Below are 107316 nucleotides of genomic sequence, written 5' to 3'. Positions count from 1 at the left end.
AAAATTCTGGCGATACTTATCAGATGAACGAGACTCAATCTCACAAATTAAAAATTCGGAACAAATCATTAAAGATCCCGAACACATTGCTAATGAGATGAACAAGTTTTTTCAGTCAGTTTTCACGAAACATACCAGTAATGCGCTACTACCTCCTTATACTGTGAAAATACCCATGGAAGAATTAATCGTAAATGAGGAGGGCATACTTTCTCTATTACAAAAGCTTGATCAAAAGAAATCTACGGGCCCCGATCAAATCACTAACTCATTTTTAAGCCGATACGTAATTGGACATCTAAGTATCTCTTTAAAATATACACGTTATCTCTTCAAACTTCACAGATACCAGACGACTGGTGCAATGCTGTAGTAGTTCCTATACATAAATCAGGCCCCAAACTAGAAATAAGCAACTACCGCCCAGTGTCACTTACGAGTTCGTGCTGCAAAATAATGGAACATGTAATTTTCAAGGCCATAATAACCCACCTAGAAACAAACGAACTTCTCTACAAACAACAGCATGGTTTCAGATCAGGCCTCTCAACTATAACCCAATTAGCTGAATTAACTCATGACATAGCCAACGCAATCAACGATAACGTCCAATTAGATGCTATATTTTTAGACTTTTCTAAGGCGTTCGACGTTGTCCCACATCTGGATTTAGTCAAAAAACTAACGGCTTTTGGTATTGATATCAAAATAATATCCTGGATCAACAACTTCTTAACTAAACGGAAACAAAGCGTTAAAATTGACAATCAGCTATCAGAACCACTTGATGTTTATTCTGGTGTACCTCAGGGATCGGTTCTTGCACCTCTGCTATTTTTAATGTTTATTAACGACATCCACTTTTCCGTTGAGAACCCTATTCAGATGCGTCTGTTTGCCGACGACTGTGTCGTGTACACAGTCGTGCGCAATTCAGACGACCAAACTAAACTTAACAATTCACTTCAGGCAATTTATTCCTGGTGCAATACTTGGGGCATGAAATTAAACACATCAAAAACGCATTGCATTTCTTTTACAAATAAGAAATCCCCCCTTAACTATACATATAGGATTGGAAACTCAATTATCGAAAAATGCAATCAAGTAAAATACCTAGGCATTACACTCACGCCGAATCTTAACTGGGAACCACACATCTTGGCCATGTGTCAGAAAGCGGAAAAGAAATTATCTTTCTTAAGAAGAAAACTGCGCAATGCACCACCACATATTAAAATAAATGCCTACAAAACACTAATTAGACCATGTTTAGAGTACGCCGATCTCATCTGGAGTCCACATCAAAAGTACCTGATTAGTAAAATAGAACGAATACAAAAATTGGCAGTAAGGTTCGTATATTCAGAATTCGCGAGGCAGTCCAGTACCGCAGATTTACTCGCAAGGGCAAACTTAAAACAACTTTTTCAACGCAGAATAATGTCACGATTAAAATTCCTTTACCAATTATATCATGGTCATTTCCACATATCACGCTCTCATTATCTGCAAGATCCACTTAAACAATCATTCCGACTAAATCATTCTAAAACAATACGCCAACCTTTAAGTCGTGTAAACGCTCACAAACATTCACTTTTTCCGTCAGCTATCTCCCTCTGGAACAGCCTACCCAACGACATTGTTTGTTGTAGTACGATTGACTCTTTCATCAACCGCATACAGTGTATTGAATTTGCACCATGATTTTTTTTTTCATTTTTTTTTCTTTTTTTTTTTCTCTGGCAATGTATGTATTTCGATGTATCTGTGTACCCACTCCTGCTTGGGCCGTGAAGGGCCTGCAGTATACTCAAATAAAAATAAAAAAACTTCCTGGACGCATAAAGCCGACATGAACGATTGTACTCATCAGTGAAATTCAAAGTGCGAAGTTTGGATACCCAACATTTCAATACAACTTAAAATTTGCCGAGATGATGCATAGTTTCGGGAATACTAGAGCGTAAAACCGGACGCTCACAATAAAGTCCTGTGTCCCTCGTTTCTGTGAATGCCCGCTATCGTGCTTATGTTCCGAAATTGATGTCAAGCATTCGGTAGTACTCGCCCCTCGTGGGACCGCTCTACAGTCCCATGTGAAAGAAAAAAAAAAAGATTATTTCAATGGCAATTGTTCCTTCCTGACTCCTGCGCTACCCTCCCATTTGTGTTGGTGGCGATCTTCTGCCTTGGCGGGTCCGTGAAGCCGCCAGTAGGAGAAGACAGGTAGGCCAGGTGAATGTGAGCCAGGTTTGGCCTGGGCACGTTGCTGAGAGGGCAGGATAGGCGGCCTGAACGCTCAGATACGGTGACGAAAGACGCCACTCGAAAAAAAAAAAAAAAACGCCCCGGAGAAGGCTGTGATCTACAAAATAAAATTATTCGCTTATACATCTTCAGCAACTCTGTGGATGCGTGGATTTCCTTAAATTGCTTTCAACGATTCTTTCGTGCTCCACGGCGAAGCGTTCCCTCTTGCATTGGTCTTAGTAGTGGTTGGTTTATTCTAGTTCACTATAGTGGTGACCCTCAAGCTCAATTATGCAGGCCGACAGTCGGCACTGCGTTCGTTCTACTATCTTTCCTGTGGTTTCGAGCGTGAGCGGCGACCAATAGGAACTCGCGTGCTTGCTACAACCAATGCCTCGTTTCCACAACGCAGTTGGTCGCTCGTGAGTTCGAAACGAGCGGCGTGTTTCTTGGCTGGCGGAGACGCTCGTGGTGTCTCGGTGCTCTTCGAAAGCGGCACGAAAGACAGCGACAAGAACCGTGAGTGTATTTCAGCCAGATGCTTCGACGAAGGCAGTCTCTATCACGATTATACACGATTATACGGTCGAGTAGCAGCTGGGAGCCATATTGCGTTGCTGGATGTCGTTCTGCACCAGTAACGCAGTTTCACGTTGTGCTGCGCATCAGATCTGCTAGAAAGGGAAATCCGCCGATTTCACCGGTGTAGCGGAAGCCTGTCTCATGCCAAGCCGTGGCTCAGCGGTCTACCATATGCGTGGCCGCTGCGAAACGACGGTAGTCGTGGCCGATCAGGCGCCTAGTCTTGCAACTACGTTTTTGGCAGCCGCTCTCGATTGAAGTGTTATCACGAAAGCAGCTGTGTGTTTGGGCACATTTTGCCTGGCTTATTTAGGACACTGTACAGCTTCGTCAAAAATCCCCCACACTGTTTAGAAATTGTTTGATGTACAGCCGGTCATTTTTAAAACTTGAATGCGCGTGCGTCAATCGGCCATATAAGCGCCCTAAGAAGGCTGTTTCACATGCCGCGATTGCAGAGAAAAACAATTTTTCCGTTCGCTCTTTTCGCGGCCGCCGCCAATGGAAGTTTCGTTTCACATGAACTGCCAATGCTCCGCGATTTTCACTCTGCGACTGTCGCGACGAGCAACATTTCTGCCGCAGGTCTTTGATGAATGACACTGCAGAATTTTTCCTATGTAGCGATCTGTGTGAAGAGCACACATGTTTCGTCATTTAATAACACTTTCCGCAGTCTAAATTCATTTTGAAATGCGGTGAAATCGGGCATTATCCAAACAAACAAGGAATATCGATGGCTTGGCCGGCGCGGCATTAGCTATTTCGCGGGTCCCGATCAAAAAATTGCTCCGCTGCTGCGATGAGAGCGAAAGTTTTCCAACATGTTTGTAGCTAGGCCGCTGACCGCTGCGGTAGGAGCGAACTGCCCCCCCCCCCCCCCTTTTTTTTTTTTTTGCTGCGAGCCAATTCAGAGTCTCGAAATCGCTACTTCGTGTGTCCTGTGAAACGGCCGTAACGAAGCACAGCGGCTAAATGAACCAGAATGTTCCTGATGAATAGGCCTGTGTGGCTGCCTCCTGCCAGGCTGTTGCGGCATGCGGTGCGTGTTCACTCAGCGATCGATGCTCGCGCGTTCGAAAATGCTTGAGGCCCGCCCGTGGGCTCAGATTTGGGTGCACGTTAGAAGAACCCCTGGTGGTCGAAATTTCCGGAGCTTTCCAGTTCGGCGTCTCTCCTGATCTTATGGAGGTTTTGGAACGTTAATCCCCAACTATTATTATTATAGATGCTCGTGTGTTCTGATTAAAAATATGGGCGGTTGTTCAACAAATGATTCATCTGTGAACATTGCTCCAACTGTACGCAGGAGAAACGATTGTGCTTTTGCTGTGTAAATAATGCAATGTTATTCCCGAAATCGGCAGATGTATTCCATTTGTCATAACACATGTCTATACCAATGCCTAATCATTGTTTTCTTTTGGGGCAAATAGCAATGAATGTTTAGTGCAAAAACAACTGCAGGACACAGAAAGAAAAGAGGGACGCGTCAGTACTGCTTTTTCAGTGCAAAAACAACTGCAAGACAGAGAAAAAAAAAGAGGGATGCAACATTACTGCTTTTTCAATCTTGTTTCATCCTTGTGCTGGTTCTGTGCTGAAAATTCATGCATTACTTGAAATGTTGGCTTGTGAGGTAAATAACCGTTCATTTGGTCCTCGCCCCGCCTTGTGCGGTTGCTTAGAGTGTTTTCACTGTCAAAGTTCTTGAAGAGGCTGCTGTGTCGTGTTGATGCTTGAAATACGTTAATGTGCACTGCATAATTATGACAGAGTTCACAAAATCTACTTGTGCCAGTGCACCTCTCCATCAGCATAACTGATCTCAGTTTTGCATGTGTGCAGGCACCCAAGAACATACATAGGTTTAACTAGCCTAAAAAAAATATCTCGCCCTGCACTCGCCAGAAAAGACATCCCACATCACTCTGCTGTTCTCCATGCATACGCATGCCTCCCACTGATTGTATTTTCTCGATGCACACAGCTATGATTCAGGGCCTTTGGTGCACCTCCAACTTCTTTGGGCATTGTCAGTGGCATAGACTGCTCACACTTATGTCAAACAAAAAAAATTTCATAGTCTGGGGCGACCAAGTTTCTTTTCTGTGTTCATATAATAAAGAGACCTTGGCTGTGCATGGTCATGAAGAAGCAGGAGAGTCCGTCTTGTGGTCCTTCATACTGTGGTATACAGCTAGACTTGTTGGATACTGACTGTCGCTCAGGGTTTTCTTTGCTTGATTGATGCCTCATGTTTAGCTGGAAATGATCAGGCTATGTTTAGTATTCACTTTATTGGTGTTTCCTGTGTGTGTGTGTGTGTGCATAGCGGAGGTAGTCTTTCTCAGCATGTATGTCGCCCACGAACTCGCTTACGAGTCGACTCACTCGAACTTGCTCAGACTCAGATCCAGCAGTTAGTCTGGCTGACAGAAATATTTGTATGTGTGTGGCTGGGAACTTTTTGATGAGTTCAAGTGAGTTCTACTTTATTTTGCCGATCTACTATATCTACCCATATTCAGCATTACTACTATCAGCCTTACTTTCATTTTATTCACGTTCAATCATGGACATTCAAAAGCGTTAACGTTTAATCACCATATTGATATTTATTGACCAGAGGTGTCAATTACGTGGGTACATAGAATAGCACAACAACTCTCTGAAAAAAATTCTTGTTAAAGATCTCTTGAAAAAAATGTTCTTATTGGATTGCAGCCACTCATAACCTGTAATAGAAAGCACCATATCGAAAGCGGCCAAGAATAGCACCGCGATTACGCGAGATCAAAAACATTGACACCATAATCGGAAAAATTAATTCTAGGCTAACACCGGACTTTCAAGTCGACTCATTGGGACCGAGCCGCGAGTTCCAGTGTAAGAAAATTTTCGGGAGTGCAAGTGAGTCTGTCTCCAGAAAGCTTCGGAGTCCAAAGGGCGAGGTATATTTCTACCACATTCTCGTTCATTTTCTTATGATGCTTAGTGGCTGGCTCCTTCCACGAGGTGTTTGTATAGAATGACTTCGTCACTCGCACATTTTCCTTGACAGTTGCATTGCATTAAAACACGATATGTGTGCCACCTTCAGTGTGTCAGCTAGCACTAGCTGTCGTCTATCTCCCATCAAGCTTCTTGTATTCTGTAAAGTTGCTACTGAATGAAAACAAGGGCCTGGAGTGAGAAAATTGTTACATTCGGCGCTTTCCTAACGAGAGTGGCAGCTGTGATGCATATTTAAAAACAAAATTTCTGGTCCCCTGACACAGCGTTTGATAACTCGAGATGCTTGTGTTGTATCATAGTCCTGCATGCATGGGCACTGCTGACCAATTATGACTAATGAATGTTGCCATTAACCCATTGGGGACCACAAAGGAAGTACTGAGTGAATTTTATTAAGATTTAGCACATTTAAATAAATGCAATAGACAACAATACGTGCAAACTTTCATAGACGTTTATGAGTTTTTACAGAAGGGATAACACTTGCTTTAGAAAGTACGCTGGTCCGTCGAGATAGCGATAGAAAGCTGGTGAGATGCAAGAATGTAGGGTACGCTAAGTCCTTGCCAAACGAATACCGAAGTCATCGTGGCACATACAGCTTAATGTAGTACCGACCCTTTATGGAAAGCGTAACGTCATGCTTCCTGCAACACTATTCCAGTGTATTGTGGAATACCTGCGTTGTTTTGCAGGATTTGTGAAAATGTCTGTATATATGGATTAAGTGTAATAGCAAGCTCAGCGGACGCTGTAGATCTCTTGAAACTTCCGTTAGGTACAACAACGCCAAGTGATGTGTATTATGCAAGTGAAGGGCAATTGTCATCTTGTAAGCTAGGGATCTGCTTAAAATAGAGTGTAGTTGCAGACCCCATATGTGTTGTCTACAGCCATTTTTATCATGTGGGTAAATGTAGACCTGTACCACTGTGTCTCAGCCATGAAATGTTTGTAGTTATTCGCAGCATGATCGTAGAGCTCAGCCCCTTTCATGACATTGTTACAGATGCTGAGGAGAGTTGCTAGGGGACGACGTTTTTTTTTTTTTTTTTTTTCACTGTTTGGCCACCCAGTTACAGAACATATAAGCTACTGTGTGGTCGTTCGGCAGCATAGAAACTATCCCTTTGTCTTTGATCGTTACGAAACAGAATTGTTTTCAGGATCAAAAGAGAATCTATACTCTCTATGTTTCTTTGGTTCCATATTTTTTATTGTCGACACACATCACCCTTTGTACCGTCGTCATTCTCCTCCTCCTAAGTGTCTATACAAGGGTCAGATGCGACAATGAAACCTGAATGGGCTCATTCATATTCATAGCGGTATCTGTCCCAGCCTCGTGGGTATCAGATAACATAAAATAAACAGCATTACTTCAAGGAAATTGGCTAGTGCAATTTTAAAGGCACTGCACAAGATTAAATATGTGTTTGTTCTTAAGAAGTCCCATTGTACTATAAAAAGTACACCCAGATTTGATCACACCTCTGAGCAAAGCTATGCAGTCTGAGCAAAGCTATGCACTTCTCGGGTTGTGCAGGAATTACTTTGTTCTTGTTGATGCACAAGCAGTCCGTTTTTTCAACACATAAATTGTAAAATCTGAAAGAAATTCAGAAAGGCTTGTGTTTTTTTAAAGTTGAATGACTCATAGAGCACAAAAAATAGGACAAATTCGATATGCTTACTTTACATTATCTCGCTACAACCCTTTGCATCTAACATTTCAATGAGCAAAATCAGAATATAGTGTTACATACTTTTATTCCAGAATAAGAAAGGGTACTTCGTAAAGTACACTCGTCCCTAATGGGTTTAGATACATTATTTGGTTTCAAAGAAACCGTGAGTGCTCGTCTTGATTTTCAGTCGCCGGTGACATTGCCACAAGTGTGGAGTATACTCCTACTGATATTCCACAGAAGCGAGTATTATCGACATTGCAGAATCCTCATGGGGTGCATACAAAACCACGACTGTTCCTCGCCCCTATTGCTTTGTTGTCTGGCTGGGTTTCTAGCTGCTTACACCAGGAATGCTTTTCTTATCGCTCCAGGTGACCCGCATTGTTTCATTTTTGGCAGGAAGTGGGTTCCCAGACTGCTGGTTCAGCCTCACACTTAGCCTCAAACATTCGCCTGCGGTGGGGCGCTGATTTCCTATGGGGCACTTTGAAGTCGTACTAAAATTGGGACGTAGCTATGATGCTAGCATTGATTAAATGACAGATCAGAGCTCTTGCAACTCAATTTCAGCATTACGATATGCAAGGCTACAGATTATAGTAAAAAAAAGTCTCAATAGTGTTGCTTTCAGGGGTCTTTCAAGCAGCCCATTGTAAATCTTGCATTGGGGGATTTTTTCGATAGAACAATTGGTTGCTTGTACTAATATTTTTGTGTGGCTGTTATACATTAATCAGCATAAACGAGGTACCAACATCTTTCTTGCAGCCATTGACGCTTTACTAGCCAGTGTTCTAAAATTAGGACACATGATATGTGATTTTTTATTTCCATTCCGAGGATACCACACTTCTTAAATTCTTTTTTTTTTTTGTTTCATGTACTTATCATGCAGTGAATAATTTCCCCTTGAACTCGGGTGCACCCCACATATTTTGCACACAATGCTTCTTTTATAAGAATAGCGTGCATATTAAAGTAAGTGGATGTGCTGGATGTGAACAATGCTTGTGTAAGTACAGTGAATTGCACCCCTTTTTCTGGCATCACTATTTCTTATTATCAACAGCCTCTGCGCAGGCTGGCATTCCAAAATATGCATCCAAGGATCTTTTTTTTGCATCTTCCCCTGTGCAATGAAGTAAAGAAAAAAAAAATGAAAAACGAGAATCTGTGCTAAGTGCTGCTTCTGATGTGAGTGGCCTTGTTGGCATGAAGAGAAGCTGGTGGCAGCACAAGAACTAGTAAATATGGGGAAAAAGAAGGATGTCCAAGTGAGAAGATGGCCATTTCTTCTATTACGTGATGCCCTGTAATAATTCAAGTACGACAAGCCCTATTGTGTCGGCAGCGTGCCCGAGGAAGATTGTGTAAAAAAGTTTACAGCTTTGCGTACACTGCTGAGGAGGTCAAAGCCAACCACTGAGTTGCAGATGTTCATGCAAGCTGAGGGACTGTCGCCTGTGCCCTCACTCAATTTAGGGGTGCGGTCGCTAAACAGTTTGAAAAGGTGTGCGTATCGTTTCCACCATTCAAGTGAAACTGGATGCAGTCCTCTAAATGAGAATTGATTGAGTGAAGTGATAGCAGAACTGTTAAAACTGGCTAAAAAGGCCAGCTCAATGGTGTTATACATGCGGTGTGCCTTGAGTTCTGGCCATACAAACCTTCCTAGACTTCAAACAGCAGCTCTCCAGTGAATAGCTGGCATAAGTTCTGAGCACTTACACCAATCAACAATATCTGATTACGAAGCTGACGTCATCATTTGTATTTGGCTTGGGTTTATTGTTGAAATAGAATGAACGCCAGGCATTTCTCTCAAGTGCATCAGCCGTGCCTACTTTCTTAACAACACACGCTTATTGGTTCGTATGAGTCTCTAAACAATCGCCAAGTTTCTACGGCAGCAAAATTCAAACTTAATCTGAAAGCCTCGACTAACTAATAGGAGGTGCTGACACAAGGAGCAAATCAATAATTCGAAGCGTGAATCACCAATGATCAATTTGATTAGGCAAGTTAACAAAAAAGTGAATCGACATTGATGTTTTTTGTTGATTAATCAATTGAGATATTTGGCAGCTGCTTTCAAAGAAATGCATGGGCCATTTGTCTGTCATACTCCTTTATTTAAGGGCACAAGGTATGTTCCATGCATTTAAGACTGAAAGGGGACCCACATACGGTATTTATTCTAATCTAGACTGATAGTTGTGGAATTCAGACAATAGTGTTGGAGCAGAAACTGTAAGCTCAGCTTGAAATTACTGAGGACTGGACCTTACTAGAAGAGAACTGGCAAACATTTCATAAATGCTTTGTTTTTGAGTTTGCATATGAAAAAAAAAAAAAGGAGCGAGGAGGGGGAAGGAAGGTACCAATCTCAAGTTGTACCGCAGTAAATCTCTAGGGAAGTATTGACCACCCGGTTATCGTCAGTCAAAATGCAATCACCATGGCTGAGAACGAACACTCTTCATAAAACCGTGCCACCGTGGTACGTGGCTGTGATCAATGTGTGTTTATTGCTTCCAGAAATGTGCAGTGCTTTTTTTTTTGTGCCTATACTGTGTTTGCATATGTTTCACAGGATTCATGGTGGTAAGCGGCTAGCATATCGTTTGAAAGAGTGACAAACCCAGCCTTGAAGGATGCCGATACACAACCCCGAGCGAAAATGTGCAACAGGGAATCCTACTGGCTTCAGCTGGTAGTAACTCGTGTCGACTGATCTCAGTTGGGAACTAATTGGTCCCAGTTGATACCAGCTGCAACTGGTTCTACTTAGCAGCTAATTGGTACCAATTATAACTCGACTGATCACCAACGGTAACCACGACCAGTTCAGCTAGAAGCAGTTGGCCCGGTTGAAAACCATAATTAGTTAAATTGGAAGCAAGGGGTGCCAGTTGTGCCCTAACTGGAAATGCTACCAGTAGTTCTGATTGTAAAGAAAATTGACAACTACAACATGTGTAATGCAGCAGTGCTGTACTTGAGCGAAGAGGCTTTATCCAAGAGCTTTTTGTGCATTGCTCACGAGAGTCTACTAGATTTCTGGCCTAGTAAGGGGTCTATTGAAACAGTGGACAATGAGAAATTAAGAAAATGATGCCTCTTAGATTTCAAATGAAATATCTTTTTTCGTTTAGACATCAACCTCTTGGCACTTATTTATAATCTTACCTGAACTGTATTTATTATCGTGGATTATTCCGTTGCACAAGTTCATAACACAATGTATTACAGGATTCCTGAACTAGCAATGAAGCAACAGGGTTGGAAAGGAATATCACACAGACGTGATGCAACTGGTACAGATGAAAACACTGTGCATAAGACCATCCGATTAATTACTAACACGCTGAAGCTCTGCAAGTACCATAAAGATAACGCAGAGCATGATACATTTCTCTAAACAGGTGATCAGCCTCTTTTCGTGATAACTCTGTGGACGGTATACAATCAGAACCATGTTTTTTTTTCTTTGCATTTTATATGCTTCGATCACTTCGCTCTCATAGTTATTTCATGGCTGAGTATCATTAAAGACGGGTGAGCCCTCCTTGTGCACGCTCTACCACAAGGAACGGCTAACCTCTCTGTCTTCCCTTTTATCTTTCTTTTACAACAAAAAACGAAATGTGATACGTGTGACATATAACAAAACAATGAGCCCTTAAATTTACACTTGTTTTTTGATTTTTCAAATAATTTGGTTAATCTGTTATATGGCCAGTAGTGCAACTGCTTCTTGATTTGTGGTTTTCGATCTCAGAAAATAGCGAAAGCGTTGCATGGCACCGAAAATTTGGCAACTTTTTTTCACGCTGTGAGAAATTATGTACTTCCCCTCGTCTACTCTATACCCACTTACACGGGCACCTAGACAGACTATTTATCAGTCAGACCTACAAGGTAACATTGCTGCGATTTACCCACATACTGACTCTGTGTAAAATACTGGCAGTGAATTAGCGACTCCCAGGATTGTTTTTTTTTTTTTTCAACAAAAACAGCGATACGAGGGAGAAAACATAAAATAAGTTATTGTAGTTGAATGAAATGCTGAAAGATCTCGCTTTGTGGCAGCTGTCAACAGCATTGAGTTTCCTGTAAATCCACTAGACGGAAATGTGGTGCTAGTGTCCATGGAAGCTTTTTTCTGTTTCACTTGAGCAAATGAGTTTCATTGCCATTATTGATGAATCAGTAGCCGCTGAATAAAATTGGAGGTTAACAAAATTTTTGTGACTTAAGTTTCTTTTATTATTTTGGTTAGTGGAACAAAGTCGGGAAAGCACAAGTGCTCCTCAGTTCGATAAGTTATAATATTCATTTTGTTTAATTCTAAATTCAGTGGTGGGAATGCTGCTACAATTGCTCAAAAAAACATTTCATTGAATCTGTGGCATCTCTGCTACAAAATAGAAAGACTGCTCCGAAAGGTTGGCTTTCGAGATTGCTGGAATGGCAAAATCATCCAACACTGCCATATAGACTATAACCAAGAGAAGTTACGGTCAACTTGAAGTAGCAGTTGGGACTACCTAATATGAAGTCTCTCTCCTGAGACATCCTATATGCACCCATTCACAATTATGTCTGTATTCCTTGGCCACAGATGTGCATGCTTGGGCAGCTTCACCATTTGATTGGGCCTTGCATTTGGGAGAGTTACATATATGGCTCCATTTGCAGAAACTGTGTGCAGAAACACTGACACTAGGATTGCCTTTGTAGAAGCAGAGCTTGCACCTTAGCAACTTTCTCATGCCCATCCCAGTTTCTGTTTTGCAACAAGGCATGTTTATTAAGTGAATCGAGCAACTTATTCAGTGATAGTACTGACCATCATTGTTTAGGTAAACGGAGATCTTGTGAATAGGTTTTTTTCAAAGAGCATCCACATGGCTTCTTTTACAGAAGCGCGCTTACCGAAGCTTTCATTTGTAGTAAAGCGTGTCATGTTTGACTAGTGCAATTGAATGTGGACAGAGAAAAATGTGCATGCACACACACACAGCCCTTTAATGTGTCGGCATGCCGTCCTTGTCTAAGAAGCTAATGAAATTTCTCGATCCCTAGTTTGGTTGCAACAGGTTGTGGTGGCAGCAAAATGCGTGCATCTTTTTTGCTTCTCTTTGCACCTTTTATCATTTATTTGCATGTACTGCCATTTTGCATAGTATGATATGGCAGGAGTTACACTAAAAATGCAGTATGAGAACGAGGCTGTGCGTCGCAGAAAAAGAAAGACATCTGGAAAGTGTATGCAGCTCATCGTTGAGTCAAGTTCGGAAATCGTTCCTGGAAATCATCATCAGACGACTTCCGCATGTAGCCCTTGGCCATTCCAAATGTAAAAAGCAATCAATGGATGATTTAAAAGGAAGTACAATAAAGCGGCAACTTCTGCTTGTTTATCTACATACATTAAAGGTTTGTTAACTCGAAGTCTCTGGGGCCATGAAAAATCTTTGAATTACGTGGGTTTTTGAATTAACAAATGATGCAAAAAGGGGGGGGGGGGGGGGTGCAAGGAAGTTAAAGTTCTTCGAAGTAATCAGGGCTGGTTGTTTGCTGGGCCGGCTCATTTGCGGTTCCAAGGGTTGTGCTTTCCAGCAATACCTGGTTGCAATTTCGCAGCAAACATAGGGAAAGAGCGGGTCTCACTGCTGCCACCGAAAAAAAAAAAAAAAAAAAATTGTGATCAATTGAAACGCTCGCCTGTTTTATAAGACATGTTCTCTGCAACACAGTAGTGTTATTTGGGCACCATGTTGCCGGCTCAAGGAGGTACCCTCGTTATACTTCCATCGTGCAGGGATGAAAGTGCTGCTTTAATTGCTCCAAACTACCCCAAAACAGAAATGCTGCAAAGCTGTCCTGAAATGGCGCTGAAAAAACGAGAGTGACAAACTTTTACTCTTTAATCAACTCATAATTCTTTAGGAAGAATCAGTGCTCTTTAATTTCAGTGTGCTACTAATGTGCAGCATTATCGGCTCTGTTCCCACTTGTACCACAGAACTGTCATATTGACCATATAGGCCATTTGGCTGCTTTTTTTTCTCAGCTGGATAGGTAGGCTAGTGTGGTAAAATGTGAAAATGAGCCGTATTTGCTTTTATCTCATACCTATTATCTATCATTCAGCAACACTTATATGGGATCCTGGTTACTTTTAAAATGTGGCACTTATCTTTTCTGGTTTAATTTGATATCTGCCCCAAATACTAGTATTTCAAATTGTAGCTCATATTGCAGCACATTTCTGACAACTTTCCATTGTCCGCGTCATCAAATTTATTTCAATTGTTGTCTGGTAAATACATTTCATAACAAAGAATATTTACTAGTTGCTTCAACACTGCTCTGAACTCTTAATAATGCATGGCAAATTTATTATCTGCTCCTAAGACACTAGTAGCTGTTGTAAGCTAGCATTTTTTCCTGCTCCGAAAGTTCTTATTGCTGCTCCAAAGTAGTACTTTCCCTGCTCCAAAGTATGCTCTAATAAGTAAAAAGTCGCTTCTGTCATTGAGTACGTCATGCTGAGACCATTTGCCTGTTGTTCCTGGTAAAATAAAGATTTAATAATGGCCAGCCCAAAAATAATTATTTGCTGGCTTTTATTAAGACTTTATAGATAACCCGCCAAGCTTCCCAGCTTTCACTCACAATTCTAGCCGTCTCTCTACCATGCAAGCCACAGTACTTTGTTGTAGTTCGAGTAGACTTGTGTTATTACGTTATGGAAATAAAACTTTGAAGGAAAGCGATGTGAAAGTAATAAATTACATTTCTGTAATTGCTGAGTTGATTTTCTGTAGTTGTACTCGACAGCTGTAATCAATTACTTAATACACAAAGCAGTAACAACCGTTACTTATTTTCTGTAACATGACGATTCTCATTGTGGCGCAAGTGTTCTGGCAGCAAAACATTTTGTGGTGTGAAAAAGCGTGCGACCTAGTGAAGTAGCGGTTACGGGGCTCGGATGCGGGTCGAGGGTTAGATTCTGGCTGCAGTGATCACATTTTCTATTGAGATGAAATGGTGGATGGTCAGTGATGGTCAATATTTCCAGAGCTCTCTCTCATAATTATCGTCATTTTTTTATGTGAACTCTCGGATAACACTCAGTAGAGATACCTACAGTGTTTTGCGATGATGTACGTTCCCTGCTGCTGACTGTAACTTCCAAGTCATATCAGACTGGAAATATCTCGGATCGGTTCGTTCCATATTTTTTCACTCCTTTCTTTTGATGCCTTAGTGCTTTTCAAGATATTCTGATGCATTGCTGGTGTAATTTTTGTGCAGCTGTAATTACAATTCAGCACTGACTCAGTCTATTTGTTGTTTCTTGTCTTTGCAACAACACTCTGGGCAGCTGCTACAAAATTTAACTTATTATGTGACAAAGATTGATTTAAAAACCATTTCCATAGCTTTTACTGAAGCTGGGGCTAATGGCTACATCAAGGATAAGCAACATATGGTATTAAATGTAACAGCACAGAATACCAGGGTCATTTTACAGATTGTATTGATTCGAAAACAAGGAGTAGTGTTCCTGGAATGTAAGGTAATCTTCCACACTAAGGTGATCCTTCTAGAATGTTGATTATGAATGCAAACAAACAAGTCATGGTGGCAGAAAATATGAGTACTTTATCATTTTTGCATCACTTTTGCGTCGCCCCGCCGCGGTGGTCTAGTGGCTAAGGTACTCGGCTGCTGACCCGCAGGGCGCGGGTTCAAATCCCGGCTGCGGCGGCTGCATTCCCGATGGAGGCGGAAATGCTGTAGGCCCGTGTGCTCAGATTTGGGTGCACGTTAAAGAACCCCAGGTGGTCTAAATTTCGGGAGCCCTCCACTACGGCGTCTCTCATAATCATATAGTGGTTTTGGGACGTTAAACACCAGATATCAATCAATCAATCACTTTTGCGTCTTCTATAGTCCTTTGATAAGCCCCATGAAACAGAGTACCGGCTAGCCCAGCGGTCCTTTTAGTGGTTAAGTGAAGCTAAAGGAAAACTGATTTTGTGAGAAATCGATGCAGTGAAACTTTTGTATGGTAAAGTGAGACAGGCAATGTTTGGTATTCGAACAACAGGCTTTCTTCGACAAATGTCGAGTGGCTGAGACCATATGGTATGAAACTGTGATTGTATTGTTCGGGTGACAGTCAATACATGCAGCTCTTGCAACCACCCTTTTCCATCCCTTTTCATCAGTATGCCAAGGGATGCAAGCAACTTGAATGGCCAATGATCGACTGCTCTGCTTGGTAAAAACAATAAACGGGGCTCGTTTTAAGTTGCCATTGTAATGCATAGACCGAACCCAAGCTATGTGCCAGGAAGGAAAACGGACAATCTTGTCACATTGACGATGCACGTTCGAAAAGCACCAACTGAGTGCATTGGACCTGTCTATTCTGTATACATACTTTTGTGGTATTGATGCGCAGTGTGCGGCGCATGCCTCCTGTACTGTGTACTCGCCCCAAGATCAGAGTACAAGCGGCAGCACCAGCATCACACTAGTGTGGATAGGTGGTGTGCATTTTGTGAGCGGTGCAAGCTGACTGTTGGAGAACAAAATGCGTTGACTGCAGCCTACTTGTAATATGTATGTTGCCCATTACCGAATGAATGCACAAAGCTTGCCAAGTGTTAGGAGCACAATATGTCATTGAAAGGGATATTCGCACGTGACCACTGTAATGCGACTGAATTCGTCATTTGTTTCATTCTTGGTCAATGAGGTAAAGTAACCACGAATATGACAATACAAAAAGGTAACAACATACAGCTTTGTTCAATCGATTATCTACACACAGTGATACAACAATGTTTGGTTATTTGATAAGACAAAGGTTTTTTTTCAAGGGAGTCAACCTATAACAATGCCACAAAAGCGCTCAAAATAATGTAAAAAAAGACTGTGTTTTGCGGGACATTATATGATATAACCTAGGCATGCCATCTGGATCAATTTTTTTTACCATCTTGATTCTTTAAAGTGAACTCAAATCTAAGCAGACGAGTGGTCTCGCACAATGTTCAAAATGCGCCTAGTGACTCATGTTGAGCAATGGCCATGTACTTCTATTCTTTTTAAAGGAGAATGTAAGTACTGAAGTGGCAGAATTTACTTGACGCAAATATTTCATTGTAATGGGACCGTGCAATGCAAAAAGTATCTGTAGTAAAATCAAAGCTTATGGCATCATCAAATTGCACAACAGCGCTGCACTTACAATAAGCAAGATTTGGTCAACCTGCCTTCTTCGTCCTTGTTAATACTGACTCACTTATATGTTATCTAATATTCCTTATGTTTAAGATGACGCCAAGGGCACTTCAGTACAAAGTGCTTCAATGACAGAGTGGTATGTAAATCATCATAATATAACATGAATAAAGAAAACTTACACACAGAATAGACATCGCATGTGTGGTTCTGCAGCTCCATTTTGTCTTTTCGCGTAAATACTATGATTGTTAGGAAGCACCAACTCCCTCAAGACATTCGACAAAGCGAGACCTTTACCGACATGACCCTGGCAAATGGAAGGTACGACAACTCCCAGTACTCGGCGAGGGCACATACTGATCTTACTGCAGTGCATATACAGGCGAGCAAGTCGAAATGCTGGCGTATATAGTGCTAGGCAAACGTGCAAGCAGTTGAGCTTGTGCTAACATAGCGGGATGAGCCGCCCTTTGAGGATGAACATATTGTGCACACATATGCTAGCCTTACATGGCTAGCAGACAATGCAAAGACCAATCCACACAAGGCACGCTTTAACCAGTGGCCACCTGATGTTGACACATTTCGATCTTGGGGCAAATACATCTAGGAAAACTGTTGCACAATGAAGAATTGCCAGTTAGCACTTGTCCTGTCAGTGTGTTTGTCTGTTTCATACCAAATTACATATGCTGAAGTTTATCGCTGTGTAAAGATTAACTGGTACAGCCAGTACAGTTGGGAAGCATGTGTGCTTGATCATTGTGGCTAATGTTGATGTGAAATTCATAATGCTATTTGGGTACTTTTTCTGCTTGTGAAGTGTGTATTACAGGCAGTTTCTGTGTCTTGCACTCAGTCCTTGGAACACCACAAGTTCCCTGACGATGCCATCATACCGCAAGCCACCTACGAACAACGATTCTAGCATTGGAGGTGAAGAGCAGAAAGCGGAGGCTAGCGAGGGGCCCCAGAGATCTGGAATTTCTGGGCTCTTGCACCCAGTGCCCGGATGTCACAGCTTTGGTGAATGCCACCCCTTGCAACAGCCAAAACAAGACGTGCCACTGAACCCTCCCTTGCGACGGCCAAGGGAAGACCGGTCACTGAACCCTTTACTTGTGCTCGGGACCACTGCACCCTTGATGTTGTTCCAAGATGCATTTGCAGTCCTGAATGACTTCTGGTAAGCTTCTTTTTTACCGTCAGGAATATGTCCTGCATGACATGTGGTCCGCCGTCTTTTCAGCAACTAGGCCTGTATCGCTGGTGTTGTATGTGTCTCAGTTTTGTTATAGTTGCATCCACAACAAAGCTAACAGGGTGTGCAAAAAAAGTTTGTTGTAGTGAAATTTCATGTATAGACCACAAGTTTTGGGAATGACTTGTTCTCTGGGTCTAGAAAGCGACTGCATTATTTTTTACATCACTCTCACTGACTTATGCTTATTTGGTTGCACGTAAGGTGCCGTATTTTATCGCCTATAAGTTTGAACAAAGTATACAGACAATGGGTAGCCAAAGTTGGTTTGCAGCTTATGCGCTGATTTCAGTGCATAAGTTGGCTTCACTGCACAGGTTCACGGTAGTGTAAAGCCTTCATGTCGATTTGCAGGCATCATTTTTCTATCATTTTTGTTCTATGGTTTGTAGGGGAAGGTAATACGAAAAAAAGATACAGCAATGAGACGACTCCCAAGTGAATGCCTGCTTTAAAGCTTCGAGGGTGGCAGGAAGCTACAAAAGCTACGAGCTGAAGTATGAAGCACCATAGTTTGAAGTGAAGGACAGGAAAGCACTTTGTGCCTTTTTACAACTTTCGATACCTTAAGAGCTGTGTGGTAGGTATAGATGATCATGATAGTAGCAATGATGGAAGTGCTGCTCCAACTGCTCTAAACTGCTCTAAAAGAGAAATGCTGCTTCATGCAGGGTCAAAGTGCAATAATTGCTAGTAACTGCTCCAAACCTGCTTTGAAAGGATGTTGGCAAACTAAAAAGAATGATAAAGTTTAACCATGGGACCATCCCGTGAGCCTAAGCGAAACCATAGGCAAGCTGTATACACTATCATCCTAGTATGTTACTCGGTGGCGTAAACCCAGAAAAACCTCAAGGGGTGACACATATCAGGCCATGGTGTCCATTTCATATTTTTAATATGCGTTGTATTTATATATATATATAGGAATTAAATCCTGCTTTCAAATAAAATTAAAAGAAAACTGAGCATGGGGTTCGAGCTCGAGCAATTGCATTTTTCAATGCAGTCTCTTTTTTTTTTCACCTTTTTTTCGATTTCCATAGTTCACACAGTTAAGGGGCACTTAACACAGGCACGCACTAAAAGATAAAAAGCCATTTAAAAAGCCTATTGTGCTATACTTAACTGTTAACTCGGTTATATCACGTGCTAAAGCTAAATCTCAAGTGGAACACTTGCTAGGCGTGTCCTCCTTAGCCTGAACATCAAAAAAGTCCGGACTCTCTTGACCCCATTTTCTCCGCCTATGGTTTACGCCAACTATACTGCTTGTATACTAGCTGCATACCAGCATACTGCATGTTTATTTATACAGTTAAACCGCTTTATAAGAGACATGCTCTGGGCAGCAATTCTTGTCTCTTATATGAGATGTGTCTTATAAGCAGGGCACCTGGTATTCGTTTTCTTCTCAGAATCAGAAATGATTTTATTAAGTCATCAGGAGCATTACAAATTGTTAGTATAACAATCTGTATTTTATTGTAGGCACACTTGTGTCGCTCATGCTTGTTTGTTTCTTGTATCAGTGTCTCTTTTAAAGGGGTCCAGCTGTAAATATGAATATTTATTAGATGCTTAAGGGATGTTTTAGACTTGAGGAGTTGTCAGGAACATGCATCTGCTCCAAAAACACCAATAGAAACCCTAATCTGTAGCATTTTTTTTGCTCAAGACACTTGAGGCTGCTCCAAAGCACCATTTTTTCTGCTCCAGAATCTTCTCCAAAAAAGAAAATGTCGCTTTCATCACTGTAGTAAGGAACCATGGTTTTGTTCGCAGTCGTCAGTTAGTTCAATCTTGGTGCGCTGGCCACACATGTGCCATCAGAACAGCTTCTATGACTGTGTCTACTGCAGTTTTGTTGGCAGAGGTCATGGCAGAATATAGTTTTGTTTGGTTCTCATGCCTCTTTCAAAGGCCTTGGTTGTTATGCCCAGTGGCAGAAACGTAGTCGAAGTGTGCCAGATGGATGTTGCAATGCGCTGCTTGAGAAGTTTTTGTGAGGATATACAGCAATCACAGGCCTTTTATTCACAAGATAGCACTTGCAAAATTTTCCAAGGTGGTAGGTAGCAACGTTACTGAAAGTTTTTTTTTTCCAACTTGGCTTTAGATCTTCCATTTTCACTGCTTCACAAGCCTGTTCGAAGGCCCGCAGTTGGTCACTGACATTAGTTTGAAAAATCAATGATATTCCTTGAGTGAGCCTCACTTAGCAGGGTGTCTACTACCAACCTGGAAAAGCCACGGAATTTCTGAAAAACTTGGTCAGGTCATGGAAACTGATTGCAGTCTGTGGGTTTGTTACAAAAATAAGCATTACAATTGATCAAAGCTTAAAAAGTCGCTCCTTCTAGAAGAGGTGGGAAATAAAGGCAGTGTATAACTGTCACCTCTTAGTGCAAACTCAAAAGGATACACCACTAAAAAAAAAGTTTACTGACATTTCGGCACCTCATGTGAGAGGCTTGTTCACAATAAAAGCCATAAGAAAGGCACAGCGTATTTAAAAAGATATTAAAGAGCAAAACTGTTTTTTGCATGTTAGGATAGTACAATTTCACAATCTCTAAAACACCATTCTTACCGTGGCAGAACGTTTGGTAAGCGAGAATGTGCACCACAAAAAATGCGGGGGAAGATGCCACCTTAAGATTCCTATCCCAAGCACGCTGTGATGTCATAGATTTTGAAGACGTACTGGGTCCTACATAACTGCTACTCAATAAAAATTAAGCACATTATCATCTGTAGGTGCCATATATCTAGCATACGAAGTTGCAGAAAATTTCCTCAGGCCAATGTCATGAAAAGACAAACAGTGCATTCTGAAATAGGTCTTCATGTGCAGATATTTATGAACAAAATTTAAGAATGAAACTTCAACTTTTATTTTCTTTTTATGATAGTGAAAAAAAAAGGCATCAAAGTTCCCAGAATGTAGTTTGTTAATCTAAACCACGTCATTGTTTCTAGCTTTTTAGTGTCCCTTTAAGTACGCCTAAGTACATGACATAAGCCTTGAGAGTACATTGTCAAAAGTGTCCCATCACTCCTGTTCAGCATGTGGGAAGTTGTCTGTATGTGCAGGGATTCCACGGGCAGGCATGTTGCTGGCTTAACTTTTTTTTTTACTACAGCATGTGCGCGTGACCAGTCAGTTTGATGGCTTGTAGATTCTACATGTTCAGCAAGGGCGTTTGAGCCCCTGTGTCATTTGGTGACATCATGTTCATGTTGTTTAACTCTTCTTGAACTTGCCAATTTCACCGTTACACAAGTTTTCATAATCGTGGGAGCCTATGGTGTGAAGAAGAACGAGGACATTTTTTTCCTTCACATTGACTACAGCATATTTTAGCTTCCATGTTGGTACATGAACTATTTGAATGTCGGCTGCATACACAGCATATCTGAATTTGGAACCTGTACATTACTCATGTAGGTAAATTTGTGCATGCTTCGTTTAGTCGCGATTTCGGCCTGGCTTGAAGGTCTGGTTAGGCTAGAACTGCCATCAGCAGAAGCTTGCCGGGGTATGTCGTGCCTCTTATTATTGTTATTATATAAGGATTGTTATTATTGGCGATGCAATGGCAAACGTTCTCACCTATGCACTCATTGCTGGTATCTGTGTATTTTCGACTAAATTTCTCATTTAAGTTTTTTGAGATTGTGTCCTTAAATCTGTGATCATTCTTTAGCGTCACGTTCATATAAGAGTACATAAACGAAAGTTCTTTTACCTTCCTCTTACCTTCCAAAGTTGCAGCGCTCCGGGGTGTTCTATTTTTTTACCTGGATATCTTTGACGTCGACAACCGTCCCCTGGGCCGCACAAGTGCTGTAACCTACCGCATCGGCACTTGCGATGCCAGTCCACTCCACAAACGCCCTTGTCGCCTGTCACATGCTGAGCACCAAGTTATACAGACGAAGGTCGCGAAAATGCTGAGTGAAGACGTCATTGAGCATTCATCGAGTCCTTGGGCATCCCCTGTGGTCTTAGTTAAAAAGAAGGACAACACTTGGCGGTTTTGCGTCGACTATCGCTACCTGAATCGAATCACGAAGAAGGACGTTTATCCTTTACCCCGAATCGATGATGCGCTCCACTGCCTCCACGGCACCAACTATTTCTCGTCCCTTGACCTTTGATCCGGATAATGGCAAATTTGGGTCGACGACCGCGACCGCGAGAAGACAGCATTCATCACACCCCACGGCCTTTACCAATTCAAGGTCATGCCTTTTGTATTGTGCAATGCCCCGGCTGCTTTTGAACGTATGGTGGACTCTCTTCTTCGCGGTTCCAAATAGTCGACCTGCCTTTGCTATCTGGATGATGTAATCATTTTCTCGCCCTCCTTCGAAAGCCATCTGTCTCGTCTCTCGGCAATTCTTGACGTTTTTCGTTCCGTTGGTCTCCAACTGAATTGGTCGAAATGCTCATTTGGATGCCGGTAGATTAAACTACTCGGCCACCCTGTTGACGCCACTGGTGTTCAACCCGACCCCGACAAAGTCCGTGCAGTCTGAGAATTCCTGGTTCCGTGTTCTACTCAAGAAATTTGCAGTTTTATTGGGCTCTGCTCATACTTCCGCCGCTTTGTCTTCAACTTTGCAGATATTGCTAGGCCCCTCACGGATCTCCTCAAAAAGAATGTGGCCTTTTCTTGGGGAAGGGACCAAGAACATTTTTTTGCGTCGCTAATTACCACCCTCATATCACCACCTGCTCTGGCTCATTTTGATCCAGCGGCTCGAACAGAGCTTCGCACCGATGCAAGCGGCCATGGCATTGGTGCTATACTCACTCAGATACAGAATGGCACCAACCGTGTGATAGCCTACGCTAGCCGCCTTTTGTCGCAAGCGGAACAAAATTATTCCATCACTGAGTGGGAATGCTTAGCCCTCGTTTGGGCTGTTGCGAAATTCCGTCCGTACTTATACGAACGTCCGTTCGCAGTCATCACGGAGCATCATGCGCTTTGCTGGCTGTCGACGCTTAAGGACCCCACAGGAAGACTCGGCCGATGGGCACTTCGATTACAGGAGTACACGTTCTCGGTTGTTTACAGATCTGGAAAGCTGCACAGCGATGCTGACTGCTTATGCTGGCACCCGGTTGATCCACCCAGCTCCACTGATTTGGAATCCCATGCCTGCGCTTTAGCCATCACTGATTTTCTGAACGTGGCCGATGAACAGTGCCGAGATCCATCGCTGCTCACCATCATTGACCGCCTTCAATCGCATTATGCTGACCCTTCTCTTAGCGGATACCTGCTTCAAGACAACGTTTTGTACCGCCGCAACTTACACCCTGACGGCGCGGAACTTTTACTCGTCGTACCGCATCACCTGCGAAAGAATGTTCTGCAACAATTCCACGATGCTCCAACATCTGGACATCTAGGAGTCTCCAGAACTTACGACCGCATTCGACGGCTATTCTGGAAGTGTCTCTACTGCTCTGTTCGATGTTACGTCGCATCTTGCGACTTCTGCCAACGCCGAAAGAAGCGTACGACTCCCCCTGCCGGTCTTCTTCAACTTAGTGAAGTTCCAACAGAGCCATTTTATCGAGTGGGGTTGGACTTGCAAGATCCCTTTCCTACTTCTACAACTGGAAATAAATGGATTGCAGTGGCCACAGACTATGCCACTCGGTATGCAACCACTCGAGCGCTTCCAACCAGCTGCGCAACCGACGTTGCCGACTTCCTGCTGTACGACATTATTTTCCAGCATGGCGCTCCGTCTCACCTGCTTATAGACCGTGGTCGCTACTTTCTATCTTGTGTGGTTGATGATCTACTCCGATCTTGTGCTACCCGTCACAACTTCACCACATCTTACCACCCGCCTTATGGAGCGCCTAAACTGCACATTGACAGACATGCTTTCCATGTACATATCTACCAACCACACTGATTGGGACATAGCTCTTTCGTTTGTAACCTTCGCCTATAACTCGTCGCGTCATGAAACAGCGGGCTGCTCCCTTTTTTATCTACTCTTCGGACATCTCTTACTGCCCTTTGACACACTGCTTTTATCAGACCACCCATCGTCCTACGAGGGCGCGCGGTAATTGTTGTCGCAGACAGCACAGAAGTCCCTTTATGACCGTCGACATAGAGATGCCGTTTTTTCTGTGGGATCTCTTGTTCTCCTGTGGCTCCCATCTCAACGTGTTGGCCTCAGCGAGAAACTACTATTGCGATACGCTGGGCCCTACCGAGTCATTCGTCAGGTCACACCTGTGATCTACGAAATTGCCGCTACCACAAACTCATCAGCTGCTGCACCCAGACCGGAAATAGTCCACGTTTCTCGTCTCGAGCCCTACAACGGCGACTCACTCATTTAACAGGCACCGACACGGTGCCTCATGGGCCGGAGTGATGATACGTGTATGGAACTGTCGCCCCGACACAGCTGAATTGGCACCCAAATGAAGAAGACGACAACGTGGTTGTTGTGGGTTGGACTCTCGAGCTTCTCCCGTTGGCCTGCATGACTGTGCGCTCTTTAAGCCGTTGGCAAGACCAGCTCTTGGTGAATAAAGCTTCTTCGTAACAATATTTTTCAAATGTCAGTTCTTTAAACGTTACTCCCAGTTTTTTCTTGCAGGCATTTGAGAACTTCCATCGGGATCCAAGCGCCAAAGTCCAAAGAATTAAAACACCAACATGCATGTGCTCGTTGGGGGAAAAAAAAGATAGATTTTGCAGTACCCCGAGACATGCTTGTAAACTTTCTGTGCTACTATAACCTCTGCTTCGCGTTTAGATAACTGACAGTGTAAAAACCGCTTCAGCGATTGGAGTGGTGTTTGTCTCTTTAGCCAGCGTTCATCTGAGTTATACGACGTAGTGTCCAAAAGATACCATTTGTTAGTTTCACTAGGCTCTTTGCAAGGAATGCTATACCCAACAGTCTGTTCGCATTGAGAGTACCCGATAGAAGGATATAACAGATGTCTTTAATGCCTGCCGAATTAGCACGAGTGCCAGTAATCACACCCAAAGTTCTTAATTAACAAAGCCCCCCTCTCCTTGTGTTCCTAGTTCCTTCTTGCTTTTTGAAGATGGTTTGCGCGTTCCTCTCTGCTTTAGTAACAATCGATGGCACGCCTGGCACACGGGGTGATGCTATCACATCTGCACTCCGTGCAAAGGTGGAAGGTCGGCTCTTTTATTCAATTGTATGGGCAGTCTTCGCTTGTGTTTTGCCGTCACCGCTGCTGTAAGTCTCTGTATATATATACAGATCTACCGCCGGCGCTCGGCGCCCAGCTTGTCACGATGCGCCAACGAGCGCTTATCTCCTACTAGATGCTTCTGTGAGTGTGCTTATCCTTCGGTAGGAAAAATTGTGTGCCTTCGGCTTTCACCGGAACAATTGGGTTAGTTGCTGGGCCCAACACAAAGGTCACTTCGCTGGCTGCACATGCCCCGTTTGTGAAAAGAGCATGCTTTTCATACACAGTGAAGTATAACAAGTGGGACATTTGTTAGTTTGCACTCGTCTGTACTTGTGACTACATTTCGAGCACTGTTTTTGTTTCAAACAGCGTTTTAAGTGTCGTGAGGTAAACGGTTTGCTATCATTCTGTGTATGTTGTTTTCGTGCTTTGTTTGTGCATGAGGAGCACGCTGCACGTTCTGATCTGCTTGCCGTTTTCAGCGTAACATTCCAAGTTGTTGCTATCGCATTGATTGCTTTGTCCTTGTGAAGAAGAACATAAACTTTATTTGTCGAATTCAGGTGATTCGAGTCCGGCGTTTTTTAGTGGGCCTGGGCAACCACCGCGGATGCGGTTCCGAGACCTTGTCTCGAAGCGGCTTCCTCGGCACGCTGGACGGCCCAGAGTTGTGCTGTCAGGTTCGAGCTGAGCAGTGCGGCCTTCCAACGCGAGCGGAGGCTGGCGGTGGAATAGTGAGATGAATCGGCACTGTTGGAATTGTTTATTAGGCCCTGACACTCCCACAGCATGTGACTAAGGGTGGCAACCTTGCCACATGACGTGCATCTGTTTGTAGTGTATATGTCTGGATACATGGCGTGCATGAGTCTAGGGTTTCTGTATGAATCTGTTTGTAATTGTCTGAAGTGTACCGCTTGCGTTCTGTTTAGCCTTTCGTGAGGAGATGGGTATTTGCGTCTTTGTCACTGGTAATGTGTGGTGATGTCGTGAAACCTGGTCATACGATCCTCCCATGCCCAGATGTCTGCAGTTCTCCGCGGGGGAACAGTTTCGTCCTTGTGACGAAACTGACTTTTTTATCTTTGCTTTATCTGCGTTCATTACCCCTGCTCCCTCACTTATCGGATGTAATCGATTGGGATATTACACAAAACATGAGAGCAACGGGGCCAGTGGCATAGCCAGGCGGGGCGTGGGGAGCTAACCGGTGATGTGCCCCCCCCCCCCCCCTTGAAATATTTTTTTGGCATGGCATATATATAGCCCAATATTACCATTTACATGCCCACCCTTCAGATCAAGGTGCACTCCACCCTTCCCCTCCCAAAAATTTACCTAGGCCCCTGGCGATGGCAAATACCGGTGGAAAATGTTCTTGTAATTGCTATCGCAATAAAAACTAAGAGACTCTCGCCTTCTAGTCGTCTTACGCGTATGCATATGGTACACTGTGAGGTTCTTTTTTTTATGCACTGCTTTCTAGAACACTGCAGGGGGATTTCGGAGTATTGACGGAATGCCTCAGACACGAAAACGTTGTTTCAAAAGGAAAACAAAGTTTTTTGAATCGTGTAATTACAGCACAGAGAGATGGAGGCCGGAGGAGGTTGGCTTTGTGAGACTAGACAAATGATGCAATGTTAAGCCCATCCGTATAATTGGTTCTGAAAAATAATAAATATATATCCTTGGAGTCGTCTAAGGGAAATGCAGTTGCGACTATGTATGTCTAGTGTTGTACCTCATAGCGCTTGTCTACCATATATACTGATAACCACATAGGTGCATAGAATGTTATTTGATGAAGTACAGTTTCATTCAACCAGTACTTTGTTTATTTTCTTCGATAATAATCACTGAACTAGTTTTTTCAGAGTGGCCAACATAATTATGCCATTATTTTAGCATGATCAACTGAAATAGGGAGTGCTCCTAAAATGACTGGCTTCATGAGATTTGAAGTGAAGGGAAATATTTCAAGCTCTTCATAGGAAACAACTGCACCAAAATAATTATTCATGCCCTCGAATGTAAACTCAACTTGCTTCTTCTCCTGGACGTGAAGTTAGCTGCTCCAAATTGCTCCAAATTGCTCCAAAATGAAAATTTTACTGTTCCAATGTGCTCCAAAATAGAAACTTTTGCTTCTCCCAAGTGCTCCAACATGAAAATTTCGCTGCTCCATAAAGTGATCCAAATCAAAAGACCTAGGTGGCATTACAGAACTACGCCTACAGTTTTCCAGCTCCCAAGTTCAACAAAATATTGGTTTCATCGTGATTGAGAGGTCATTATTGTGGAAGTATTTTGGTGCCTCAATGCTGTCATGATGCACTCATCATTTCGTGCTGCTGCGGCGTCAGCTTCTCTGATGATGCTTCCGTCGTCAGCTACTGCTCAGAATATGCAACTTGCAAAAACATGATGGGTATGATGGGTTGTACCATTGTCTTTCGTCTCGCACCTTTTTTGAAAGAGTGCCTTCAGTTAAAAATGAGTCAAGCGTGCTACCTCAATGATATTTCTTTAGGGATTCTCAGTCTGAGCGTGAAGAAAAGTTGCTATGCATTCAAACGAAAAACAAACGACATTATGAGCGCTCACACTCTCATCTGTTTTTTCCCCTTCTTGACTGAATAGCATCTTTTCTTCATGCTCAGACTGAGCTGTGCTAAAGCGGTATCGTTTTGTGGTTTAAAGTAAAAAACTCTGAGGTACTGTGCTGATCACAGTAAAAGTTTAAAAAACAAAAAAAAAACACTGACAAAAGACGTTTCATTTTTTATCATGCAATAACTCGCCCAGTCAGCAGTATGTGCTATCTTGTTCGTCATAGCATTTGATAAATCATTGAATAAGGTTGCACAAAAGGAACGACTGGACGTGTTAGTTCGCATTTAGGCAGATGCATAGGAATGCGTGAAAACGCGCTACATGACATGATTTTTTAGGCGCACTCTTGCTGAAGAATTGGTGTCTGCATTTAAAAGCTCCACAGAAGGACTCTCACGATCGAAAATCATAGATATCAATGGAAAGGCCAAATGTCGACATGAAGTTTCTACGCGAGATCAAGCAAGAGGTTCGTAAAGCGAAAAACTGCTGCTGAATCCTCGACATTTGTAGCTGTGGCCTTCACGTTGTAAACGGCGCATGCAAAATAGGACACATGGCAACAGGGTGGCAAGTCGTGGAATTTCTGCGGGCCATTTACAATATGTTCAATTGTGTACTTGCCCGACGCACTGAATATGCACACATCACTGGGAGCAACATTTCTTCTTTACTCGCTGAAGTTTTGCGTGTCCGGTATCTTTTTCGACCCTGCATTTGAAGTTTCGCGCCATAATCATGGATGCTTACTAGGAGGTTCTATTACCTCCTAGGAACCACAAGAGGTGTTCCGAGTTGTGCTATATTCTTGCGAAAATAAGCAGAACTGCGGAAGTAATACAGTTTATTGATTGCTGATTGGCTTACCACAGTGATAACCAGTTCTCATTGCTGCTGCCCTGCCCACGCTTTGCTAAACATATTTTTATGCACTTCTGTTATAAACTTATTCGTATCTGATGACATTGAGTTGAATCCCGGTCCGTCTGGTAAAGATCTTCTGGTGCAGCTATTAGTTGGCCAAAATAAAATTAGTGCTACCGTAGAAAAAATATCCAAGCCAACCAAAAGAAATTTGAAAGTAAGCTTAATTACTACCTTAGCTGAAAAGATTAACTGGATAGGTCAGCAGCTTTCCAGTCTCAGGAAATAATAACTGAAGTAAATGACATGGAGAAGGTTATTTCACAACAGCATGCTCAGTCAAGAAGTAGAGGACGTAGAGAACAGATTTCGCAGAAATAACTTCTAGTGGGGAGCTATAAAAGCAAGTTGTAGAAGGTATCTTCTTGGAAAGACTGGAAATACCAACTCCAGCTATAGAAAGAATTCATAGGCTCGGCCTCAAAGGTGAAAAAACTCTCCCTGTAATCCTGAGATTTTTGAATTATTGTGAACAGTAAACCACTCTGAGAAAATGCTATAAACTAAAACGCAGATCACTCTCTCTTTCTCAGGATTTCTCCAAGCGAGTGTGAGAGACACGAGAAAATTTTCGGCACAGTGCAACATAAGATAGAGCAAGGGGTGCTAAACTCATTCATGACAAACTTGTGTCGATGGTACTTTTTACACGTGGAATGACTAGAAAATTAACACTGTCATGAAAATAAAGCACCTCGTAGGTGACTAGTAATGCGCCCTTGGCCCCCCATTTCAATTTTAAACATGAACTGCCGCAGTATATTAAATGTATTGAGCTGGAAGGTATTATATTTGCTCACAACCCCTGTGCGATCCCTGTACTTTTTAAAAAAACTTCGGCGGCTTCGAGGGTGTCCGTCCGTCCGTCTAGCCGCTTGTTTTGATGCTCTCGTTGTCACCCACTTAACTTGGCGTGAACCAAAATTTGCATGGGAGGGTAAAATGGTTTGACGAATATTGAATATTGTCACAATCCTGGTAAGGCATCAGACAGTGGCACATACCCATGGGCGGGTATGTGTTGCTGGTATGTGGGTATGTGCCACAGATGATTGACACCCAGGAATGACTAGGACACACATGGGCTATTTTAACGTTGCAGAGTTATGAAATACCAGACATTGGTGGCGTCGACCCAACAAATGGAAAGAATAAATGTCAGGGTCCCAGCTGGAATCGAACCCAAGCATTGTGCATGGCAATGAAGCATTTTACCATAAAGCTACGCTAGGTCTCCGAACTACTTTTCAAATAGACGCTAATTTTCATTAAACTTTTATAGTGGTCACAGAACTGCCTATTCAATTTTATAAACATTACATATGAACTTCTTGGACACAGCCATCACGTCGGGTTAACATCAATTGTGGTTAGTTGCCATGCGCTGAAGTTCATTAATGTAGCGGTGTCGCGGGCCAGCATCCCCGGGAGCATCAGCGCTTCATAGCAGCATCTGGTGTCGCTAATATGCATGCTACAGTTGGCATCGTTGCGCAAGGGCAAACAATTAATTAGATAAACATCGGCAACTCTTCAACTTACGTTTGTACGTGCAATATTTGTACATATATTTAGCCTCATTTCATGGCGCGTCGCCCAATAAAAAAAAATTTGCCACATGGTAGCCTTCCCTCCGCATGCTTTGCATAACGTCGATTCCCAGGTACGCGGGATCTGTCAAATTTTCTTCTATTCACTGAAGCTTGGCTAAATGATTCGATCTTCGACAGCAAATTTGTCCCAGCTGATTACAATGTGTTCAGGAAAGATCGCAGAGCAAGAAAAAGGAGAAGGTGGCTCTTCGAAAATTCCTTGAACATTATGATACACCTAACGTTAAAGCTCTTTTCTGTTAAACTTATATCACGGAAATGTTAAGTACGTTATTGGCATTATTTACAGGCCACTCTCCTCTGAATGCAACAATTTAATTGAATTACAGTTTCATGACCATTCACATAAAACAAGAAGATAGAGGTATTTTGGCTGCCGAGTTTAAAGCACCAAACATTGATTGGAACTTGCTGACTACCAGGAAGCAAAACAACAAAATAGGTGAAGCAATTATAGAGTTCATATTTGCATTTGAGTTATTGCAAATTGTTGATGATTTCACTAGGATACAAGGTCAAACTAGATCCATGCATCACTTGTTTTTCATTCGTGGCTGTCCTGCATCTTGTGTTGCATCTGAAATTCATCCTGGCATTTCTTATCACGAATTGGTATTACTAACTCTCTCCGGTGTATCAATGAACAAACATTGATCAATTCGTAACTTTCCAAATTTTTTCAGAGCAAATGATGTTTCAATAATGTATCCATTGTCTTTTCGCTTCAACACCTCTGCAAGCAGTGATGCTAGCGTAAACAACCTCTGGCACCGCAGAAAAGGTATTATTATAGAATGCATGGACCGTTTTGCACCACGTATTGTCAAGAAACCAAAAAATAGAAACCCCGGGATTACTCGGCTTACTCTAGAGCTCAAAAGAAAGCTTTAAAGATTGAAGAAGGGCTCTTCAACAGATAGTCAAAATCAAGAAATGTCTCTTGTAATTTTTTAACTTCAAAGTAAGGTTTCAATACATAAACAAAACTACCATAATGTACTACTGCCATGCTTTATCTCCACATCCTCAGACAAATTCTGCCGATCGATTTACCCTTCGTCTCGTTCTTCCACGTCTCTTGAAGTTAATAGTTTCATTACTCATGGGATCTTGAAGACAGCGAACGCATTCAATGATCAATTTCAATTTGTTTTCATCTATGATAACAATTTATTGCCCAATTTAATCTGCCAGTACCAGAAATTGTCATTAGCCAAAAGGGAATACTCAACTTGCTCTTATATATATATATATATATATATATATATATATATATATATATATATATATATATGTGTAGATATATATGTAGATATAAAAAAATCGTGCGGTCCCGATGACATTCCCAACGAATTTTTAAGGCTATTTTCAGAATGGATGACTAAGTACCTTCATGTATTCTTTTCAAAATTTTTGCAGGAGGGCGAGGTCACTCTGGATTGGAAAATAGCTAAGATTATACTGCTACACAAAAACAGGATCAAATCTCCTGTTGAAAATTACTGTCCCATATGACTAACTTCAACAGCTTGCAAACTGATGGAACATATAATGCATAACACATTTCAGTATTTCTCAAAGAACAAAACTTCTTCGACGAGGTTCAACAGAGTTCTTTGAGAGGCTTCTACACAAACTCAACTAGTAGAAAATATACACGATGTGCAACATCTATTTGGTCATCAAACTGACGCTATTGTTCTAGACTTTTGCAAAGCATTTCATATGATTTCTCATAAAAAGCTGCTTTATTAATTAAACTTAGTACTTCAAAACCTTGGGCTAACATCTTGGATTTCACGATACATAACTGGTCGTCTACAACTGGCTTCATTTAATCGACGCTGCTTGGCTAGAGATTCAGCATCGTCTGGTGTCCCGCAGTGTTTGATACTTGGACCACTTTTCTTCCATATTTTCATAAATGATCATCATCATCATATATTAACCCTTAAGGGCCCTTGATGGGGCATTACATAAGGGGGAGGGAAGTTGCGAAATATATGTAAAAGGTCACATTTACCAAGAAAAAAGGGCATGTCGGCTCTGTACACTGCTACGAAACCGGAAGGTAAAAAAAAAAAAAGACACATTTAAAGTGTTTCTGCAAGTGTTCATAAAGTATTTTCGTTGTGGTTTCAGAAGCATGAAACAAAAAAAAATATAATAAACATCATAGTACTAAGTGTTAACATTCTTATGGAGGCCCCGACCATGAAATCGTAATACTTTGGCGGTACTATATTAAAAGAAAAAGAATGAAAATTAAGAGGTACAGGGCAAAATAGTTATACACTAGGAAAAGGAGCAGCTCATAGAGAGCTTCCAGTTTCATGTCCGAGTTGAAACCTGAAATAATGCATTTGAATATTCTTTTTTCCCCAGAACGGTGAATGATTAGAATTTATTAACAAATGAGCAAGTGTCGTAGTCTTCACTGGCAAATTTTGCTTCTTGTGTCAGTGTTCATGAACCTGGTCCTTATTTATATTTAGTTTATATTTACTCATGTGTAGTTAGTACATGTGCACATTTATTCTTGACACGTCTGTTATTTTATTTACCTGCACTCGGTACTTTGTTCCTATGTGCCAATAACTCCGTGTGCTGAGATTTGGGTTCACGTTAAGGTACCCCAGGTGGTCGAAATTTTTGGCGCCCTCCACTACGGCTGCGGTGTGTCTCATAATCATATGGTGGTTTTCGGACGTTAAACCCCACATATCAATCAATCAATCATGTGTGCATAACTGCATTGAGGATTGCTATATATGTATTTGCATACATGTGCACGTGTAAGTTCGAATGTGTAACTGCGTTTTATTTGTTAAGTCACTTTCTGTTTTAGGTCATGCGAATTATGGGACATGTTATGAAGTCACTTTCAGTTTTAGGTCATGCGAATTATGGGACATGGTTATGCCTACCACTTGTTTCACACATTTTGTTGTACCAGAACATGCACTCTTCATCTTTCTGCCCTACCAAGGTCCCAACTAGGGATTGTTGTATAAATAAATAAATAAATAAGTAAATAAGTAAATAAATAAATAAAAACTGATTCCTAGCATCACCATGTCGCGCGGTCGGCCGATGGCCCTGTCATGGTTTTGGTTTCCCCGCGTGATCGCAACGGATAAGTGCGCGACACTTGGTTTTTATCTTTATCGTACGCTTTTGCAGGGGTGGTGGAAGCCGATTTTCATCTTTATTGGGGCAGCTTTTAGCGCATTTATCATCGGCGCTCACGAGGTATTCTCTTTCTCCTTGATTATTGAGGTTACTCTGCCTAAGGCAGCCACACGCAGAGGTGCCCATGTGTGCCAATGCAACTCGTTGCTCCAAAAGAACAAACACATTTTATTTGTGTGGACTGTGAGGAGGCGCTCTGCGTTGACCCATGTTTCAAGCAATATCAAGTTCTGAAACACTATAGGTTCACATGAGATCATCCGCAGGGGGTGCTGGTGCGGCAGCCGCTGTAGTGTAGTCGCACACGCTGGTCATTGTATGACGACCGAGGTGCTTGGCTGCGTGGCGCCACCCCTGGCGCTAGTTGTTGTGATACCTTTTCTCATCTCTTCATATGAAATCAGAACATCATGCAATCAATCGCTGAAGAACCACAGCAGTGTTGGTCGAAGATAGGTACCCAGTCAAAAAAGTTCAAGTGGTTCAATTGGAAAAATACCAATTGACATCAATTGGTTTTCAACCCATTGGAATTTGGCCACCAGTTGGAAACATGCCAATTATATATTATTGGTGAACCAATTCATATTCAATTAGTTATAATCATTTAGACAGAACTGGTGGATAATTGGTTGACCAATTGATGTAGGGGGGGATTAATTGGTGATCCAATTAAAGCTAACTGGGATCCAAATGGCTAACCAGTTAAAGTGAACTGGTGTGCAACTGGTAATCCAGTTAATCCTAAATGGTCCTCCAGTTGAAACTAGGTGGTGTTCAATTGGTTGATCAATTCAAATAGATGTAGTCATCCAATTGAAACTAGCTGGCTTCTAAAGGGTTTGTGGGTTGAAGAGAATTTGTGTCCAACTAGAAGGTCAGTCGAAGGTATGTGGTACTCAATTGGTTAAGCGATTGAATAGATGTGGTCATTCAATTAAAGGTAACAGCTGCTCAACTGGTCACCCTGTTAAAATAGACTGGTTTCCAACTGGTTAACCAGCTATGTGCAAATGGTCATCAAATTAAAGCAAACTGGTGCTCAACACGAAGAGGCTTTATTAGACGACAATAGTTCGGCAAAAATGTCTTGTACAGAGCGAGATTTATAGTACAACTCCCAATTCCTGCTAGCAAGGGTATATGTAGTTGAACTGCTGCTCGTTCTGCTGCAGTTTTTGGAAAGGGGGTCGTTGATATATTGTTGTTGCTCAGAGTTATTTCTTTGTTCCGCATTGCATCAGCAATCATGCAGCCAGGCTACATGAAAGAAAAATATGATGAGACATAGATAAAATAGACTACATGGCTGCAGTAAAGAGGTTAACACACCAGTCTAAAACTCTGTAACTGCACGCTCTGGCACTTTCCAGATTGGGTAGTTTGAGATAGTCCACAGGTGAGCATTTGCTTAAGCAGCCATGCATTCCAACATCGATGTTGCGATTCAGAGTGCGTCATTAGAGTGTTCCAGACCAGTGTGGTTACCTCTGCACAAAGTATGGAAATGTTACCGATGTAACTAGACTTACCGTGTACAGTAGCTCCCACACTTCATGCTAGCTACGCCCGTGCACCGTGTCCGCTGCAGTCGCGAGCCAACACTAGTTAGTGTAACGAACAAAATGTTCAAAAGATAACAATACAGGTGTTAAGGTGGTTCAAAAGTAAAATACTTGCCTTGATTGTAAATAAAAAGGGCTGAATCAATGGATCATGCCAGCATAATTACTGCAAAGAGGCTGGGTATAAAACACGTCGGTGAACATTGCGACTTGTGCCCGCTGCGGCGGTCCATTAGTGATGACGATCCTGATGGCACGTGCTGCAGCGCTTTCACTGTGAGTGCATGCTCTTTTATGAAAATCTAAACTACACAAAGATTGCTTTCGTCGAAAAGCAATACAAAATTTTGTAATGAGAAATTAATTTATAAAGTTCATTTTGGCCTCACTTTATCGCTTCAAATGCAGTGGTTGTGGAAGGGTTGTTAGTACTAAACCAATGCTTGCTCAACCGCTTTCTTAATGTGTTCTTGTATGATTGAACTGGGGTGGCTACTCGTGTCATGAAGATGTGAAGTGGAAAGAAACATTTGTAGCAGATATAGTACTATAGTAAGGTGTTTTATGATTTTGGGAAAAAAATATTGCAAAATTTTACCACCTCACTCATTGCCAACTCCACAGAACTTGCACAAGGCACTCCATAGGGTTGACCAGTCAAAGAGAACTGGTCTTCAGTTGGTCAGCCAGTTGTAATTAAATGGTTTCTACCAGGTCAACCAGTTGAACACTTACAACACTCTTTACAACTAGAATATTTCCAATAAAGGGTCTCCTCCGATTGGAAAGTATTTTCCCATGCGGGTGTGCGCATTCAATTGAACTAACAAGCATTCCAATTGGGAGGCCAATGGGAATTCACTGTTCCAATGGTTTACCAATTGGACTGACAAGCATTTCAATTGGGAGACCAATCGGAAAGTGGTGTACCTATATGAATGATCAATCGCAACTGCGTGGTCCAATTGGTCATCCGCATTGAAGCACCACGTCCCAGTTGCTTTTCAATTCATTCCATTTAGGACCAATTGCTATGAACTGGTATGACCAATTGAACCAATTCACTTTTTTTTGACTGGGTAAAGATGTAAACCTATGGTGCAGTTTGCAGTCATAAATGATGCCGACACCAAAATACTGTTGCTGATGTTTTTAATAAAATTTTTCTATTGTACACATTTGGCACATTCAAAATCTGCATTGAAGTAATTTGAAATTTTGGAAAGCTTAGAAAAATGTTGCACGAAATGTTACACATGCTTACTAGACAGTGACAGCATTGGGTGGCATGGTACCTTCTTGTATTGACGTGGCAGAAAGTTGTGTGCCACTCAGGGAATTTTGCAAAAATACTCTGGGAAAACCCGGAAATCTCGGGGAATTTCAAAATGCTGACTTGGTAGACACCCTGTCATAGTGTGTGATATTACGACTGGTTTGGGTGTGTGTGCGGCTACAGTTGTCTGAGGGCCAACAGCTGTGCCTTTTTCATCCATCATCTTCCTAGGCCTAGGGAAGGGTAGGTAGGTCCGTTAGCGGGCCTTGGTGAATTCGTTGCAGCTTGGCAAGTGTTCTTTGAGCTTTAGTGCTGTCCCATGGGCGATAGTCACCAGCGTGAGCTAGCGCACCTTGGTATGCGCCATATGATTTAGGTTGTCTCTGATACTGCTCTCATGAGAGCGGCAAACAAACAGATTTTGGTTTGAAATCTTTCTCCCATTGGACCTGGCTGTTGTGCAGGACTTGGACCGAATCAGGAAAATTATTGGTTTTAATGAGATGTTTTCTGTAAGCCATGGCACAAATCTCGTAGCAGTGTTCGACTTGTTCGCAGTCAGCTCAACAATTATTCATCTGTGCTTGTCTTCTTTGCAGTGTCGTGATTATCTTGCAAGGATTAAAATATATTTCAAACGTACTTGTGATAGAAAATGTTGGGCCATCCTCTTTCGTTTTGCAGTGGAAATCTTTGCACCAAGATACCGTCCGGCCACCGTCATATGTACCCCTACTACAAGAGAGCTGTATGCAACTCTGAGGACTTGCTTGCGACGTTCGAAACCGTCGTTCGTCTGGCGGATTACATGGCTGTGTAAGTGCTTTTACATGACACCTTAAGCTTCCTTCCCGATTTCGGAAAAAGCTTTTAGGGTAACGGGATCTTGCAAAGGATTGCTTATGGTTGAGGAGATGTATATTGGCTGGCCTTGTATATTGGCTGGCCTCCAGAAGACGTAGACAACTTGCGCATTTTCTGCGACAGATAGTGTGATACGTTTTAGGCCATGCAGTTGGGTGTTGCTGGCTTGCTTTGGACTTATGAGGAAAGGGTAATTCAAGTATATTACAAGTGATAAAATGGACTCTAGAGCTTTTTTTTTTAAGGCACAGGTGATCGACTTGACTGCTCATGCTGTGAAAAACGAAGTGAATGTGGGTTTGTATATACAAGAGCACTGCACAGGCTACGATTCTCGGCCTGGGTTCAGAAATTGTTTAAGTTTACCAACCCAAACCTGGCCTAGTGACCGAAATGTGAAACATGTCGAGAAAGAATTTAGCCTGCTGGGTCCAGCCCGGCTTGACCCAACTGCTGTTGAGGCCCGGCAGGAACCCTAGCCTATAATCTAGGTGTTGTTGTTTGAACAGGGAATTGACAGTAAGTTGTTTTAAATGCCAAATATCTATGCTGTGTTGGTGTGTGCTTTGCATATGAGGATGCTTTAACCTTATTGTAAATAGTGGCTCACGGTGGGAAAAGTTGAGCAGACACACTGGGCACGATGAACGTTTGTGCAGGGCACTGCATCTATTTTTGTCTGCAAATAGAAGGAGGGTCATCAATGATATTTTGCAGCAGATATTGTAGCTCTGAAAGTAGTTTGCATCATGAGTTCTGTTTCATTAGGCAACAGAAAGAGAGGAGCCAAAGAACATAATTCTGTCTTTATTTTGATTGAACTAATGCTCTAATGATCAAGTCAGTCATATACCCTTTAGATATGTAGCACCAGTCTTCAGCAGTGCCTTGCCAACACAAGATAAACAGAAGAAAATAAGCCAAATTTGTGACTTTTGTTAATGAACTAACCTGACGGAATGCACTATGTGCAGTTTTTAGGAATACATATAAGCAGGAATAAGAAAGAAAAAACTGTTTTACTGTAGTTTTACTGTATTTTTAAAGTTAATAAACCAGCCTTATCTGCAATAAGTGTGTATAGACAGTTCGGTGAGGAGACGACATGGGGCAGATGATTACATGTGGAGGGGCTAATCGACCTTTCTATTGGCTGAGGGGCCCTGTAGCCTCCACAGTGCTGAAGGATAATTTTGAAACAGAGTGTAGAGTGGCCTGTACCTAAGCAGACTTCTGGCACCACAAGTAAGGCTGCTCAGTTTCCAGGCATTTGCACACTGCCATAATGACTGTGAGAAAAAAAAAAATTGAAAAGGCAGCTTGAAGCCAGAATTGCTGTCAGCTTTCGAAGAGCAACCAAAAAGTGCTGTCATGTGCGAGAAGCCATCAATGCAACAAGCAGTGATTGATATAACATTTCGTTGCATAAATTTTAAGTACAGTAGGCTCATTGAACAGAACATGAAAGGACCAGGTAAACGTGTTTCGCTTAACAAGAGTCTCATTTACTGAGAGATGAACAGGAGTGTAGAATGCTTGTGTGAAACCAATCACACCGAGAGCAATTGTTCGTTTAACAGGTGTTCATTTACTGAGAGCCTGCTTCATGTCAGAAAAGTCTTCTGTTTTTTCGGTAACTGGCAACAAGTCGGTCAATGATTTCGACGCGTGCAATTGCCGTGATGCCTTCGCAGGTATTAAAAAAAAAGCTAAGGCAAGGTTGGCGGCCAGTGCTGAATGCACCATTATGCCTCATTGTCGACAGCCTTGTCATGATCATCACCAGCTGTGTGCCTTGAACGCAACACAAGAGCACAATGCTGCCGTTTGCTGGTGTTAGGTTGCTTTCCAGGGTGCTCCACTTTGTGGACAAAAGCTGGCTGGCGCCCAACTGAGTAGCATGGGCACTGAGAAACTTCAATCCAGCGACCATACTGCATGCTTTATAGGTGACAATCGAAGTGAGTCACACCTTATTGTGTAAAGCTCGTCTTGCTGCTTGCTGATTCCCGAAGTGTGGATGCAACGTGCAATGACTTTATCAAAGGATAGTTTAATATAACTATGGATACATGGAATACAGTTCATCAGCCCTAAGCACTTGTGGAATCCTAAAATTTTCTTCTTCGGTGGAACCTTCGTTTTAGAACACTTGCTGGCCTCTTGTGCCATGACCAGCATCGAACTGACATATTGTGTATGTTTTGCAGCCATAATGAAAATCTATTGCAGTTAAGCCTGCCAATAGGGTTGCAATGCATGATGTTCATTTTTTGTGCATTTGCACTTGCTACTTGTGTTTCGCAATCATTATACTATTATTTGTACAGCTCTTCATGTTTATTAATGGGTCATTGGTCACACAAGATTGGCTGGTGACTGTGTACTGTGCAATTGCCTTTGCAAACTGGGGGTTCTCGTTTGCAACCATTTTTAATGGCTATATTGCGGGCTTTCTGAATACTTGGCCATTGTTGACATCTTCAACCTCACGAGGTGCAACAGAGATGTCGGTCTCAATGGATGATGTCAACATTTTGGAATGACCAAAACTCACTTCTGTAAGCAGGCTGTTGTGCGGGCACAACAACCATTGCCAGAGTGAAGCAGGGGAAGCTGCCACCCAGCATGTGTCAATAGCAGCATCCTGTGTAGGTGTTCGAGCTGATGATGCCTCGCTCATGAAGTGCATTCATTCATGCTCAAGTTGCTGTGCCCAGGGAGAACTTCTCCTTTTGCTCCAACATATTCCTCTGAAAGCTTTCCTGCTGTCATCCAAGCCATTGCATTACTTCCATATGGAGTCGGGCACCTTTCTTTAAAGCACCCTGGGTTCGCATACCGGCAAGCAGTGGAAGTTCTTGGCTTCCTCTTGCATTAATGCTTCAGAGGCAACCTAAAAGTTTCCTTTGCATGCTTCCCACAAGCATTGTCTTTGCCTTTCGAAACAAGCGCTCTGTTAAACAGTACTTTGCAAAAGAGTGTCGACTTGTGTACGTTTGTAGTTTAGAGCTTTCTGGTAGGATTTTCCTTTCTAATTGTGAGCACGAGCACGCGCGCAATGCGGATGAGAGGGCACATTCGTGCTGTTTACCTTTTTTTTTTTGCTCAAAAGACATTAGTTCAGTTAAGGGGGGCTTTGCTGATTCGATAGACTTGGCGGCTTGAACATGACTGGTCATTCAACAGGTTATCATTCATAACTCCTTCCAAATGTCTCATGTGACAATTACCCCTGGCAGCCAGTATTGTGGATTGGGCGCCTTCGTTCTGTTCCAATCACATTCCGGGGAATTGAAACTTGTAATTCTATTCTCTCAATAGAGTGAAAAAAACCCTAGTTCATTCTGACCCTGGGAATGACCGGGCAGATCAACTCCATTCCTACATTTTCTCAACGTAGGAAAGGCATGCTTTGATTTTGATAGCTCTGTCGAGCTAAGAATGATTGTAACAACATAAAGCTGCTGTTATCAAATTCATTAGGAATTGCAGAAGTATACAAAACACTGGTGGAGGGACAGTAGCTCGGTGACTTATCTCGGGTAGTACAACCACACTACTACTTCTGATGGGGCAGTTCTCTCGCTACCTATAGTATTTGCATGGTCAGCACAATCTTGGAAAGAAAAGTAAGTAAACAGTTGGCAACGCATCTATTGACTTTTTTCGAGCGTATTTTACTACCTTCGTGGCATTTCTTTACTCTAGCCAGCAGCTAGTAAAGCTTCAAACTTTTGTCGTTACTAACCAGGGATGCTTTCTCAGTCTCAACGAAGTAACTACCAAGCCACATATGTTGCTCGATCCTTGCAGTAATTGTGGCACTCTTTTATTTTGTCGATTACTTTGAAATAAAAATTTTGTGCTAAGTGATGACATACATATGTGCAAATAGAAGCCAGATGATCATGTGTACAAATTGTCTGTTATTTTTCTAAATTCTATGAATGTTAACCAGTACACAGTGTGCTATTCCAAACTATATAGTAGCGTAAATATTCTCAAACGGCTTCTACAGTACGTACCGGCTAATCTTGACATTCTATATGCGCGTTTTCTTGTATTTCCTAGTCTGTGATTCATTCATGCCCAATGTATGTTGCTGTGATGCATACTTGTCATGGTAATTGCATGAAGTAATTATTGGTCACTAATTAATCTATGTGAACAATTTCACTTCATTTATTCTCTTACATATTCTTCTGTAATATAAGTATCTTAATGTGGTATTCTAAATGCATGTATCATCAACATCATCAGCCTGACTACGTCCACTGCAGGACAAAGGCCTCTCCCATGTTCCGCCAGTTAACCCGGTCCTGTGCTTGCTGCTGCTAATTTATACCCGCAAGCTTCTTAATCTCATCTGCCCACCTGACCTTCTGTCTCCCCCTAACCCGCTTGCCTTCTCTGGGAATCCAGTTAGTTACCCTTAACGACCAGCGGTTATCCTGTCTACGTGCTACATGCCCCGCCCATGTCCATTTCTTCTTCTTGATTTCAGCTATGATATCCTTAACCCCCGTTTGTTCTCTAATCCACTCAGCTCTCTTCTTGTCTCTTAAGTTTACACCTACCATTTTTCTTTCCGTTGCTCGCTGCGTCGTCCTCAATTTAAGCTGAACCCTCTTTGTAAGTCTCCAGGTTTCTGCTCCGTAGCTAAGTACCGGCAATATACAGCTGTTATATACCTTTCTCTTGAGGGATAGTGGCAATTTACCTGTCATAATTTGCGAGTGCTTGCCAAATGTGCTCCACCCCATTCTTATTCTTCTAGTTACTTCAATCTCGTGGTTCGGCTCCGCGGTTATGACCTACCCTAAGTAGACATAGTCTTTTACAGCTTGAAGTGCACCATTACCTATCTCGATTTTCACAGGTTGTTGTACGTTACTTTCGTTTTCTGCAGATTCATTTTAAGACCCACCTTTCTGCTCTCCTTGTCTAACTCCGTAATCATGAGTTGCAATTCGTCCCCTGAGTTACTCAGCAATGCAATGTCATCGGCGAAGCGCAGGTTACTAAGGTACTCTCCATTAACTCTTATCCCTAGCTGTTCCCATCCTAGGCTTCTGAAAACCTCCTGTTAGCACACGGTAAATAGCATTGGGGAGATTGTGTCCCCCTGCCTTACACCCTTCTTGATTGGTATTCTGTTGCTTTCTTTATGAAGCACTATGGTAGCAGTTGATCCCCTGTAGATTTCTTACAGGATGTTTATATATACTTCATCGACGCCCTGATTCCGCAGTGTCTGTATGACTGCTGATATTTCTACTGAATCAAACGCCTTCTCGTAATCTATGAAGGATAGGTATAGTGGTTGGTTATATTCTGAGCATTTCTCTATTACCTGATTGATAGTATGAATGTGGTCGATTGTTGAGTAGCCTGTTCGAAATCCTGCTTGTTCCTTTGGTTGATTGAATTCTAATGTTTTCTTTACTCTGTTAGCAATTACTTTTGTAAATAGCTTGTATACTACAGAGAGCAAGCTAATGGGCCTGTAATTCTTCAAGTCCTTGTCATCTCCTTTCTTATGTATTAAGATGATGTTAGCGTTCTTCCAAGACTCTGGTACTCTTCCCGTCAGGAGACACCTCGTAAACAGGGTGGCTAGTTTTTCTAACACAATCTGTCCTCCATCTTTCAGCAGATCTGATGTTACCTGATTCTCACCAGCAGCTTTGCCTCTTTGCATGCTCTCCAAAGCTTTTCTGACTTCTTCTATCATTACTGGTGGGGTATCTGGATTACTGATAGTTCTTATAGTGTTAAAGTCGTGGTTGTCCCTGCTATTGTACAGATCTCTGTAAAACTCCTCCGCTACTTCAACTATCCTATCCATATTGGTAGTTATTTGGCCCTCCTTGTCCCTTAGTGCATACATCTGATTTTTGCCTATCCCAAGTTTCCTCTTCACTGCTTTGACGCTTCCTCCGTTTTTCAGAGCGTGTTCAATTCTCTCCATGTTATACCTTCTTACATCGGATACCTTACGCCTATTAATCAACTTCGAAAGCTCTGCCAGTTCTATTTTGCCTGTTGTACTTGAGACTTTCATGATTTGGCACTTCTTAATGAGATTCTTCGTTTCCTGGGAAAGCTTGCCAGTGTCTTGTCTAACTACCCTGCCTCCAACTTCCACTGCGCACTCCGTAATGATACTCCTCAGATTATTATTCATTGTATCTATGCTAAGGTTGGTTTCCTCACTAAGATCCAAGTACCTGTTCTGAAGCGAGACTCTGAATTCTTGTACTTTCCCTCTCAGTACTAGCTCATTTATTGGCTTCTTGCGTATTAGTTTCTGTCGTTCCTTTCTCAAGTCTAGGGGAATTCGAGACCGTACCATTCTATGGTCACTGCATCGTACCTTGCCAACCACTTCCACATCCTGCACGATGCCTGGGTGTGCACTCATTATAAAGTCTATTTCGTTCTTATTTTCGCCATTAGGGCTCCTTCATGTCCACTTGCGGTTTCCGGGTTTTCGGTAGAAGGTATTTAAAATCCGTGAATTATTGCGTTCTGCGAATTCTACTAGTAGCTCTCCTCTGGCGTTTCTAGTACCGATACGATAATCTCCTACTGCCTGGTCTCCAGCCTGCTTCTTCCCTACCTTTGCATTAAAGTCTCCCATCAGTATTGTATATTGTGTTTTTACCTTACTGATTGCCAATTCCACATCTTCATAGAAGCTTTCAACTGGAGCGTCATCATGGCTGGATGTAGGCACGTAGGCCTGTACCACCTTCATCTTGTATCTCTTATTCAGTTTAATTACGATACCTACCACCCTTTCATTAATGCTATAGTATTCCTCTATGTTTCCAGCTATGTTTCTGTGAATTAGGAACCCCACTCCCAGTTCTCTTCTGTTAGCCAAGCCCCGATAGCAAAAGACATGCCCATTCTGTAGCACCATATAGGCCTCATTTGCCCTCCTAACCTCACTGAGCCCTATTATATCCCATTTAACACCCTCTAGCTCCTCGAATAGTACAGCTAGACTTCCCTCACTAGATAAGGTTCTAGCGTTAAACGTTGCCAAGTTCAGGTTCCAATGGCGGCCTGTCCGGATCCAGAGATTCTTAACACCCTTTGCTGCGTTGCAGATCTGACCGCCGCCGTGGTCAGTTGCTTCGCAGCTGCTGGGGACTGAGGGCCGTGAGTTATTTGACGTATGCATGTGGGAGGTAGCGGCCAGATACTGCACCAGGGTGGCCAATCCTTCTCTGGTGAGGGAGTGCGTTCCCGGCGGTGGTTACCGGTGAGGCCGCACCCCAGGCCTCGTTATGCAGTTCCATCACCATGCGGATTTTTTATCCGGTTGGGAACTGCGCGGCACCGGGATTTGAACCACGGACCTTTTGCATGCGAGGCGGATGCTCTAATCACTACGCCATCGCTGCTAAATGCATGTATAGGCAAGGGTAATTAAAAATTTAGTAGCGTTAATAATTGTTCCAGTCAGCATTATTCAGGAACTACTTAGCCGACTAGCAAGTTTCACTAATCTGCATTTTACTATTTACACTTACTAGGAGATTAGTGTTTTTTGTGATAAGTTAATGGTTAGTATTTAGTTAGTGAACATGCAAACCTTTTTTTTCAAGAGTGCATGTTTGAACAAATGGTGATGTCTCGATATTGTTTAAGCTTGAATGTGTTAATGCTAAAACGACGACATGTTGTAGTCTTTTGTAAGGATTTGGGGAGGTGCCGCCTTGGTTACGTGTGATTGCCTGTTTTGGCTACTCGCACCACTGCTTTCAAAAGTCTATTCTGTACTGTATCTCTCTGTATGGTTAATCTTGTTGTAGCAGTTCGTGTACGAATGTGTGCTGTGCTAACCTGCAGACCTTTGCGATAGAATTCCTGGCAAAGGCGCTCATGTGTGTAGTTAGGGGGGAAAATATTGCAAAAAAAAAAGAGAGCGGTGGATAATATGGGATGAGACGGTGCGCAAGCTGGTATAGGAAAGCTTCCAGTAAACACAAGCATCGCACCAGTGTCAATACACATTATAACTTAGAGAAGCGGAAGGGTTTTTTGAAGGGCCAATCGGTACATGATTCTGAGGGGAACAGTGCAAAAGCGGGACGGAGAAAGATTGAACACACGACACAAGCGCTGATGGACAACTGTGTCTAAATTTATTACACCTGGAAATATGTAGCTGGAAACAAGAACAAAAATCATCACGTGCACGTATGAGTGAAAGGCAAAAAAGAGATAATGTTTTTGAGTAGTTAACTTGTTCTTTTCGACTCGTGGCAGATTCTTTTTTGCCTTTGGTTTTTCTTTTTTGTGTGACATTTTTTGTTCTTGTTTTCAGCTGTATGTTTCCAGGTATAATAAATTTACCCACAGTTATTCGTCAGCGCTTGTGTCAGGTGTTCAATCTTTCTTCGTCCCGTTTTTTGCGCTGTTCCCTTCAGTGTTAGATAAGCGCTTTTTCCAATCTGTATCCAAGTCACCGATGGTGGCTGAAGCAAAAACAAAGTGAAGGATGGGGAGACAGCAGGCAGCTGTTGGCCACCGAGGGGGAAAGAATCTCATAGTGTAATGTGAGTATGCTGCCGCCGTTGTTCCGCATGACGAATACCATGGCATAGAGCCATGGTTATGCGAGGTATAATGGGAAACATCAGAGCAACACAGTCTCTATAAGGACAGAATTACAGTAGGTGTGTTGCTTTACTATGCTTGTAATAGGCCAAGATATTTCAAATTACTATTTTGTTGTTCAATTGAAGGGTCTTGCTTACTAATGTTTGAAGTTTGAAAATCAGCTCGTCGTCAAAAATGGGCTATTTTTTGAAAAACATAATTTCATTCCCATTCTATTCCGAGCAAAATGTGCTTAGTTCCATTCTCATTTCATTCCTCGAAGCTTTATCGCCATTCCATTCTCATGCCACTTTGGGGTCGCAAAAATGTGGAACAATTCTGGATTAATTCCGATTGAGGAGTGGCAACTTCGCAAGACTGCTGGCAGCACGCTGTTTACTCGACCTACCCTGGCATATAGAGTTGCGTAGGTTTGGCACTGGCACTTATAATAGCCAGTGTATGATGCCTTATCTGCCCATCTATTGTAAATAATAAATGACAGCAGAATGGAACAAACAGACAGCAGATACTTTAGAAGAGGAGGAGCTGGGCAGCAGTCGACAGCCGGCTCAGCTGGAGCTGTCGCCTGGGTTCAAAAAGAGGGAAGTGCAACTGGGCCAGATAGACAATTTAGTTGGGTGATGATGAACTGGAATGTGCTTGTGTAGGGTTGGGTGCAGCGGAGATCATCGGAGAGGCCTTCTTCACTGCATAAAGAAAAAATACCTAGAAGGGGTGACGACTAGCGTACAAGCGTGTACATGGAGTTTGTGCTTTGGACTCGTGTCTGAAAGTTCTTAAGTGCATTCTAAACTGGTTCGAGGGGGCATGTGACTATAAATGTCTGATTGTGCATTTGAGAGTTTATAATCATGTTCTCTCTGCAGTGTGGAGAAGATGTTTGATTGCAGCCGGGACGACATGGTGGACCTTGCTGAAGCATTGATTGTGGCACTGATGAAGATCCTAGAGAAACTGCGCCATGAGGTATGGCTGATATCTGCCACTTGAACATTGTCTCATTGTACAGGGCTGAGCTCATGCACAGTAAATACTGTATCTATTCGCATAATAAACACACCCCCTATATTCATCCGCTACAGTCCTTCTAACCGACATCTGGCATCTCCTTGATCGTTGGATCTCTTCCGTTTTTTATTATTATGCCAACCCCTCTCGGCAACCGCGGCTTGCTCCCTTTGCCCGCTGCCGCCGCCATATTGTTCCTTCTGCGCGTCGCACGTCCAGTCTTTTTTTTTTTTATTATTCATGCGCCACAGCGGCGTTCACGAATTGGGCGAGTGTAGAGACATAGCAGCTGATAAGCCCACAGCAAGCGAAGGTCACGAAACTTAACGCGCAAACTGACGGCCGCTTTCTGCAAGTACGAAACTTTAAGGCCTACCTACATACCCGTGATTTCTAAGCGATAATGACAAAGTTTGCTGTCGCCATGGCTAGCCATGACTTAGGTGAAGGGCCATTCGTCGCCATCGCGTAGCAGGTTTCTGGTCAAGCAGGAAAAATTCCAGAAAAGATCGCGATGATTTTCGCAAGCTAATAGAACTCCCAATTTCCGCTTCAATTGTAATACCGTATTTACTCGATTCTACCGCGCCCTCGATTGTAACGCGCACCCGATTTCCACCGCGAAAAAAAAACCCAAAAAAACGTAAGACATCGATTGCAACGCGCACCCATTTTTCTCGCTGGCCCGCACGATCACACCACTCGAAAAAACGACTCCTTTCGGGAGCGTCTTCCATTTAAATATGAGGTACGGGCGAAGCTTGTGCCCATCTGACGTGTAACAGAGCATTGCAGTCACTGTAGTTTTACCGTGGACCGATGTCAGCACGCGAACTTGCTTCGCCCCCTTCTCGACGGTTGTGGTGCCAGGCATGTCGAAGTAAAGAGGCGTCTGATCGGCATTCCCGATTTGCCCAAACAGGTAGCCGTTGTTGCGCCGCAAGTTTAGGACGAACCTCTGAAAACTGTGAAGCTTTTCATCGTACTCCTCTGCAAAACTTTTCGCATATGCATGTTCCCTTTCGGAGGGAAAAGCCTTTCCTCTTCATAAAGTTAGTTAGCCAGCACCTGCTCGCTTTAAACTGGCTCCGCATTAGACCTTTTTCTAAGACTAATTGCATAGCCTGCACTTGGAGCAGTTCTGTCGTCACGGGCCGCTGTGCCGCTCGCTGCTCAAGCACATACTCGCCGAGCAGCTCTTTAATTTGCGGAAACCGACCCTGCTGTGGTTCACTGAAACCTTTGCATGAAGCTTTGCTGTCGACAATCTTCTGCTTTTGTTTCCGCCGGTCCCGCACGCACATTTCGGGAACTCCGAACGACCGCGCTGCGGCCCGATTTCCGTCCGCTTCTGCACACGCGATGACTTTTCTTTTAAAAGCGGCATCGTGGTGCACTCGAGTTTTTGGAGTCTGCCCTTCCACGCCGTTGATGCTAATGCACTACTAGATGACGAACTCCTCAGCACACGTACGAAGTGCCGTACGTGGGAAACACGTAGGCAGAAATGGCCGACGCGCCATGCCGACGCACGTAGGGGGCGGCCATTTTGGATTTGCCAATGGCAATAGATTGACCTAATGTTTTTGTTCGTACTCAATTCTAACGCGCATGCGATTTATGAACTCGCTTAACCGGAAAAAAGGTGCGCGTTAGATTCGAGTAATTACGGTAGGTGGATGGCTAAATTGTGGCTCACGCAGAGGATTGTGGGCTACGGGGCTCGTCTGTATCGACTTCCGGTTCGAGATGCCGTTCCGCCGTATGGTACATCTTGCCAGGACTGTCGCTTTCTGTGGGTTCCACCAAGCAGCTGCGGTGCCTTTTTCTCACAAATTGTTTCATAATACCTTGTAGAGCTATGCAGATTAATTGAATCATGAGTATAATGAAAAAGACTATAATGAAAAAAAAAGTAATACGTTCTTTTACTCACAAAATCCTCGCACTCTCATAATTCTCGCACCACTCCACATTGCCCAACAAAACTAAGATTTTTTTTCCTCGAGTAATTATTGCACCCCCGAAAATTGCCGCAATAATGTAGTCTGCTATTTCAGCCTTGATGATGATAGCGTGTGCTATCTGGGGCCCTCTCTTGAGCAGCAAGCGTACTAATATTGCATAGAGATTCAATCAAATTCAAGCCAAACCAAAGGGGTAAGTGCGCGTTGCAGTGTGTTTTGTATGTTGTGTCGGTAATCTTGTCACGTAACAGGGCGATACTGAAGCTACACAGCTGCTTTCAAGTTGGAAGTGATTGATCATGCACTAATCAAGGACAACAGGGCCGCCGGTAGGTCTTTCGGAGTCGACGAGTTTTGTGTTCGCTACTGGTGACGGCAGCTGAAAGCCACCAAGACGCGTTGGGCCTGCGTTGTGCCTAAGACTGGGATTGATGGTAAACTTTATTTCTTCAGAAGGAAACTGCGGACCATTCTGTTAAATTGGCATCAGCCTTATACTTGCATCCCACACTTACCTTTTGAGGGCTCCTTTGAGCAACAAATGCTACCGCTACGCCCGCAACGTCCACAAGCTTTGCGTATGGTATTCTAAGTCATGACTATTTGCTTTCACTTTTCGTGTCTCAAATAATTATTGCCTTGTGTTGAGCCTCTGCTTTTAGGTTGAGGTAAATTTTTATTAGTACTTCTCAAAGCTTGCTGTTAGTTGCTGGTGTGGGAACCTCAATTTGCGGCCGTTTTGTTTTCTTTTTCGCCCTGTATGCTTTCATGAAAAGTTTTCCCCGCGTAATTCTCGCACCCTCCATCTTTGCATCGGTTTTCTGCTGAAAAAAATGGGAGAATTGTGCAAGTAAATACGGTGCTGCCTTAGATGAATTGATAACTCCTTACAATTACCTATCAGGAAAATGCAGTAGTTGCTATGCTTTTCGTAGCAAATCGGACCAACAAAGAAATTTCATGACACTTTTTCACGCATCCCCTGAATTTTGTTGTGGGATTCATCATACGACTCAAAAAGGCTCCCTTTTGCAGTTGCAGGCAGTAAGATCATGCACTCATACCACTTTGTAGAAGCTTTGTTGGACCTAAAGGTCTGCCGTCTACCAGGCTGTTATGCAGGACAAGAGACGGCCCGTGTGAAAGAATGAAATAATGAAAACAAACAGATGGCTTTGTGCCACTCTAGCAAGCAGCAGCTTGAGAGGAGCACTGGCAATAATGATGAACGGCGTCTGCTTCGTTGGTGAACAACAGAAGCGAAGCAACAACACCAACTTTCTTCATGACATTTAATTTTGCTGTTGGCAACAAAAATTGTGTGTGGTAGTCATCAGTGTGGATTGATTAAACAGAAGTCTTGCAAGTGAGTTTTATTCGGCCCATCTACATGACCTTATGAAGTGATGCCTCAGGGGAATCAGTAGGCTGCTCAAATGCAATATTTTGTGGCATGAACAAGCAGTGCATCTGCGGTCATTTTCTTGAGCAAGTCATGGATAGCTTCTTTCTATTGTGTGATATCCCAAAACAAGTGACAATGCCCTATTTCTTCCTTAGGGTGATCACTTGCAAAAAGCTAGGCTTGTTGATGAGGTGGCATTTATTTTTTCTCAAGGCTGCTTTCGAGATAACCATGAAGGCCTTCTATTTCAGACTACCACACTTGTCCTCCCCTGTCACGCAATTTTAAAGGTGTGCGTACACAAACGAAAACAAAACTGCATACGCAGTAGTTTGACATCTAATGCTTATAGTAGATTAACTTCTTTTCATTAAGAAGTAAACTGAAGTGTTTGTGATTAGTTTAGAGCATGGATAAGTGTGTTTGCTTATAGTGAGACGATTTTATATGCTAATTTATGTGCACAAAAGTATTTTTTATGTGCACAAAATTATTATAAGTTCTGTATTTCCTTATGTACTGAGGTCTAACTGTAACTGTACTGTATTTTGGTATATATTGAGGTCTAACTGTGCTTTTTCTGGAAGCAATACTCTTTGTGCTATGAACAGGCATTCAATTCGGTAGATATATTTAGGGGTAATAGTGACGCGAGGTAGTTTAATTACTATATTGGCCAGCCTATATTTAATCACCTCTCTTTCATTTGGGGACACATGATGTAGATGTTGGCAGCGGGGCTGTGCCGACTCCTTGGTAAGAATGCAGAGTTTCATAACGGCATAGTTCTGACCTTTCTATGCTATGGAGAAGCCCGAAGTTTCTGTGGCTTGGCAGCCACAGGATTTGTGGGTCTTTTGTGGTTCTTGCAAGTCATGATTAACGTGAATGCGGTTGCCCAAGTCAGCACAAGTTTTTGTATCCAGTGAAGTCATCTGCAATCTGCTGATGTCAAAAAAGTCTGCGATCTCGCTGAGAAAATCGACAGTGGTTCCTCTAGGGATGTGCTGAAACTTATTGCTGAAGTTGGTCAGCAGAACTTGGGAGCATTTATTCTGTAACAGAACAAAGCCTTCAGCTATGCAGATCTTTCTTTTGAATAAAAGCGGGCAGGCTATTTGCCTCTGCAATGCCCTCATAGTCATCGAATTCATCAAAATGTTGCAGGTTACTAATGTGAACACACCACTCTTCCGTAGTAACAGTCGGCTGGATGTGGCGTGTGCAGTGAAAAATGTCACCTGCAACTCTCGCAAGTTTATCACTACTCAGTAATCCTGGAGAAAGTCCCGTTCGAGAATTAGGTCTTTTGATGAACTTTGGAGTATTATGAAATCTTCGGGATATATAAACACTTGAATGCTAACTCGTGTCGTGCATTGTTCCACCGGAGTTAAAAATTACCTCCTGCTGTGCGGGTCTTGGACCTAGTCCACTGGGTAGAAACCTTAATCGGTTTTTCTAGAAAGATCCGCTCACACCGGTCATTCGAAGCACTCGCTTTTAAACAAGGGACAGATTTGCAAACCCATGCAGAGGATTTCGCAGACGTGTACACATCTGGCAGATTAGCAGGAGCGGCGATTCCTCTGTCACCCCAGTTTTTCACACGATGGATACGCCATTCACTTTTCGAGAGCTGGATATGGCACTTAGCAAATTAAGAAGACGCTGTGCCGTGGGTCCGGATTTGATCAGCAATCAAATGCTGACAAATCTGCCATATGAGCAAAAAAGGGCCCTTTTGGACATATTTATTCATGTCTGGAGCACGGGAGAGATCCCACTTGTTTGGAAAACAGCATGGGTGGTGCCAGTCCTAAAGTCCGGAAAGGACCCTGCGCGCTTTGCATCATATTGACCGGTATCTCTTACATCATGCGTATCTAAGTTGATGGAAAGATTAATGTGTACAAGATTAACTTGGTACGTTGAACAAGGAAGGCGATGGCCATCGTGTATGATGGGATTTCGCCCATGACCGAGTGCCCAGGATAGTGTTTTGGACCTATTAAGCCACATCGACCACTACTACATCAGTGGACTATCGACACTCACCGTCTTCATGGACATTGCCAAGGCGTATGATTGTGTGCTTAAGGCAGGCATCGTGAATGAGCTCCAAGCCATGGGTGTGTCGGGAAATGCTCTTCGGTTCCTACATGAATTTCTCAGAGATTGCTGTGTCCGGGTTAAGCTTGGAAATGTAACGAGCGAAGAGGGACGCGTTTCTCTTGGTGTCCCACAAGGAAGTGTTCTATCTCTCTTGCTTTTTAACGCTGCCATGGCCAGCCTTCCTGACACTCTGCACTTAGCTCTGAAAGAAGTTAATATATCCATCTACGCCGATGACATCTGCATTTCGATCTCAGGGTACCAGCACAAACGTTTGGCCTGGATAGCACAGAGCGCTATTTCAATCATTGAGCGACACTTGTTGACACTTGGCCTGTCTTTATCAGCGGAAAAATTGGCCTTCATGCTCTTCCTGGGAGTGAGACGGAAGTCAACACGTCTGTCGCTGAATATTTGAGGCCACTTTATTCGTTGTGCAACAAGTTTCCGTTTCTTGGGCATTACCATCGACAACAAGGTATTATGGCGACATGCGGTTGATGGTATAGTCACTGCATCAGTGCAAAGGATCAACGCTCTTCGTAGCATGGCAGGGGTACGTCGGGGAACAATCCTATGTCCATGCTTAAATTGAATGCTGCGCTTATAACAAGCCGCTTTCTTTATCTGCTGCCACTGATATCTCCATCACCGAGCCAGTTCAAATGCCTAGAGGCAGTGCACAGAAAGGGTCTTCGCTTGGCGATGAGAGTTCCTCAGGCGGCTTCAAACATGAAGGTCACCAGTGAAGCCGAGTCTCTTCCACTTCGCATTTTGGTGTCTCAGGCCTTATTGACGCAGCTGTCAAGACTGGGCCAGTTCTTCGCAGGCATGGCGCTTCTCCGGCGGCTAAGAGCAAGGACTGGCTCACATTTCAATGGGGCACTGAACACATTTCGATATTTAGGCTTGAAACTGCCGAAACGGCGCCCTATGGACCCGCCATGGTCTTTTGTGGATGTTGCGTGTAACTTCGGCGTACCCAAGCTACCAGCGAAGCACACCATTCCAGCCGCAGAAGCAAAATTTCTTATGCTGAACCACTTGAGTACGATGTACCGCAGCCACCTACAAGTGTACACCGACGGATCAGTGTGCACGGATAGCTGTGCAGCGGCTTTCTGCATACCCTGCCTTGGCGTGTCATGGTCGGACCGCCTGGATCGCGTGGTTTCATCCACAATAGTAGAAAGCACTGCAATCACGGCGGCTTAGGGAAAATTGTGATCCTTTTCTGCACGAGATGTTGTAGTGCTGGCGGACTCCCAATCGGCGTTACAAAGACTGCATGGTGGCCTACCTCAAGGAAAGTTCACCAAGCAATGTCTGGCACAAATTAAACACCTAATTGGCAAGAGGTTTAATATAAAGTTTCAGTGGATCCTATCCACGTTGGCATTGAAGACAATGAAAAGGTTGATGCTCTTGCATGCGAAGCATGGACATCTGTTACAAAAGTAATAACTCCCAAGACTTACCAGAACAACAAAGATGTGATACGCAAATATTTCAAGGCGATCTACAAGTTTCCACACCAAGCATGTGTAATTCATGAACTTTCTCGTGAACAAGCGACGCTGTTGTACCACATAAGAACCGACTCCGCATACACCCCGGACGGGTCATTCAAGACTGGGAGATAGGCTTCCTCATTCTGTGCCTTTTGCGGTGACATCAGGGATATTGAACATTTCATTTGGCTTTGCCCACAGTTTGATGTGCAAAGAACAGCAATGATCCGCACCTTGCAAAAAGGCTGTCATAGGCACTGGACAGTTGATGACGTCATTTTTACTGAAGGACCCGCGGCAACTAGGAGCAACATGCAACGAATTTTGTTGGTATTCCTGCGAGACACTGGGCTGTCTGACACGTGGTCACAATTTCGAAATTCAGAATATGCTCAGGTGAAACAATTGCTGGCCATGCAGGCCAGGATAATCCTGCCTGCTGCAACACCACCATCACCACCACCTTCGTCAGCTTGCAGGCGAGGCCCGTGCTCATAATGGAGGTGTCTGCTTTATTGTCAATTAGTGCCAATACTCTGTCATGCAAAACGTTTGACGTCACCACCCTTCGTATCAATTTTGACTGCGTCTGTATATTTCCCTGCTGTCCTCACTGTTGCAGGGATGGAAGTGCTGCTCCAATTGGTCCAAAGTGCTCCAAAGGAAAAATGCCGCTCCATGCTGCTCCAAAGTGCAATATTTCCTAGTCACTGCTTCAAACCTTCTCCGAAAGGGTGTTGGCAAACTAAAAAGAATAAAGTTCAACCATGGGACCATCCTGTGAGCCTCAGCGAAACCAAAAGCAATCTGTATACACTATCATCCTAGTATGCTACACAGCGGTGGGAATCCAGAAAAATCTCAAGGAGGGACGCATATCAGGCCGTGGTGTCTAACTCGTATTTCTAATTTGGGTTGTATTTTTTATATATCGGGAATAAATCATGCTTTCAAATAAAATTAAAAAAAAACGAGCATGGGGTTCGAGCTCGAGAAGTTGCATAGTTCTATACCGTCTCTTTTTTTAACCTTTTTTCGATTTTCATAGTTCACACAGCTGAGGGGCATTTAGCACGGGTAATAAAAAGCCTTTGATTGCACTATACTTCACTCTTTCATTACCAAGCCTACGATCGACGCTTTTGAATCGTCGATATTGGCATGTTAGTTTTGTTTTCCGTGCACCCAGCATTTTCTAGTAGTGCTTAGTCCAGCCACTCAACCTTCAGAATCAATTTGAATTCGCCCGTTTTGTCAACATAGTAATTTTTGACGGACCTTTGAGCAAACCAATGTGCGTGTATTGTTGGAAAAGTGCAGTTAGCTGGCGAACTTGACAGAAGTGCGTGCCCCTCGTGATTATGCTACAGTAACATCAAATTTATGTAATCAAAAGAACTTTTGCAAGCCAAATATTCAATAAAGTGTCAGCTTCGCAATTTCACAACATTAAGCATTTGTTATTGCCAGAAGTTTATGTCAGCTATTCAATAGAGATCTGTTCGTAGGAGTCCAGGAAGATTTGTTCTACAAAAAATATTTATGAAGGTCTGCAGCATGTTTGAAGTGTCAAGGTGCCCTTCTCTGGCAGTTTCCAGCAACTTTGGTTTTGCTTGCATATTTATATCAGGCACAGGGTCTCATCTAGTGTCACTAGTTGGCCCTACTATGTCTTTGTCCCGCGCCTGGGTACGCACCAGTGCTGCAAAACACATGCGCTGCTCAAAACTGTCTGGCAACCCCACCTGGATTAAGTGAGGGCGAGCTTAGAGTTCGAAGATGACCGCACCTCAGCTTCAAGTTTTATGGCTACGATGTTTCACGTCAGCCTGAGACATCTGCAGCCGTTCATAGGTTTGTTTTGTTTACATCCTCAAGTTGTCTCCTCCATGGCAAGTGCGTATAGCTTCTGACCTTTGTGCGCAATCTTAAAGCTACTCCGGTTACGTGCGAGGACTACACTTCGCTGGGGCGTGGTGCGCTGGCGCCAGCTGTAGGCCTTCTCCTAACGAGAAGAAGGTTCCCAAAGCACATTTTGGCCCTGACTACAAAGTAGTGTGGAATGTTTTAGAACTGCGCGCAAGGTTGTCTTTTCTTTTTAATACGATATGCTCAAAAATGCAAAGAAATATGCTTGGATGCATATATTAGAAAGCCAACCTATGCGAATTGAGGTGGCTCATGGAAAGAGGTGACGCTAGATGAGATAACAAAGTTCATTGGACATTGTATTTAATGAGGGATCATTCACTTCACGGGCATCCATCTATATTAGAACACCTGGAGACTTTTACCGCAACACAAAAAATATTTTCTGAGAAAAGTGTACGGGTTCACTTGTGCCTCACGAAAAACCATGCCATGCTTTACCGCATGGCACGAGCAATGAAGCAGCACCTTGGTTTAGATTTTCTTATTTCATTATTTCTTATTCATTATTTTTATACTGTTCCTGGGTCAATCATATACAAAATGTATATTCTGAATTTTTCTTGTTTTCAATTTCGTTGCAAGTATAGTGTTTCTTTATTGTACTGTTTACCAGCTAAAAACCAAAAACTACATACTTCTCACATTTTTACTCATTTTAAAATATTTTGTTAATCTACAGCATATAATTTGTCGAAAGAGCATTTCATTGTGCAAAGTTTGGTATTCTGCAGTGCTCGCTGGAGTAATTTACAAACGAGCAAATCCGATCATTTAGAGACATGAAAAACAACCATTTTTGCGTGGTAACGAAAGAGTTAACTGTTAACTCAATTATATCATGTGCTAAAGCTAAATCTCAGGTGCGATACTTGCAAGAGGTGTGCTCCCCAGCCTGAACGCCAGAAAAGTTTAGGCTCTCTTGACCCCGCTCCCCCACGATTTACCCCGACTATACTGCTTGTATACTAGCTGCATACTAGCGTACGGCATGTTTAATAACAAATATATATATTAGATTCTTAAGTGATGCTTTAAACCTCAGGAGCCGATACGAATATACATCTGTTCCGAAAACACCAATAGCAACCCTAAGCTATAGCATTTTTTCTGTTCCGAAGACACTCAAGGCTGCTCCAAAGCACCATTTTTTCTGCTCAGGAATGTGCTCCAAAAAGCAAAATGTCTCTTCCATCACCTTTGCGTAATGGAGGATCTTCTGTACAATCTGGGCCAGCGGCCTCGCCTCTGAAGGTCGCTGAACTCAGTTTTTCTAATCGGCAAGACTGGGCGAGCGTCGTCCTGTAGCGTCGTATGAGGAGGCTGTGCTTGGTGACCTGTAGCAAACAGGCGATGACAAACTGGGTTCGTGCAACCAATGTTCAATGTTGCGATGATTGGAGATGAAGCTGTCTGTTGCTCGCCAGGTCGGGCACAAGGGGCGTTTTGCAAGAATCCATGGAGACCCACAGTGAATTATGTTCGGTAGACGTTTTCAGCTTCCCCACAGTGCAAACAAAGGGCCTGTGGTCGGGTGTTCGCCAGATGTCTCGTTTTGGTGACCAACGGGGGCCTGTGAAGACTGTTGCCTATGGTACTTCCAATTGATGAGCACAACGCTCAATTGGGTGCACCATGCTGCAAGTACTGCATGGTGGAAAATGTCCACTGCTCCTGTGTAGCTCATTTTGGCGCTGTTGTGGCGCTTCGTACTGTTAGGGAACATGGATAGCCTGGTGTAGCTCTGCATACACCATTTCCATAACAGAGCTGCCCCTTAGGTGGAACATTAACCTGCATCTTTTGTAGCTAGATGACAGCTCTGATGAGCTCTCGCAAGGCCCTTATGTCATTGCCGAGAGTGACAGAAGTTACCTCACTTGAGCGTATGACATTGCAATTACAATGCCTGGCACGCTGTTGAGGGGCCTTCTCCATGGCATTGCTTCTTCATGGAACTGCACAAGTTTTGCAGGTGGGTTTCGAAGTATGCTAGCTAAAATCTTCTTTGACGCCTCAAATGAGGTGGCAAACTGTTTTGGCTTTAGTCATAGAGGGGTCCGCATGCCTGGAAAGCCGATCCATGTCTTCTATGTAGGTTGTCACCCTTGCCTCTATCACCTACTGTGCCCTCTCCTTCTTGTCCATTCTGGCAAAGGCCTTGAGGAACTGCTGTTGAAACTCATCCCACACGGAAATGTTGCCTCGTAGTACTACGTTTTTTCAGAATGTTCGAGAGCACAGTAGACGTAGTGTAGCTTATGCTAGTGTGTCCAATCATTCATGATGGTGACCCGCTCAGAAGGCTCGAACCAGTTCTCAGCATCTTCAAGAGCAGCTCTGTGAAATGTCTGCGGTGTCTTGGGTTGCTTGATGACCAGCTCCGTTGGTGCTGGTGTGGTGATGATAGGGGGTGTTTGGTTCGGAGCCCTCTGTCATTCAGGCAGCAAACCGTGCTGTGGCTGGAGGCCCTGAAGATGACGACCGGAACGCACGTGCACAGGAATAAGGCCAGTTGAGCTACTCGATAGGCTTGCTTCTGGGGTACTCTATGGAGACTGCATCAATTACCGTACCCCACAGCTCCACTAGAAAATGTCACCAAGCTGGCAGATGGGTGCTAGAATACACCGGGACGCAAATACAAAGCAGGATTTTCACTCGAGGCAAAATAGTAAAAACCAGAGCATGCGCACAATAAACAACTTGGTTGTCCTCCTTTGAGAGGCTGGCCACTATAGTTGCCAGCCTACCTCGCATCAATATAACTTCTCTTCTGCTGACTGAAAGCTACATGTCTAATCTTCTCAACTGGGCAGCTTTTCGAAGCAGTTATTGTGTCGATTGTGGCAATGTTTAACGTGTTACTGCTCACTACTCTTAGAGAAGCATACTGGTACTTTGTCGTTACAGCTGTAATGCAGCTTTATTTCGATACCAGTATTTATTTATTCTAGTGAATTTTTTGTTTTGGCAACATGTCATGGAACTGAGGGAAGCAGCTACAAAGTCCTATGCTAGAAAGTGTGCTTAAAAATGCTCTCAGCCATACCATTCACTGCATACGTGATTTTACAGTCTGTTTTGCTTGTTTACAGGCCATTCCTAAAGAGAAAACTTGGCGGGTTGACTTGAGTGACATGGTGGACTTTTTGGTGGACCCGAACAGCAGGTAAGTTCAGTAACATCAATGACCTTGTTGTGTGTCATGATATCTAAGTTGGTTACAAAGAAAACAAAAGCCAGTAACTCTGAGAATCCGTGTTTAGAGAGCTCCGCACACAACTGTGCTTTTCGCTTGTACATTCACCTCTTATCCTCTTCGTATAAAAATACAGTTAAACCTGGATATAAGAAAATTGATAAATTTCTTTAAAAATTTGTTTTAATGACAATTTTGTTATATGCATGTTCGATACGACAATTCAAAAAATAAATGCACGAATTGAATAAAAAGGGGACTAGAGGTAAATCTAACCACAAACACCTATTTTACAGTAAAGAACTGCTTTATTATTGCGATAGCAATTATGGACACTTTCGGTGGGTTTTCCGTTTCCGCCAATTTTCGTAACAAGTCGATATTGATAATATGCCCCCGCGCATCCTAACTGTCACAAGCAGGTAAAAGCACGCGAGTGCTGCTGAAGCAGAAATCAAATGAGTTGTCCCATCCCTATCGTCGCCTGGAAAGTGCATAAGATAGCATTTCGCGTGTGTTAGGACTGCTGTCGATTGCTAAAACAGAAAGTAAACCACATGTCTTAAACGAGCAGGAAACAACGCGGGAAGGGGGCGGGAAGTTGCTCGAGTGGCAATAGTGAACTTGGACTAAAAGGACGGCCGCGATCCCTGGCACGCTTGCTATCTCGGCGAATATTAGTGCAGTTCCAACGTGAAGGGACTGTGTGAAAAAAAGCACTTCTTCCTGAGTGACCGTATTTGCTCACACCAACGTTTTGTAGGAGTTTTGCGATATTGGATGCAAAAACGTTGGCTGCTAGCCTTAGTTCTTATGGCATTACAATTTTTTGCTATCGCATTCATTGCATTGCATACAAAGTGCCGTCGCCTTTCCAAAACTAATCGGCTAATCGCAAAAGCTACCAGCCTGCCAACTCGTCGCGGCGCAAGATGGAAGCGTGTGACGAGTCAAGCTTCGCAGAAGATCTGTTGTCGCCGTGGTCTCGGAGAGTTTCCATCAGTGCCTAATCTAACATCCCCTCGGTGGTAACGACACGGTCGTCTGAAAATAACAAACGTCAGTTTCGCCGCAAGGGCAAAACAATGAATGCAATGTGACAAGCCTACCGTTGGCCAAGCAAAGGAAGGTCGTGTTTGGAAAATCATTGGAAACACCCCTTTCCATGGTTGTCACTGCGTTGGAATACCATGCAATAGCCAAGCATGTTCTTGGCATGGAAGCCAAGCATTTTGGCCAATGCAATTTCTGGCTCACTTATTTTAATTTTTTGTCTTGACTACACTTTCATTCCCTGGCTACTTTTTTCTCGATTTTTCATGCCCTATTCCCCCCCACCCACGAGAAGTAACAAGAGAAATATTTTTAGTGCTTAAGGTTTGTTTTACACGTATTATGTAGAAGGCAATATGCCATTTTTCCATTTCGCAAACTCTTGTGATTCTGAAGGCTTCTCTTGAAGTCATCTATCGTAGCCGCATGCCTTCTCGCATAGGTGCACCTTCTTGACCTGAAGCAAACACGAGCCATCCTTTTGTTACGTCTGAAACAGCTGCGTCAGTTTTGATGAACAGGGTATGTCTCATCTGGAAAGGGGGAAGAAAAATACATGAGATCCTCTCCTTTAATAAGCCATCTCTTAGGCGACGGCTTTCATCAATTTTCAACAAAACACACAGTAGGAAAATTTCTTGGGAAACTGATTGGTTATGCATGATTATGAGGATGACAGCACTTGCATAGACGAGAAGAAAGTACTGGTTGGATTGCATGATGCATTTTTATTACTAAAGTAGTGTGCAGCCATGAGAGATCCCCATCAATGTGAAAAAATGAAGACAAACAATTAAAAAAAATCTCTTTATCCTCGTACATTTCAGAACATATATTCTCTCAATTGAAGAAAAGGCAGTTTTTTTCACTGATAGCATTCTGGAAGCAGCATTGGTGCAGAAGCGCTGTTTAGTGTCCTTGTTTTTTTCTTGTATATACGTATCTTTATATTTATAAACATTACTGAGGTAGTCAATGCACCTTTATTTACAAAGGTTATTTTTGTTGAGTAGCTTCTGTTGTCAATGCTTTATTTTATTTCAATACTCATTATTGAGCAGTCCTGCCGCTTAGTCATGAAGCTGACTGTTTAAATGAGTAAATTGGTTATGTGCTCTGGCTCCCACAATTCAGCAAGCTGATAGAACAGGAAATAAGATTATACAACATTCAAGTGGTGAATATGGTGGCAGTGAAACTGTTTCAATTCTCAATCTTGCTCCACTTGGCAGAAGTTTGCTTTTTTCAGGAGGGCAGCATATATAAATTAGATAAATTGTATTAATAGGTCAAGTTTTCAAACAAACATCAGTGAAACATTTTCTAAAGAACAGCAACCAAAATAACACAGCATTGAGAAGTCTACATAACAAAAAGTCATTAGGATGTTTCGAATAAAAGGTGAAGCAAAACCAATTTATTTGTTTTCTGTTGATGCTCGCCAAGCAGAAGCACATTTGCAGGCTTTTAAATGAAAAATTATTCTCAGCAGCCCAGCAGTACTTCTTTGTAACTACATTAGTACAATATGATGGAGCTTTGTGTGCACAGCGTATTCAGCACTGCTGACATTTTTTAGTAACAAATAGCTGACCTGTAAAAAAACCAATACATAAATTACAAAGTTGATAAATGTAGCACATGTTTAGAAGCTTTGAAGAAGTCTCTACTATATCCAGTGGTTGTGGTGCCAGTAGAAGGATAATCTTGCCATAACAAAACAGCATCAATGCAACAAAATGTTCATTGCATATTCGACGAAGTACTTGTAGGACTTGGAAAAGTATGCTTTCGTTGTAGAAAATTGGGATTAAAATTGGCCAAACCCTATAAGTATTTACGCCTGATTATTTCCTGTAAACAGCATTTTTTGGTGTAAATTTCATAAAGTTGCTGTTGCACAACTGAAAGAATCATGTGATTTTGTGTAATTAATAGTCTGACAAGTGGCTTTTACTTCATGCAAGAAAATAGAACAGATATACGTAATTAAAGATACATTAAGCTGATGATAGATCATTTGCGACAGATTATACAATGGAAATTCTCAAGAAATGCATTACAATCAGAATAACATCACTTGCCAACATTGCGTACTTATTGACTAACCATAACTCTTAAACTGTGCCAACATCTGAAATGACAATTTTCTCAATATCGATCATTGAATTCCCGAAGTTGCTGAAGCTAAAATTGCATCACATGTTTTTTTTTTTTCAAAAGTAGAAAGTAGAATTACACTAATGTAGACCCAACAATACCGAGGAACCTCAGTGCATCAAAGCATTACGTAAAAGAAAAAATACAGGCGCAGCCGAATTTGGATGGTAGATGCAAATGACTTTCTCGCATTCGGCACCAGCTTGCATATCTATTTTACCTTTCAAGTATGACCCCACGCACAAATTTGCAATTTCGAATTAATAAAGCACTGGCACCAACCCTAAATCGCTTGGTGCATTAGCGAGATGCACTCATCGTCAGCGACAGGCAGTCCCGCCAGAAGGGAACAAGAAATGGCCGCGCACCACGCATCAATTAACATACACAACCGGCGGCTGGGCGCCCGTCCTTTGTACCGGGTCGTTTTAGTTAATTTCAAGTTTTCTCTGAAAACAGTGCATCACTAATTTAAAAAATACGCTGAATTGAATCGGTGCTCGAACACTGTACCGAATAACATTTCGAGTATGTCCGGTTTTTACTTGTAACAAGTGACTGTAACTACACCATGTGCAATCTCTGCGAGATGAGCTAGGACTACAGCTAAGACTACGCAGTGCCCACTTCTTAATAAATGCGCTTTTTCGCCCCGTAAACCTGACCGCCAATTCACATATGGCACTGGGAGAACAAAGGCAAATTCAAGTACTGCTGATATTTACTCACCTCCTATTTCAACTTGAATAAACAGCTCGTCGCTGCACAGCTGTGACACCCGTGACATCCATCCAATGTGCGAACGAGGTGAAGATGGCGCGCAGTCATACACGTAACACGCAGTGGAATGTGGAAGCGAGCATAAACGGTGCATGCGTGTGTACTTGCTTAAAAGCTAAATTATTTGCAATATTTTTGATGACTTTTGTACTGTTACGTAAGTGCTTTACAGCCGTTCCTGTTTGTGGGCTTCTGAAAATTGCCTGTCTGGTTTTTTTGGTAAACTAGTTTTCTTAAGCGCTGTCTGCATGGGCCAAACGATGCGCACACGATAAAAAGTGTGCAGTTTAAACGCCACACTGTGAACTTGCTGGTACACTTCAGTCCTTTGGATGAAAAAAAAAAAAAAAAAAGAGGTATTCCGTAGAGAACCCAGTGCGAACTGAATTAATGACCGGAACAAATGAGAGTCCGTGGCTATGGTAGCTGTTTGTCCGACTTCACGACAAAGTGACCAAAGAAACGGACACATCTGTTTTTACCGCTTTACTTTTTTGCCTCTTGTACGTGCTCGCATGCCACAAATTTCTATCAAATAGTATATAGTAATACACAAAAGTAAGTAAGCTTGATGAACAGGCTAATTCTGTGAACATTGGCCAGCAACCACGGAATGTGTTAGGAAAGCCCTTGGCCTCCATGTTAAATATCACAGGTATTTTCCCAAACTTTTGTGTCGTTCTAATTATTGAGAAGGGCAAGCAACTAAAAAAAACGCACACTTAAAAAAAACGATTTGAGGCTTTCGGTACCATCTCGCCCATATTTTGCTTGTAGGTTATGCCCTTTTCTGTCCCGCTGTCCGGGCATTGACCAATGATAAAGGAAGCCGATGGGAATCCAAGCTGTTTGCCATCATCTGTCATCAGCCACTGCTGGTAGGGTGAACGCTGAACCTTGAGCAATATGGCTCGACGCTGCGGATAGGGTCGGCCGCTTGGAGTATCGTGTGGTCACATTAGTGTCATTAAGGGTACTGTTAATGATGTACGAACAGACAAATGTACAGGCAGACAGACATACAGACAGATGGACAGACAGACAGACAGACCAAAATTATTGCGTTGAAGGTCCCCAAGAAAGACTATCGTCTTTAAAAATTGTAATGCTATAAGAAGTAAGGCTGGCAGCCAACTCTTTTGCATCCGTTATCGCGGAACTTCTACAAAACGCTGGTGTGAGCAAATACGGCCGCTCCAGGAAGAAATGCTCTTTTCATACAGTCCCTTCGCATTGAAACGTTGAAACCGCACTGATACTCGAATACTCGCCAAGATAGCAAGTGCGCCAGAGGTCGCGACCGCTCTTAAACCCAAGCATTATTTCTACTTCAGCGATTCTCCCCCCCCCCCCACCCCTCTCTACATAGTTTCATGCTCGTTTAAGGCGGGTGGTTTACTTTCTGTTTGAGCATTCGATGGCAGCTCTATCAGGCGGGAGATGTTACCTTGTGCACTTTCCAAGTGGTAAAAATGGCAGACTCTTTTCATTTCTGCTTCCGCAGCGGTCGCACATTCTTAGCTGCTCATGAAAGTTGCGATGCGCGGGGGCATGTTATCAATTTGGACTTGTTGCAGAACATGGTGGCGACGGCAAAAACCCGCCGAGGCTGGCCATTTAATCCCCACCACAATAACAACGCAGTTTTCTACTGTAAAATGAGTGTATTGGGTTATATCTGCCTTCAGTTCCCCTTTTGGTAAATTTGTGCTTTATTTTTTAACAGTTCTACGAAACCTGCATATAAACGAAATCCTTTTTATAACGAATTTTTTTCAGGAATTTGTCAATTTCATTATATCCAGGTTTAACTGTATATCAGCTACATTTGTCACCCGCCCGTAGCTCGAAGCTTGGAAGAAGGAAATAAATGACTTGCTGTTAGTTTGACATGAAAACAACGTCCGTGCCGTTTTTACTTTGATTCCGCGATGTTCTCCATGACATCCCAATGCAGGTACAGTCGAACCCCACTACAATGAAACTGATGGAAAACAGAAAAAATTTTGTTGTTGCGAAAATTTCGTTGTAGTGAAATTAGAAAAAAATATACCTATATATAGCTTATATGAGCTAGCAAAACAAAGGAACGTTTGTTCTCAAAATTCAAAAAAATGTCCGCTGGTCCTATTCTTTCCCAGCAATGTCGCGTCATGATTGTTGCCCATGCATAGTGACGCTGTGGTGAAAAATATGCTGAAACAATGCCTAAAACTACCTTCGTGAACAAACCAAACAGTTGCATTAACATGTTAACACCAGCAGCCGTCCGCCGTCAAAAGTATCCGACCAGGCCGAGATGGAGGCAGGGTATCGTGGAGCGGCGACTTTTGCATTATTCTATGCCATCCTTATCATCCATCACTCGCGGTTAGCTGATGTTGTTGATAATGCGGACGAACAGCCGCTCTGATTAGTAGCCACACTGGCCAAGCGCGAACATAATGATAAGCATTGGAATCGAAAAAGTCATCGTTTTGCAGTTGCACCCTGCAGCTGCGTGACGAAAACCATGAACTGAGCGACTGAGCTTCAGCTTTGGATCATCTGCGGCTCAAAGCAAGCCAGTGGCAAAAGCAGGGCAGTCGCATTGCCATCGCTATTGAGCAATGGCGGCGCCCATGCTTGTTGGAAAGCGGCGGTTTCTGGTGGTGCCAACGAGTGTTTTAAACTTGATTGACCCATTTTCAGGCTCTGAAAATGCATCGAAATGTTAGATTGGGTTTGGTGCATAAAAATAAGCGTCTGAGCCTGGAATTGCATCGTAGAATTTCGTTGAAGCGGGACAATCGAAGAAAAAGCGTTCGTTGTGGCGGCAGTATTTATGCATTGACTCCTATGGACTGCTAACTGGGAATCGTGAATTTTTCATTGTAGCAGAAATTTCGTTGAAAGCAGCGTTAGTCGTAGCGAAGTTCGACTGTAGAGGTATCAGCATAGAAAACTCAGCTATAGCAAGTGAATAAGCTAACCAAAAAAACAGTAGATATACAATGCCACAGTAGGCATACATATACAAAGACATTCAGATTTTCTTTGCAAACATAGGTGCAGCCACAAACAAGTTCATGAAAAAATTGATTTCTGCATACCGTATTTACTTTATTCTACCACGCCCTCGATTGTAACGCGCACCCCGTTTCCACGACGAAAAAAGAAAGTAAGACATCGATTGCAACGCACACCCATTTTTCTCGTTGGCCCGCACGATCACACCACTCGGGAAAACGACTCCTTTCGAGAGCGTCTTCCGTTGAAATATGAGTTAAGGGAAAAGCTTGTGCCTATCTGACGTGCAACGGAGCATTGCCATCACTATAGTTTTACCGTGGCCCGATGTCGGCACGCGAACTTGCTTCGCCCCCTTCTTCTCGACGGTTGTGGTGCCAGGCATGTCGAAGTTAAGAGGCGTCTAATCGGCATTCCCGATTTTCCCAAGCATGTAGCCATTGTTGTGCCGCAAGTTTAGGACGAACCTCTGAAAACTGTGAAGCTTTTCATCGAACTCCTTCGGAAACTTTTCGCATATGCCTGTTCGCCTTCGGAGGGAAAAGCCTTTCCTCTTCATGAAGTTAGTTAGCCTGCACCTGCTCGTTTTCAACTGGCTGCACATTAGCCCTTTTTCTAAGCCTAACTGCATAGCCTGCACTTGGAGCAGTTATGTCGTCACGGGCCGCTGTGCCGCTCACTGCTTAATCACATACTCGCCGAGCAGCTCTTCAGTTTGCAGGAACCGACCCTGCTGTGGTCCAATGAAGCCTTTGCGTGAATCTTTGCTGTTGACAATCTTCTGCTTTTGTTTCCGCCAGTCCCGCACGCACGTTTCGGGAATTCTGAAGGACCGCGATGCGGCCCAATTTCCGTCCGTTTCGGCACACGCGCTGACTTTTCTTTGAAAAGCGGCATCGTGGTGCATTCGTCGAGTTTTTAGGGTCGGCCTTTCCATACCGTCGATGCTGACGCACTACAAGATGACAAACTCCTCAGCACACATACGAAGTGCTGCACATGGGAAACACATAGGCAGAAATGGCCGATGCGCCATGCCGACGCACGTAGGGGGCGGCCATTTTAGAAATGCCGATGGCAATAGAATGACCGTATTAATTTTTTTCGTACTCGATTGTAACGCGCATGCGATTTATGAACTCGCTTAACCGGAAAAAATGTGCGCGTTAGATTCGAGTAACTGGGGTATGTGAAACACAGCCAGACAGTGACATCAAATTTGTTAATGGGAGATTTGTAACAATGTGAACAAGATAATACTGATTGATTGATTGATATGTGGGGTTTAACGTCCCAAAACCACTATATGATTATGAGAGACGCCGTAGTGGAGGGCTCCAGAAATTTTGACCACCTGGGGTTCTTTAACGTGCACCCAAATCTGAGTACACGGGCCTACAACATTTCCGCCTCCATCGGAAATGCAGCCGCCGCAACAAGATAATACTAAAAGCACGAAATACAACACAGTGTGAGTAATGCACAGTTGCATAAAATAACACCTTGTTTGCTGAGCGTGTTAACGATATGACAGTCAAGTGGTGTACGTCTCAACTTCAAGAACTTTGTCTTTTTAATTTTGTTTTTGGTTGGACACATTTGCTTCAGCAACAAGAAGATACATTCTGGTCAGTCTAAAAACGCTGATGATCCGACTTGTCACTTCCAGTTTGTGTTGTTCACAGCCGACAATATTTAACCTATTCACAGACAGGCAAGAGATAAGGTCCGTTATGCTATTCCCTTTCATTTTCTTGAAGCTAAAACATGCAAGTGCATCTTCCATAGCTTTAATCAGGTCTGTTAAAAACTTGGACGGGTATAGGAGCTCCCTCTGTCTATCTAAGTGTACAGACACACTGGCGGGAAGCATGCCGCGGCACGGTTACAGTGAATTAGAAGGGGGTAGTGGGCTCACTCTCCGGCGGAGGGTATGCAGAGGGGTGGCTCCAGAAATGTCGCACGTTTGTGGTTCTCTGGTCGCAGGACCAGCGGCGCTGGCATCGCCATCAATGGAAGAATTTTGGGAGGGACGTTGTAGCTGAGCCGGTTGTGGGCCGGTCAAGTCCTGCAGAGCAACAGAGTTTGAGTTTGAGCCACGTTGTGTGGCTGTGGACATTGTTGCGCCGAGTTTTTGCCGTCAGCTTTGAGCGTTACGCACCATACAAGATGACAGTATGCTTTACAGTGCATAGTGTAACCATGCTGCGACAACGGCAAAACCACTGTTAGGCGCTCGAGTGTCTTAACAGGCAACGTGTTCGTGAAGAGTAAGCAGGACCTGTCATTGTTTGACATCCTGAAGGATAAAAACGGGCCGAAAGAATGCGAGAGGAACCAGCACAGAGCGGACAAGCTTCTGGAAGACACCAACGCAGCTTGCGAACTCCACTTGCAACCGCGTCTGTGAATATTATCGATGAAAAAAAAGTGCACATACCTCACCCATTATCCACGCCGGGGCTGTTTTCAACTTGTTCGGCTGACCAACTTTTGTGACTGAGGAGGCCTCCTTCATCCCTCAAGTCAGCTGTACAGCTTCGTGAAAAAGCTCGAGGATATTTTCACAGAATGTTTTTGCCAGAGTAAGGTACACTTTGACAGCATCATGGACATACTGGCAATTGTTCAGCGCAGACTCTCGATTGAAGTTGGTTGCAGTGTGCACGCAGCTGCCCTTAAAGCAAAAGTAATTACTTTTTACGTTGTCACACGTCTTCATTCAATTTGAAAGGACTGAACACTGACAATTAGGCAGGGAAGCAGCAGAGGGCCAAGCAGCTGAAGATGAGCTGTCACACATGAAGTGAATAAGGTGTGTAAATCAGTGGCTAGATGGTGTACTTCAGTTCTTGCAAATAAGAGCTTCATGTCAGGAGCAGAAGCTTCGTGTGTATCTTTATTTAGTTTTTCACTATGTCGCTCTACATATGTCTAACATATGTGTATCTACATAATTATGATTATTAATAACTCCCAGAAAACTGTTGTGTAATGATCTACAACTGAAGCAGAACAAAAATTATTTAAGCACTACAGTTTCACTTTATAAAAAGGCGCAAACGCAGACAGCACAGTTGCATGTCAAAGCTTTTCTGGGAAGTGAACGTGCACTGTTTTCTAATTATGTCGTGAAAGGGCGGGCACAATCTTGTTGCGAATTCTATTTAGGTTCGGTCTACACAGCATGAACCGTACATTTGGTCACTGTATCAAACCATATAATTTGTGGGATACATCATCCTTTTCGACGAGGTGTTATATTCGAGGAAACACGATGTGGTTTGAACAAATATAGTGCTTATCAGGAATACTCTACTAACTCGAGCACACACCCTCCGAAACCCACACACACACACAAAAAACGTTAGCTGCGTCGCACTAGAAAGGAGAATGCACAGACTGCGCCGGCTGCCATCGGACTAATTTTTAGGAAGCTGTATTGCAAAAGAAAAGGAAAACACTGTAAAGCAAGAGCACCAGAAGCCCTTAATATAATCAGAGGGCAGTCAAAGCATGCAAGTTTATTACAAATATGGAATAAATGCATGTTCCAACTTTTACGAGCAGCCATCGGCGAGCAGCTTCTGCAGGTGAAGCTTCCATTGAAGATGCCTGTGGCGCCATCTCTCTTATGTGATGCCAAAAGCGTCAGAGTAGCTGTGGAGTAAGCCCACTGCCCTCTTCTAATACACTGTAGCACGATCCCGCCCGTCGGTGCCTTCGCTCGGCAGCCAGCCGCATGCTCTCTGCATTGGCGGAGCCGCAAGAAAAGTGAGACAGGAATGGACTTGTCGAAACGCGCGCCCGCCTGCTCGGTGCCCGCTCGCGGCTTGTCTTGACAGACGGAGAGAGGAAAAGGGATGAGTGAGGAGGCGCCGCCAATGTGAGGAGGAAGAGAGGAAAAACAGGTGCTCATTGGTGGTTTGCTTGTGCAGGAGCCGGCGGCAGCAGGAAAAATAGCCCAGCGAGCGATTCGGTCGGCGGCCGAAATTTCACGACGCTCGGCGGGAGAAAGAGAGAAAAGCGGCCTCTCGCAAGTGGTGAGCGGCGTGCGGAGTGTGTTTGTAACTTAAAAAGTGAGGCATCATTCTGCCTGAAGCAAGCTGGAATCCTCCGAGTAAAGCAACAGCCTGCTACATTCGTTGCACTTCGTCTTTTTCAACATCTTCTGGGCCACATAACCACTGACGTAATTAGTGTTGTGCGAGTTGCCTTTGCGTCAGAGATCAGTGTGCTCAGGGAGGGCTTCACAAGCAACAGTCATCTCTTGAACCTCATTGAGACGACCCACATCTAGGAGCTCATCCAGCTTATTCTGCAGTTTCATTGAATTATTGTGGGCACCCGCACATAGAAGGCTGCTCAGAACTCCAGATGGTATGTTTACACTGGAGGGTGACCGTGACAAGGTGTAAAAACTGAGACAAAAAATTATGTCAACGTAGGGTGGTCATTGGAGCCAGACATTTGCCTCAAGATACCGAAAAGATTTTCAAGTGCATCTTGGCGGAGGCGAGATGTCATCAAGTACTCGTAGCCCAAGGTTTTTGTGACATAGTGCAGGATAGAAAATGTGCTGGTAAGAGAAGCACGGAGTTCTTCGGCAGTAAATTCGCACAGGAACTCACCCTGCTCAGCTACAGCTTTTTCACAAGTTGCTAAGAACTTTAAAAAGCATTTGATGCTTGCTACTTCTTTACTTTCTGGTCTTAAACCTCACTTTGAGTATCCTAATGTTGCGGCATCGATGAGGTCTATTATTATAGCGACAAATGCAGAACTAGCCTTGGTAAAGCCAGTGCCATAGTAGTGTTCCACATGGCTATTGTAGCTATGGACGATGAATATTTTGTCGAAATGAGCCTCGCAAACAACGCAGTTCTTTTGCAGTGGCTTGTCAGCGCGAGGAATCGCACGCTTCCAGGTCTTGCGCTGTTCATCAACGACGAGAGCAGCGAAGAGAGACGCTTTCTTCCCTTGTTTGCAGGCTGAAACATACCCCACGTTGCATTCATGTGCAAAGCAGTGTCTTTGCAGTTTACACATCACTGTGGCATGGTCACATTGGTGCGTATTGTCCCGAACAAGTTCAAATAGGCACACCGCAGACGTTGGGAGAACACGAGCAAATGACTAAGAAGCACCCATCAGCTAGTGCGGCTGGTGGGTGCTCTGGACTGACCAAAGTGCAAAACCAAAGTGCGCACCGCCCTGCGGCGGAATGAAATACAAGCATGCCTCCTTTCAAGGCACGACCGAGACGATGCATGCTGACACCTCCCCTTCTAGCCACCATAACGAAACGTCCATTGCTGCTCGGCATGCGCGGACATGTGCAATCACTGGATTCGCTTGGCTAGCTTTGACATTTGTTTCATATTTGCTAGACTGCCTTGGCCACTTTTGCCGTTCATAGATTTTGCCTATTGTATTTTCAGTTAATTGATGTAAGCAAAAAAATATTCAGATTACCCAAAACTTTTTTGTCATTAATTATCTATGAAACCAACCAAACTTGCTAAGATAGTTTTGTTTATGCGGCTTTTTGCATTTACTGCACAAGCTCAGAACATGCTGAGTGCGTCTGGTAAATATTTTACTATTTTTAATAGAGTGAGTGATTTTATTTTTACCACTAGAGGGTTTGTTTCCAGTGCACAGAGTTTTTCAAGCAGATGTGGCAGTCACGGATTTCGCTTTTAGTCATCATGGAAAACCTGGAAAAGTCAGGGAATTTAGAAATATCAAATTGGTAGACACCCTGATTTAGTCGCTGGCAATTTACACTGCAGTTGGTGTGAAATTGGTTGAGAACTACCGAAGTCAGACAGCTACTGCGAGTTGTAGTAGCAATGATATAATCTTTATTGTTTGCTCACTGAGAGCTTCAGGTACAACGCGCGGAACCCTACTACTCGCCCTACATGCTGCTCAAGCCCGATCCTGGCGGTAGCGTCTCTACCCAGTCTAAGCAAGTCGATGATCAGTACGGCGAGCAGCAGTGCTGCTACGAGCTTCACTCAACCAAGTACATGGACCCCATGGCCACCTACAACGCTGCCAAATACCACAAAGAGATAGCGCCTTATTTATTTATTTATTTATTTATTTTACCCTCAGGGCCAAATGGCATTACAGAGGGGGGTGGGTTATTTACAATAAAATATTGAATTTAACAAAAAAAGCAGTGAATACGGTTAAATCGTACAAATAAATTTGGAAGAGCACAATGTTTGTTAATATGCTGTATAATAATACATGTTAGGTAATACAACAACAAGCCTAAATATACAATGTTAGCTGTTGCAACAAAACACAAAAAAAAGAACTTATTACACAATGTTAGCTAAAGCATCACGGAACAAATTGTTATCAGTAATAGCAACAATGTCACCGGGAAGTCTGTTCCACTCCTTTGATGTGCGAGGCAAAAAAGAATTGAAAAAAGTTTTTGTGTTGCATGAAGGGATGCCTACTTTGTGATGGTGGTCAATGCGGTGGGAAATGTGCTGTGGGCGAAGTAGTAGTTGGGCATGCAAGATGGGATGATGGTAGATCTTGTGAAATAGAGTTAGACGGGAGACTTTTCTGCGAGATGCTAAGGAAGGAAGTGCAAGTGAAGTTTTCATGGTTGAAATGCTAGCGGTTCTGTTATAATTGGACAATATAAAACGAACGGAGTTATTCTGAACAAGTTCAAGGGAAGTTACCAGGTTATTATAGGTAGGGTCCCACACGGTTGTAGCATATTCTAGTTTAGAGCGTATTAGTGTTTTATAAAGTAGCAGTTTTAAACCATGTGGAGCGTTAAAAAAGTTACGTCGTAAATAGCCAAGCATGCGGTTAGCATTGATAATGATGTATTCAATATGAGTTGTCCAGTTGAGGTTAGTTGTTATGTGAACTCCAAGATACTTATAAGAGTTAACAGAATCCAAAGGAATGTTATTAAGATAGTAAATAGGTGAAGTAGTGCAACTTCTTGATACACGCATGATTTTACACTTTTTAATGTTTAGGTCCATTAGCCATTTATCACACCAGTTAGATATAGCGTTAAGGTCAGACTGCAATATATTAATGTCATTATCGGTAGTAATTTCTCGAAAAATAACACAGTCGTCAGCAAATAGATGAATTTTTGATGATACAACTGATGACAGGTCATTAATATAAATGAGAAACAACAAGGGACCTAAGACGGACCCTTGCGGAACGCCAGAATGAACTTCGCGAAATGGAGAATTATGACAGTTGGCAGTAACGAATTGTGATCTGTTAGTGAGAAAGCATTCAATCCACATTAGTAGGTTACCGTCAAGGTTTAGTTGGTGTAGTTTGTAAAGTAGAAGTCTATGGCAAACCTTGTCAAAAGCTTTTGAAAAATCTAAAAAAATACAGTCAGCATGGGATGATTTATCAAGGATCTGATGTAAGTGATGAGTAAATGATATTAGCTGTGTTTCACATGAATATGTTTTACGGAAGCCATGTTGTGCTGACGTGAAAAATGAATTTGATTCTAAAAAATTGACTATGTTTGTAAATATTATATGCTCGAGCATTTTACAACAAATACTGGTTAAAGAAATGGGACGATAATTATTCGAAGAGTGTTTATTACCAGATTTATGGAGTGGAACGACTTTTCCGATTTTCCATTGACTAGGAATAGTAGAAGTATCTAGTGACTGTTGAAAAATTTTAGTAACTATAATGGAACTATAAGCGCTAGTATTTTTTAAAAATTTTGTGTTAATACCATCATAACCAGGAGATGAATCGTTCTTAAGTGATTCAATGAGACGTACAACTCCAAGAGTTTCGATAATCACGGATGACATGGGTGAATAATTGTGCAAGGTTGCGCTAGGTAAATCATTATGGCTATCTACGGAGAAGTTTTGGATAAAAGAATCGTTGAGAACAGAAGCGCAAAGGGCTTCACTAATTTCGTTACCGGATGAATCGATCAAGGAAATATGATTGTCAGATAGGGGGTTAATAACTCGCCAGAATTTTTTTGCATTTGTTTGTAACATAGACGGCAGGACTTGAGTGAGGAAGTTGTCTTTAGCGGATTTTAGTGCAGATATGTAGATGGATGATGCAGATTTGTAGGCAGCCCAGCGTGGGTGGTTAGTGGGTAAACATCTTGCTGCACGATAAAAACGTTTCTTTCGGTTAGATAAGCGTTTGATGTACGCGTTGTACCATGGCGCACGTGCGTTAGTTGTGATAGTACGGCAAGGGATATACTTATTGGTTAGTTGTTCAACTTCATCTGCAAACATATCCCAGTTACACTGCACTGAACGGGTATCAAAACTGCTTAGAAATATGTCTAGAAAAGTTGCTAGTTCACTGTTTATCTTGTCAAAGTTGGCTTTTTTATAGTCCCGTATCTTTTTCTTTTTTTTATCTCTATTAGGACAGGGTGCATTAAATGAAAATGAAAGTAAAGAATGGTCACTGATACCTGGTGCGTAGGTTATAGCGGTAACAAAGTCTGGTCGGTTTGTTAGTATCAGATCAAGAATGCTAGCACTGTTAGTAGTTGCCCTAGTCGGTAAGGCCACTACTTGCGTCAGGGAAAACGTTGAACATAGGTTAATGAATTCATTTGGTTGCGGCGAAGACGGTAAAGAGTAGGGTGCGTATGCGTTCCACATTATACTAGGAAAGTTAAAATCTCCGAGGAGAAACAGGGGATGTGATGGAAATCGTGTGCAAACTATATTAATTGCGTCGTGAAGTTCATCGACAAATGTTGAAGGTGAAGAGGGAGAACGATAGCATACACCTAATATTATCTTATGGTGTCCAATGGTTACTATAGCCCAGACTAGCTCTAGTTCAGTGTTAATATGAATACAGGAAGAAGGAGTGTCTTTTGAGACTGCCAGAAGAACGCCGCCTCCCCTGCGCACTGTCCGATCACAACGGTACATGTGAAAATTGGTTGCGTCATCAAAGATTTCTTGATCGCGGACATGCGCATGGAGCCAAGTTTCAGTCAATGCAACTATTTTTGCGCTACATGTATCAATAGCTGATGATAAAGAATTATATTTATTTAGTACACTTCTAACGTTAGAAAAAATGACAGATACCTGAAGATTTGATTTGTGGTCACCTCCCCTCGCGCAACCCTATGTAGTCGTGTTCACAGAAGAAGAAGCTCTCGCATTATTGACATAATTGGTACGTTTTTTCACCTCTAGAACTTTGTCGCACTCGGGAAAATACATGTAACATTTGTTATTTAGTAGTAACTTGTTGTAACGCAGCTTAAGTGGTGAAGAACCGGCCTGAGCTTTCCCAAAGTCAATAAGTTTTTTTCGTGCCTGCCTCGTTGCCACAGAGAAATCTTCGCTTACTGAAATATTCTTATCTTTTAGTTGATTGCGCAGTGACAGCACTTTCTCTTTCGTTTTGAAGTCAGTGAACTTGGCGACGATGGGGCGGCACTTAGTGGGTGAAGGGTTACCCAAACGGTGCACCCTTTGAAATGACTCGCTGGAAAAACTGTCAAGAATAGCAGAAATAGAATTCGTCAATTTCGCCTCGGTTTCTTGCCACGTTTCTCTAGAGTCTGGAACACCATGAAAGATTAAATTGTCCCTTCTGGACCTGTCCTCTAGCTCGGTTAGTCTAGATTGCACGTGGTTATTCTCGTCGGTTAGTTCTTCTACGGCTTTTTGCACACTTGCTAATTCTTCAGTCATAGTATCCAGTTTGATCGATTTTTCTTCCAATTCGTCAAGCCGCTTCCGGATACCAGTAATTTCAACGTGAATGTTTTTTTGTCCGGCTTTAATTGCTTTTACATCAATAGCAAGCTCAGACTGACACTGTGAGCTCTGTAACGAACGCGAGTGCACGTCTTTCAACATATGGAATAAGACATTCATTTGTTCGGCAGGGTTTTCGGGTAACTCATGAAATTCTTGTTGTGTTGTGGCACGGGTATTGGGTCCAGGGTTAGTCTCAATGTCGCCGGAACAAAGCAAGGTGTGAGCCATTGAAAAACATTCACACAGAGTCTCGCACAACACCCGTGGGCACGGGAACAGCAGTAGACAGCGGTTGTCAGATTTTTTAGCGTGTAGTAAAGGAGTACACACCTGCATGGTGAAGAAATAGCGGCTTAGAGCTGTGCAGAGACCACTGCTCTCGTGCCCACTGAAGGCGGTGTCCAGGTGTTGCTTCTTAAAACTGTCGGTGGCGATTGCTGCTGTCGTCGATGGGGCTGGTGGATACTCAAAGAGCACCCAAGGGGCGTCAGAGCTCGGCATGTGTTGATCGGCTACGCTGACGAGGTTCGTTGTCGGTAGCGGCGCACCTACATGCGCCAAGCCAGCAGAGCAAATTGATAACCACGGCAGGATGTTCGCAAAGAAGGCCTGCATGGTGAAGAAATAGCGGCTTAGAGCTGTGCAGAGACCACTGCTCTCGTGCCCACTGAAGGCGGTGTCCAGGTGTTGCTTCTTAAAACTGTCGGTGGCGATTGCTGCTGTCGTCGATGGGGCTGGTGGATACTCAAAGAGCACCCAAGGGGCGTCAGAGCTCGGCATGTGTTGATCGGCTACGCTGACGAGGTTCGTTGTCGGTAGCGGCGCACCTACATGCGCCAAGCCAGCAGAGCAAATTGATAACCACGGCAGGATGTTCGCAAAGAAGGCCTGCATGGTGAAGAAATAGCGGCTTAGAGCTGTGCAGAGACCACTGCTCTCGTGCCCACTGAAGGCGGTGTCCAGGTGTTGCTTCTTAAAACTGTCGGTGGCGATTGCTGCTGTCGTCGATGGGGCTGGTGGATACTCAAAGAGCACCCAAGGGGCGTCAGAGCTCGGCATGTGTTGATCGGCTACGCTGACGAGGTTCGTTGTCGGTAGCGGCGCACCTACATGCGCCAAGCCAGCAGAGCAAATTGATAACCACGGCAGGATGTTCGCAAAGAAGGCCTGCATGGTGAAGAAATAGCGGCTTAGAGCTGTGCAGAGACCACTGCTCTCGTGCCCACTGAAACATGCCAGAGACCTGTGTTTGCCAGAGACCTGTGTTTAATGTATGAGTGCCGCACGCCACATATCCAGAACTACGCCATGCGCATCATGCAGGGATTCGGCACAAACAAGGACTCTGGCGAAGCGGGACACACTGTGATGGACAAGTTGTGGGAAGATTCATGAAATGATGCCACCGAATATGCCACCATGCCTGAGAATCTCGCACTCATAAGCGTAAGCTCATTGCACACCGTGGTCTGAGATGCCATAATGGACACCAACACCGTACCACAAGCAACAGCACACGTGGGCGAACCTCTGCTATCCTCGAAAGTTGCAGAAATTGCCATTCTTGGCGAGGTCGCCGCCCAAAGGAAGGAAGATCCATCAGCGCCATCATCGTCCTCGTCAAGTGAGGAAGAAGAATCGGTGCGGATTTTGAAGTCTTCATTCAGCTCGGAAGCACCTGCGAGCCAGGCACACTATCAAGACCAGCTGACACTCGAAGTGATCAAGCGGATCATATTAGTGCAGCGCCTGCAGAAGCTTGACATGAAATGCCAACAACAGCTCAAGGATAACGAAGGTTATCAGGAAACTTTCCAAATGTACAAGATCAGACGAAAGTCATACTATGAGAAGCGACGTAAGAAGCGCAAAAGCCATCAGTGTGAGTTGCGGCATCGTGTCGGTGCGACCTGCAGCGCTAAGAAGAGAAGCAAGCGCACCGGGTCTCGAGACGAAACATTAAAGATATCAAACAACGTCATTGCGAAGTCATCTAAACACAATAGCTTGAATGCATGGCTCCCTTCATAAAACGAGCCACCGCAAAGCACTGCACCGTCTCCGTGTAGCACCCCCCCCCCCCCCTTCACTTGTTCGCATCTTGTTCGCACATGTCCACCTGAACTTCTGTTTCTGTAAACCAGAACATTGCCGCGAGTTTGGCAGCCGCGGGAGTGTGTTGCAAATAAACGAGAAAGGAGGGATGGCGGGCACAAGCTCAGTTGTTCCGTTCATCTTGGATGAAGCCAGATAATCGGGTCCTGGTCTCCTCTTCGTTTCTCACAGTTCTGTTTGCACCCAGCAAACTCGCCGGTCTTCGCAAGAGGTTTGTGCACCTTGGTACAATAAGCAGTGTGTGCGACATAAAACATGTGAGCAAATACTGCGCCTGTTACACGTGTGTGGTGTATGGCACTCTGTTAAGTTATGACAGGTTTTACGTTGGACAATCTGGTTCATGTGTTAATGTTCGGCTGAAGGAGCATGAAAATCTTTTACCCTCAGGCACTGGTGGTAACTTGCCGTTGCACTGCAAGTCGTGTACGCCTTTCTTTGATAAGGTGACAATTTTGGGTAAGGCTAAAATGCAGCGTGAACAAAAAAATATTGAGGCATTCCATATCTGGAAACTGGGTCCAGACAAATGTGTTAGTGCAGCTTCAGTTTATCTCACCGGGAAAGAATGTTTGTTTCTAGTATAGAAGTGATTTGCTTAGATTAGCTTGCTTGGTCTATTGGTTTGTTAGCTGTGCATGCGTTGTACGGACTTTAGAGAAAGGTTTTTTTTTTCGAAATAAAGGTCAGTGTTTAGTGCCACATCTCTGCTCTCTGCCTCTGTTTCTGCTGCTCAGCTTTTTTGTTATTTCGACGTTTTGTGGCTTTTGCTGTTAACTAAGCCTATCGGCCAATTTTTTGTTGTTGCCCTTTACCTGTAAAACTATATATGACGGAAATAAATGTTTAATTTGAAAATAATAAATCTATGGTGATGTAATCAGCTTCCAAGTATGCTTGAAATTTTGTCACGTGCCTTATTGATCACGCTTCAGCACGTAAATACAATCAAGTGGCTTTTGTTTAGAGGTGCATGAAAGCAGCATTTTTGTTGTGCAAAGCGATAATAGGGTTTGAACAGTCATGTCACGTCTCACCGTTAGCTGGTTGATGGTTGCGCTCTTAAGAGCACCACTGCTGCTTTTGTAGCCGTCTATTGAAGCTAAAATACATGGACACGAAGCAGGAGCGTCAGCTTGCTTTATACCTGGGCCACTTTTGCTTTCGTACGTGTGAGATTCCTTGGATGCACCAAGCCTCCAAAGAGCGCAGCCATTCGCATGGCCTAGCTAAGAGTGAGCGACTGTGTTCATGTACTCCTTGCCACATGCACAAGCGGCAAGCACTTCATTCGTGCGCAGCGTTCGGGTCTACTGAGCAACAGGTGTTTCTGTACTACCCGCGGGTAAAGAAAAAAGTACCTACAATTTTATCAGTGCCGGTCACGCACGCAAAGTCGGTGAGAATATGCCATGAAGATAGATACACCCTCCCCCCTTACAAAAGTAAATGATTCTGTGCGGTACGTGAACTCGCCTTTCTTTGTTTCGTTTTTCCTGAATCCTAACCATGGCTCGTGCATGTATTTGCACGCTCGGCAAGTCGGCAGGCACAATATTTGGATAGTGTTCACAAAGCTGTACGTGCATTCCTTCACACCTCAGCAAACGATGTGCCAGTCATTTCGAACTTATTTTCTTTCAATAATACTCCGCACCCATGTTTCTCACCACACAGTGCGAAATATAATACTTGCCAGAGTCAATGACTTTCTAAGTGAAGCCTTGACAACACAGTGGCTGCAACTGAAAATACTACGCAGTTCTAAGTGACGGGCACACCAATGGCAGCCACCGACGCCATGATCCTCGTAAAGATAGTAGAGGGTAGTTTCGAACCCCTGGTGCATTTCAAAATGCACTTCATATGCACAGAATATGTCAAAACACATGCCGTCAGCCCTTCAGTGCGCAACATCTTGTCGGCCCTGACGAGATGTTGCGCACTGAACTGTGATAGCCCCAGTGATGGTGTCCCAAGCGAACTCTTTTACACACCACCTACTCCAGAGGTGTGTGCATCGGAAGTATCCGTATGGTTACATGGGACAAAACCAGACAGCCATTTTCTTGTCCACATCCTATAAATATCGTGAAGTCAACTGTAGAAGACCAGCTGCACTTTGTTGCTATACAGTCGCTCAGTATTCCCATTCTTTGAAGCAGGTGTTGCCATAAAATTGTTGTAGTGTCTTCAATAAGCAATAAACATGATTATTGTATTGTAAAATATGCATTATTATTTGTATGCACAGTAACGTTATAAGTAAAATAGCTGCAAAATACATGTTGTCTTATCGGCGGGTTGTGTCTGCTGCTCTACAAACATTGTCGGGAAATGTGACCAGGGAATTTTACTAGAATCGTTCGAATAAATAAAGCGGTTCAGCTGGCACACTTGCATCATCACCGCTCGCAAGCCCAGCAACGTATGCTATAATGTTACAAGAATGCCAGCAAACAAACAACAAAGAAGAATTGAAGTGCGCCTGCAATACCTTGATTTAGTTACCTGAATTGAACTTATGTTTATCTTAATCACGAGCAATGTTGGACGCGGCAGAGTACTTCAATCGTGCAATCACATCTTTAAGATTTTTGAGCAATGATCGCGTGATATATGTATGCCATGGCTCGCATACTGGCGTTCACACTTTCTGCTTTTGGGGCCTACTGGCACCTTACAATATCAACCCATTGCATCGAGGTAGTTTTATTTCACCGATTGAACGCTTGTGAAACTATCTTAATGCATAACCAGTTCACAGATGATCGAATGTAACTCATTTGCTAGAACAGCATTATTTTGTTCAGTAGCATATGCAAAGTGCCGCACACAAGCATCTGTTACATATGCATGTGGATATAGTTTTTTTTTTTTTCCGAATGGGGAGCAGTTTCTAGGAGAGTGTGCTCTTCTTGGGTTGTAAACGTAAGTACAGTAAGGGATAACACAGGCTGTTTGAGCCATTATAGCACATAAATGCTTCGGAAATATGAATATTGAAGCAATCTCTGCAGAGTATCTGACCAAAGGCTACCTACTCCGTAATCGGAAAAAAGCTACAAACCCGCTCCATCAATCTGTTGCTAAGATTCGATAACGCGCATGAGCTACCACAAACATATCTGATTTTTATGTATTAAGCATAGCAATGTAATAAAACATAGTAATAGTATGAGAAGCGCAGACATGCGCCAACAGCAACGATGCAGCTTTGAAGCAATCCGCCGTGGTGGTGTAGTAATAACGATGCTTGGCTGCTGGCCCAAGAGTCACGAATTCGATCACAGCCGCAGCGGTCGTATTTCAATGGAAGTGAAATGATAGAGGCCCGTGTGCTCTGTGAAGTCGGTGCATGTTAAAGAACACCAGATCGTCGAAATTTTCGGAGCCTTCAACTACGGCGTCTCTCATAATCATATTGTGGTTTTGGGGCGTTAAACCCCAGATATTATTATTGCAGCTTTGAAGCTTGATCATACAGAAAACTGGTTCATCTGTGCCTGCAATCAGATGGTGCAAGGACTGTCTCATTTTGGCGCGACACTAAAGAGTGTTTTCTTATGGGTGCCGATGCTGTCACATACCACGTTTATTACAAATGTTGAACCTAAACACAGCATCAGTCTTAAAGGGACTTCTTTAAAGGCAACTCCTAAGTTGACGATGGTTGTTAAAATATAGTGCTCCTGAAACCTTGTATTGTTAGATATGTATGTGTCAAGGAAGAAATTATTTTGAAATAAAATTGCGGTTTAGTGGTCCGCATCAGGTTAGCACTCTTCAAATTACCTGCCTCAATGGCACATCTCAAGTCACTGTTGCCATGCACGACGTTGCCCAGCCTTAATTCGCGGTCGCCAACACTATAGTAGCAGCAGAGGGAAAGTAGCGGGAGCCACGGCAGCAACAATGGCCATTGAACAATTTTTACCTATCACCTACGAAATTGACGCATGCTTGGTTCAGCTGGGTCCTGCTAGATGGCACGACTAGTCTAGTTTAACCAGGTGAAAATCGAATTTTTGAACCTCTTGTGCCATTTTCTATAGTAATGTTTGGCGGTTCTTTTTTCCACGAATGAAACGAAAATGAACGAGCAGCATTTAAATACAGCTTTTTATGCACACAAGGCTCTTTATTTAGGGCAGCTAGATATATTACTAGTGATTTATTTATTTTATTTATTATTTATTTATTACATACTGCTGACCTGTTTACCAGGTCTTAAGCAGGAATGGGCATACAGAACTGTTTACTACAAAAAATAACATAATTGACATCACACAGCATACTGACAGTGGTTACAATTCAACACTTTTGTATTAATTTACAAAAAAACTAAAGAAAAACATTACAACAATGGCATATCTTTGCTGACTGAAATGTACTAAAAAAATGGAAGCATTGCGTAACTCTGGGCTGCATGACTGTACAAAAAAAAACTGTTAGTGGTTATTGAGAGCATGTAGAAATAAGTCAACTGTTGGACACTGTACAGCATCGGGTGATAGGCAATTCCACGCACGGGCAGTTATTGGAAAAAATTAATACCTGAATGTGCCTGTGTGGTTTACGTAATCTGACTTTCTTTGAATGATGTGAGTGCATAGCATATTCACTTATTTGTCTAATGTGCACTGTTTTGTTGATACCAATTTTGTTGTGGAAAATGAGGTAAAAACGCTTCAGCTTCTCCATTGTTCTTCTCTCCTGTAGTGTTTCAAGATCCGCTTTAATTAGTAGAAGTGAAGGGGAAGAACGCCAACTATAACAAATAAAAACAAATCGGACAGAAAATAAAAACAAATCTTTGGACCATTTCTAATTTTTTAATATTGGACTCAGTGAGGGGATCCCACACTGCAGCTGCATATTCTAATACTGGTCTAATGAAAGTTTTGTATGCGAGAAGTTTGATGTGTGGTGTGGCATTCACAAGCCTCCTTTGCAAATAGGCAAGCTTTTTCATTGCCTTTCTTTGAATATATTCTATATGTTCATTCCATTTTTGGTCTTATGTGAGTATGACTCCTAAATATTTGTGTTTAGTGACTTCGGATAACGCATGGCCATTAACGTGATAGGTGAACAGAAGCGGCTGTTTCTTAAGCGTAGCTCGCATTGCTACTGTTTTTTTATAATTAATTGTCATCTGCCAATTTTAACACAACGTTTGTAGCATTGCTAGTGCATTATTTAATGATTCTTGATCACTGTAACTATAAATTCCCTGATATAGTATACAATCATCCACAAAAGAGCTTTATTTTTACGGGCAAGTTTAGAACAATATCATCAATAAATAACAGAAAAAACAACGGCCCCAAAATTGACCCTTGAGGCACACCCGATGTTACGGGGGCAGAACTTGAGGTGACACCATCAATGGCAACAAATTGGCTCCTCATTGAAAGATAGGCAGTTATCCATGCAATTTCTCATTCTTAAGAATTGGGTTGAGCTTAATAATAATTTCTTGTGACTCACACGATTGAAAGCTTTCTCAAAATCCAATAATATAACATCTACTTCACCATTCATATCGATCGCTGCTGCTAGGTCATGAAACGTCTCAATAAGCTGGGTTGCCCTAGAATACCCTTTGCGAAAGCCGTGCTGAAGGGGGTGTGATTAGGTTATTTCTTTCGACAAACATAGACAAATGTTTGAATACTATATGCTCTAGAATTTCGACCCTAGATAATAGCAAGGAGATGGGCCTAAACGAGGACACAAGCGAATGGTCATCAGTTTTTGGTACTGGAGTGATCTTAGCGTGCTTTCAATCACTCGGAAGTTCAGTGCGCAGGAGAGATAATTTAAAGATCAGGCATAGGTATTTGGAATTCCATTCAGCATACCTTATCAGAAAGGTGTTAGGTACAGAGTCAATGCCTGGTGACTTGTTTAGATCAAGATTAAGCAGAAGCGATAAGACACCCCCTGTAGTGATACACATGTCATCACTGATGAAATCAGGGGTAACATCATTATCACGCGTGTACACCCAACAGAAGTAATCATTCATCGCGTCTGCTATTTCCCTCTTGTCGGTTATAACATCACCCTTAATAGATAAGCTTGATACTGGACTTTTTTTCGGTCAAAGATATTGCCAAAACCTATTTGGTGTCGTCAAGAGAAAGTTTGTCAAAGCCTCGCTTTAATATTTTTCCTTTGCACTTTTCAATTTGGCTTTCAGTGTGTGACGCATCTCTGATATATTATCTAGTCTAGACAATGATGCTCGTTCTATTTGTCGCTTTCTTGCCTTCTTTAGCTTGTGCCCTAGGCGTACAATTTCTTTCGTAATCCAGGGGCTAGACCGGTTTAATACCTTGTGTTTGTGAGGAACAAAGTTTTGGATACATTTAATTACTAGTTCTTTGAAAAAGCACAACAATCAGTCAACAGATCATTCACTTTCTTAGGAAAGCGTTACGAAATCTAAATAAGAATGATCAAGAGCGACCTTTAAGTCCACATCACTAGCACGTGAGAATACGGGTACAAAAACGGTCTTTTTATCGAGCATTTTAGCATAGTACAGTTAAAAGCTTAATGACACAATTTTATGGTCCGAAATGCCGCCGTAAATTTCTATTACCGGACTGCGGTTATATATACCTCTACTAACAAGAAAGAGGTCTAAAATTGTGCTAGATTCGTTTTGAATGCGAGTGGGCGTTTTCACAAGCTGCGTCAAGTCATGAAACAGCAAAGCATCAAGAAAAGATACAGATACAGCAGAGATGGCATGTGGAAATTCATCCGACCAATTTATCATGAGAAAATTAGTCACCATCGATTAAGACGTTGCAACTATTCGTTTTATACTGACACAAAAACTCATTTTATTGTTCCACAAACTCATCACCACAATTGGGCGGACAATGAAATCCCCCAACGACAATATGTAGTTCATCAAATAACATTTTAACGACAACACATTCAATTCCCTTAATATTGGGTAATCGTGTCACATATAGCGATTCTCGAAACATGATTACAACACTGCCACCAAGGGAATCTCTGTCATTACGGTACATTTTGTAGCCTGGTGACGTTATTTCATCATCACCTATGTCTCGGTGTAGCCACGATTCTGTAATTATTAACATATGCGGTTTGTGGGCTATTATTACACTTTCTAATTCAACGACCTTATTAATCAAACTACAGGCATTTATGTTAAGACAACAAAACTGCTTAGTTTCCTTGCTTTTATGTCGCTTCTTATCTCACAGCCTGCTACTGCGTCGACTAATAGGAACCCTCTTCATGTGAATACTGTCCCATTCATACGTTTCATTATCAATTCGAATTTTATCATATGACAGTTTCACCTTTACTTACGCTTTCCTGCTATCAGAGGCACTATTCCATAGGTTCTTTCGGATTTGCCTTGTGGCTGCCGAGAAGTCCTCAGACACAGAAATGCCCATTCCTTTCAGTTTAGAACAGTTCTTCCGCACGTGCCTTTTTTCCCTCTCATCTAAGAAGTATAAGATCACAGGTGTAGGTTTTTCGGGTTGCTTTTAGATTTTACCTCTACACCAAGCTTAGTTTTGAACAAGTCTTCAGCTATTGCTTATTCCAGCGATTCTGGTGTTCCACCCGGTTTTTTCAGGAATGCTAAGAACCAGGAGATTGCTTCTTCTGCTTCTGTCTTCTAAATTCGCCAGGCTTTTTTCTAGTCCTTGCACTGTTTTTTCGAGATTGGCAACTTTGGTACTCAGTTCCGTCACTGATGCTTCTACCTTTTTAAATTTCAACTCTATAGTATGAAGTCTTTTGGCCTTCAAGTTCTTTCGACATTTGTTCGGTAGTCGGACCTGGGTTCGATTCGATATCACCACAAAGTTTCAATAGAGACAGTACTACAGGTAACACATGCATAAGGTGGTGGGGCACTTCAGCTGGATAAAGCAAGGATCACTAGTTTTGACACAGGAATACTTGCTACTAACCTGCGTAAAGAAAACCAAAGGGTTGGTCATGGCTGTTACAGGCGGCCAGCCGACGTGCCCACTGAAGGAAAGCCGTGATGTTGGGCTGCCTATATAGGTGTCAGTCGATGACGGTGGTGGCATCCAAGAGTTGAGAACAAGCGATGCCTCTTCTGCGCAGTCGCCGAGATAGATCGGCGCAGCGCCGATGGAATCCACTATCGTGTTTGATGCATCGGCCGTGAATGTTGCCCGTGCCAGAAGCAACTGCATACAGAAAACCAAAGGGTTGGTCATGGCTGTTACAGGCGGCCAGCCGACGTGCCAGCCGACGTGATGAATTGTAGGCGGTTTGTCTGACATCACGAGTATAATTTTTCAAAATGCGTACTGTGGCGCATTTGTTATCGTGCGTTTGCCTAATTTCTCGGTAAGTAGGGCACTGCTGTTAATAATGTCATTTTAGATGTCGTTATGCATTAAGATTTCACTCTGATGTGAATTATTACTTGACTTTAGTGTCTCTTTAAGCAGTAGCTGGATCATCGGAATGATTAGGTGACTGTGTATCAGGGTCTTTTTCAAATGCAAGTAGCATTTTAGAAACAATTGTGCGCAGCTCTTTTTGTGGCGACTTTTTTCTTACAGGGACCACCTGACTGTGGCTCAGCAGCAAATCAGAGATATGCGCGACACCATTGCTGTCACCTTGACTTCTGCCAATTCACCAAGTATGACTCAGCGGCAGTGATTTCAAAAACATCAAGCCTGGTCGAGTCTGCAGCAGCCTTGCACCTACCAAAGTGCCCCCTTTTTTTTTCTTAAGGGTTTGCAGTGAAACACCTGTTGAATTCTCCGGCGTATTTCTTAAAAGGAATGCAAGTTTTGTACATTTTTTCTTTTGTGTGCCAAATAAAACAACAATCTTGGGGGAAGAGTGGTGTCAAGTGTCTTTAGCCTGTGTTGGCAGCATTTTTTTCTGGCACGATAGCTAGGTGCTTCTTTTTTTAATAGAGTTGCCAATGAATATCTCCACCATTGCAAGGTGCATTAAATACCTGAAAAGCACATTTGTGCAAGTTCTGGTTGATATTGCGTATCTCATGTGTGGCGTGACCTCGTGCTTGAGCGCCACAAAGCATCTCGCTTCTCGTGTGCTTTTCGTGGCATATGCTGGCGCTCGTGCTTGCGAGGGCACAGGTTTTTGTTGTGTTGGTGACCTATTTACAGTGAGGCAGTCTAGCGCTAAAATGGCATTGTACTTATGTTTAATATAATAATATAATGCCAACAATCTGTGGCTGGAACATAGCGTTTTATTGAGACAGCATTGATATGGACAACGGCCAATTTCTCCCGTTGGCGTCTCCGTTTATCGGCGCTGTTTGTCCATGCCGTCAGGCCCCGTCTGTGTATGTAAATATCTGCGTTGCCAAATGCCGGGGAGCAAAATGGCTAGATGGCAGCGTAAAAGCAGCTTAAAATAGCTAAAACGTCCAGCAAGGACTTAAAAAGTAGTTAAATAATTTCTTCAAGCATTCTTAGGCATATTCAAGAAGTGCAACAAATTTACTGGCAGCTGTTCCATCTTGCTGTTAAAACCAATTTTGTTTAAACAACTATCAAACGGCGTTTTTTTTTTTTTGCGCGCAACTATGTTGAACATGTATATAAAGAAAAAGAAAAGCGTTTGCAGTTTCGTTCAATAATTTGGAGCAGGTGGGGTGGTTAGAAAAGCGTCCAGGCTTCCGCACTCATCATAGATGAGCTGCGTGTGCACATAGCTTTGTAAACATTGGGGTGTGCGGATGTTCGAAATTTTTTGAATAAGAAATAGAATAGGGCATAACCGAACAACCGTATATTTCAATATTTTTCAATAACGACTACGGAGGAGAAAATTACAAAGGGGGAACGTGTTAGGGAATTAATTAGTTAAATGTGAAGCATTTGCATTTCCCTATGTACTGCAAGCACAATTGCCGTTTATTTGGGGGTCTATCTTTTCAGCCGCCTACGTGTGGTGCTGTCGTGATCACCCCCTTAACTTGGTGTTGTAGCACCGTGGCAGACGTGACAGAAGCAGAGAGGCGCGTGGCTCGTGATGAGCATGGAGATGTGAGCTCTTGGCCCCGCGGGATACGTCAGCTGCAACCGCATGCTTTTTCTTTTTGCCAGCGTCCCCATAAAGAGCTGCGACCACGGCATGGCCTTGTAGCGTGCGAGGTGGGAGACTCAAGACGACGTCGAAGGTGGCCGCCGGGGCCGTGCCAATCTCGCCACTTCAGTCCTGCGCTGAGACGGAGTGGCGGCGACTGCCAGCATTGCCGGCTCGTGAAGAAGAACATAAACTTTATTTGTCGATTCGAGTCCGGCGTTTTTTAGTGGGCCTGGGCACCCACCGCGGATGCGGTTCCGAGACCTTGTCTCGAAGCGGCTTCCTCGGCACGCTAGACGGCCCAGAGTTGTGCTGTCAGGTTCGAGCTGAGCAGTGCGGCCTTCCAACGCGAGTGGAGGCTGGCGGTGGAAGAGTGAGATGAATCGGCACTGTTGGAATTGTTTATTAGGCCCTGACACTCCCACAGCATGTGACTAAGGGTGGCAACTTCGCCACATGACGTGCATCTGTTTGTAGTGTATATGTCTGGATACATGGCGTGCATGAGTCTAGGGTTTCTGTATGAATCTGTTTGTAATTGTCTGAAGTGTACCGCTTGCGTTCTGTTTAGCCTTTCGTGAGGAGATGGGTATATGCGTCTTTGTAACTGGTAATGTGTGGTGATGTCGTGAAACCTGGTCATACGATCCTCCCATGCCCACATGTCTGCAGTTCCCCGCGGGGGCTCGTCGTCCTCCGGCGATGCTCGGTGAGTGAGGCCTCGAGCAACAGGGTGAGCCGCTTCATTGGGGGTGCTCCGTCCGGTATGTGCCGGGATCCATGACAGGTGCCTTCGGTTACCGAAGTCGACCTCTCCTGGATGTATGGGATGTCGTTGGAGTATGTGAAACGCCTCTTGCGAGATGCGTCCGTTGGCTAAATTGCAAATTGCTGTTTGCGAATCACTAATCACGTATGTGGCATTAATCTGTGTTAGGGCCAGTGCTATAGCCGCTTCCTCTGCCGCTTCAGCGTGTGCCGTGTTCACAGTGAGGCATGTGATGTACTTGCCACGATGGCCGGTAACTACCGCCACGAAGGTCTTTTTATTGGTATAACGCGCAGCATCAGTGAAAACTGCTTCAGTGTCGTTGGAGTAGCTTTGAGTAAAGCGTTCTGCCCTGGCTTTACGCCGTTCCGTATTGTGTTGGGTGTGCATGTTGCGAGGCAATGGGGGTACGTATACCTGCTCGCGCACCGATCTTGGAATTTCGACTTTGATGCCGTGCTGCATATGGTACGTGATGCCAAGTTTTTCGATTAGGTGTCGGCCTTGGCGGGTCTTGGATAATAGGCGCTCGAGCTGGGAAACTTGTTGCGCCTCCACGAGTTCCTCGAGGGTGTTATGCAACCCTAGCTCTAGGAGTTTGCTGGTGCTAACTCCGGGTGCCAGTCCCAATGCGAACTTGTACGTCTTGCATATCAGGGCGTTAAGCTTGTCTTTTTCCGCAACTGTTCATTTGTGAAACGGTGCCGTGTACATTAGTTGTGAAATAACAAAGGCTTGTATGAGTCGTATCATGCTGCCTTCGCGCATGCCCGCATGTTTGTTCGTGATACGTCGGATAAGTTGCATCGTGCTGGAGGCCTTCGCCATTATCTTGCGCAGTGCTTCACCATTGCCGCCGTTCTGCTCAATCATCATCCCCAGTACCCGGATCTTCTTTACCATTGGGATTGGTGAGTCGTTTGATGATGTTAGTTTGATTTCTTGATTTTCTGAAGGTACGTAGTTTTTGGGCTGGCGTCCCTTTTTCACCGGTCTATATAGCAGTAATTCGGATTTTTCGGCCGAGCAGGTGAGTCCCGTGCCTACGAGGTAATGTTCCACGCATTCTATGGCCGCCTGTAAGCGATCCTCGATCTCTCCGTCACTGCCAGTTGTCGTCCAGATCGTAATATCATCCGCGTATAGCGTGTGCTGCAGTCCATCAATTTGATGTAATCGCTCGGGTAACCCCAGCAGGACGAGGTTGAAGAGCATCGGCGAGATCACCGAGCCCTGCAGTGTACCCGAGCTTCCAATGTTTATTTGATTTGATTTTAGCTGTCCCACACGCATGCGTGCGGTTTTTCCCGTGAGGAAGTCTCGGACGTAGTTGTACACTCGCATTCCGAGGTTCAATCTGTCTATTTGTCGCAATATGGCGTCGTGACGAACGTTATCGAAGGCCTTCTTCAGGTCCAGGCCAAGGATGGCTCTCGTTGAGCACCCAGGATTTTCGATGATTTGATGTTTTAGTTGCAGAAGAGCATCCTGTATGGAGAGATGTCTTCTGAACCCAATCATTGTGTGTGGTAATAGGTTGTTGTCTTCGAGGTAATCTGTTAGTCTATTGAGGAACGCATGTTCCATCAGTTTACCTACACATAATGTTAGGGAGATAGGGCGCAGGTTCTGCAGCTGCAATTTCTTGCCGGGTTTCGGTATAAGTATGATCTGCACATCTTTCCATGGCTGGGGTAACTTTCCACGCACCCAACACTCGTTAATATAATTTTTGAGTTTCTCTAGCGATCTGTAATCGAGGTTGCGCAGTGCCCTGTTCGATATTCGATCTAGGCCTGGGGCTGACTTGGTATTGAGTTTGACGAGGGCCGCCTCGATTTCGGAAATTGAGAATTCTGCGTCTAGGATGGCGTTGCCTTCTCCCCTGTAGTTCGGATGTACTTGCGGGGGCGTTTGGGATATGTATTGGAGATCCGCTTCCCGTAGCAAATCTTGCTCCGTTCCCCCGTAAGCGTGTATGATTTTGCATATGCCTTGCCTCTGTGAGGTCTTGGTGTTCGCGGGATCTATGAGGTACCGCAGTATCTGCCATGTGCGACTCGTAGTGAGCTGACCATCCATCTGCGCGCATTTCTCTTCCCATTGCTGTTGTTGCAGGTTAAGTGCGTGCTTTTCTATTTCTTTGTTGAGCTGTGCTGTTCGTTTTCGCAGTCTCCTATTATTTCGTTGTCGTTTCCAACGGCGATGCAGTTTGGTCTTGGCTTGCCACATGTGCAGTAACCGGGTGTCTATTCTATCAAGCCCAGCTGTTGACGGCAGCATTCGCGTCGCCCTCTCGATGTCACGCCGAAGTTGCTCGGTCCATTGCTTAGTGTCTTTGATGTCTTCAATCTGTTGCTTGTCTCAATTTTTTCGCAGTAGTTCCCAATCGGCGATCTTCATTTGGCGACCGGCATTGTGTTCTTGTGGGCCGCCTTCTGCTTCTATAGAGATAATGTAATGTAAGGTGTTTCTCCAAGTCACCTTTCGTGTAATGCACGTAAAGGTAAGGTCAGGCGTGGTGTCAGTGCTGACGCTGTTGCCCTGCCTAGTTGGTGCCGCTGGGTCAGTGACCAGCTCGAGGCCGGTAAGTTGCGACGTTTCCCAGAAATGCCTGCCTTTCGGCTGATCTTGTTTGTAACCCCACGCCGTATGCACCGCGTTGAAGTCACCTCCAATGAAGAGTTGTTGCCCCTGGCTGATATCGAGTGCTCGTTTGAAGAGGACGTGAAAGCGGTGTTTGCGGCATCTCGGACTGCTATAGACGTTGAGTACGAAGATGCTGTCGAGCGTCTTACGCGGTGGAATCAGCTCTACGAGGACGTTTTCAATATCCTTGACGTGGGTGTCGTGTTCGATGACCGTGAGCTCTCGCTTGACCAGTGTGGTGACGTTTGGATTTTCCTCCTTGCCTGGTATAGACTGGTACCCTGAAAGTTTGGCGGGGCCGTTTGTTTCCTGCAGTATGATGACGTCTGGGAGTTCGGGGATCGTTTGAAGGTATTGTTGTAGGTGCGCCCGTTTGTTTTTGTAACTTCGGCAGTGCCACTGCCATATTGTATGTTTTTGTTTCGAAGGGTGTCTTGCCATGGTTATGTGGTACTACAAGTGTGGCGCCGCTTCGCTATGCGACGTCACCAGCGCGCTGTTGGCAGCTTCTAATCTGGACAATCTGAGATAAATGCTCTCCAAGCTCTGTTGAATCGTACGCGTGATAGTCGCTGTGATAGTTTCCTCGAGACTGCTCACGCGAGCCTCGAGTGCCTTCACTCGGTTGTCGTCTGTTTCTGCGCGCGTACGCTTGGAGCGTACTGACTTTTAGGGAGATAGCCGGCCCGCGCTTAGTATCAGGGCCTTCGACCTCACCATCCTTTACGAGTTCTTCTTGTGTTTCCTGCATTTCCTGTTGATCAGTCTCGCTGTGAGCGGCAGACTGGAGCTTTTGTATGAGTTCGTCCTTTGCGTGAATCTGTGCCTGCATACATTCAATTTGTTTTTGCATAGTTTGTATCGTCTGTGTTAACTGAGCTATCTCCGCCTCTATCTTAGTGTGTATTTTGCCGCCAGCCTCCGCGTTTGTTGCGCGTTTTCCTTTGACCGCATCTGAAAAGCTCACCGAATCAGTTGTCTTCGCGTCCCTGGTTGGGGTCCATCCAGGTGTTCGGCTGCGAGCTCGGCGTTGCTGCTGCTTTCGGGGTCCCGGTGTGCGGCTACGAGATCGGGAGTGGCTTTGACTGGGTGTCCTGGATCTTGAGCGGGGCTTGCTGGTGAAATAGTTGGTGGTAGTGGCCTCTGCCTCCTCGTTGGCCCTGCGTCGTTCCCATTGTCTCTTCGTCACGATGTAGGGCGTTTTGTACCTTGCATGGCAGTTGCGTCCGCCGTCATGTGTGCGCCCCCGCACAGCTTGCAATGGGGGGAACACTGGTAGTTGGGGCCTGGGTTAGGGGCGTCACAACCACGACACACTTTGTCCGTGGGCTTTGGGCACACGTCCATGCGGTGACCAAGTCTCCCGCAGCAGTGACGCATGTCGATTTGCTTGCGATACAAGGTGCAGCGAAGGAGAGCGCCGCCAAAATTGACGTAAGTGGGCACTCGCGATCCTTCAAACGCCACTATGATGGTCGTGGTGTTACTGAGCCGTTTGGCTGCCAGGGCGTAAGGGTTACGTGCGTGAACGATGCTGGTATGAATGGACTTGGCGTCTTCTTCCAACGGGATGCCCTTCATTATTCCCTTCACAGTGTTGTTGGGGCCCGTCTCGTACGCACTAACCTCGTGGTGGTGGTCGCCGATGGTGATGGCTTGAAGCTATCTGTACTTATCGGCGTGAGAGGCATGTGGTGTCCTCACGACGATGATGTTTTGATGGTTGTTGGAACACACCGTGTCCTCCCCTGCTTCATGAGCCGGTACGTTGGCCGCGCGGTAAATCACCGATGAGAGGCGCACGGTTCCAGTGGTGGCCACGTCGAGGCCTCCTCGTGGTCGTATCACGATCTTGAAATCGCTCCGTGGTAGTGGCATTTTGCTCTTTCTAATGACTTGCTGCTTGATGTTACGCGGTTGTTGACGCGAACGCTGTCGGTTGAAGTCCGCTACCTCGCCGGTGCAGGAGGGGGCTCCGTTCTGGGTGTTGCTCTGCGCGTTTGCGCGGTTAACTTGAGTCTTAGATCCGATGGTGCACCAATCCTTGCCCTCCAGAAACTCTTCGGGAAAGATATCCTCCCCGTTCACGTGGACTTACATCGTTGTTGGGCGAAGAAAGCGCCTGCGTCAGAGGAGACGCTCAGCGCGTCTCGTCGGGTGGCCGGCTTTCGTGAGCGTCGGGCCAAAGGGGCGCGGGTTGAAAACCTCTCAAATCCGACAAAAAGTCTTTTCCCACCTTAAATTTCGGTGTCAGTGGAATCCTGGTCACTTTCCGCACGCGTTGTTGTAAAATTGATGGCTGAATGACCGAAAATCACTGGCAAATAGTTATTTGAAGACGGAGCCGACGTGATGCGCGTCCGTTTTCTTCGGCGACCAGCGCGCCCTCCCCCGGCTCGTGAAGTCAATAGAGCTTTAGCACGGCGTCTGTATCGTACGTGACGGCGTTGCGTATGGAAAGACGCCACGTTTTGCACAGTGCGCATGCGCACGAACGCGGCCGGCGGCCGCGCGCATGCGATGCGTGCATGCGTACGTATGCGTTGGTCGTGCCGCTTTCGAACACGTTCGCGACAGCGCGAGACCTTGTTTCAAAAACTCCCAAGCATTTCCCCGAGGGTGAACATGGTTAAGTGTGAATGCATGGGGTGATGCTATGAGGGGTATTTATTAATTCGCACTATTATATTTATTAATAACACTATGGTGCCTTTATCTGACGCTTGCGTTGTCGTTCCGCTTCTTGGGCCGCGTTCGCGGCTCGATGCTGACGCCTCATCTCGGCCTCGCGAGCGCGCAGTTCACCATCCGCTGCACGCTTCGCCCGCTTGTCCTCGGTCTCGCGAGCGCGAAGTTCGGCATCATCTGCACGCTTCGCCCGCTTGTCCTCGGTCTCGTGAGCGCGAAGTTCGGCATCATCTGCACGCTTCGCCCGCTTGTCCTCGGCCTCGCGAGCGCGCAGTTCACCATCCGCTGCACCCTTCGCCCGCTTGTCCTCGGTCTCGCGAGCGCGAAGTTCGGCATCATCTGCACGCTTCGCCCGCTTGTCCTCGGCCTCGCGAGCGCGCAGTTCGGCATCCGCTGCACGCTTCGCCCGCTTGCACTTGGCCTCGCGAGCACGCAGTTCGGCATCCGCTGCACGCTTCGCCCGCTTACGTTCGGTCTCACGAGCCCTTCGCAGCGCCGCCTTGTCTTCCAACGTCGGCGAAACCACCGCGGTACCGTCACCTCCAACGACGGGTGCAGTGCTGGTATTCGGTTGTACTGTATTCGTTGTTGATGGTAGCGTTGCCTCCGGGACATTCATCGCACGAACCGCTCTCGACGGTAGAGTGAGAGCGAAGGCGGGCGCGCGAGAGAGAGGGGTGCGCGCGCAGCTGCAGGGAGCGAGGAGAGCGGAGGAGCGAGCGAAGGGGGAGGGGGACGTGCGCAGCGGCGTTAAAGATAGAAGGCGCGTTACTGACACCGATATTAGCGTCGCGTCCGTGGCTTATTCGGTAGAGCGTCGCGCTGCGGCCCGCCAAGTCCTCCTTCTTTTAAAGATAGAGAGAAGACTGCGGACGCCGCCGACGGCGGTGGATGGTTTGGGGTCGCTTATAAAGTCTATTCACACTTAAAAAATGGCGGCATCAAAGGCGAGCACCGGCAACGGTAGTGTTAGTGTTCTAGCAGGGGGTTGTGGGATCAGGGAGAGCGCGCGGATGCCGCGTAGGTGCCGCGTAGAAGCCGCGATCTGGCGTAGATGCCACGAGATAACGCAACCAGTGCGTGGGCTCTACGGAACGCGAAACGTAGGGCTATGGGTCCTTCTAGCCACCATTGTAGAGCCTCAGTAATGCGGAGAAAGCCGTGTGCGCCTGGTGTTTCACCGAAAAAAGGAAGTGCAGGGTTATTTATCATGTTTTTAAAAACTTCCTTTGAGTTAACACAAGTGCAGAGAAACCTAGACAGGTGCACGTTTTAAGCTAGGCGGAAAATAAAGCTGACCCAGCAAGTGCAGAAGACGGGTGCAGGACGATGCGGCCGAATGGTAAACTAAAGGCTCGCCAACCCTGTAGATGTAAAAAATTTGAATGGTTAAATTGTCCGATTCATTTGCCATTCACAATTGTCATACGATAGGTTTTAATTGCATTCACAAGTACGAATAAGCCAGGGAGCTGCGACGCTGCATGTACTAACACATTCGGAACATATGCCCAATATCAATTTCAATACGAGCGGTTTCGTTCACGTTTGTAAATATCCACTGAGAGCTTGGGATTTAATTATTCCCAAGATGATGCCGCTATGGCGCGGCTGTAGTAGTGACCCAAGATAACGAAGATTTATGACGCAGTTAAAAAATAAAAACAAGATTAGTAACACAAAACAATTTACTGGCACAAAACACCAGTCTTCTCCATTAATGACTTCTTTGTGCAAACACATTCACGGACACAAGGAAAAGAGGTAAACAACACGGGCGCAGTGGAGTCCGGCACTACGCAGAGTAAGAACAGCTGCCAGATGAAACACAGCAAAAAATACCGGTCTTGCACAACAGAAGTGGTATACCAGGTTCCATTCAGCTGTGGCAGATCTTATGTCGGGCAATCTGGAAGGTGTGTGAACACACGGTTGAGGGAGCATGACTCGGCATTACGTAGTTCAGGACTAACACATCTGGTGGATCACTGCAAGTCTTGTGGGTGCGTACCAATTTTTAGAGACATAAAGATTCTGTCAACTCACAAGAGAAAAATTAACAGGGAGTTGATTGAAGCATTCCATATTAGAAACATGGGAGAAAAATGTGTTAGCCAAGCTTCCGTCACCTTGTCCGATAAAGAATTTGCTTTTTTGAAAGGCACGTGCAACAATCCGTCTGCAGATGCGTGAACTCTTCAATTTTTTGTCGTTTTTGTGGTTCTTATCATGACGTAGCGCTGAATAAACTTAAAAAAACAAACTATGCAAAAACAAATTGAATATAGGCAGGCACAGATTCACGCAAAGGACAAACTCATACAAAAGCTCCAGTCTGCCGCTCACAGCGAGACTGATCAACAGGAAATGCAGGAAACACAAGAAGAACTCGTAGAGGACGGTGAGGTCAAAGGCCCTGATACTAAGCGCGGGCCGGCTATCTCCCTAAAAGTCAGTACGCTCCAAGCGTACGCGCGCAGCAACAGACGACAACCGAGTGAAGGCACTCGAGGCTCGCGTGAGCAGTCTCGAGGAAACTATCACAGCGACTATCACGCGTACGATTCAACAGAGCTTGGAGAGCATTTATCTCAGATTGTCCAGATTAGAAGCTGCCAACAGCGCGCTGGTGACGTCGCATAGCGAAGCGGCGCCACACTTGTAGTACCACATAACCATGGCAAGACACCCTTCGAAACAAAAACATACAATATGGCAGTGGAACTGCAGAAGTTACAAAAACAAACGAGCGCACCTACAACAATACCTTAAAACGATCCCCGAACTCCCAGACGTCATCATACTGCAGGAAACAAACGGCCCCGCCAAACTTTCAGGGTACCAGTCTATACCAGGCAAGGAGGAAAATCCAAACGTCACCACACTGGTCAAGCGAGAGCTCACGGTCATCGAACACGACACCCACGTCAAGGATATTGAAAACGTCCTCGTAGAGCTGATTCCACCGCGTAAGACGCCCGACAGCATCTTCGTACTCAACGTCTATAGCAGTCCGAGATGCCGCAAACACCGCTTTCACGTCCTCTTCAAACGAGCACTCGATATCAGCCAGGGGCAACAACTCTTCATTGGAGGCGACTTCAACGCGGTGCATACGGCGTGGGGTTACAAACAAGATCAGCCGAAAGGCAGGCATTTGTGGGAAACGGCGCAACTTAATTACCGGCCTCGAGCTGGTCACTGACCCAGCGTCACCAACTAGGCAGGGCAACAGCGTCAGCACTGACACCACGCCTGACCTTACCTTTACGTGCATTACACGAAAGGTGACTTGGAGAAACACCTTACATTACATTATCTCTATAGAAGCAGAAGGCGGCCCACAAGAACACAATGCCGGTCGCCAAATGAAGATCACCAATTGGGAACTACTACGAAAAAATTGAGACAAGCAATAGATTGAAGACATCAAAGACATTAAGCAATGGACCGAGCAACTTCGGCGTGACATCGAGAGGGCGACGCGAATGCTGCCGTCAACAGCTGGGCTTGATAGAATAGACACCCGGTTACTGCACATGTGGCAAGCCAAGACCAAACTGCATCGCCGTTGGAAACGACAACGACATAATAGGAGACTGCCAAAACGAACAGCACAGCTCAACAAAGAAATAGAAAAGCACGCACTTAACCTGCAACAACAGCAATGGGAAGAGAAATGCGCGCAGATGGATGGTCAGCTCACTACGAGTCGCACATGGCAGATACTGCGGTACCTCATATATCCCGCGAACACCAAGACCTCACAGAGGCAAGGCATGTGCAAAATCATACACGCTTACGGGGGAACGGAGCAAGATTTCCTACGGGAAGCGGATCTCCAATACATATCCCAAACGCCCCCGCAAGTACATCCGGGCTACAGGGGAGAAGGCAACGCCATCCTAGACGCAGAATTCTCAATTTCCGAAATCGAGGCGGCCCTCGTCAAACTCAATACCAAGTCAGCCCCAGGCCTAGATCGAATATCAAACAGGGCACTGCGCAACCTCGATTACAGATCGCTAGAGAAACTCAAAAATTATATTAACGAGTGTTGGGTGCGTGGAAAGTTACCCCAGCCATGGAAAGATGTGCAGATCATACTTATACCGAAACCCGGCAAGAAATTGCAGCTGCAGAACCTGCGCCCTATCTCCCTAACATTATGTGTAGGTAAGCTGATGGAACATGCGTTCCTCAATAGACTAACAGATTACCTCGAAGACAACAACCTATTACCACACACAATGATTGGGTTCAGAAGACATCTCTCCATACAGGATGCTCTTCTGCAACTAAAACATCAAATCATCGAAAATCCTGGGTGCTCAACGAGAGCCATCCTTGGCCTGGACCTGAAGAAGGCCTTCGATAACGTTCGTCACGACGCCATATTGCGACAAATAGACAGATTGAACCTCGGAATGCGAGTGTACAACTACGTCCGAGACTTCCTCACGGGAAAAACCGCACGCATGCGTGTGGGACAGCTAAAGTCAAATCAAATAAACATTGGAAGCTCGGGTACACTGCAGGGCTCGGTGATCTCGCCGATGCTCTTCAACCTCGTCCTGCTGGGGTTACCCGAGCGATTACATCAAATTGATGGACTGCAGCACGCGCTATACGCGGATGATATTACGATCTGGACGACAACTGGCAGTGACGGAGAGATCGAGGATCGCTTACAGGCGGCCATAGAATGCATGGAACATTACCTCGTAGGCATGGGACTCACCTGCTCAGCCGAAAAATCCGAATTACTGCTATATAGACCGGTGAAAAAGGGACGCCAGCCCAAAAACTACGTACCTTCAGAAAATCAAGAAATCAAAATAACATCATCAAACGCCTCACCAATCCCAATGGTAAAGAAGATCCGGGTACTGGGGATGATGATTGAGCAGAACGGCGGCAATGGTGAAGCGCTGCGCAAGATGATGGCGAAGGCCTCCAGCCCGATGCAACTTATCCGACGCATCACGAACAAACATGCGGGCATGCGCGAAGGCAGCATGATACGACTCATACAAGCCTTTGTTATTTCACAACTAATGTACACGGCACCGTTTCACAAATGGACAGTTGCGGAAAAAGACAAGCTTAACGCCCTGATATGCAAGACGTACAAGTTCGCATTGGGACTGGCACCCGGAGTTAGCACCAGCAAACTCCTAGAGCTAGGGTTGCATAACACCCTCGAGGAACTCGTGGAGGCGCAACAAGTTTCCCAGCTCGAGCGCCTATCCAAGACCCGCCAAGGCCGACACCTAATCGAAAAACTTGGCATCACGTACCATATGCAGCACGGCATCAAAGTCGAAATTCCAAGATCGGTGCGCGAGCAGGTATACGTACCCCCATTGCCTCGCAACATGCACACCCAACACAATACGGAACGGCGTAAAGCCAGGGCACAACGCTTTACTCAAAGCTACTCCAACGACACTGAAGCAGTTTTCACTGATGCTGTGCGTTATACCAATAAAAAGACTTTCGTGGCGGTAGTTACCGGCCATCGTGGCAAGTACATCACATGCCTCACTGTGAACACGGCACACGCTGAAGCGGCAGAGGAAGCGGCTATAGCACTGGCCCTAACACAGATTAATGCCACATACGTGATTAGTGATTCGCAAACAGCAATTTGCAATTTAGCCAACGGACGCATCTCGCAAGAGGCGTTTCACATACTCCAACGACATCCCATACATCCAGGAGAGGTCGACTTCGGTAACCGAAGGCACCTATTATGGATCCCGGCACATACCGGACTGAGCACCCCCAATGAAGCGGCTCACCCTGTTGCTCGAGGCCTCACTCACCGAGCATCGCCGGAGGACGACGAGCCCCCGCGGGGAACTGCAGACATGTGGGCATGGGAGGATCGTATGACCAGGTTTCACGACATCACCACACATTACCAGTTACAAAGACGCATATACCTATCTCCCCACGAAAGGCTAAACAGAACGCAAGCGGTACACTTCAGACAATTACAGATTCATACAGAAACCCTAGACTCATGCACGCCATGTATCCAGACATATACACTACAAACAGATGCACGTCATGTGGCGAGGTTGCCACCCTTAGTCACATGTTTTGGGAGTGTCAGGGCCTAATAAACAATTCGAACAGTGCCGATTCATCTCACTCTTCCACCGCCAGCCTCCACTCGCGTTGGAAATCCGCACTGCTCAGCTCGAACCTGACAGCACAACTCTGGGCCGTCTAGCGTGCCCAGGAAGCCGCTTCGAGACAAGGTCTCGGAACCGCATCCGCGATGGGTGCCCAGGCCCACTAAAAAACGCCGGACTTGAATCGTCTGGATTCGACAAATAAAGTTTATGTTCTTCTTCACGAGCCGGGAATGCTTCTGCCGCAGTAGCAGCAGGAGGGTAGCGGTCACTCGGAAGCTCCGCCCTGGAGCAACAGCTCTCAGCCGCCACGTTCGTCCCAGTAGCACAGGAACGGCAGCCGGAACAGCAGCGGGTCGCCTGGTTCCTACGCCAGTGACCCAGCCGGAGTCCAGGACATCACAGCACCTAGAGGACGTCTCCTAGTTCACCGGACCGGTCGTCCAGCCAAGAATCGTCTGTCCTTGCCAGCTTCGCTGCTTCGAACGCTGTCACGCGCTTCCCGATCTCGTGCGCTCTTCTTTGTCATCTTCACTCTTCTGCCCGTATTATCACAGATGGGCTGGAGCCTATGGTCCCTAGATGAAACAAGATTCCAGGAAACTTGTTTCATCTAGGGACCTTAGTACTGCCAGCAATGCAGCTCCCTCTGGTCAGCGGATGGTGCCCACATACAAAAGAAAGAGATGGAAAGAGACTATATACATGGACGGTAATCCGCAAGGCGTCCATTCGGGAAGTCCAGGTTGTCAACGTGAAGGGATCATCGGGAACCAGTGGGGTTCTGGTGGACAACACTGGGAAAAAATCACAGCATATCCACGGGGTGAATGATGATGAGAGGGCGATGTTCCGGAGGGAATCATCGGTAAACTGTGGATATTCCGTGTAATTCGCCCAGTCGATTGTCATTTAAAGACATGAGGAACCCTGTGTGTCTATGGCGTGCCGCTTGGGCCTCCCGCTCTCGTACGACAGCATGTGTGCGGTGGTGTCCCGCAGCTTGACGGCGCGCTTCTGGCTCACGGGCTCACACACCGGGATTCTGTCTGCGAGCGTGCGCTGCCGCCACATTGCGAGCTCGCTGCTCCGCAGCCTTGTCCACCCGCCGACTCTGAGCACGCGCCACCAGCGAACGAATTTTATTACAACGCTCCCCCAAGCGTACGTCGCCACACTAAATCAAACTATTGCCTTCCCCCCAACGACAAGCGTCCTATGTGACATCATTCCTATTATGACATCTCGCATCATTCATCATCAACTACAAGTACCGCCATCTAGTTTTATAACATTTCACATCTTTTCACCAACTGCAAGTACCACCATTTAGTGAACACTGCAACAACTAAGCTAGAGGTGGCTCTTTACTACTACAACTAAATACCTCAGAGGATGTACAGACCCACGCCTTGAGGAGGTTCACCCCTAAAACGCTGCGGGCGAAGAAGTAGACAATGGGGCATTGTAGCCGTGTAAAAGTGTATCCCACGACAACCTGGCAGGCTGGATCCAGAGCGGACCATGTGACGCGAGGTTAGGCGTCTAACGTTGGCAGTAGATTGGCAGTGCCGATGTTGACCAGTGTCGACGTAACACTGACCTAAGAGTTGTGCCGCGTCTGGCGTGCTGGCGCGGATACACGTGCCGCCGATTGATGCAGGAACGTGCCCGAATAATGGCGCCACGCGCACTGCAGATAATCAAGTGCGCGAAAAGTGGTTCACCATTGCGTCTGACAAACCTTGTAGGCGCTTGCGCCGTTCTGAGCGCCGTGGCTGCAAGGCGTAGCTGCGTAGCAGAACAAAGCAGGAGAGCTCAAAAATGGCCACTCTGTTTTACGCCGAGCACGTTGACTTCGTCGACGTAGTGACACGGGTGGTAGACATGTAGGAATAACAGACTACGTAGCTGTTGTGAGCAACAAGGATGCGTTGTAGACACATGTATGGTGGTTACCGTCTGGCGTCAGAGGCTCCGGGGTATAGTGGTTCTGGAACCCAGTCAGCGTTGACTATGCCAGATGATTGTACCTGTGCTTGTGCAACGCCCTTCGATGTTTTGCGTGCAGGGGTTGGCGTGCAGGTCTGCTTAATCGATGGCTGCGTCCACCACTGGCGTGGCATTTGTGATCTGCTTTGCCATATGCGGACCAGGTACGTTTTCTTCTGGTGCGCCAGTCATTGTTTCCACGCCGTACAAGTTCGGCAGTGGTTTTCCAGGGCCGCAAACTTTTGCTGCGGGAGACATTGAGGGCGATGCTAGATACAGCTTGCAAGACACGCAGAGTGGTGAGGTCAATGAAAGGTCAAGTTCGTTGGAGATTGTCGAAGATGAAAACTCTGCGATCGGGGATCTTATAACGGCCAAAATAATGTCTGGGCCAAACTCCGAGGCGTGCGGCGAGGTAGCTGTTGTGGAGTCTGGCGGCGCCGAGGTGTCGCTTGCCACCAATGTCTGGGAAGACTTGCATATGGCAGGCACGTGCGACGGACTTTTTTATGTGGGCACATTTGGGACACATCTCTCGGTGGGGAGGTCAGACGAAGTGACAGCGTCTTCTACCACGTTGATTGATATGTGGGGTTTAACGTCCCAAAACCACCATATGATTATGAGAGACGCCGTAGTGGAGGGCTCCGGAAATTTCGACCACCTGGGGTTGTTTAGCGTGCACCCAAATCTGAACACCCGGGTCTACAACATTTCCGCCTCCATCGGAAATGCAGCCGCCGCAGCCGGAATTGGATCCGGTGAGATTGGGGTCAGCAGCCAAGTACCTTAGCCACTAGACCACCGCGGCGGGGCCACCTGTGATTTTTTAACGTGCACACAAATCTGAGCACACGGGCGTACAACATTTCCGCTTTCATGGAAAATGCAGCCGCCGCCACCGGGATAAGATCCCGCGACCTGCGGGCCGAGTACCTTAGCCACTGGACATCCGCGGCGGCATTTCTACCTCGTCGTCGGTGTCAGGTGCAGGAATAGATGTTCCTGCGACCGGATCTGAGGTAGAAGTAGTAGCCGAGGTAGTGAGATCGCGGTCAGTGGATGGGTGCGGGCTGGTTGGTAGCGTGGGCTGCGACGCAGTGGAAACACCGAAGTCGTGAGTCCCTGCAAGCGGGTGGTACCTGAGGACGTAACAGGCAAGCACCGCTGTGTAGAGGGCGTCATATGACTGCGGGCTTGTGGTGGCGAAAGTTGATCGCGAGTGCGTCGATAAAATGGCGAAAGTCGATCGCAAGTGCGTCGAGCAAGATGCCGCGCATAAGCCAATGGTCCTTGACGCCATTCATAGCGAGAACGGCGTCGAACCGCATGAGCCATGCCTGACGTAAGGTAGGCTGAGGGACTTGACCTTATTGCCGCGCCCATGAAATGAAAAATGCACTTGAAATGCTAGAAGGTTACATGTACGTCACTGCCTCCTTATTTAGCGCGGTCATCCTAATGTGCTCAGTGCCGCGCACCTCGCCTCTACGTCCAGCATTCTTCTATGACAGTCACGTAATCTCCAAAGTGCAAAATTTGTCGCAGGTCATTAACAGACTACATCACGATGACCACATTTATATACGTGTGAAACTCCAGAGTAGTGTATGGTTAGATTTAGGTGCATGGTAAATAAACCCAGGTAGAATAAAGTTTCTGAACCCTCCGCTACGGCTTCTCTCATAATCATAGTGTTATTTTGGCTTTCGCCCTTATCAAGGACAAGCTGCGTGTACAGAGAGTCTGTTAACATTAGGGCTGTGCGAATAGTCAAAATTTTTTGAATAAGGAATTGAATAGAGCCTAACCGAACAACCGCATATTCGAATCAATTTTTAATAACGACCATGGATGAGAAAACCCCAATATGCGACAACACGTTAGAGGATTATATATGTTAAATGAGAAGCATTTCTTTGCGTACGGCAAGCACAATTGCCGTTTATTTAGGTAATCCAACTACACTACAACTATTACAACTGATTATCATTAGTGGTCTGAATACTGTTTATTATGAAGGGGACTGAAGCGCACGTAAGTGAACCTGATGCTCGCCAGTACGCACGACGCTAGACTGCGATAAAGAGGTCGAGTGTGGTTCTCACAATAAGAACTTTTCGTTTTGGTAATCGCCAGAGATACTTTTGCAGTAGCAGACTAACTGTAGTTAGCATCGCAATTGTGATAGGGAAATCTATACGGGTTATTTATTTACATTTTCTTGTCTGGCTGATAATGTGCGAGTAAACGACACAGCACGTAGATCTGAATCGAAGAAGGCTGCTGTTACTCCTGTCAGGCATGCAAATAGTGCCACCTCTGCCTATACTTCTGTACACGGCGGTTCATTCTTTCGGTGCTGATTTTCTTTTAAGTTGACAGCTGTGACGTCCGGAAGAGCGTACTTCTTACAACCAGAAGATGTATAGCGTCTTTGAATGTTTTTTTCTTATTTTTCCTATACAAACATTACGGCTCGCACAACTTCGAGATTGACACCTTTGTATATGCTTGAAAGCTTACCCTAGTTTTCAGCAGCTCACTCGCGCTAATTCCTGTTCTTTTCATAGCAATCGCTGAATGTTCTGATCAGACTTGGTCTTTCTTTTTTTTTTGACAATTTTAAGCTTCTTCAAGGGTAGTTATTTGATACGAAAATTGTTCGACAATTCATCGTGGCTTGCAGCGCGAAACACCCGGACATAGATGAGAGAAATGGATCCGGTACAGCGCTGACTTTCAACTGAAATATTTATTCAGAAAACAAATATATACATATACCACGAAAACAGAAGACCTCCTGACTGAGCTTACCACTCATTCAATCAAAATTATACACAGCGCAACAGGTTTTTGTCACGTGCAAGCACTCCCGCCATATATATAGTGTATAGTTTGCAGTTTAACAGTTGAACTTTTCAAATGATCATCATCACAAATGGCAGGCCTGCTCATTAACCTCTTGTTCCCCGTCATACTTTATATCTTCAGAATGCGTGGACCGAATTGTCTCGTGTGGGACTCCTCCACCTAGTCCATTTTGCTGTTCTGTCCTCTGCTGTTTGATAGGGGGGCCCAGCCTCACGGTGGGATTATAGACCACCGGCCGCGTCAGAATGAAAACCTTTGTAATTTAAAACATGCACGGAGCCCCTTGCACAGCGTTTCGCAACTTTCCCATTAGAGAAATAGCGCGTGTGCTCTTGCACCGTGAACAAGACGGATTCTCATCGACGAGAGGATTAGTACAAAGACCAAGAAAGAAAAGGAAACCAAAAATATTTCCTGAGTGAAATTTCGGTTGCGCCAACATTCGAACACAGTGCTGATTGCCCTAAGCGAGCATCGTAGCACCTCGACCATCCAGGCACGCTTTCTGAGCACAGCGTACCCTTTTTTGGTGTAGTCAGCAAGCTGATGAGAAAAGAAAGTGGGAGTGAACAGCAGAAGTGTGAGAAAGAGAGAAAGAAGCAGGGAGGAGCAGAACATAACAGAAACAAATGGAAAAGTAGGCAGATAGATAATCAAATAAAACAAAAAAATATACAGATAGAAAAACATAGGAAGAGTAAAGAGGTGAGAGAGATTGAAATATACACAGAAGAAAGGGAAACAACTTCATAGAGAAATAAATTGGAAGAAATAAGAAAAAAAAATAAACCGAGCAATAACACAAGTCAGAAAAAGAAAGAAAGAGAGAACGAGAAAGAAAACTAAAGGCAAAAAAAGAAGGCAGCTCAGCATTTACTTCATGCTTGCACTTCAAGTGTGAAAGTGGCTCATTATTTGTTTTTGTTTTGGAATCTGTACCCAATAAATTGCAGACAAATTTGGCTGTTAACGTGTATGCGCTGCTTACTCTGATTGGTCTTCTCAGCTTAACATGTTCGTATCTAAAAAATTTTTCATGAACGAAACCGCCGCTACTATCCTATAGATTGCGGGCTGCAGAATGTTTTACTCTTGCAATCTACCCTTTTTTTGAGCGAACTAATTTGATGTTAAGCGAGGAACATTTTTTTTTGAATTTCATAACCTTAACACTACTTTGATGCCTTTTGGTTTGTTTATCAACTGCTGATATATATATTTTATTCTTATAACTGGCTAACTGTAGCTGTCCGTATTGTTCTCATGTAACCTGCTCAGGTTCATATTCTCTAAACAAAACGTTTAATTAGCTATCTCACCTTGCACACCGATAAATTTTGTTCTTATCTCTAATTGCTACACCCGTCATTTTTCCTGTGAGTCTGGCGCACTCGTGAAGTGTTACTTTGAGTGCTTGACTCCGTTTAGAATATATTTATAAAACGAGTGAGTGTAAAACTAAAATCCGATGTATGTGCATACAGCATAATTTTTGAAAAAAAAACTTAAGATGAATTGGTGCAGGTGAAGAAACTAAAGGCGCCATTATCCCAAGAAAAACATGCTTTACGTGCATTCACTGACTTTCTATTTGTCTACTTTTTTCACTCCAGATATCAGCGCAACCGAAACTTATTCCATTTAAGAGAATGAAACTGAAGTGACCATGCCTGGTTACTCGAAGCTATAGAGGTTTGTTATTGGCAGTAAAACTTTCTTCACTGGCTCTTATAATCCATCATTATGCCTGTCTTTGGCCCACCCTGACTGGTCCGGGATCATCCGTCAGTTAGACGCTAAGACAGTTCCATCCAGTTTGCCCTTGTTCTGAACACATACGTGTCGAAACACAGGTTAGTTGGTTACCTGCGTCCTGCCATAAAACGCAAGAAGTGCATAGAGGAAGTAAATCAGTAATGGCGGCTCTCTGTTCCATCATGGAAATAAAATAAATTATTCACCAACTCGTACAATCTGCAGTACTTATCAAATGCCAGCTGCGTATAAGAGATTCCAAAAGGTGCCCTAGCAAGTT

General features: G+C 44.3%; 1 protein-coding gene across 3 annotated transcripts; it reads left to right on the top strand.

Moving 5' to 3' along the window:
* The first annotated feature begins 2638 nt into the window (after positions 1-2638).
* LOC119181200 (uncharacterized) lies at positions 2639-86943 on the top strand. 3 transcript variants are annotated; one of them, XM_075883940.1, is made up of 7 exons: positions 2639-2775; positions 5675-5792; positions 17683-18009; positions 37177-37308; positions 46866-46965; positions 59033-59106; positions 86657-86943. In XM_075883940.1, exons 3-7 carry the CDS (start codon positions 17711-17713, stop codon positions 86757-86759), a joined length of 708 nt encoding a protein of 235 aa, XP_075740055.1. In that variant the 5' UTR covers positions 2639-2775; positions 5675-5792; positions 17683-17710; the 3' UTR covers positions 86760-86943. The 3 variants fall into 3 exon arrangements, with proteins under 3 accessions (XP_075740055.1, XP_075740054.1, XP_075740053.1); XM_075883939.1 differs by lacking the exons at positions 2639-2775; positions 5675-5792 and adding an exon at positions 16961-17144; XM_075883938.1 differs by lacking the exons at positions 2639-2775; positions 5675-5792 and adding an exon at positions 17047-17144 and having other exon boundaries at positions 17659-18009.
* The last annotated feature ends 20373 nt before the right edge of the window (positions 86944-107316 follow it).

The sequence above is a fragment of the Rhipicephalus microplus genome, unplaced genomic scaffold (genome assembly GCF_043290135.1).
Source record: "Rhipicephalus microplus isolate Deutch F79 unplaced genomic scaffold, USDA_Rmic scaffold_22, whole genome shotgun sequence".
Classification (NCBI taxonomy): Eukaryota; Metazoa; Arthropoda; class Arachnida; order Ixodida; family Ixodidae; genus Rhipicephalus; species Rhipicephalus microplus.
The sequence above is the reverse complement of the archived record's forward strand: the minus strand, read 5'-3'. Positions and strand labels throughout refer to the sequence as shown.

What these genes read in the sequence shown, in the direction of transcription:
- LOC119181200 (XM_075883938.1), top strand. Translation starts at nt 17,065, where the DNA reads ATGATTGTTAGGAAGCACCAACTCCCTCAAGACATTCGACAAAGCGAG. An exon ending in ATGACCCTGGCAAATGGAAG is followed by an intron (nt 17,145 to 17,658) that starts GTACGACAACTC and finishes TGTGTATTACAG; the next exon opens with GCAGTTTCTGTGTCTTGCAC. An exon ending in TTGGTGGACCCGAACAGCAG is followed by an intron (nt 59,107 to 86,656) that starts GTAAGTTCAGTA and finishes TTTTTCTTACAG; the next exon opens with GGACCACCTGACTGTGGCTC.